At 39.5% G+C, this 136,703-nt stretch overlaps 21 protein-coding genes across 31 annotated transcripts in view; 7 read left to right on the forward strand and 14 right to left on the reverse strand.

Annotated features, from left to right (window-relative positions):
• Positions 1-1,160: 1,160 nt before the first annotated feature.
• Positions 1,161-3,117, reverse strand: LOC128253494 (uncharacterized). Of its 2 annotated transcripts, none has more exons than XM_052981920.1 (4): positions 2,983-3,117; positions 2,204-2,285; positions 2,015-2,138; positions 1,161-1,502 (listed from the first exon to the last, which is right to left on the reverse strand). In XM_052981920.1, the coding sequence occupies exons 2-4, from the start codon at positions 2,275-2,277 to the stop codon at positions 1,263-1,265; spliced, it is 438 nt and encodes a 145-aa protein (XP_052837880.1). In that variant the 5' UTR covers positions 2,278-2,285; positions 2,983-3,117; the 3' UTR covers positions 1,161-1,262. The 2 variants fall into 2 exon arrangements, with proteins under 2 accessions (XP_052837880.1, XP_052837881.1); XM_052981921.1 differs by lacking the exon at positions 2,983-3,117 and adding an exon at positions 2,404-2,408.
• LOC128253484 (probable serine hydrolase) lies at positions 3,066-5,492 on the reverse strand. Of its 2 annotated transcripts, XM_052981903.1 has the most exons (4): positions 5,296-5,492; positions 5,033-5,119; positions 3,653-4,500; positions 3,066-3,205 (listed from the first exon to the last, which is right to left on the reverse strand). In XM_052981903.1, exons 1-3 carry the CDS (start codon positions 5,354-5,356, stop codon positions 3,662-3,664), a joined length of 987 nt encoding a protein of 328 aa, XP_052837863.1. In that variant the 5' UTR covers positions 5,357-5,492; the 3' UTR covers positions 3,066-3,205; positions 3,653-3,661. The 2 variants fall into 2 exon arrangements, with proteins under 2 accessions (XP_052837863.1, XP_052837861.1); XM_052981901.1 differs by lacking the exon at positions 3,066-3,205 and having other exon boundaries at positions 3,479-4,500.
• A 311-nt stretch (positions 5,493-5,803) lies between these two features.
• Positions 5,804-7,179, forward strand: LOC128253483 (WW domain-binding protein 4). The gene is made up of 4 exons (XM_052981900.1): positions 5,804-5,928; positions 5,991-6,063; positions 6,118-6,845; positions 6,910-7,179. Coding segments are annotated over exons 1-4 (1,023 nt in total). The 5' UTR covers positions 5,804-5,926; the 3' UTR covers positions 7,130-7,179.
• A 922-nt stretch (positions 7,180-8,101) lies between these two features.
• Positions 8,102-28,717, forward strand: LOC128253476 (arf-GAP domain and FG repeat-containing protein 1). 3 transcript variants are annotated; one of them, XM_052981892.1, is made up of 6 exons: positions 8,102-8,690; positions 24,099-24,985; positions 25,688-26,143; positions 26,301-26,495; positions 26,557-26,879; positions 27,609-28,717. In XM_052981892.1, exons 1-6 carry the CDS (start codon positions 8,521-8,523, stop codon positions 27,645-27,647), a joined length of 2,070 nt encoding a protein of 689 aa, XP_052837852.1. In that variant the 5' UTR covers positions 8,102-8,520; the 3' UTR covers positions 27,648-28,717. The 3 variants fall into 3 exon arrangements, with proteins under 3 accessions (XP_052837852.1, XP_052837854.1, XP_052837853.1); XM_052981893.1 differs by lacking the exon at positions 8,102-8,690 and adding an exon at positions 17,580-17,736; XM_052981894.1 differs by lacking the exon at positions 25,688-26,143.
• Positions 28,718-28,826: 109 nt separating this feature from the next.
• Positions 28,827-88,210, forward strand: LOC128253473 (cGMP-dependent protein kinase, isozyme 1). Of its 3 annotated transcripts, none has more exons than XM_052981887.1 (5): positions 28,827-29,010; positions 85,155-85,585; positions 85,876-87,324; positions 87,390-87,575; positions 88,048-88,210. In XM_052981887.1, the coding sequence occupies exons 1-5, from the start codon at positions 28,945-28,947 to the stop codon at positions 88,208-88,210; spliced, it is 2,295 nt and encodes a 764-aa protein (XP_052837847.1). In that variant the 5' UTR covers positions 28,827-28,944. The 3 variants fall into 3 exon arrangements, with proteins under 3 accessions (XP_052837847.1, XP_052837848.1, XP_052837846.1); XM_052981888.1 differs by lacking the exon at positions 28,827-29,010 and adding an exon at positions 52,282-52,382; XM_052981886.1 differs by lacking the exon at positions 28,827-29,010 and adding an exon at positions 82,534-82,848.
• Positions 29,034-38,069, reverse strand: LOC128253478 (cytoplasmic protein NCK1). The gene is given in 7 exon segments (XM_052981896.1): positions 29,034-30,641; positions 30,882-31,121; positions 31,123-31,350; positions 31,643-31,988; positions 32,419-32,623; positions 33,306-34,005; positions 37,532-38,069. Coding segments are annotated over 6 exon segments (1,695 nt in total). The 5' UTR covers positions 33,772-34,005; positions 37,532-38,069; the 3' UTR covers positions 29,034-30,431.
• LOC128253480 (RCC1-like G exchanging factor-like protein) lies at positions 38,219-40,067 on the forward strand. Its single transcript, XM_052981898.1, has one exon. It carries the CDS (start codon positions 38,267-38,269, stop codon positions 39,629-39,631), a length of 1,365 nt encoding a protein of 454 aa, XP_052837858.1. The 5' UTR covers positions 38,219-38,266; the 3' UTR covers positions 39,632-40,067.
• On the reverse strand, positions 39,780-43,715 carry LOC128253485 (integral membrane protein 2B). The gene is made up of 3 exons (XM_052981904.1): positions 43,478-43,715; positions 41,024-41,735; positions 39,780-40,564 (listed from the first exon to the last, which is right to left on the reverse strand). The coding sequence occupies exons 1-3, from the start codon at positions 43,583-43,585 to the stop codon at positions 40,425-40,427; spliced, it is 960 nt and encodes a 319-aa protein (XP_052837864.1). The 5' UTR covers positions 43,586-43,715; the 3' UTR covers positions 39,780-40,424.
• Positions 44,157-45,446, reverse strand: LOC128253487 (cleavage and polyadenylation specificity factor subunit 4). The gene has a single exon (XM_052981914.1). It carries the CDS (start codon positions 45,322-45,324, stop codon positions 44,386-44,388), a length of 939 nt encoding a protein of 312 aa, XP_052837874.1. The 5' UTR covers positions 45,325-45,446; the 3' UTR covers positions 44,157-44,385.
• On the forward strand, positions 45,943-47,362 carry LOC128253490 (post-GPI attachment to proteins factor 2). The gene is made up of 2 exons (XM_052981917.1): positions 45,943-46,728; positions 46,847-47,362. Exons 1-2 carry the CDS (start codon positions 46,098-46,100, stop codon positions 46,981-46,983), a joined length of 768 nt encoding a protein of 255 aa, XP_052837877.1. The 5' UTR covers positions 45,943-46,097; the 3' UTR covers positions 46,984-47,362.
• On the forward strand, positions 47,586-48,475 carry LOC128253489 (post-GPI attachment to proteins factor 2). Its single transcript, XM_052981916.1, has 2 exons — positions 47,586-48,280; positions 48,339-48,475. The coding sequence occupies exons 1-2, from the start codon at positions 47,623-47,625 to the stop codon at positions 48,473-48,475; spliced, it is 795 nt and encodes a 264-aa protein (XP_052837876.1). The 5' UTR covers positions 47,586-47,622.
• Positions 48,544-49,504, reverse strand: LOC128253488 (peroxisome assembly protein 12). Its single transcript, XM_052981915.1, has one exon. The coding sequence runs from the start codon at positions 49,435-49,437 to the stop codon at positions 48,544-48,546; it is 894 nt and encodes a 297-aa protein (XP_052837875.1). The 5' UTR covers positions 49,438-49,504.
• On the forward strand, positions 49,823-52,365 carry LOC128253474 (uncharacterized). Of its 2 annotated transcripts, none has more exons than XM_052981891.1 (5): positions 49,823-50,258; positions 50,324-50,461; positions 50,515-51,499; positions 51,559-51,792; positions 51,858-52,365. In XM_052981891.1, exons 1-5 carry the CDS (start codon positions 49,914-49,916, stop codon positions 52,301-52,303), a joined length of 2,148 nt encoding a protein of 715 aa, XP_052837851.1. In that variant the 5' UTR covers positions 49,823-49,913; the 3' UTR covers positions 52,304-52,365. The 2 variants fall into 2 exon arrangements, with proteins under 2 accessions (XP_052837851.1, XP_052837849.1); XM_052981889.1 differs by having other exon boundaries at positions 49,824-50,258; positions 50,315-50,461.
• LOC128253479 (probable ATP-dependent RNA helicase DDX28) lies at positions 52,374-54,329 on the reverse strand. The gene is made up of 2 exons (XM_052981897.1): positions 53,339-54,329; positions 52,374-53,274 (listed from the first exon to the last, which is right to left on the reverse strand). The coding sequence occupies exons 1-2, from the start codon at positions 54,194-54,196 to the stop codon at positions 52,522-52,524; spliced, it is 1,611 nt and encodes a 536-aa protein (XP_052837857.1). The 5' UTR covers positions 54,197-54,329; the 3' UTR covers positions 52,374-52,521.
• On the reverse strand, positions 54,814-55,761 carry LOC128253492 (uncharacterized). The gene is made up of 4 exons (XM_052981919.1): positions 55,558-55,761; positions 55,284-55,496; positions 55,100-55,214; positions 54,814-55,019 (listed from the first exon to the last, which is right to left on the reverse strand). The coding sequence occupies exons 1-4, from the start codon at positions 55,677-55,679 to the stop codon at positions 54,864-54,866; spliced, it is 606 nt and encodes a 201-aa protein (XP_052837879.1). The 5' UTR covers positions 55,680-55,761; the 3' UTR covers positions 54,814-54,863.
• An 80-nt stretch (positions 88,211-88,290) lies between the features above and the next one.
• LOC128253477 (xylulose kinase) lies at positions 88,291-90,183 on the reverse strand. The gene has a single exon (XM_052981895.1). It carries the CDS (start codon positions 90,049-90,051, stop codon positions 88,333-88,335), a length of 1,719 nt encoding a protein of 572 aa, XP_052837855.1. The 5' UTR covers positions 90,052-90,183; the 3' UTR covers positions 88,291-88,332.
• A 3,044-nt stretch (positions 90,184-93,227) lies between these two features.
• Positions 93,228-94,884, reverse strand: LOC128253507 (gustatory and odorant receptor 21a). Its single transcript, XM_052981945.1, has 3 exons — positions 94,133-94,884; positions 93,820-93,877; positions 93,228-93,761 (listed from the first exon to the last, which is right to left on the reverse strand). The coding sequence occupies exons 1-3, from the start codon at positions 94,882-94,884 to the stop codon at positions 93,228-93,230; spliced, it is 1,344 nt and encodes a 447-aa protein (XP_052837905.1).
• Positions 94,885-114,579: 19,695 nt separating this feature from the next.
• LOC128253509 (circumsporozoite protein) lies at positions 114,580-115,082 on the reverse strand. Its single transcript, XM_052981947.1, has one exon. It carries the CDS (start codon positions 115,023-115,025, stop codon positions 114,675-114,677), a length of 351 nt encoding a protein of 116 aa, XP_052837907.1. The 5' UTR covers positions 115,026-115,082; the 3' UTR covers positions 114,580-114,674.
• A 2,454-nt stretch (positions 115,083-117,536) lies between these two features.
• On the reverse strand, positions 117,537-118,019 carry LOC128253510 (tenecin-3-like). Its single transcript, XM_052981948.1, has one exon. The coding sequence runs from the start codon at positions 117,940-117,942 to the stop codon at positions 117,634-117,636; it is 309 nt and encodes a 102-aa protein (XP_052837908.1). The 5' UTR covers positions 117,943-118,019; the 3' UTR covers positions 117,537-117,633.
• A 3,256-nt stretch (positions 118,020-121,275) lies between these two features.
• Positions 121,276-121,895, reverse strand: LOC128253508 (tenecin-3-like). The gene has a single exon (XM_052981946.1). It carries the CDS (start codon positions 121,832-121,834, stop codon positions 121,454-121,456), a length of 381 nt encoding a protein of 126 aa, XP_052837906.1. The 5' UTR covers positions 121,835-121,895; the 3' UTR covers positions 121,276-121,453.
• Positions 121,896-133,703: 11,808 nt separating this feature from the next.
• The window catches only part of LOC128253505 (gamma-aminobutyric acid type B receptor subunit 2), a 13,666-nt gene continuing 10,666 nt past the window's right edge, over positions 133,704-136,703 (reverse strand). For all 4 annotated transcript variants that reach the window (XM_052981942.1, XM_052981941.1, XM_052981940.1 and 1 more), the window contains exons 10-11: positions 135,771-136,089; positions 133,704-135,483 (exon numbers count right to left, since the gene is read on the reverse strand). In XM_052981942.1, the coding sequence (XP_052837902.1) occupies positions 134,231-135,483; positions 135,771-136,089 (1,572 nt within the window). In that variant the 3' untranslated portion in view covers positions 133,704-134,230. The remainder of the gene's footprint in view (positions 135,484-135,770; positions 136,090-136,703) is intronic.

Raw genomic sequence — 136,703 nt, forward strand, 5'->3', positions numbered from 1 at the left:
TGGAATTCTGGCCATTTTTGAGACCTTGATTGGACTACTGATCGTCAGCATGCATCGCTGACTTACTCAGTTGTTATAATCGATTGGTTATTGAAAAACTGGAACTTAGAATCATTTTTCTTAATGAAATTACAGCATCTGATGGCCAAGAAAGTTTTAGAACAACACTGATAAAGTTCCTAAAAGTATGAAGGTAGATTAAAAACCTTGACCTTATCAAAAAACTACAATTTTAAACCATTTTAATAAAAAAGAACAAAATAATAGCATATAATAGCCAAAAAATAGCTCGTAACTTTAAGAGGATTAAGAGCTCTTTTAAAGTGTTCAAAAAAGTATGCTGTGAAAAATATTATGTCCTGCTTATCTATCATATTAATTAACTATACATCTTACATGGAATTCTTAGGAACTTAAAAAGTTGAGAGATTTTAACTAACTTAAACTTTAAAAAATTAAAAAAATTTAAAAATAAAGCGTTAAGAAGTTTGCTGAGGATAATAGTATGTCCTGCTATGATAGGTATATAAACCTTTGATATATATTTGAAAACTCGAGAGTTTTGTGTTTTACAGTTAAGCTATTGAGATCCAACCTTTGGTATTACTGTTTTGACCTAAACTGTACCCAAGTAAGTGCCTCTGACAAATGACAACTTCTATTCTATTCGCTGGAGCGATCTGTTCCACAATTTCGTCCCACCTCCCTTATCGCCAGCGAGTTTATCGGAGGACAGCGAACATGCCTAGAAAAGTCATAATTTTCTTTGATGTTTGCACGAGGCGGAGAGTCATTTAATTGATTTGTTACTAAAGTTGATTGCCACGGCTTCTTTGGTTTGCCCTGGTCCGATTTGGGGATGTCCAAGTAGTTATTTGGCCAACTAATTAGGTAAATGTGTTTGCTCTGATGTTCCAACGACTTCAGGTGATATCTACTCGCCTTGACAGATATGTATAATTTTTTTTTCCAACAATAAGGGTGGAGAACATGCCGTCGATCGGGCACTTAGATGATTGGGATGGCATGGTTCCATTTCGTCACCCAATGTTTGCTCCATTTCGATCGTTGTTTGAAGTGGGAACAGAAAGTGAGCATACACCTACACCCCATTTTAACCATTTTTCCCCGGCATTCCCATTCTCAATTCAATTTCCAGCAAATGTGTACATTTGGTGGGTGTTTATTCAGCTTGACAATGTCTTGTTATTGTACACAGTACAGCGAATACCTATATACATCACGAGTTCCATGGAAACAACTTAAAGATCGACTGTTTTTTGGGGCAGCTGCTTCTTGGCCTCGATCACATTCTGCATGACCAGATCGTACAGGTTGTCCACCTCCTCAACTTTTTGGGTGTCCTGGTCGTGGGGTTTCTCCTTGACCTCCTCCAGACTTTCCAGTTCTTTTCTATAATTCTGCAGAGCCTGTTGAAGGAGCTTCTCCACGGGCGAATACGTAGAACGCGATCTTAAGCGGGCTTTTGCTATTTCTAATGCCTGAAAAATAGTTAGGATCTTTGGCATATACACAGAAAAAAAAACATGTGTAAAACAAAAATTTTAAATTCGATTTTTTTATTGTTAAGACGGCCCTAACCTATACAAAACAGTTTAGTAGTTTACCTTTAACGTTTTCAAGTACACTGAAATATATAACTGTCCTAAATACTTGTGTTGTATCTATTAAAATCAGTTTCTTTAAAAAAAAAATTAGTTTTTTTTTGTAGTAATAAAGTATTTGGATTTTTATTTTAGAGACACTAACATTTCATAAATAGCTCAACTCACCATTTAGCTTGTCAGTCTGCACTGGAAATCAAACCTTTGGGATACCAACAAATTTATTCGATTTAGAAATGAAAAAAAAAGTCTGTGCAAAAGTGAAACTTAAACTCTCAACCCTCCAAAATTAATGAATATTTCGCAAAATAGTGGCAACTTTTCCATGTTAATTTTACACATAATTTTTTTTGTCTGTATTTATAATATTTTAAAAAAGATAAGCCTACCTTCAAGGTGTTGCTATTTCTCAGTAGGGCCTCATCATAGGACAAAACTTTGGGAGCAGGGGTATGGATAGAAGTCTCGGCAAGCTTTTCGTTTTGACGTTCTAGTTTTAGTTCCTCAGCTTGTCTAAAAATAATAATAATTAATTATCTGAGATGTTTTTTTTTTCATTTTACAAAAGAATAACCCACACTTTCTCCAATTTTTGATCGATCTCCGCCTCAAGGGCCAGGTATTTGTCATTAATCTCCTTGATCAGGTCCATTGTGCGTCCTTGCAAAAGGATTTGTAAATAAAAACGTAAACAAATCAGTTGCCATGCAACGTATAATTTTTTGACTGCCAGTGCTACCAGGTGGATGAAAAACATTCGTGACGTAGTCGTAGTTACCTGAGTTCTATATTTTATTCATTTGGGTGTTGCCACAATGTTGAAAAAATATAACTTTAACACATAAGATCTAAAACTGTTTTTATTTACTTTTTAAATTACTTTACTAAGAATTTATAAATACTTTTTATTGGGAAAAAAATGTAGCAACAAAATGACGTTATAAAAAGCAAAGTTGTATTTTTTTTTTCGCAATAAAATGAAATTTATTTATAAACACATTCATTAACAAAATATTTTTCATAATATTTGTATGCTGTTTTAAACGAATTTTCTCTGGACTTTAAAACAAAAAAACCATCAGTTGTTGCAGTAAGCAATAATATTTTATTTGAATGGTCAATAAAATGAGAAAGTAATTACAAGTGAAATTGCGATAGTCTATCTATACATGATTTATTAAATGTGCAAATAATGTTTTGCTGATAAATAGTTCTGGGAAGTATAGAACATACGGCGCTTTTCTGTTAGTTACACACCCAATAATTCCTTTTTTAAAAGCCGGATAAGCTTAGCAAATTAATTTTAGTCATGCAACTTTTGGGTTTAATTTCATTTACATCGCTATACAATTCCTACCATTTAATACCGATTTCAATCTTTAGTTTGAACTTTTTTTTCACTATCTTCCAAAGACCTTCTTCCTATGTGCTTTACTTCTAATCTAGCTGACGCAAATATATCGTCTAGGTGAAACCTTTTCCGGCATCGCATGTTTTATCTTCCGGGTTAGTTTCCGCCCTGTAGGTTTTTTAAAATAAATCCATTTGCTATATTCCAAAGTCCAGCAAAGTCTATATCCCTACAAAAGATAAGAAATCAGAGAGAAATATCATACTATTCTATAAAAAATCGTCTTAATCTACGGCTATAAAAAAAGTTTGTAAAAGATTGTAAGCTTGCATGGTAGTGATGACTGGCTAACAGTTAAATAGCAAAATGAATTTTAATAATGACTTGCTCGAAACAGAATAGTGACCATAAAAAGATACATTTGTCGACATCGTGCCAGACAGCTTTCTCGCCGTTCAAAGTTCAAGTGGCAAAAATTGTTTAGCTATGACAAAAAGCCGGGTTTTTGTTTGGTCATAAATTTGTGTGTTTTTATTAGATACCACAGAAATCGGGCACATACCTTTGTTCACAGACACATCACATATATGGGATGATATATACAAACTATCTACATATAGCATTCTCTATCTAGCCTCCTACTTAAGTAATTTTCTAGTCAATCGGTTAATGGTACCTCAATCGGTTAATGGTCCTTTAAAAACTGATTGATATGGGGTGCCACACGTTCCGGGGTCACGAGATGCAGATGATGCGTGCCGGGAACCTCAACGTACACCACTTTGGAGGCATTTTCCCGCAGCGTTTTGATCACTTCCGTGTAGACCTGCGGCGATTCGAACTTCATGCCGGGTTTTCCCCGAATGTTGAGCACTCGGCAGCGGATTTGACGGGCATAGGCCAATGTCTGCTCCGCGGTGAACATGCCCAGCAGGCTCACCTTCAGTCGGAGATCCCTGGCGAACAGATAGCCATCTTTGCTGGGATTGTGACGCATTCCCCGTTTCATCAGCACCCGCACGGATGGCTCATCCACGGAGCCATCGTAGGCGTCCAGCACTAGCTTTATCATCTCATCGTACGAATAGCACGGCTGTTTGCTCTCCGGCAGTGTTTCGTAGTCCAGGAATTTGTCCAACGCCTTGCCGGTGCCCTCCGCCATCCTCTGAGTTCCCCGAACTGTGGGCCCAGCAATATCGATGTTGATCAGCTTCTTCACCTCCAAAGGAAAACTGGCCGCGTACATGAAGGTCAGAGCTCCGCCCAGCGAATGACCCAAAAGGGTGACATCCTTCCAGTTATACTTGCGCACTATCCGGCGAATCAGGCATATGCCATCCCAGAAGATGAAGTACTGCATGCCCTGCGGATAGGGCGAGGATTTCCCATGCCCAGGCAGATCGATGGCCAGAACGGAGGTGTCCGCCGGCATCAGTGGGCACAGGCGGTCGAAGCTGCCGCAGTTGTCCTGCCAGCCATGAAGCGCGATGATGGGCTGCCTCTCCTTCGAACCCCACCACTTTCCTAAAAGCGACGAAAATCGATTAGTTCACAGGAATAACAAATTTGCATAGTATTTGTGGTCCGCTTGTGTGGTGCATATCTATTGGATACTGAAGTCGAACTTTTATGACTACAAAAAACTGTTTGCTAATCATTAATAATAACATTTACCAAATAGAAATGAAAACGTTATTACATTAATTTGAAAAGGCAAAACGGAAATTAATAAAAAAAATGTCTGAAAGTTTTACTTGCATAAAAAAGAAATAGCATGGGAAATAAATACTAAGGCATTGTAAAACTGTGACACATTAAAAACCATTTGTTAAAATAAAAAAAAATCTGACAGTATCTAATTGTTAATTCTCTGTGCAGCTGTCATATTAAAAATCTGTTTCGCAAGGAAATATATAGTTCGTCTAATAAAAAATCGAGCTTGGGAAGATCAAACTACTGATTTTTTTCTGTGTAGCCGCGTCGCATTAGAAATCACGTCAGATTGGCATGAATGGGCCGATGGTTGTGATTAGGAAACGGCGCCTAGATGACTCACCCTCAACGGTTCCCCACGGAACGTCGATGGAGAACTCCTCCCAGCTGTTCTCGCCCAGAAGCTGCAGTTCTTCCTCCTCCAGGCCATCTACAAAAAAAAAGCAAAAGGTATTTGCAATTTCAATTAAATCAAAAACTGACAGCTGTGACGAAACAAAATGAATGGCGAAATCGCCAGACGAAACCAGGTGAGACTTCGGACTCAGGTGCGAAATGCGTGCAATTTGGTGACCTGACCATGACCTCCTCCTCCGGTTTACTCACTTGCAGTTTCTGGGGAAACCACTGTCTCCGCCGATTTTGTTGCAACGCGTGTCTGGCCCATGACTAAATATGTTTTAAGTTTCCGTAACGCTAGATGCGGATGAGGATCAGACGTCGAGCAACTGCTTTGAGCGAATCTCGGAGAGAGACTGGCCAAAATCACAAAAGATTCCCCTGATCCGTACACTAAAACCGATTACCGATAGGTATTAGCATGATGGAACTGTCATTTTGGCGGGAAAATAGTTTGAAAGATTGGTGGGTAGCTGTAGTGGGAATGGACTCGAAAAAATGGGATAACCAAACCGTCATTTCAACCAATTACGCCTTCTATAACTAACACTGACTAGCGATATAATACTAGTTTAAACTAGTTTATTTTTTTATTTTAATTAAGAGAAATGAACGGAATAATTAAAATTATTGAGTTCTTTAAAGATGTGTAAAATCTGGATTTTTCAAACTAGTGTGTTCTTGGTATTTAAAATAAGCTAGATGTGGTTAGCTAAAAGTGCACCTCAATTTGAACTAAGTGGCAACTCTGAAACTAGCCTATTGTTTTGATTCCCAATTGTAAATACAAAATTAATCGTTTTTCTGGTTTATTTGGTGTTCTAGCTAACAAATCAACATGTAAGTGCAAAAAATTATAACCCATTTCTTCAGCAAACAAATTTAATAACCAATGCTTACAGGACAGAGTTCTGGAAATCAAACGAGCGCAAGTTTTGCGATTTTTGCAAATGCTGGCTGAGCGACAACAAGGCGGTGAGTTTAATAAACTATTAATTTAAAGATATTAAATGAGACTTAAATCCGCAGAGCGTGGCCTTCCACGAAAGTGGCAAACGGCACAAGCTAAATGTGGCCAAAAGGATCACGGACATCAGCCGGAGCAGCGAGAAATCGGAAAGGGAGCGCCAGAAAATGGATGCGGAAATCCGGAAAATGGAGGAGGCGGCCATGAAGTCGTATGCCCAGGATGTTCATTCCCGCGGGGACATGACCGCCAGATCCATAAACACTGTGATGAGGGCAACCGCCTCTTCTTCCTCCTCGTCTTCTTATGGTGCCCACTCCTCTGGAAGATCGCGCCAAGTAGATCCAATGCGACTCGAAGGACTCTCCGATGAGGAGGAGGACAATCGGCGGGTGGCTCCTGGCAAAGTAACCAACGAAGCAGCCATTCCCGAAGCCTCCCTTTGGGTGGAGGGCAAGTCGGATGAGGGACACACCTACTACTGGAACGTTAAGACCAATGAATCTGTGTGGAAACCTCCCAAGGAGGGTTACCTATCCTACGAGGAGTACGAGCGGATTAACCAGCTGGCCATCGATCAGCAGGAGATCTCACAGGCTCAGGAATCACTTAAATTTCGGGCCAACGCCGATGAGGAAGTGGCGCGGGTGAATCGCGAAAAGATGAAGGCATTCCGTAAACCCGAAAATCCCAAGGAGAAAAAGCAAAAGGAGGAGAAGCGTAATGCGTTCAAAACGGAGGAGGAGGCGGCCACCAAAGAGATTGGCCAGTGGCAAACCGTGGTGGTCAAGTATGGATTTAGCATAAGGAAATCTACCTTTGTGTGTTTACTTTATTGATATCATTTTTTGTAGAGCACCTGAGGAGCCCATCGACTGGCAGTTGCCCCAAACGGATTACTACAGTCCGTCCGCCCCCGTGATTTCGGCTACCAGTGAACCCGAACCTCCAGCCAAGCGCTTCAAGGAGAAGACCATAGGCGGCTTGGATCCCGAGACAGCCGCCAGTGCACCTGCCACGTTCAAAAGAAAGTTCATCAGGAAGGGCAATAGCCGTCAACGCACGGAGGATTAGGCTCTTTATTTAGTTAATAATCAGTAGATAATAAACTATAAAGAAGCATGCTCAACTTCTTTTAATTTGATTAACTACTTTACTAAAGAAATTGTATATTTCTTTTGAGAACACTTAAATTAAATTTATAGATATCTTTAAAAACCAAGCATAATTTTATTGAAAGAAAAAAGGCGCTGATGCGGAATGGTGGGTGACTCGGCTGTTGCATACAAATGCCGCAGTGTGAATAGGCTTTTAGGCAATCACTTGATGGTTTTTGCAGTATTTTTTTAAAAAAAAAGTATGTGGTATATTTCAGCTGGCCGGGTACGGTCACTCTGCTGTTTTAGTTGCAGGCGAGTGGATTTGCGTCGGAATTTCGGAAAATCGCGCTACTTGCTCGCTGTTTTGAGTGCGTCTGTGCCTTGTCTGTGTTGTTTTGTTTGGTTTTTCGTTTTTCACTGTACGTTTTCCATTCGTTGTTAAATCCGCGTTGCAAACAAACAAGAAGAGAAGAACAGCAAAAGTGGCGAGTGCAATCACAGCGTCGAAATTTCAATTGAAATCCGTGTGGCAATTGCAGCGGCATTCTGTGTAAATAAATTGAATTAAAGCAAAATTTTGCAGGCTGCTCCCTGAGAAATAGTTTGCAAATCGAAAGAAGTAAACAAAACAGGAGCAATCGGAAATAGTTGTTTTCGATCAATCACAGCACACACACACACACCTGTGATTCTCATTATCGTGTGTAGTGGTGTGTGTGAGTGTGAGCGAAGGAGAGGAAAGGTCAAGCTGAAAATTGCGTAAAGTGGAAGGAGGACGAAAAAGAGAGAGAAAACGAAGAGTTACGTCAATTACGAATAAACGATATACAATATCTGATAACCCGAAAGCGCTTCTGATTCGTCATAACGATCGTGCAAAGGAGAATAAAGAAAAGATCAAGCGAAACTTGCAATAAACAATAATCATTTATACGATAATAAGAAAGCGGAGATTTACGTCAAATACAAACAAAATCGATATTCGATAGCCCCCTTAAACCGATTTCGATACCTGAAATATCAGGAAAATCAGGCAAGATTCAGTTCGTTTACGTTTACAACGGTACCGCGCCCCACGCCGCCTCCTCCTACCGCACCGCCGTCGCCCCCTTTGCGCCCTACGCGGCCGAGCGGACCACCCATCACCCACTCCCACCCCCTGACCTTCAGGAGCAGCTGCCCTCCGATACCGAGCAGCTAGCCGGAACGGATCAGGATCAAGAGGAAGAGGAGGAATCCGAGGAGGAGCGCGCAGGTAGCGGACCCTCGATCAAACCGCTCATCGGAACAGCAACAACAACAACACCGGAAGCGGTACAAAAGGCAGCGGCGTCGGCGTCAAAAGGAGCAAAAGAGACGGAAACAATGGCGGTGGTGCGCAAGAAACAGGACGATAAATACCTGCTCGCCCTGCGGGAGTTGGTGGCCAGCGGATCGGGTGGCAATCGCCAGTGCTTCGATTGCGGACAGAAGGGACCAACCTACGTGAACATGACCATCGGCTCCTTTGTCTGCACCCGCTGCTCCGGAGTCCTGTAAGTATCTATGACCTATGACCCTAGGACACAAAGCAATTCCAGGAATTTGCAATTTTCCGTATTTGTCGCCTTGTAGGGTGGTCTATATTTTAGGACTACTCTATGTCAATGAAAACTAAACATCACATTGGTTTTTGTTTGATTCTTTTCATTTCTGGCATTCACTTCTGAGATTCATTTTAGAGATTCATTTTGGAGATTCTTTTGAGTGAATAGTGCTTTGAATAGTGCTTTTATTTTAAGTATTTTATATTTGTATTCAGATTACAAATATTTCCTATTTCGAAAACTATTAATATATTAGTTTGCAACCAAATTTAATTGATCAACTAAAAGTGCTTAAATTTGTGTGTTTCTCCCACTTAGTCACGCTTCCCGGGATTGGTATACACTGATACTCTTATCAAAAATAATGGCCTTTGAAATGATTTTCGCCAAATGGTCTACCCCGGGGGAATTCACTTTACGTCTTAAGGTGTCAACCTTATCAAAATAATGCCTTAAATGAGTCCGAAAATAGGATCACAAATTTATAAATATGAACATCTCTTTCGATCGCTGGAGCTTTCTTGGTCTGGCCTCTTATCTTTACTTGAACCCAGCCAATTTGAACTCGGTTGACGTCCAATTTTCGATCAACTGGCGAGTGGAGTGACCGATAATTTCCGTTCGATGCAATGTCCGATCCCGTCTCCCCATAATTATTTTGTATTTTGTATTTTGTGTGAAAGCGAAAGCAATTCCCCCGAACAATTTCGCACAATTTGGTTTCCTTTCCTTTTCGAAATGCAAATCGAAGACGAGAAACTTTCAATTGCGCGACATCGAGGCAAACGAAATTGTTTTGTCTTTGCGGGCGGCGCTTTCTATTCGTGTTTTTTGTGTTTTTTGTGACAGTTTGGAGGGCCGCCCACCTGGCGGTTGAGTTGTGGGTGTCCTTGGCGCCCTCAAAAACTTTGTACCCCCCTCGAGTAATTTGCCAAATTGGCTTCTGTGATTTGTGCGCGCGCTATAACCAAATTGGGGTCATATATTACTACTGCATTTGATTTGATTTACGCATTTCCGGATCAAGCACATTACATGATTGCTCTTAAACTTCCGCCTGGCCCAGGTCCAAAACCCCAGTATCCCACGACAAGCTGTGCGCCCCAGATTGTGGACTTGGGAACTGAACTCCTCAATTGGACGGCATGCGGGCTCCTACTCATTGAGTTTATCTCTATCATCAAAACCTGGTTGCAAAGTGGCCAACTGCGTTGCAATTCTCTCTTCTGCAGTCGGCTGTCTGCATTTTGCCCCCAACTCCTTTGACTTCGATGACTCATTGCCCAGTCCTCAGTCCTCAATCCTTAAGTCTCGTTGCCAACTGCCAAGGGAAACAAATGTTGGCATGTAAATGAAAAGCCGCTTAAATGCCGGGCACACAAAACGGTTGCACTGGGAGAAACAAATAAAATGCTTTCAATAACAGAAAAATTGTTTCATATAAAACATAACGAATAAATACAAAATTATTATTAAAACCATCTTAAAAATAATTATAGTTATAGTTTCTAAATAAAAGGTCTTGAGAATTTCAAACTAACAAACAGGAAACCATACTAATTTGATGAAAAATAATTTTTTTGTTTATTTAGCCAACTGTAAACAAACATTAACTGGCTAAATATATAGTTATATGCAAGTTTTTCACGAACTACTTGACTAAATCAACCTATGATTTAGCTCAGTTTACCTAATAAATAATTTAAATCGTTAACCATAGTTTCAAAGTGATTTTCCCAGTGTAGCCGAAGGGGTGTGTAAAGGTACTGCACCATAATAGGGGACACAAAGGAGGAAGGGGGCGTGGCAGGGGAGACAGCAGGCGACAACGAACTTCCTGGCTGAAAATGCGACTAGCGACTTGCGCCTGCGACAGGGGAATGCAGAGGCGAGTGCAGGGAATACCAAATGAAACCGACTCCAAGAAGAAATTGCTGTTCATGTTGAGACCAGACCGACCGCCTTTGGATAGTGGAATCCGCCGCAGACCGGCCGGCCACCTCTCCAAGTCGCTTAATGGAGGAAGCGGTTCAGGAATGAGAGAGCGGGAACGGGAATGGGAATGGGAATGAGAATGGGACTTGGGAGTGGGTTTTCAGAATGGGAATGGCCGGAGGAGCGGGGAAAACCAGTCCGACAGCTTTTGCCAGGCCATGCTCGAATGTATTTTTGGGCTGAAGTTGTGCTGCCTGAAGTTTTGCCTCCAATTGCAGACAAATTGTTGCACCTCAATCAAGCAGAAGTTGCCGCCATCTGGTACTCCGTCGTTTCGGTCGTTTTGGACTTGGCTTTGGCAGCCGAGTTCAAAGCTTACTGGCTGGCTCATAAAAGTCAAGAAACTTGTTGATTAGATAAGGCGAAAGCAAACGAACATTGGGAGCAGAGCAGCAATGGTGAGCCACTTTCTCAGGCATCGTCATCATTCCCACCGCACACCAAGCACCAACTACACACAGCAATGGTCATTTAAATATGAGGTTGCCGGTTCAAAACCACATTCGCATTATTCAATTATTAAGTAACTGAGTGATGTGAGTGGGGGATTTGCCCTCAAAGTTGATTACTCTATTCGGTGCAACAGATGTTCATTATATATTTGTTCTGTAACGCTTTACTGACTTTTATTTACAACTATTATTTACAACTATTAAGTTGTTGTTTCCTTTGAAATTTATTAATTTTTTTTAACTAAGTAAGCTAAAGTCATACTTTTATATTTTGTAAAGACTTTTATCTCTTAAAAGTCATACAATTTTGTTTCCTGTTTGGTCTACAGCATTTTATTCTAAAGCTTCTAGATATGATATTCTTTATCTTTAGCTTGTTTAATTTTCAAAACGAGTCTGTTTACTTCCTTCACGGCCATAAAATTTATATGATGTGTGATTTCCTTAGGCATTTAAATACTTTCTTTGACTCAAGGCCTAAGTGATTCATATCCACAATAAACAAGTGTGAAAAACATATTACAATTAAAATTTTTTATATCAACCTAAATTTAATACCGCCTTATTATCAGAACATAAGTATCTTTTACCAATTATTAAAATTGTCTTAAGAAAATGCACTTTTTGGAGCAATAACTAAACTTACTTTATATTTGAGCTATTTCTGTGTACCTAGCTGTAAGTTTGCAGTCGTTCGTGTGCTTGTTCGTCTTCATGTGGCGTTGAGTATATCTCCATAGGTATAGTCATGCTATAGTACACAAAAACAAATAAAAAACATTGTTTGATAAACAATTAAATGATAAATTTAATTGTACATACTATCAAAATAATATGGTTAAAAGAATTTTTTTTAAGAGAACTTTGATTTTTAATTTAATTGTCCACTCCTTTAAATAATATATAACAATAATGAATTCATACCATATGATTTCCAATATAGTATGTTTTAGTAAAGCGATTGATTAAAAGAACGCCTATATAAATATTATAATACATAATGTAGCAGCAGTGGGATTCGAACCTGGTGCTTTTTGTGAGATGTGATGTATTAATTTGATGTAAGATATGATATATTTCGATTTTTTTTTTTTTTGTGTGGCTATGTAGTCAGTACATGCGTCAGCGGGCAAGTGAACTGTAGACTGGCTTTTCGCTCCCTCCCTTTCCTGGCTTTTCGCTCCCCAACCGCATTGGCATTGCAGTTGCAGTCGAACTGGGCCAACTGCCTTCGAGTGGAGCTCACAAAAAGCTCAGAGCATGTCTTTCTCTCTCTCTTTTTTTTTGACCCGTTCTGTGCGGCTCATATGTAAATTTCCGATTATGAAACAGCATAAACATGTCTGCATTTGACAGCCCAAAAAAAAAAGCGAAGAGGGGAAAGGGCGGGTGTGGGGCAAACTTTCACCATGCGGTGTCAGCTGTGCGGCCCCTTTATTTCTGCCTCTCTATCCGCCGAAAAAAGACAAGACAACAAACGAACAAACTAAAAGAAAAGCAACCAAAACGCAAAGCGTAAGAGCAATTAAATATAAATAACAACAGGCCAAATGTATACGGGTGTGCGACTGTGTGTACAGCACTCCCATTTGTGTATTGTGCATATGTGTTTAAAATATTCATAATTCAAATTGTTTTCCACATGGAGAAAACTTAATGTAATTTTGCAAAATGTTTGTACTTTCAGTAAACTATCCTCGATAGTTTCGTTTTATTTTCTTATTAATAGGTTTATTAAATAGGTTCTCATCAATTTTTTTTTTTAACTTCACAATATGGAAAGCCCAAAATAAAGAGAAGAAAAAGTCTTAATTTTGCGTTGCTTGTGATATAATTTTGGATCAACGTGGTCGGATAAGACTGTTATAAAACTTAAATTAATGACAGTACATAAAACTTGATATTTTTTAGATTTTTATTTTACTGTATTCGCTTTGTGTTGAGTTCCAGGAATCAAAGCGAAATAGAATTGAATTGAATCGCTCCTAACTCGTTTAGCATTTGAGGAAATGTTTGTGAATCGCCCATGAGTTTTGAGGGAAGAGGAAGAGAATCGGCGAGAGATAGAGATAGGAATACACGGAGAGAAAGAGATGGACGTAAAGTAGGTTGTGGGGGTGACCCGGCAATTATTGCGCAGTTTGATTCAAAGCAAACACAAACACTCTTAGAAGGTGTCGTTTCTGTAATTGCTGGTCGGTTCCTTTGTTTTGCTGTTGTTGTTTGCCACCACCCGCCATAATCCCTCCCAGCCCCCATAACGCCTTCAAGCCCCCCCTAACCCCCTCCTCAATCTCTCCTCTGTTTGTTTTGGTGCTTGCCTTGAAATAGAGATTTCAATTCTATTAATAATGCAGAGGCGCAAACGCCGAGCGACAAAGGCGATTTGGCTTTCGATTCTGAATTCTCAATTCTCACTTGTGAGTGCAATTTAAATGCGGAAATATGTGGGTGAGGAATGGAGAAGGGCGAGGGGGTGTGCTCCAGTTTGTCCCCACCAGGCGCCATTCCCTCCCCCAAAAAAACAACTCAAACAGCTGGAGAGAAGAGGCCAATTAACATTGCGGCTGCACTTTAAAAAATTTGTCTAAAATAGAAAAAATGTTTGAGTATGAAAAATAGAAAACAATGGTAGGAATTAAAGTCTGGTATGCCACCTTTTTTTACTGTCTACAAATGTTTGTAGTTTTTGAAAATAAAAAAAAATGTTTACTAATTATTTTAATATAAATTTTTCTAAAATGTATTTAGATTTAATAGTTTTGATTTTTAGAAAATTTTCAAACGTAAATGATGTCTAGTACACTTAATTAATTGGCTTTTATGGTATCAATATAAAAAAATTAGGGGTTTCTTTTGTATCAGTGTATCCACCAAAGAAAGAGAAGGAAAGAGAGTGGTATCAGAAAGAGAGGAGTAGATGAGAGGGACAAAGCGATGCAGAATGGGAACGAGCAATAGGCGCCTGCCCACACGGATATTTATGGATTCTGCTTTGCCCGCCACCCATTTTCTCTCTGGGAGGCACTTCGTCAGCCGGAGCCTGCTGCGACCCTTGGATTGCCCTTTTGGACATGTCCTGGTGTGCCATATGGTCGTACATGGAGGCGGATCAATGGGAAAAATAGCACAAAAAACAGAAACTGCATCGTAATGGCCAAATCATCTAATGATTTAAAAACTATTGGGACCGTAGACTTCCAATTAAGCAAAGAGAAAAATTTAAAACTACAAGTTGTACATATGTTAGCAATATTTGTGTTAATATAATTTTTTCTTTAGTTAAATTATTTAAATTTGTGAAAAAGTCAAAGTTCCAAAGCATGTTCATAAAATTATAGAATTTGTGGCCACCACTGCATAGAAAGAGAGGCCATAATCCGGCTGCCCACGCGGCTTTGTCCGAGAAAATTTCTTTTTCCGGCCGAATGAATGGCTCAATGGCAAATCCGGAGGTCCTTTCTGCATTTTTCATTCGCCATCCCATGGCCACCAAAAGAGCTCAAGGCTTTTCGGGCAATTTGCTGCTCGGGCGGCTCAGACGATGGCATTATTAAAATATTCATAGGACCCAAGTGGAGAGTCCTCATTCCAAATGGCACCCCCTTCACCCCTTCCTCTCCTCTATGGTGCCAAGTTTAATTTATTTTGTGAGACAAACGCGACAACTGTCAGCGAATGCCAAAAGTCGACCGCTCTGCGCCAAAAGTGACACAAACTGCACTAATAAAAATAATAAAGCCTGTTAATTTATGTTTGTGCCATATTTGGCTTGGCTATCCAATAATGAAATACTTGACACGCTGATGGCGGAAATTTTGTAGTGTGTCATTTAGTTATTACACATTTGCTAGTAGTTATATTCCCATAATCAATAACTCCTAGTGGTATTTTATCCTTGTTTATAAAGAAATATTTAAAATAATAGCACTCAAATCATAAATAAGTGACTAATGAATGCTTATGATTAGGATATATATATATATATTTATATACATATTTGTGTATGTATTTGACAAATTCTTTGTGGTTTTTCTCATAAATAGTATTAGGTTTTTTTTGTTTTTTGTATTTATTTCTATGTGTTAGAAATGTGTCTTTGTAAATTATGAATTTTAATAATTTAAAAATTGTTAAAGTACTAACCTTTTTTTGTTTGTGCATCCTCCATAGATGCCTAGAAGTGGCAGCTTGTGCAGCAGCCACGGACTAGTTTTGTGGCGCCCACATTGATTCTCTGGGGGATCGGGGGAAACTAGAGGAGGGAATGGTAGAGAACGGGAATCGGGTTCGGAATGCGTGGGATTCTCCTCTTTCCATTTGGCCTGGCCTAATTGAGTAACGCCACCGAGGGAGCGCGAAAAAAAGTGCAACGTCTGTCGGAAATGTTTGCAGTCGCTGTTCTGCAGCTTTTTCAGCTTAGCATAACTTTGTAATTAAAACGCCGCTCCACACACAGCTGGACAGCATTCTGCTTTCAGAGTGGGTCAGCGTTTTTTTTTCCAGTAGGTATGTCTCGCAAAAAAAGTTCTTCCCGCTTTTCATGTTTTTCCGTGCTCGGGAACTTGCAGCGCGTTATGAATGAGCGAGCTTTGCAGTTTGAGCTCTTTTTCAGTCGGGGAAATATTCTTGAGTTGAGTGAAAAGTAGATGACGGATCGCTGGTCTGTGGCTTTATCTCGGGGCTTAGCTCAGCTATAACATATATCTAGTCGTGTGCTTCCTCTAGCCGCAACGACCTTGAATTTCGATTTTCCCCATACAGAGAGAAAAAATCACGCTGTAACTAATTGTAATAATTTAAAAAAAGTGAAATATTAGGTTATTTGATATGATTTAATAGCCAAATAAATCATTATTGATATTATGATTTTTACAATGAATATGATCAGGGTTAGCTTAAACTTATACTTGTGAATAAAAAAAATTGTAAAAGGCATTCGCCGAATTCGAACCTGGTTCTTTTAACTGAAAAAAGGTCTAAATGCATATCTTTTATAAATTATGATATTAAACCGAAATGAGCACTGTACATTTCTTTTTAAATTGGGAATAACCAATTGAAATTGAGGTTTTTATTTTTCTGTGCATAGCTCTTGACCGTGGGATCGCTTTCGAGCTGGATGCAGTTGAATAGATAGATAGAACGTGTCTAGTCCGGACTTTTGCCTTCCGTTCGACTTTGACTTGGAGCCTTGGCTCACTTAGAGTGTTTGTCTAGTCGAGGTCAGTTTCGCAGCTGTCGGGGGAAGAAGGGTGGTCAAACCAAATCAAAGTTAGCGGCAATTTTCATTTATTTGCCAAACAGACACTCACACCTTTAAAATTATAGTGCCCACTCGCAAGTACAGTGCTTGCTAGAAATTTCCAAACGCGTATGATGTATGATGATTCAATAGAGATTGTGCCTTTAAAAAAAATAAAAAAAATTTTGCGTGCATAATAAGTCAAATTGCATTTAAAAGTATAATAATATTTATTATTTTAAATGAGTATGGCATAAAAGTGGAACGTGGTTAATATGTCATTATGGTTCCTGTAACAAATTAACATAAAATGAATCATATTCATTTAGAAACGCTTTCAATTGCAAGGTTCTAATTAGTCAGTAACCACTGTGTGTATAAACATGTGCGAGATTCAATGTCCAGGCTTTGTGTCTCGATCCCGTTGCCTTCGCTTTTTTCGCCTTGTGTGTGTCACTTTGGCTGCGGTTTGAAATTGAAACCAGGCGGCATTTTTATTTTTAACTCTGGACTGAGCCCCTGCACATTGCTGGCCAAGCGTAAGTTTACTTGGCGCAGAAAGTCAATCCGAGACAAAGATTGACTTTCAGTGGAAACCCAGGGACGTCACCCACAAAGCGACGTCTCTTTTTTATTTTTTCTCCGCTGATTCATCGATGAGACTTCTTTATCTTGAGGTCAATATCAATGCCAATCAAACTCAACTTTAGCTGCGCGTTCGTGCTTTATGGCACTTTTAAATGATTTTCCTTCCGAGTTGACACAAAATGTAAGACAAAGAGCGAACAAAGAGGCAATTCAGCATTTGTAATGCTATTAAATCATTAAGATTACCAATTCTTTTTGAACATTTAAAGGAAGTAATTATTAATTGACTAATAACTTTGTTAGGAAAACTATACTGATCATAAATTTAGATGTCCAAATTAACAATTCTTTTTTGGACATTTAATGTAAGAAATCTAATAGGGAAGTTTTGCATAAAATTAGAGGGAGGAATTTGATCGGGAAGTGGGGCGTTGTTAATATTCCCATTATCCATTTTGTGTAAACATCGATTCCTGGTATGTCGGCCCCTTGACTCCCACTTATCGCACTTGTCGCCCGCAATTTGCATGAATTCCGCTTCGTCTGAAACGCATTTTCGCCGGACTTCTCCGGCTGGTCTGGCGGCAGTCGCGTTCACCAGTCACTCACAACTCAACACTCAACACTCAACACCCAACAGTCAGCAGTCGCATTCCCAATTCCTCTGGCAGAGGTCTCCGATTAAAAGGGGCTCCATATAGGAAATTCATACGCAGTAAGTTGGCCTAGAACCAAATTACGATAAATCAAGATTCTGCGTTCTCTAAAAAAAAGTAAATAAATAGTATCTTCAAATACGTGAAATGGTTCAATTTAAACAAGATACAAGATACTTATATTGAAATGTGCAGTTTTAAAAACATATAATAAACATTTTAAATTTATAGAACTCCGAGTACAAGTGTGTTACCAACTTTAAATAACGTTTTAGTCCTGGTTTAACGAAAACAATGCTTATTTGTGTTCGCGAAGGCATTAAAGTTACTTAAAAAACTAAATTCCAACAAACTGATAAGAAACAAATGATAAATTGCCTTGTTTTCAATTTCTGAATCGAGCAAGGAGTAATTGATTTTAACACATATTGATTGTTATGGTGATATTGATTTCATTGGTATGATAATAGCCCTCCATTTTGGGCTATTTCCCAAGTGACATTCTCAGCTATTAAGCTCAGTCCAGCGTCGTAAAAAAATAAAAACTGGACCGCATTGTGAACCCAGAAAGTGTTTGGCTTAGAGAGTTGGCCTTTAAAAAATTAAATTAGTTTGGGGAGTGGTCATAACTAACTGTTATAACTGTTCCGGTGGCCCCAGCATCAGCGTTTTGATGTTTCTCTGAAATCTTGTTTTCCCCTCTTTCGGTTGCTAAGCATAATGGGCCATGTCTTGGGGCAAGGTCTTCATCATACCCTTAGCTTTACTCCCCGTCTCTGGGGTTCTTTGGAAATTGACTAATTGCTTTTTTCAGCCGCACAATGAGACTACTCCCTTTACAGTATACACAGAAAAAAAACAAGATTTACATTTGACATTCGCAGTTCAAAAAGATATTTAAATTCCATTCTCGTTTTTGCACTTTTACAAAGGTTATCAAATTTGTTATAGTTTACAAATGTTATCAATTCTATCTGGTTTTAAATTATAAAAAAAAAAATCATTAAAACATTGATCGTATCAAATGCATTTTTACTTAAACGGAAATTGGCACCGCTCTTAAAACCCCCGATTGTCTGGGACCTGTGACTCATGGGGAATGAAAAAGAAATGGTATTTATACCCAAGAAATTGCGTAGATGCTTTTGTTTTTGTTTCGGTTTCTGTTTCAGTCTCTGTTTTTTGATTCGCATTTATATTTGCATACCCTTCGCAGGGGGGAAGTGAATGATGATACTAAACTTGCTGTGCAGCCAAGTTAGTTGATGTGTTGTTTGCGTTCGGGAATATATTTAAAACATCATAAACAGCAATTGAACTGAGGAATCAATGAATATATTTAGATCTGCGCAATAGTGTTCAAAAGTGTATTGGGGACTAGTAAAAACTAAAAAATGATAAAGAGATCTTAACAGGGGAATTATTATATATATTAAGAAAAATGTATATACCCCTCATATTTGCCTAGGTGTACATTACATACACATTTCCTCAAACTAAACCCATCAAGCGAAAATAATTGTTATGGCTGTTGTCGGCGAATGTGTCAGACCAAATGTCAATATAAATAATCAGTGATTGTTTGTTAGTTTAATATTCACGTTATTGATAATCGTTGGAATGGCGTTCTTATCTAAAGCGAGGGTATTTGAACTTCCAAACTACCTATGTACTTTTCTATGGGTTTACCCAAGAAACCAAAAGTTCATATGTTAGGCGCTGTCCATATTTAAGTTGTTATTTATTGTCATAATTTGGTCTGCCGTACTTTTGCATTTGTTTGTTTTTTCGCCTTAATGCCTTTGGCTATTTTCGCTGATTTTGCTTTTTTGCACAATGCAAAACTAAAGCTAAACGTTATGTGGTAGGTCCGATTCCGATTCCGTTCCGATTTTGTTTTACTTTGTATATTTTGTGGATTGTCCGAGGCACTCGTCTCTGTACTTGCTTTACATTTGCTGTCTATTTTTTCTGCCGCAACGAGTTTTACTTTTGTTTTTGTTTGAGCGGAGAGCTCAGCTCAGCTGAGTTGATTTTTTTCACGCTGAGTGCGCAAAATGCGCAAAAAACGAGTTTTGCACTTTTGTAGCAAATGAAAAATGCCAGAGTGTGAGTGATTGTAAGCTAAGCTTTTTGTTTATCTGCAGTCTACAGTCGGCTGTCTCTGTTGTCTTCTTTCTGCATTTGTGTTTGTTTTAATTTTCGTTGTATCCACTTGTGCCAAGCACGAAGCGAAACCGAAACCGCCGAGATTCGAGATTCGAGATCTCAGATCTCGGGACCCATCATCTCATCCGGCGGCGGAGTCGCCATCTCCGAGATGTGGAAATACCAGGCGGGCGGAGGCGGTAAAGGGTGACATAAAGGGGGTCACACAACTGAAAGCATAAGTAACGCCGCGTATGAGCACGTGAAAAACCTGTGCTAACCTTCCACGAAATACCCCATCAAATCTCAAGCAATTCACAGATTATTAGCCTAAATGCATCCTTGAAAGCGACATATTTTAAGTTCCCATTACATTTAACGCTTGTAATTGCGAGGAAAAGAAATGAAATATGCATTTATTAGTTCTCTGAAAGCAAGAAATTAATTATTTTGACTTGAAGTTTTTTTCTTATTTTAAGGGAAGCTGTTCTAAATTCTATTCTTGTATTATATTCTATCTTATAATACAATCATAAATTATTTGTCATTTTTTTTAAATTTTAATAGGGCTATTTATTAAAATAGATAAAGCTTATTGTTCATATTCTTGAAAACAACGCCGTAAAGCATGTTTCTTCTAAAAAAAATTAATCATATTAATTTTTCACGAAGATATATATTTTTTCTAACATATTGATAAGCGTTATGGTTTAGAATATTGTTAAGGTTATCTATTAAATCAAACGAAACTTAATAGCTTCAGGTGTTCAAATTTGAAATTACGACTCCATGGAATTCCCTTTCCTTTTGCCCTAAAGCGATAAAACCTCCTATGCCATTCCCATTCCCATTCACCTTTGCCCTTTGCCCTGTCATGACCTCTGAGGTGTGACACAGTTTTCCGATCCAAGTTGTGAGTTTCAGCGCTGCTTTGTTGATTCCCAATTAGCATGGCACTTTGCCATTCTAGATCTTTTCAGCATGTAGATGATGTGGCTGGAGGAGAATTCCTCTGACGATGATGAGTGTATTTACTGATGGGTGTACTCGAATCCCATGTGAGTGTTCGTTTGCTGGGCTCGGTTCGTATAACAATTAGCATTGCAATGCTAATATTGAACACAACGCTAAAGGGGGCTCAGAGTTTGCACTGAGAAATTGACAACTGAGACCTAGATAAATGATTTCGTGCATCCTGTTTAAACAATTTGCCAAAGCGAATCAAGTCGTGAAATGCTCGGAGAAAACAATTGGTCAATATCAGAAAGATATTTATAATGATAAACAATTTTGGTTGTATTTAAGAAAGGAAAAAAGTGGTAACCGAAATTTAAAATAGGCATTTGCCTGGTTAATTTAATTAAAAACCTAATGAAGACATACAAATTAATTTCTTCTTTGTTTTTACACCTTTGGTCAAGATAATTGTGCATTAAAAATTTTCAATCTTATTTTTTTAGCAAATAAATTTTCCGCAGTGCTTTGGTGAATGGTTTTCTGAGTGATTTTTTGTTCCTAGAACCGCATATAAAAAGGGTGGGATAGCACTTCGCGCTTATTGGGTTTTTTTCGCATTAACAAAAGGTGCCTCAGCTGCATGGAAATTTGCAGTCATTACGGCTGTGATTGTCAATTACCTTCCTCCCACTTTTTACCCTCTTCACTAAGCGTTTCAAATGCACGCCATAAACGGTGGGCGTGGCCGAGTGAGTGCCTCCGCCTCCAAAATGCCGCCACTGTTTCCACGTTGTGTGTGTGTGTGTGTGTGTTTGTGGTGGAGGCAACTTTCACTTTCTCCGCCGTGTGGTGGCTGCATTTCAAAAATAGCCACTACTGCCACATGGTGCATTATTCTGCCTTGGGTTTTTTTGTTTTGTTTTTGCCATTTGCCACTTGCAGCTGCCACTGAAACTGCATCTCCTCCTCCTCCTCCACCACCAATCCTCTAACGAATTGCATGTGCGTGCTCTTGGGGATGTGGCCACTCGGAAAACTGGGCACCACTTGAGTGGTGTTTGCCACACACAAAAAAACATCACGTACTGCTACTGCCACTCGCCTTAATCCGGCAAATGCCAAGTTGATATTTTAATAGGATTAAAACAGTATAAATTAAAAAGGCATCGCCCAATTTTAAAACGATTTTTTCGTTCACTGGTTTAGTGTTTCACAACTACTTGATTTTCTTGTATTTTTAAAGAATTAAAATGGCTTTAAATAGGGGGGAAAATAGCTATGAATAGAAGAATAAATATTTATGCATGCGAACTATTTCAACACTAATATAATATCTATAAATGATATTAATTCAAGACTTATTTAAGATAGTGGGTAATGATAATTTTAAATGTGCCAATTACGGTTTGGTAAGACTATTTACAGAAAGGTAACTTGATATCAAACAATATTTTAAGCCTGTTTCTTTTTTTACCCAAGACAATTCATCTAGGTATCAGTTAATTATTTTCTTCCTGTGTAACGGTGGTCTTTCTGTTTAGAGGTGGCTCGAAAAGTCGTGTAAGGTCAGACAACCTCCTGTTGCTTTTTCGTGACGCAGTTGCAGTTGCAGCTTCACAGACCATTTAGCCGCCGGCGGAAGTCGTCCTCAGCTGCTCTCAACTCTGCTGCCATGTTGGTTACGGGTCACCCGTTCGTGGAGGAGTTACTATACTCCACTTCACTTCACTCCAGCCCAATCCCTTCCTCCTCTTGTATTCAATTCAATTCACTTCGATCCACTTCACTGGGGGTTCCACTTAAGTGAGAGTTGATTGTTTTCTGGTAAGACACTCAACGACTTCCGGTTTTTCTCCTCCACTATTTTCCTTTTGTCGTGGACATCTAGTTTCTGTTCTCCAATTGAGCCGCAATTGCATTAGAAGCGCGGTAATGGTCGCGTTTGGATGACAAAGGACTACATTCGGAATGCCATTAGGCAGCAATCAGCAGCTTCTAGAATTTTCGTTGCTTGTACCACATTAGTTTGCCGGTTATGATACCTCTTTAAGTATTGTGAGTGTATTTGTCGGCTTTAATCATTTAAAGTTTCGAATATTTTATAACAACATAACAATAACGAGGTATTTGTTGGTTTTCATCATATAAAGTTATATTACAAAATTTAAATTAAATTATATTATATTAATACTTCAATACTTCATTTTAGTCATTTAAAGTCAAAAATTAATTCTTTAACATAATAAGCACGCAAATTTCTTTAGACAAGATGATTTCAATCGCTTTAAAGAAATTCGTTAACGTAATAAGAACTCGAATTCTTTAGAACAACAACGGTTAGAGTTGATGAAGCCTGGGTAATCGTATTGTTAATATTTTCAAGAGTACGGGGTATCTTATAATCGTTACACCGGCTCCACTTGTTCTAACAATTTTTTTCCGTTCGGCAACCGGTTAACCAGATACCAACAACCTACAACTAACAACCAACTAGCAACTGAAGCCAGCGAAGCGTTCATGTGAAACGTCCAGCTTCTGCTTCCCCTTGCAATGCATATTTGGCTCTTGGCTCTCTTTTGCCACTTTTGCCACTTTTGGTGATTTGCTGTTTTGCTGTTTTGTTGCTTCTCTGCTGTTGCTGTGGCCAAGTTGTTGCTGTTGTGTACTCGTTTCGTTCGGGAAATTCGTGAAAAACCGAAATAAGCCGTCGGTGTGAGGCGAATTTGCTGGAAAACTCTCCAAAACCAACAGCAACAGCAACAACAACAGAGCGAGCGCCTCCTCTTCGGCTACTGTTTTAATGGGTTTCATTTTTCATGCCGTTCTGAGCACTCCAAAGTGCTCCAATTGCTTTCGGCCCCAAGGCCAGCGCAATTAATTTGCGCAATTAACTGAAATTGAACGCCCATTTGACGGGTCATTCTGGTGGGTACAAGTGGGTCAGGCAAACCACCACCAACCATCAACACCACCTCACAAGAAATGGGCGATAAAGTGGGGACAAATCTTGAGCAATTTCCAAAATAGAAACGAATTACTTTGAGGCATTAGGCGGTGGCTAGCCATCAATAAAATTATAAATTTAATTAGAAAACAAATGGTAGACACACAAAATTACACAATTTTTTTTTAATTATAGACTTGAAATTAAGCTTACAATTCTTAATGTGATTACTTTCCTTTTAACTTTATAGTACTTTAATATTTTGAGTCTTTCTTAATCATTAATCCCCCGAACTAAAGTTAGTTAATAAAATAAAATAATAAAGTTATTTTCCCTTTTAATAATAAAAATGTGATTTCCTTAATTTTGCAGACGCGGCTTAACGCCACCACATCGGGTGAAATCCATATCGATGGCCACATTCACACAGGACGAGATCGACTTCCTGCGCACCCATGGCAACGAGCTGTGTGCGAAAACCTGGCTGGGATTGTGGGATCCCAAGCGTGCTGTGCACCAGCAGGAACAGCGTGAGCTGATGATGGACAAGTACGAACGCAAGCGGTACTATCTGGAGCCGGCCAGTCCGCTTAAGTCGCTGGCCAATGCGGTAAACCTGAACAAGTCTGCTCCGATGACAACGACAAATCACATTCAGAATGGTGTCCACCATAGCAATAATGGCTATGCCAGCATTCATTTGACACCGCCTGCTGCCCAGCGAACATCGGCCAATGGCTTGCAAAAGTTGGCTAACTCATCGTCCTCTGGAAATTCCTCCTCTTCAATCAGTCGGCCACATCATCATCATCATCATCATCAGCAACAGCAGCAGCAGCAGCAGAATAGCCAAAATAACAATCACGATGCATTTGGTCTGGGTGGAGGGCTGAGCAGCCTTAACAGTGCAGGTTCCACATCCACGGGAGCTCTTTCGGACACCAGCAGTTGCGCCAGCAATGGCTTCGGTGCGGATTCCGATTTTGTGGCTGACTTTGGCTCGGCCAACATTTTCGATGCCACGTCTGCACGGTCGTCAGGATCGCCGGCCGTGTCCTCCGTCTCCTCGGTGGGATCCAGCAATGGCTATGCCAAGGTGCAGCCACTCCGGGCAGCTCATCTCCAGCAGCAACAGCAACAACAACTGCAGCAACAGCAGCAGCAGCAGCATCTTCTCAATGGCAATGGTCATCATCATCATCATCAGAACACTGAGAACTTTGCCGACTTTGATCACGCACCCATCTTCAATGCAGTGGGTAAGTTTCCATTTTGTTAGGCTTGGCTTTTCTTTCCATTCGATTCGTTTTCATCAAATGAGTTCTGTAATATTTTGTTTGAATCTCCCTTCAGTTGATTGAGCGCTAAAGATGTAATCATTATTTAATTAGTTTTAATTATGACTGATTTACAGGCATTAATAAATTTCAAAACGCTTTGAATAGTATACATATACGATGTGGCGAATTTAGTAGAAGAATATAAAATCATTTACATCTTGTCTACACTTCGGCACATTGTATATCTTTTTATAGTCATGATAATCATTTTGGAAGTAGATATATCAAATTTAAAAAAGAGTTTTGGCTCAGCTCAAAGTTTTGAGTAAAAGATCAGCTATATTAAGTTTATCCCTATTCTTACTTATTAAAGAGTTTTAAAAAATACCTTTCAAAGCGGCAAATTGATAATTTGGCATTAGAGAATTTGATAGTGCCTTGGCTAGTTTATAATCTTTCATCGGTACATGTTTGCGATTAGCTTAAAAACAAGATTCCTATACCCACATTTTCTCCTGCACCCGCTGCTTGAATTACCAGCAACTCAAATTTGGCTTTGGCTTTCCGTAAGATCCTGCAGCTTGCCTTGCGCCCCTCGCTCGCCTTCCACTTTGAGCACACTTTGATAGATACCACACCCAGAAGAGTCTCTAATCCTTTACTGTTTGGCTGAATATCCAGCTCCAACAACCACGATTCACGATTGGATCAGCGACTGGAGCAGGCGGGGCTTTCACGATCCCTTTGACGATTGCGATGAACCTCCTCCGGGCTCTGCTCAAGTCTCAGTTCAAGTTCCCGCCGTTTCCGCAGTATCATCACCACTGCCAACCGTCCAAGAAGAACCAGAGCTGGCGTGGAATTTCTGGCAGGAGGAGATGCGAATAGAGGTGCAGGTGCAGGAGCAGGAGCAGGAAATCGAACAGCAGCAGCAGCAGCACTTTTTCCATAGCACTCCGCCACTTTCGCCCACAAATCCCTTTCTGACTTACCTGCAGAATGAGAGTGCTCCAGAGAAGCCCTCCTCGAATTCGTATTTCTTGTTCAGCTCCATCTCAAACAGTTCCCAAGAAGATCAGACAGATGATCAAGAGATGAATATTTTAAATGCCAATTTCCATGATTTCTTTACGTGGAGTAAGTTTTTCAACAGTTAACTTGAGTTGCATTGAGTTGAGTTTTGTGTTTAAAGTTCTGTTGCATTTGGCTCGTTGTTTTTAGTTGTTTGTTTATTAGTTTTTAATTCAAAATGTAATCTTAACCAGTGTATTAATTGGTTTCCCCTATGTTGCAGGTGCACCCTTGCAGAATGGCCATGCGACGAGTCCTCCCAAAAGTGGAAGTGCAGCCATGGCTCCCAGCGAGGATCGATATGCTGCCCTCAAGGATCTTGATGAGCAGCTCAGGGAGCTGAAGGCCAGCGAAAGCGTCACAGAGGCACCCACGCCCACCAATGGCAATGGCCAGGATGCAAATGCCTTTGCTGGCGGTGAGTACTTCACAGAGTCCTCATTTTTGTAGCCCTCGCTAATTGGATACTTGTTTGTTAGCCCTCAACAACAATCCAAATCCAAATCCCTTCAAGAGCCAGCAGCAGCAGCAGCAGCAGCTTAGCAGCCATGTGGTGAATCCATTCCAGCAGCAACAGCAGCATCAGAATCTCTATGGCCAGTTGACGCTCATACCAAATGCCTATGGCAGCAGTCCCCAGCAGCAGATGGGGCAGCATCTTCTCCATCAGCAGCACCACCAACAGCAGAGCTTCTTCAACTTCAACAACAACAACGGGTTTGCCATCTCGCAAGGGTTGCCCAACGGCTGCGGCTTTGGCAGCATGCAACCAGCTCCGGTGATGGCCAACAATCCCTTTGCAGTGAGTATCGAAATGAGTTATTCAGTTGCGGTCAAAATAAAAGAAGTGACACTGTGAAAAGTGCTCAAAAACATACCTTAAATCAGGAGTGCTTAAAACTTAAACCATAAAAAACTACTATTATGTTTGACGCAGCTGATCTACCATTATATTGACTGTCTGGATTAATATGGTATATTTCTCTAATTAGCTGTTTAAAGTGCGACACGTGATTCCAGCCATTGCAATAATAATGTCATCATAAATCTGCGTAATTTTCTTTAACAAATATTAATCAAGCAAACAAGCAATAATTTTCTCGTATCCAACGCCACTGAAAAAAAATTAAACAGTAAAACAATTGAATTTACATTTTCTTATTGCATATTTAAACTCTTTACAAAATCATTAAATAGAATTCAATGCACTTTGAATTGCATGTTTTAATATAATTATTATTAATGTGGAAAAAGAGAATTTAATATGGGTCCTAGAAGTTTTTTATGCATTCTATTTTAATTAAAAAAAAATATAACAATAATATAACTCAAAACCACAATGGATGAAACTCAATGCAAATATATTTAAATGTGATTGCACCTGGTTTTTATCAGTGGACATAAGTTATCCGCTTCTCACGTTCCCTTTGCCACATTAAATCCAGACAGTCGGTGGTTTATTTCCAGCCAGGGCTGGCTTAGTCCGGATCAATGTTTGCTAAAGGTGCCCTTTCTTCTTTTATATTCACAGGCCAGCGGCGCCATGAACACCAACAATCCATTCTTATGAGACTCAACCGGGGATATTAAGCGGCACTGAGCCAGCGAACAAAGAAGAGCAGAAAAAGTGGAGAAGCTGCGGAAGTGAACCGAAATTAGTCCATTTTACGAACACTAGCGTTAATCTATATTATACATAATCCACGCCGGAGAGCACTCTCTGTGTACATAGCTCAAATATGTATACCCCGAAGGCTCCGCGCTGACGCTAATCCTGGAGGTCGTAGCACTCAGCGCTTTTTTGAGGCGTATAATATATTCTTTTACATGGTAACTCTACTCTAACGTTTACGGATACGGAAACGCAAATTTGTATTTGCCGTTTGCCCCTAGAACTTTCTACTTGTACTAAGCGCCTGCCCATAAAACACATCATCCACTAACTAACATAGATACTAATACTAATCCTGATACTAATCCTAATCCTAATCCTAATCCTAGTGGAGGATGCAGTTGACCCAGATTCTCTCTGTTATATGTTGTGTCTGTCCTCCTCTCGTATTTGTCTTTGTCCCCATTTAGCACTTTCTTTTGCGGATAGGAACTCTGTCAGTTATTGATTGTGTGGCCTTAATAAGATTATAAAACTATATATATATATATATATATATATACGGATACAGATACAGATGCAGATACAGATATATACAAATATGCTTTTGTACCTAATGAATTGCTTCTTGTTTTCTTTGCTAAATCGTCTGCGTTTTCCGTGTGCTAATTTTATATTTTAGTACGTGCGATATGGGGCGTGCAGATAGATATAGATTGCTCAACTCGCGAGTCAAACCTTTTTTGTTGCACCCACGATGGCACTCAGACATTTGTACATATTCTGTCTGATTGTAAGCCCCGTGTAATGCCTCCATTAACACCAGTTGTCCCAACCAACCGAACAAACCGAACCATCCCATCCATCGAACCGAATCCATGACTCAATTCAGTGCTCACATGTCCATGTCCAGATAAGAAGCAAGAATTTTTCCATTTTTAGCCTTAACGTGTCAAACATTATCGAAGCCTTAAAGTTATTTAAACTACGAAAATTTCAATAAAAAAAAAACAAATAAGAACGCTAAACCTGTTTACTTTGGATTCCTGTTGTAATTGTCCCCAGTGATCGTTGTAGAATTGGTCAAAACAACCTCGAAAATTCAAAATAATAATGGAATTTATTGGCATACTTTTAGGAATCATCGATAGAAAAGTTAGTGCAAGATTTTCCCATTAAATTGTGGATATTCAAGTTTAAATTAAAAACTTGCAACTCAAGAATCAAGAATGGTTGTCAAGATAATCCAAAAAGTATGCAACGTCAAAAGATTTTATTAACAAAAACAAGAACTTTTCAAGAGCTCCTGTTTTCCAAATGGGTAAGTAATCAGAATTCAGTCGGTTTATGTTTTATTTGAATGTATTTTTATTCATTTCCGTTTCGGTATAATTTCTAGTTTGTTCTCTTCGTCTTTAGTACTAGTTGGTTGTTTAGCAATCGTTTAAATTACTATAAATTATTTAAGTTTTATGTTACGTACTCGTATAATATAGATTTATAATTTAAAAATTCGCGTATGAAAGAAAAGTTGAAAGTCATTTAACTGGCAGCCACATTTTACTTCTCCCTATCGTTTCGTTTCATTTACGTTCCTTCGCTAATTTCTTTCCTAGAGCTAAATAAAAACAAAATAATAATCGTAATGGTAAACGTAGGAAAACAAATAATAGCAATTAAACAAAAGTTAAAGCTGGAATCGCTGCGTTCTACTATCTCTCTCTCGTAATCGTAATCGTAAATAAGAGTACACGTATATCTAGAGATGAAAAAGTGCCTAGGTTAGCATTGCATCAACTGTACATTATGGCTTATACGCGTATAAGTCGCCACCCACTTTTCCTCCTCCTCCACGCCAGCAAACGAATATGTTATAATTATAAATATGTTTATAATTATGCGGCGGCAGACTGACTCCGCCCGGAGATATCAATTGTATTTGTTTTTGTTTTTTTGCGTGGTTATATCGTAGTCGATAATTAAATGGATAAATAACAAAAATGACTGTAGGAGCGCGTATTCCTCACTCTGGCTGTGTTTGTGGGTTGAGTGTCCTGGATCCAGGATCAGGATGTGTCTCACCCATGTATGTACAGTACATACACGAAATACAGTATGTGCTTATGGTTAACGCATGGATAATAGACATCGTATCATATCATATCATATCTCATATCTCATATTACATGTTCGAGTGTTGTGATTCTGATTAAAAGCGGCCTCATTCTCTTCTCTGTGTACATTTTAGTCTGCTACAACTTTGCTTTAGAATATAGTATAATATGTGCACATGTATGGTATGTAAATATGTAAATGGTATTGCATGTTGACATCTAGAATTGCTCAAATCGAATCGAATGCAATGATGGGTTCTTTACTTTTAGCCAATGCGATAATTAAGCGGTAATTTAGTTAATTCAATTATATAAAAGTACAAAAAGGTCATTTGTGTTTGTCCGTGGCTATATATGTACGGGTCGCGTTTAAACCAACCGATCTATATACACACGCTGGTCAGATCTAATCCAAAACTGAGTACTGTACTGAGTGTCCATAACTGAATATCCGAACCGAACTACATTGAACTACACGTCGCGATGCGCTGCGCTGAGCTGCCTACAAGATAGCCTTGGTATATCATTTTGTGTTGCATATGTGTGTTGCTGATTGAATACGGGTAATATGGATGCTGGATGCTGGTTGCTGAGATTCCGCCGCACTGGATTCCGCCCGGAACTCTGTTTACGTGCCATTGGCCTTCGGCAGGGATCGCACCAGATACAGCTTCTCGCCCTGCTTGTTCGTGTAGATGGGCGCTCTTTGGTAGTGGTCGACCAGTTGGTCCAGCGAGTGGAACTTCCGCTGCCCGATGCAGTACATGTTCTGCTCCACGTGCACGCGGAAGTGCTTGTTGCGTCCGGGGGCCTTCAACGAAACCGAATAGTCGCCCATCTGCAAGAAAGGATATTTAAGTTAATTGCTTATTATTCAAAACTGACTTGAAGTATCACAACATATTATCTTTTCTCATAACTAAAACTGTTAAAATAAACATATAAGAAAAGATCTTTTTTAACATAAAGAATTCGCGTTTTTTGATTTACAAGTTGTGGATTAGTTTGAAATTTCAATAATTTAAAAGGGAAAGCTTCAGATATGTTGTGGCAGTTCAATATTGTGCATTTCACTCACGTTAGTCTCACTGTCTCTAATGAGGAAATCGCCATCGTGCCCGTGGCCATTGAGCACCGTGTCGCACTGGCTTCGGGTGATGGCTCCATAATACCACGACTTGCCCGCCAGATTTGGCCGTTCAATTGGCTGGCCAGAGGATTGCGCCGCCGGCTTATTGCCCTCATTGCGTCGCTCCATGGAATCGCTTCCGCCGCCTCCTCCTCCTCCACCGCCGCCTCCTGCTCCGCCATTGCTACCCTCCTCCATTCCCGTTTCCGGCGCTGGCACTCGTATTGCGATAGGGCGTGGCCAGGTAGTCGTTCAACTCTTGGAGATAATTGCGTGGAACTAAACCGACTTGGCCCTGGTTGTTGCGAGCTTTGTACCAGTCCGGATCGGAGGCGGGCCGATCCACGATCTCCAACCGATCGCCCTTCTCGAACGACAGCTCCTGGTCATTGTTCGACGTGAAGCTGTATAGGGCGACCTTTAATGGGAAGGGAAGTGTACAAAAAAACAATATTAGGTAAAATTTTCAGGTAGCTGTAAACGGTGCAGTGGTTAGGAAGGGTAGCAGATGCATCGCTTTCTTTGCTTTGCTTTCTTTTTTTCTATTATCTGTTCTATGGAAGCCAATCTTTACCAAGGATTTGCCATCCAGAAGATCCATCGTTTACAATAAGTTAAATTTTAATTGGTATCCTCTATTTTTTCTTGTAAAGGTGTATATATTGTCAGATTTTCCCTTTATGCTTTCCATTCTAAGAAGGTTCACTTACCACAATATCGAGCACGTTCTCGGCCATGGCGTAGGTGTGGATCTCGCCGTCGTTATCACAATCCTCCGTGGTATAGTTGCTGGGAAACCAGCCGACGGAGTTGCCGCTCTGACCACGCCACCAGCCGTCGTTGGACTTCTCCAGGATGAGGATGCGCGTGCCCTTGGTCAGCGATAGTTCGTCGGGCTGCTGGGCCTGGTAGTTGTACTTGACCACGGCCGAACCGATGGCCTCGGCGGGATCTGGGGGCAGTCGGCGCGACATGGTTGGACTCTCGATCTGGCGCGAGGGCGAACAATTGGGCAGCGTCTTTGATCCGGAGCCCTTTTTCACCTTTTTCTTGATGCTGCACAGAACGATCAGATCAAGATATTTGGTCAGACTTTGGCGAAAGCTTTGATTTGGAGAGATTTCTTGGGGAGATTCTGAGTTGGGTTATTAGACTAGCCCTATAGTTCGTTTTCGGGTGTTAGTAGTGGAGTTTCTAAGTTTTCAGGGGGGCAAAGGGGCGGGGCTCGACAGACAACGAAAGCAAAACGAATTTTTGTTGTTTCGAAATACAAAATACAAAAGCCGAAAGCAGTTTAATTACTAAAGTTAAAAAACTATAACTAAAGCAAAAGGGTGGAGGTGGGGGAATTCGAACGCGTATATAGATACAGATACATCTACAGCTACATATACAGAATAGATATAGATATAGAGGGCTTAATTCTGCTGAAATCAGAGCAAGAGAAGAACGCTTGGGTTTAGTCGGGCCAGGAACCAGGACGCACCTGTCGAAGAGCGAGGGCTTCTCCTTCTTCACATAGTTGCTGGGCACGTAGCCGGACTGGTTGCGGCTGTTCTGGACGCGCCACCAGTGCTTCGAGTCGTCCAGCAGCAGATAGCGCTCGTTCTTGCGCAGATCCAGCTCCTGGGCACCCTGCGCTGCATAATCGTACTTGGCTACCACGTAGCAGACGTCTTCCTGAGATTTGCCTGCGGATTGGATACAATAGGAACTGTTATTTTCATTTTAAAAAAAAGTATAGAATATACAAAGTGAGAAAACCAAGACTATAGGGATTATAACTTCATGAAATCCTTAGAATTTTATTGACTTGTGGCTTTCAAGGTGAATTTTCAGTTTGCAATTAAGATTTTCAACCAGATTAAACTATTATTTTTTGAAAATGTTTTGAGTGAACCATTTACAGTCAATGTAAGGTACTTTAGGATAATACGGATTTGATTGATTTACAGCTGCTTAGAATAGTTTTAAACCCTGCCACAAGTTCAAATGAAGAATTTTTAATTAAAATATAAATAATTGAATAAAGGTTTAAATTTCGGACTTTTAGATAGAGATTCCTAAACATTCTAAAAACAACCATGCCTGTATTTAGAGATTTTATAAGATGGAATGGAATTTAAAAGCAATTTTAGTTACTATAAAGTTCTAGGATTCCTAGTTTATGGTAATAATGCCTTTGTTCTTCTGTAATCATATCAGGAAATGTTGTAACTCCTTACAGTCATGCCTGTATTTATGGATTTTATTTGATAGAATGGACCATTTAAAATCAATTAGGTATGCCATGAAGTTTTGGAATCCCTCAATCCTGGTTTTACCCCATTGCTCCTCTGTGAATATTGTATAGAGTGTGAAGTAGCAGCTCACCGTGCTTCATGTTGCCCGCCATTGGTTGGGTTCCAGCGTTGCCGGCGGCACTGCCACTGGAGGAGTTGCCGCTACCGCTTCCGTTGGCGCTGCCGTTGCCGCCGCAGTCGAGCGCTGGCTGTCCGAAGGTCACACTTTTGTGCTGGGCGCTGCAGGAGGAGGCGGTGGACAGGGTGCGGTGGTGATGTAGCTGCTGTTGTTGTTGTTGTTGTTGCTGGGAGAGCGACGAGTGCCGCTGATGGTGGGCAGGTGATCCTGGCACGGGCACTGGCACCTGGGGACGGTACTGGTAGATCTGGTTGTTCTGATTCAGATTTTGATTCTGACTCAGATTCTGATTCTGATTAAGATTCAGATTCAGATTCTGGTGCTGCGGCAGCTGTGGCGGATGCTGCTGCGAATACTGCTGCGAACTGGCTGAGGAGTCGGGGATGTTGCGCACAAATCGCTGGGGGTGTTCCAACATTCCAGACTGGCTGCTCCTCCGCCGCGGGGGGATTCCTGCTCCTCCAGCTGGGACTGCTCCTGGTAGGGACTGCTCCTGGAGGCAAGAGGTTGTTGTTGTTGTTGGTGGTGGACTTGGAGTTTGATGAAGAAGTCTTTTTTTGATGGTGATCGTTTGGTGGTGGTTATGTGTTGCAGCTGCTCGCTGCTGGCACTCTAAGCTTGCTGCAAATCGCCTCTAGCCAATGCATAATTGCTGTGGGGGCGTGGTCATGATGGGGGCGCAAGGCAGCGTAGGCGTGGCAAACGTAAACATAACGCAATAAAGCAAAATGAATGAAAAGAAAGAAAGAAAAAAGAGAGCAAATGATATAAGAAAATTATGTTTAATTGTTTAGCACTCAAGAAGCTAAGAAGCGTGAAAATGATTAGTTTAAAAAATACAATGCAAGTACTCAAACACGAATTACTAAATACTAAATAGGAAAACCAACTCAAAAATTAGCCGAGAGATGAATGTTTGTTTTTGGGGTCAGCGAGCCGGCGATGATGAAGATGAATGAATAGAGTGGAGTGTGTTTATATGATGATAATAATAATGATGGTTGTAGAGAGGGGAAGGGAATCTGGCCATTCCAGTTGCGAAGCAATTAAAATCTGTGCAAGTGAAAGTTGCCTCCGATGCCTGACTCCACTCAATTGAATCCAATTGCCAGGCGAACGAATGAGTGGCCCATCGGCCATTGATTTGTTTACTCGGAGGTTGCAGAACCGAAATCTCGCCACCATTTCAGGCCAAGAAAGACACAAACAAGACACAGAAAACACAACTGAGACATTCGACCGCAATGAGTCACGAACGGGAATTGTTGGCGGTATTGGGAAATTGGTTTCTTGGCCGAGATTTGTCGAGTGACATAAGGCGGTTAGCAGGCGGCAAAGAAGGTTGGTTGTTCCGGCCAGAGATCTCTGAAGAGCAACACGACGACGGGTTCATTGGCCAAGGCAGCAAAAATCAAAGTCAATGTCATAGCCAAGGGCCATCTTGGGATAATTAAAAACCAATAAGTGTCGGCCACAAGCCAAGAAAACGCTCTTCTGGGGCTTTGAATCTAAGCCGTTTTTGGTTTCACTTTTCTATGGCAAGTGAAAGAAGGTTGGCTGTTGTTAGATCATAAACGACAAACTGATTGAGCTGAAAATGTTAATTTATTTTTAGATTTTTAGCTATGAGTATTTCTCATTATAATTCGTGGAACCCATATAAAACAACACTTATTAACCGAAAGCTTCTAACAAATTCTTGTTAAAACATTTAGCGAGCTTCCTGCCTAAAATGTAGTCATAATAATATTAATTTGATAACAAGTGTGTTTGTTTACTTTCCGGCCGATTAGTTAAAGGTTTTTTCTTCAAACTGAGATAAGGGAAAACGCCTTGTTTATTTGAAAACAAAAGACTACAAGTTCTAGATTAACAAACCAAAAAATATAAGGCATATAAGTGATCCGTTAATTGTTTATTTTACTATCGATTAGTCAAAGGTTGTTTAAATCTGGAAGAACCCTGTTTATGAGGAAGTAGAGGAACTGGTCACAAAGTGATTCACTGCCTGCTATTGTTTGTGTTTTCATTTTTTGTCGAGCGGAGAAAGCGGGGAGTGAAACCGTAACCGAACCCAGATAGCTACGGAGAAAGAACCCAAAAAAGATTATGTTTGTGCAAATGCTCGAGTGATAAGGGGGCGGTACGAGTACGAGTAAGAGGAGGAGGAGGAGGAGGCCCTGGTAAACATGAAACGCTTGGCTGGCTGGCTGCCAATGAACTGAACTGCACCACCGTTGGATTTGGATTTTCTTCTTTCTGGCTTGGCAATTGTTTTGTTATTTTTTGCGCTTGCATAAGCCCAAGACATTGACATTACACTGGTGATAGAGAAATCGGGTGGAATACGTAAAGTTGTTCATATCAAAGCTAACTCTTCCCTGGCTACTTTTTAAAATGTCCTATTAATATGATTTTGAAGTAAATATATAAGATTAAGTTGATACTATTAGTAGAAAGAATATGTAAGCCACTTTTATCTTTGCAACTATCAAATATACAAACATATGTTTTTTATATGATATGAACTTGAATTAAAGTGATAAGTTAATTCTGATTCTGATTTGGAATAAATATTGTTATATTTTTAACTTTAAACATTCCAATGCTGTTTACAGAAACTTGAAAATATTTTGTACAACAACACAAAGCAAGGTTATTGATGTGACTAATTTGACATGACAGTTAAAAAATTTCTGCGTTCACAATATATATTTTTTCCGTGTACTCGTTTATTGTTTTCTTGACAACATTTCGTCTATTTGAGAGAAAGAGGGAAGTGCTGAAAAATGAAAGAGTTGCACGTGCTCGACGGGACAAGCCTATGAGTTTATGAGGCGGAAAGTTTTCTTTCCCCTCCATTGTTTCCCGAAGATCGGTTCCAGGCGAGGGAGTAGTAGCCACCAGCTACTAGCCCCCGAAAACCATCATAAACAAATTGGTGGCCTCCGAAATGAGAGCATTGGGGTCTATAGGTCTATAACATTGAGTTACGACTTGGATGGGTGGGGGTAGGGAAGAAAAGGAGGAACTGAAAGTGGGCCATTTGTGTGGAGCAGTCTCTTATCTGGTGTCGTGGGAGGCAAAGGGCGCCCCTGTTTACATAAGATCACTCATTCTCTTGGGCCGCAACTCCATTCCCCAAGTTGATTAAGTAAATACTTTTGCTGGGGAATGGGATTCGAATGGGGTTTCGTTTTCGGTTTTCGGTTTTCGGCTTTGTTTTATTTTTTTTTGTATTTTTTGGGATTGTTGCCGAGGGAGTCTGTGACATTTGCCGGCCGTGCCCAGAGATGCTGCGCAAAATCTCTGCGAGGTGGTGGATTTTCGGCAGCGAGAGGGTCGGCTTCTTGTCCTTAAAAATGGGAGTGAGGTTAGAGGGCAGGACTCGTGGCCAGTGATGGGAAAGCTATGCGTCTTGTTGTACCTAAACAGTGTACAAGTACATAGGTATGGTACAAATTTAAAAACCATAGGCTAGGATTAAATGAAAACCAATTGCTCCAATTCATTCTATTTAAATCTTGTGTCAATCAACTCTAAAACTATCAGCACAGTTCTAAATTATCTAGTTTTAAATAGATAATTATATTTTCTTTACTTCGATTTGTAGGAAATACTTCCTGAAGGAAGAAAAGGTAAGAGTTCACGTTATATCTGAGTTAGGCAAAAAAGTACCAGGTATTTAATAAGGCACCATTTTGTAGGTACTCTCTAACAATAGCCCTTTTGATGGCACACAACTAAATTACCTCAGTTTAAATATACAATATAAATATCATCTTAAACCAAGGATAACTTTATATTTAAATAAAATTCTTCTCTGAGGAACAAACTGTTCGAGGGAAAAAAGTACCAGGTATTTATTTAGGTAACATTTAATGGTACTTTTAAGGTACTTCAGAACACTAGCACTTTTGGTGGCACAGTTACCGGTAAACACACGACCATGGTTACCCAAAAAAAGGTGATGGGAAGCCGAGGGTTAAGGGTTGCAGCACTGCCACCCACCAGGGGTGGTGGACCAAAAGGACTACGCACCACCAGGTGGTGAGAGAGAGAAAGCGCAGGACCAAAGAGAAAGAGCCAAGATAGAGAGAGAGATGAGTGAGAGATTTTCGAGAGAGGCCACAAACAGGAGCTAAAAAGGAGCAGCCGAATATTTTGTGTGTACCTACCGGAGACGAAGCGATTGGACAACTCCTATATTCCTCCTGATTCTCCGCCTGGCACTCCTTATCCGTATCCTTATCCGCTATCCGTGTGTCCTTATCCTCAATCCGCAATCCTTAACCCTTAGTCCCAGCCCTTGGAAAAGCCAGAAGCAAATGGGAAGACATGTGTGTTAAGACGACACTCAAAACTCCTGGAACTCCTGGAACACCACACTCTATTTCACTTCCACTTTCCACTGGGCTATTGCACTTTACGCACACACTTTAAAACACAACTTTAATTATAATATTATATATATATATCCGAGTGTGTGTGTGTGTGTTTGGGGCGGGGGTGCGCGTGTGTGTGTGTACATATGCTGCTGCGGCGAGTGGAAAAACACACAAATCCTGGGAATTTAACGATTTTCGAGTCCTCTAATAACCGCACGCGTTAATTACTTTTAATACCGAGTTGTTTGTAAACTTTTGGAGCGCTGATTTGCGGTTAATTAATTAATTTTTAATGATTTTGCCGGAGCCGTTTCTTTCACTCGCCCATCCGATTTCGATTAGAACAATCGATGCCAACATCGATGCCATCGATGTTTTCAAAACATCGGTTTCATCGATGTCTGGCGGGGCGACATCGATGTTTTTCCATCTCTCCTATCGATAGGTGAGCAATGGTATTTTGCAACACTATTTCTTGTTTGTTTTGATTGAATTACCTGATATTTTAATTTTAGCTGTTATACCATGCTGAAAGCCGGAAAATTTGGTCTTGGGATCAGCAGATCATATACAGCAAAAGCCAAAAGGGTAGTTCTGGCCCAGGACAAGTCAAAAATCAAGGAATACACCCCGAAAACCACGGACAGCCATGAGAACCGCGTTTACGTTTGGGGATTCCAGGAAACTGGAGCTCTAGGCCTCCAAACCAATGTGAAGAAAGCCAAGGAACGCTATACGGAGATGGTTCATCATCCTACTAGGTTGCAATTCTCCAACAATAATGATATTACGGATGTGGCGGCAGGTTACGGGTTCACAGCCTACGCCGTAAAAAGAGATGACGGGGAGACACTTTTTGGCAGCGGCCTAAACACAGATTCCCAACTGGGTTTCCAAGTCAAAGGTAATCCGAAGGATCCAGCCAATCTGGATGTGATTATCTATCCCACAGCCATAAAACTACCCAGAGTGCAAGGAGAATCGGATGAAGATATGCAGGTGAAGAGCATGTCAGCGGGAAGAGCTCATCTGGTGATCCTGACCAAAAACGGAACCATCTTCACATTGGGCAACAACTCCTATGGGCAGTGTGGTCGCTCTATCATCGAGGAGGAGCGTTACAGCAAGAGTGCCCTGATCCACAGGATTCCGCAGGCGGATATATGCGGCAAGGATGATGAAATAGTCCAGGTAGAATGCGGACAGGATCACAGCATGTTCCTCACCAAAACCGGACGGATTCACACCTGCGGTTGGGGTGCAGATGGTCAGACTGGCCAGGGAAATTACCACACAGCCGGGCAGATAACCCTCATAGGAGGCGACATAGAAAAGGAGAAAATTGTGAGACTAAGCTGCTCATCGGATTGCGTTTTGGCCCTGAACGAAGCAGGCGATGCCTTCGGATGGGGCAACTCGGAGTATGGACAGCTGGATGACTCTGAACATGCGCAGACCCAAATAAATACACCCAGAGCTCTCAAGCTAACCAAATCCATTGGCAAGATCAAGGATGTGGCTGCAGGAGGATCCTTTTGCATGGCCCTCAATGATCAGGGTTTGGTTTACACCTGGGGCTTTGGCATCCTCGGTTTTGGACCCTTTGTGGAGCAAACTTCCAAGCCACAGCATCTCTTACCCCCGCTCTTTGGGAGGAATGACTTTAGCAACGCGACTTCGGTGGTTTCCATTGGATGCGGAGTCTTTCACATGGGCGCAGTCAACTCGGATGGAGATCTCTTCATGTGGGGAAAGAATAGATTCGGTCATCTGGGCTTGGGACACAAAAAGGATCAGTTCTTCCCCTTCAAGGCGGCCATCAATGGAAAAGTTACCAAAGTTGCCTACGGAGTGGATCACACTATTGCCCTTTGCAAGGCCTACTTCTAGATTTAACCGTGAAATTGTTATTGTTGGTAGTATCTGTTTAAAATAATAATAATTTAAGTTTAAATATATGCTAGTCGAAAAAACATGTTTTTGTTAATATTCTAATGAAGTCGAAACATGTTAAGCCCGCCAATAAAAGGAAAACAGCTAAAGATCACAAATTCGCGTTTAATACATTTAAGTAGTTTTAAAGAACATTTAGATTAATTTGTTTCTCTGTCACTCGACGCATGCTGATAGTTTCCGTTCCTCTTTCGGTTTTTCCTGGTTTGGTTTTTGGTTTTGGTTTTTCCATGTAAATAGCTTCGATCTGAATCCGTTCTATACATTAATTGTTAGAATAGTTAAAGAGCATATATATAAAATATGTACTTGGAATGCCGCAGTGTGTCTGTGTGTGTGTGTGTTTGTGTGTTGTACCAATCTCTAATCTGTTCCAATCTCTTCTCCATTTTAATTCCGCACCCGAGGCTAATACATTGCTCGTATTTGTCACAATTTCGTCGATCGCTTTGATTGCGTTCTAGGTACATTTTCGTTACGCTTCTTTACTAGGGTCGTCGTCCATGATTCGCTTAACTTGGCCAATGATGATATATATCCACCCGGAGTGGGGTGCATGTGTCCTGCTAACCAGTGTTAAACCAGATCTAGACCACTTCTAGGCATGGCTTCAAACAGATCTCACCGCTTCTCTTCGCTATATGTATAAATCGATTCTAAGTAATAATTTTTTTAGGTTGTGTATTCAATATGGGGTGTTGTAGCTTAAAATATCCTCCTCCCTGGATGCTCAGGCTCGTTGGTTAGCCTCATTTGCCTCATAGGCCTCCACTTCGGCAATATTGGCCAAATCGTACTCGATGACTCCCTTGCCCATGAACTCGGCGTATTTGCCGGAATCAGGCAGAGGATCAGCCGACCTCTTCGAAACTGCAAAAGAAAAGGGTATAAGGTATAAGGTTGTAGACAATGAAGCATGCAATTGGTAATTGGTAAGGCAAAAACTAGTGTTGTCTAGTACAATGTTACCTAAATCTGGTTGTAAACGATGAAACATGCAAAAACTAGTGTTATCTAGTAAAAGTTTCCCTTAATCTGGTCTTACCCGATGAAGCATTATCAGTCAGAGTAACAGCTAGGGTAATCTACTGAAATGTTTCTAAAATCTGGTTGCAGACGATGAAACCATGCATTTAGTTTTTAGTAAGTAAAAGCTAGTGTTATCTAGTGAAATGTTCTCTGAATCTGGTTGTAGACGATGAAGCGTGCAGTCAGTTATCAGTCAGGGTAAAAGATAAAATAACCTATTGAAATGCTCTCTTAGTCTAGTTGTAAACGATGAAGCATGCTAATCATTGATAAGTAAGCTAAAGGCTAGAGTAAACTTACTGCCCGAGACGAACTTCTCCATCATGTAGACCTTCATGTCGTAGCACTCGTTGGCAATTCGCTCCGAGAAGAGCGAGAGATCGGTGATGCGGGGCGTTACCACGCGCATCTGGCGCCGAACGCGCTCCGTGTCGATGTTGTAGTAGCCAGTGCTCATCTTCTTCATGAGATCCGCAAAGCTGGTGGGCGGCAGAGTGGTATCCCGATCCAAGGGCATTATGAAGCACCTGCCAGTGGTGGTGTCGATAATGGCCGACTGATTCTCCTTGAAGTCGTGCATGAAACGACCTCGCCGTCCATCCTTGAAGTCGGGCACATCCACGCGGGCGTATCCCTCCTCATCGCTATCGCCGTCCAGTTCGATGTCCTCGCGGAAGTAGTTGTCATCGAGCGATCCACTGTTTGTCATCGGGGGTCCAAAGTCGGGCATCAGGGAGCGCCAGTTCAAGGCGAAGGGTCCATCGGAGCGTGGATACACACGCGCCATTTCCATCGAGTCCTCTGGATAGGGAATCTCGCACAGGGCGTGGTACCTCATGCTGCCGTGCGATGGGGCGTATACGCGATATAGAGTCCATCCGCCCAATACACCCAGGAGCATCACGACCACGGCGATCAGGAACAGCAGAAAGGACTTGAGACAATGGTGCTGGGGTCTATTGAAGACCATCGATTCCGCATCGGCTTCATTGTCGCTGTAAGCCACCTTGGGCTGTGAATGGGAAATTGGGGTTTCAGTAAGGTGAATTTATACGTTTTTAGGGGATACTGCCCATGGGCGAAAATACATCAGCTACATTTTATATAGATTTTTCATACAAAAGTTTAAAAAAAAAGTAAGATAACGAAATGCAATTCTTAGCAGACTTTTTTATACAAATTATGACCTTATATCGATTTTTTATAAATAAAAACAATTTAATAGAAAATTTTATATACAAATAAGAACAACTTGGTTAGATTTAGTTTGTTTGTTAAAAAAAAGTACTCCTCAAACTGTAAAAAATATATAGAATAAAACCAAAAACAAATTTTTTTTGGGTACATAATTGATAACAATTTGGTTTAATTCAAATTTAATTTAATACTACAATCTTTATAAAAGACAAAACAAAAATCTAACAAAATACGCTAAAAGCCTCCTTGTTTTTGTGTTATAGCTGTTTTCACCTTATCAAGATATACTTGTTGTTTCCCAATGGAACAGTCATAAAACAGCGATAAAGTCGTCGGCAAGACGAATACATAAATAAGCTGACTCAAAGGAAAATTCTGTAAGTCCAAAAGTTGCCTTTGCTGAACAATAACTCTGCACTGTGTGCAATGTACGAAATGGGACTTTCCAGAACTAAGATTAGGACAATCAAAACTGCATCCCTTTGCTTAATCCATAATCACTCGCTTACTGCGCCGTTAGCAAGCACTTCTCAGATATTTCATTTTGTTAGTCAAACAATAAATGTTCCCCTTGCAACCATTTAGTCAATTGAAATCGCTTGCATGCTAGTTAGAGTGGACCTTAGTACAACCGTAAACACAACAAATAAGCACAAAAATGTACTAAATAAAATAAATGTGAAAATAATCTAAAGGATTTTAATAAAAAAAATTTTTTTTTAATAAACAAATTTTTAACTGACAGTTTATGTCAACAACATATTTATTGACGCATTTAAAGGATAAATATTTTTTTCAAAACCTCATTTATTAAAATTTACTTTTGTACTTTTACTTTTTATTGTTTATATTATTGTGCAGTGGTAAAATATTAAAGTGAACAATGCCAGCTGATTGCTGTCGCTGCATTATCGTAGAAACTTGATATGGGGCCCGATTGCGAAATATGTTTAGCACTCAAAACGGCTGGGAGTGTTCATGTATGACTGCCAGCTGATAAGACACGACTTTCTTTGGATACTCTCCACGTTCGCATACTTATCGAGGTCACTGTGTGTGCGGGGCCAAAGAGCAAAACCTGCACACACAAAAAGAATGATCTGAAATTGCAACCTAAATTTGGTTTACCCCAGCTGTCATGGCCAATCTGCAATCTCCACCAGCAACAGGAAGAGACCAGGAACCACCGCTGACCTCGAGAAATGCGAGTAGTCCTTGGCGGGGAAAGCCCAGGAAAGTGAATGGGCACACGTCATTTAACGGAGGGAGGTGGGTGGTGGAAATTGGGGGCGACAAGGACTTGGAGTGCGGGAATTCCAGCGGGGAAAAATCGATGGCCTGCAGGTCGAGCTGCCTCTGCTGAGGCTGCAAATTCGGATTCCGATTCGGAGCACCACCCCCCCTGGCAGAACTTGTGGCTTTTTTTGGGGGGCAGAAGGACAAGGGGGTGGGTTGGACACAAGGACACCTCTCGCAAAACGATTGCGCAAAAATGAGGCTACATATATCTTTTATCTGGGATATGGGGATATGGGATGGAATGCAAACTAAACTCACTGCGATTAGGGAGCCATGATGCATCAGCGCCTCATCGTTGAGGTTCATCGGCAGTGGCACCTTCTCCTGGTCCGTGATCTCCCCCCGCAATTTGCCCAAAATTGTCATGGCTGCTCTGTGTTTAAACTAGTTTTTAATGCCTCGGAACGTTCGTCTCTGTTTGTTTTTACTGAAAATTTGGTGCGCAATTGTTGACGAGTTGAAATCTCGATCCAGACAGTGTGACCGTTGACCACTCAATAGTTCTGTGGGATTCGGAATACCTAAAATATGAGACTCAAGGCTGGTGGAAAACTTGGATAAGAATGCTGAGCGCCTAAGGGAAAATTTGAAATTTTAAAAACTAAGATTTAAAACGATTGTTACATATATTATAGATCTATTCTTTTGAAAGTGATACAATATAATACCGCCCCACAAGAGACTTATTGTATTTTCTGTATGTTGTAATTTTTTTGCTTCTAACATTTTTTTTTAGTTTTTTGAATATCTGAACATAAATAAGTTTCAATAAAATTAAGTATTTTTTCACACTTATTATTTTTTAAATTTAATGAATATATATAGTTGGTGTGTTTAAATTTTTTTAATTTATTACTGACGGTTCTAAACTAAAAGAGCCCTTAAGAATTCGTTCTAAAGTCTCACTTTTCTAAGCCGTTATTCCTCAAAAATAATATATATTTAGATTCTTAAGACAAATTTTATTTCGCTGATAACAAAATACAATCTACTGGCAGTTAATAGGACATTTTCGAAAAATGCAGGCCAACACTCTTGTCAGGGATGAAATGATCAATGGAGTAAGGATCTTTCGATCTCTGTGGCTTCTGGGGGCCGGAATGGAACCCTTTTCAACCTTTATTTGCTGCACTCGCTTACAATCTAATCATACAGAGCAGAGGATACTACTTATGACTATGCTGATTGGAGAGAAAGGCGAGATGTCCTTTGGGACACTTGTTGGCGTAGTGTCCCTTGTGGCCGCACTTGTAGCAGGTGATCTCCTCCAGCGGCGTGGGCACCTTGACGAAACCGCCACCACCACCACCGGGTCCACCATGTTGCCCATGTGGACCATGCTGACTGTGGTGGCTGTTGTTGGGGTTGGAGTTGTCATTGTCATTGCCCTCGGAATGGCCAGAATGACCACCGGAGTAGCCAGAATGCCCTCCGCCCGAGTGATCCATGGCATTGATGTTGTTGCGATGCTCCAGACTGCCCACATACTGCTTGCACGAGTTGGCCTTGTGGCCCAGCTCGCCGCAATAGTGGCACGTGGGCAGTTTCTTGTGCAGCTGATCCTTGCTCAGTTCCGCCAGCGGGGGCAGTTCGAAATGTGGATGCATATGCTTGCAGGCGGGTCCTTCGGGGCAAAACCCGGCCAAATAGTCCATGCACAGGACGCGCCGGAGATGCTGATGCCTGCAATGGGGGCCATGGCGGCAGAAGCCGCGCTTGTACCACGGACAGTCCTTCACCTTGCTCTGCGGATCGATGTGCAGGAAGGGACACTCCTTGTTGTGGCAGGCATTGAATCTGGAGTAGAAGTAGCACTCGGGCATCTTGGTCATGTCGTACTCGTGAAGGAACTCGCACTGGTCGCCCTTTTTGCACAGTCCGCGCAGCCAGTGCTTGCACACAATCGTCCTGTCGCCGCGAATATGTCGGAATGGACAGGCGCTTCCTTTGTCGCACTCCTGGCCACTCCGGGTGATGAAATTGCAGACGGCCGCAATGGATTTGTCCATGCCGTAGAAGGGCAGCGGAATGGCGCCCACCTGCTCGATCAAATCCCGCTCCGCCTTGAACTGCAGCCCGCTCACATTGGCCAGTAGGATGTCCATCTCGGCAGGATTTAGGTTGGGTCTCGGGTGCCTTAAAATCTGGTAAACAATGCAGTTTCTCTTTTTTTTTGCGCGTGTTGTTTTGTTTTACTGCTGCTAGTGATGTCACGCAGCCGGCGAAAAGTTATCGATATCGATTGAGGTTGCGGGTGGCAGTGGATAGGGCTGGACATCTGGCTATTTTATAGCCAAGTCTAGCCGGAGTATCTATCCGAGCTAGTTTTGCTAACATAACAAAAAATGCATTTTTAATAACAACAGTTTTGTATCTCTGATACTTTTTTTGTTACAAAATGTTAAATTAGAATAGATTTATTTAAATCAAACAATAGTTAACAAAGCAAAACCCCCAAGCTCTGGGCTTTTTTCTTTCAATCCAAATAGCTACTTTTGTTAATCGATGGTGACCAGCACTGTTGGCTGTTATATTTTGGCATTCAGATTAAGTATCCGCCCCGTTAGTGTTGATGATAAAACTGTTTATCTATAAGGGCCACTTATATAAGCACAACATTAAGAACAAGTTTAATTTAAAAAAATTGCTTTTGAGGAAACACGATAATTAACCACCCCCGCCATTCGGTCGATAGTCAGATGTTTATCGATCACTTGTTTACAACTGCTTTTCGCAATGTTTACGACGTAAGCAGAAGTTGCGCGGAAAAGACCGAGATTAGTTTATTTGGGAGCCGATGAACTGGAGAATGTGGAGCGTGAGCCGCTGAAGGAACGACTCCAGACCCAACCAATCCATCCCAATCTCCAAAGTTGAAATGCTGCCCACATACGAGCGTTTTAACGATCCCAAAAGCGTCTTCTTCCGGCTTCCCTTCTCAAGACTGGCACTGGTGGCTCTGAGTTTGCCCCTCGGAGGATTCTTCTTCTGTGTGATTTGGTCGCTGACCTTTGACTTTGTGAGGAGCACCTACACCCACTGCGATGTGACCAACTATCTGCCCTCCGTTTCGGCAGCCATTGGGAACTATGAGCCGCAGAAAACCGTTTGGCGATTGGCCATCTTCCTTCATTTACCACTTCGTTTGGCGGTGGCCAAAATCTACCTGGAGCACTACCGGGAACATATCCGTAGGAGCCGGAGATTGCTGGGCATCCTGGCCTGCTTCCTGAATGTCATCGAGGACTTGGCCCTTTTCTGCCTCTCATTTTGGACCTCCGCGGATCACTATGAAACGCATAGGAACGCCTTTGTGGTGTTTATAGCCTGTTCCGAGTGTTACATGCTGGTATCCTACCTGCTCAATAGGAACATCCGGAAAACCGTACTCCTGCCACACGAGGAGAAATCACTCAGATACAAGAGGAACCTGTTTCTGGTGAATGTGGTGGCCTTTGGATTGGCTGGCTACTGCTTCGTCAGGCACAATTCCCATTGCGAGGCGGGAGGTGAGTGGTTGATGGTTTTAAAAATCCTCAAATCAATTTATTCCTTACCCATTACTCTGGTTGCATCCACTCATTATACCGATACATTGCTCTGAAACTGAAATTTAAATTTCCACAGTCTATACCTTTTTTGCCTTGTTCGAGTACATCGTAGTGCTGACCAACATGGGCTTTCACATGACATCCTACTGGGACTTTTACGCCCTCAACGTGGTGTGCGATGCCAAGCACGGCCTTTACCTATCCCAATTATAGATCAATTGCAAGGTCAATAGCCACAACGCCGCCATATCATCCAGCCAGCCGCCGAGGTGTTTAGCTTAGGCTCAAAGTTTACTTAATTTTACCAAAGGAACCTGCTTCCGAAGGACTCCGACAGGAAACGATTCAGTATGACAGGATCTACACACGCTTTTATTTAAGGCTTTCACCCGTTTATTAATGGTTCTTTAATAAGCTTGTAAGCTTAAAAAGTTTGTAAGGAATCTAGTTAAATTCGAACCGTGTTCCATTTTTATGTAATGCAATATTTTTACACTTGCTCTTGGATAAGAAAAAGGCTTTAAGAATATTCTTTTTTATACAAAACGCAAAACGCAATTTAAAAATGGCTTTACGGATTTTAATACTTTGTAAGCATAAAATTGTATTTATTTGAATTTGGATAAATGATAAATTAGGATTATTTTAATTAAAATGTGTATATCATTTCCTAATATTAATATGCAATATTTTGAAATTTGTTAAATGGTTTTTAAGATATAATATGCACATGTGGCACAAACTTTATGAAGGTTATTTTGACAGCAAGCAACAAATGATGGAAAATCTGTCATAATACGAGTAGTATCAGTTGTGAGAATTAGGAAACGAATTATTTTCATTTGTGCCAAAATGAATCACTTTCATGAGGATAAACTAAGGATTCTACCTATTTCAATGAAGGATTTGGGGCCTCAGCGGCACTTTCGCTTACCGGTGGGTCCTTTTCTGGCCCTTGGACTTTTGCAAGTGCCCGTGTGCATGGCCTACAACCTGGTGATGGCCATTGCCACGGATTTTGCGGCCACGACATACACCTCGTGCCATGTCTTCAATTTTTTCCCCACCACATCGGCGGCTGCCAAGTCGCAGCACACTGTTTGGGTCTTTGCATGTTGGATGGAGTTTCCCTTCTGGATTGCAAATGCCTGGTTGCAGTTCCGCTTTTACCGGAGGACCTTGCCCAAAGCGGTCCGAAGTTTCGGCTGCCTGATAGCCATGTTGTTGGCGGTCAGTAGTTTTATTATGCTGCTCTGGGGAACCTTTGCCCAAGTGGATGGCGACTCACTGCTGCACATTGCCATCGCTTTGTCCCTGTTTATGTCGTGTGCCATCTATATGGCGGGATCCTTCGTGTGCTGCAAGTATTATATGCTCGATAAGGGTAGACAGCAGCTGCACGAGGAGCTGTCCATACGGCTGAAAAGCAAACTGGTTTTTCTCTACTTTGTAACCGTGGTGATAATGTGGCTATTTTACTTTATCCACCAGAAGTTTTGCCTTCCCTTGGGTGAGTTGAGCGGGTAGAAATAGTGTATTTATAGTTTAAATTCCTGTTTATCCTCCAGCCTACTCCATTTTTGGCTTTGGGGAGTTTGTCTCGAGCGAGTGCTTCTGTTTGTATCTCTGCCTGGCTTATTTCGACAATTACCACGTCTATATATGCTACGACCAGCGAATGGGTTTCTTCCTCAGTGAAATCTAAACACTTGTCATTTTCCTATTGAATGTATTAACAAAATCGTATAAAAGATAACAAAATACTTAGGGTTATTAGGTTTCGTAAATACGAACTAGGTCGTCCAGGCTAATGGGGTACTGGGTGACCGGGCAGCATCCATGCTCCTTCATGTGGCTAACGATGCACTTCCAGCAGAAAACGAACCCAGAGACGGAGCAGGCAGTGGGTGTCTGGATGGGCAGCAAGCAAACTGGGCATTCGCCTCGTTTGGGCAGGGTCTTCTGGACTTCCGGGGGTAGCTCCTTCCTGGGCATGGCCCCCGGATTTAGCAGAGTGCCTCCGACTTTGCGACGCTGATCGGTGGAGTACCACCATTGTACGAACTGCAGGAAAAAGGCCAGAACCTCTAGCATTTTGAGGACGAGATAGGTCCATTGATCTTCCTTGGGAGGTTCACTGGGATAGCGAAGGGTCAGACCCAACGATTTGAAGATGGGCGAATGACTCGAAGCGTATTTGATCAGGTAAAGGAATGTGTGCACCGCCTTGGCGGCATGAAAAGCATGGAAGGCACTGAGCAGTCGCTGCTCCCAGGGATTTGTGTCCTCATGGCGGGCTATTCTGCTCTTCAACTTTCGTTCCAGGTAAGGAATAAAGGTCAACAATGTGGCGGATGTGAATTGCTGCCGGCGGTTCAGCAATTCCCCAGTTTCCGTAACCGTCCGTTGCAATCCGTAGAAGCTCTCGCCAAAGGAGGAGGCTCTTTTCCGGAGATACAAGTACTGCAGCAGCCAGGTCAACAATGGTGATAGCTCCTCTTGAATCCGCAAACTTCCCCAAAGTTTAAAGTCCAGCCGCAAACCAAAGTAGTCGAAGATCTTGCTGAGAGCCGGGTAAATTAGGTTGTCCAGCGTTTCCGCCGCCGATATTTCAAATATCGAGGGCACATTCTGCAGATTCTGGCGCACATTAGCGGCTTCTGCCATTATTTTTATTTTAATTCATTAAAATAACTCTGGGTAAATAAAATAAAAACAGTTGTTTGGCCTGTGTTGTAAAGCGCGGCAAGGAATTTCTTATCAGTCTTTGGGGCTATCGGTTATTAAAAACATAAATAGGCGAAAAAACGTTAGAAAAAGCTAGAAATACTCTTTTGGCTTAAAAAAGACTTGTGAGGGGACACAAGGGAATTCTACTATACAAATACGTATACTGTTTTTTTTATTAAATAACTCTGTCTAAATTAAATAAAAGCAGTCGTTTTGTTGTAAGGAATTTCTTATCGATAAAACAGCGGGAGAAAAACTATAAACATTTATTTTGGCTTGAAAAAAGACGAGTGTGCAGGGCATCAGTGGAACGTCGTTTCACAACACTGGATGCTAATCTTGCGAAATTTGTTTTGTTTTTGGTGCCGCTCCTATGTTTGCTTACTAGCCGATCGAAATATATATATAAAACGATGAAAACCTCGGGCGCTGGCAATTCCGACGAGTTGAACAAGTCAACGCACAGCAAAGTCACCAAAAAGTCCACAAAATCCCGCTCCAAGTCAGCCAAATTGGAGTTGGCTGGTAAGAATTCCCTATCCGCATCCGCATCTGCCACTTCCGCATCCGCAGTGGGCAGTCTGCCAGCCACGCCCACCCACCTTAATATGGTCACAACGCCCACAACTCCAACTTCGAGTTTGGGTAACTACAATCTATTTGATGCCTCATTTGCGGTGGCCGGAGGTGGCGGTGGTGGCCATGGACTCCAAGGAGGAATTGCAGGAGCCGAGGCCTCCGGGAACTCTAGTCGAATGGTAAGAGGATACTCCAAGGGTCTTCCCTGGTTATAATACCCCTTTTTTTACTGAAGGGCCATCAGAAGAGCTATGCCGGCTTCGATCCGCGGAGCATTAAGATATTTTGGGAGCAGCACGACCAAACGGATGTGGAACTATCACAAGATGTGTGCGCCAAACTGGCCGAGGATGCCTCCTACAAAATCTGGGAACTGATCAATGTATGGCAAACATGTTACCCATAAACATTTTTATTCATTGATTTCCCCTTTAGAACGTGAAGATATATTCCCGCCATTCGGGTGGAGTGGTTACCTACGATCTGGTAAATGAGGTGCTCAAGGATGCCGATGTGCCACCCATGCTGGGTGCCATGGACACAGATTGGGATCGCATTGACTACGATGGCAGCTTTTACTTCCACTCCGACAAGATCTTTGAACTAAGCGCCGAATTTCAAAAGGAAATCAATTTATGCACACCCGATGATGCGGACTTTCAGAACATCTGCCCCGTGGAAGATAAGCACACGGATCAGTTGCGGCAGTGTGTTCAGAGTCTGATTACGGCTGCCCTTTTCGCCGACACCAAATCCCAGATGGCTGCCATCTGCCATGCCTATCAAACGCCCCTCATGGGCTCCATTTACCGGGTTATAGTGAGCAAGATCGTACAGCTGCTGGCTTTCAAGCAGCAGGATCAGTTGAGCCAGCGTTGCTGGCGATTGCTACGTGCCTGTAACTATAACTCCACGGCCAATCACAATGCCTGCCGGCCTGAGTATTTTAACCTGGCCGAGGTGCTCGTCAGCCAACTGATGGCTCCCTACGAAACCATCAGACCAGCACCACCAGAGGCTGCAGACTCTGGTGAACAGGCCACCATCAAAATGGAGTTTGAAGAGCAGCCAGAACAGTTGCCCACTCCCGCTGATAATCCCGTTGTCATGGAGGTGGGCAAGCAGGAACAAACACAGGAGCCACAGATGTTTTCCAGTGAAAATACACTGCAGGAGCACACCATCTACAGGCTGCAAACGGAGGAGGAGGAGGAGGAGCAGGGTATTCCCCAAACGGAGACACAGGAACACCTGTCCACCTACTTTGCCACTCCAGTGGGGAATATCCTGGTGGATGAACTGTGCGAAACAATGGGTCAGCTGGCCTCCCAGAGTGGTTATCTGCAGGCAGAGTGCCTCTTTCTCATCAAACGACGCTTGGCGAGGTTCTTTGAGGGACGTATTATCTGCAGTGAGAGAGGTAAGTGCTCATAAACCGCTTTTAATTTAAATTTTAATCTCTAAAACCTCCTTAACCAGACTTTAAGTACATCAGCAGAGCGATACGCGGTCTAATCGCTTTGGGGGAGTATGCCTTTCGAGAGTTTATACCCTACATCTACAAACTACGCGTCGAGGAAATTCCAGACAGTTTGTGGCAGGATCTGGCACCGGCTGCCATTTTCCTGGGCGGACAGGATGACACATATCTGTACGAGTGGCTGGAGCATGGATGCGGTGCCGCTCTGCAACCCTTTCTGGTGCACTATGCACGTAAGGTTTACCCAGTAAAACTTCGAAAAACTTTCTAAGTAACTGGTACAAGTACTATATTGCAGGAGCCTACGAAAAGATGGTGAGCAGGCGGTACGTACGAGTTAAGCCACCGGCATATAGAATAGAATCAGTGCCAGGAGTGCGTCGACTGGAATGGAGCACTCTTGCGGCAGCCATGTGCCATGGCGATGATCCCAGCAAGGCGCTCAAGCCAAAACCCACTCTTCGCGAGGCATTCCCCCACCTCCAGCCACCGAATCTGCAGCTCAATTGCGCCGGCCACATCCGCTTCAAGTTCGCCGGCTGTCGACCGATGCTGCTAAAGCCCAAGGTTTCCAATCTGCCGCATTCCGTGGACTCGCCCGCGTCCACAGCGAATGGTGGTGCTGGTGGTGGCGGTGGTGGTGCCAGCTCCGATATTCTCATAGCCAAGCGAAAGCTTTTTAAGCATCTGACGAACGTGAGAAGATGGTCGCCCATTAGCGGCTATCACTACTTGAGGATTTGAACCTGAGGGTTGTGAAGGAGAATTATTTGGGGATCTCAATAAAACTATACATTTACTTTCAACATTGATGTGCTCTGGGGTGAGTAAACTTTAGTTTTAATCAACTACAGCCCCTTCTCATTAAACATAACATAAAACCCATCGATACATACAAGGAGCACAGTGGTTTATCGTAATGAAAACAAAACTATTTACTCGCAATACTTAATGATACAAGACTAGAAGGCCTCTTCGTGTGCTTGATGACCATTTGCTGGCCCCAAAACCGGAACTGGAACTCCTGCCGCCTTCATCTCAGCCATAATTCGCTTGTTGATAATATTCCTTATGTTGGCATTCACATTTGGCAGTAGGCCACCGGTTCGCGCGGCATGTTCGATCCTCTGGACGACGTCGATTTCGCGGCGTGAGGATATGAAGTTTGTAACCAGTGCATTGTCCAAGTTGTTGCCCACTCGCCCGATTCGGCCGCACCGATGGATGTAATCGGAGACATGGAGCGGAAAGTCAAAGTTGAGCACATGACGAGCTCTGGTGGTGTCCAGACCGCGACTTCCCACATCTGTGGTGGAGAGGACGTCGCAGTGGCCGTTCTGGAACTGCTCGAAACGGCCCAGTCTGATCTTCATCAGCATATCTCCGTTGAGATTGAGGCAGTTCACTCCACTGTTGTTCAGGAAGATGGAAACATAATCACTTGTGGTGGATTTGTTGCTGAACACAATCAGTGGTCGTCGCTTTGAAAGATCTTGTTTAACAAGCGTTAGCAGATGGGCTGGACGATCTGCCTTGGACATGCGCAGGAACTTCTGGGTCACATGGGGCATCAGGTGGTGGAGATGCGGACTCACTACCTCCCGAATGGTGTCCACATCGATGACTTTGTGCAGGATCTCCCTGGTGTTTGTGGGCATGGTGGCCGAGGCCAGGACCAGCTGGGTGCCAGTCTCCTCCTTTTGCACCAAATGGAACTATTGTCAGGGATAAAGGAAAATTACAAACTCTTCTTAGGGAACCCACTTAAGCCAGACTCACGGGAAATCTCCTCAGGAAGTAGGTCAGCTTATCGGTGAATGTGTCATCTAGAAGGGTATCCGCTTCATCGAGAACCAGGTGGCGAACGTGCTCCATGCGATAGATGCCAGTGGTGACCAGTTTGCTGAGGGCACCCAAAGTGGCCACTAGAACATCCACCTCTTCGAACTGCGGACTCATCATCAGCTGCTTGGTGTTGCCTCCTAGCAGGGATTGCACCTTGAGATTGGTGCCCTGGCTGAGCTTCTCTGCGACACCAGCTATCTGCGTGGCCAGTTCCCTGCCCGGAGTGAGGATCAGTGTTCGGGGAGAGTTGAGTTTCCTATCGGCACCCGCTCTTTGGAGGAGCTTGTTCAGGATGGGCAGTAGATATGTAACAGTCTTTCCACATCCAGTTTCAGCAGCTATCAGGCAGTGTTCCTTCCCATGGACAATTGGCATTCCCTGCTTTTGGACGCCCGTCAGCAGCTTTATGCCCAGTTCATCTCGAAGATTTTCCAGCAGTTGGGGATGAATCTGCAGCCCAGAGGAGTCCAGAAACCCATCAACTGGCTGCATTTCATGATGAAGTTGCTCCCCTCGAACACTGGCATTCAGGATAAAGTAATCTCCCTTGGATTTGTTGTGCAACCAGCCCTTGGAGGCCAGAGTAAGGCTTCCAAATTTGGCATCCTCCTGCTCGTGTTGGGTTAAATTGAACTGGCTTCTTCTGCAGGAGATTAGGAGCTGTTCCTTTTGCTTTTTGGGCTGATCCTTTGTGGGTTTCGGTTTGGTCTTGACCGCCGCCGCTGTGGCAAAGGATGCAGTCCGTCGGATGGACGTAGATTGCACCCGCAGCACCACGGATAAGTTCAGCATTCTCTAGGTTTCCGGATTATTCAATGTTTTTATTCTATTTGCCGGCGAGGAAATCAGCTGTGGGGTTAAGTGCTGCAAAATGCATTTGGGAAAGTGCTGCCAATGGCCAGAAAGTTTAAAAAATGTTTTTAATAAATTTTCACAAAAAACCTTAATGCTTCTAATGTTGAAATCCAATTTAGGAGACACAATTCTACCCATTGATATTTTTCTACAGTTTTCGGATTCATTTTATTCCATTTGCCGGCGAGAAAATCAGCTGAGGGGTTAAGTGCTGGAAAATGCCTTTTCGAAAGTGCTGCCCATGTGGCGGGAAGTTAAAAAAATGTTTTTAGTTAAGGGCACATTTAAATATTATACTTTTGATAAAAGACCGTAATACATACTAAAGTTGAAGTCTATTTTAAAAGGCACTAATTTTAGCATTTATAAAAATTTATAATTTTAGGAAAAAGTGTCAAGATGTTTATTTTCAACAACTGTAATTCTTACTAGTTTTTAACCCAATTATAGTCAAGAATTTTCACTACCTAAAAACTGTTTAAAAATATTTGCAATATTGTACATATTGTATTTAATACGATTTCCACTCTAGTAATACATTTGTTATTGAATCAAACATTTCCTTTATTAAATAATCATAACATAAATAAATTTTAAGGTTAAATCAAATCTCATTTATGGACCGCTCTATGGCGATTAATTGTGGCATCATTTCCTGATACTGAGCCAGCTGCTCTTGTATTATGACGCCCAATTTCACTCGTTCACTCTGCACATCTCGTACAAGCTGTCGATTCGCATTGCTTTTGGACATAGCAATCTGTAATACAATTTTAAAAAATTCGTTCGTTTTTAATTCTTAGTGTTTCTCAGATTGCAAAAATCGGAGGGTAGTAATACCTCAAGTTCCTTTTCCTGGGACTTCAGTTGGCGCTCCATAAAGCGAATGCTCAGAGCCAAACTGTGCATGCGCAACGGGCGAGTGAGTTCTTCTGGGGACACACCGTTGAAGTTCCTGAGGGTTCAATAGTAAAACATAAAGTTGTTCCTGGTCTACTAGCCAATTACTAGCTTTAATACCAACCAATCCTTTCCCTCGTGGGCAGCAAACTGCTCCTTCAGCATCTCCAAAGTGGTCAGCTTGGTCTTCACATCGTTGCCGGCAAAGAAGCATTGATTCACATCAAGGACGATCTTGGTCATGAGCCGACGGGTGCTATTTATCATCTGTTCGGTGTCCAAGCAAGTATCCTCCTTTTCCTCCAAAATGGCTGCACAAACATCCAGATCTGAAGGACTAAACAAATTTGTACTTGGATGTCATTACTTCCTGGACTGAATGAACATCTTCGCCTTACCTCAAGTCCGCAAATATCTGTTGAATGACTTCGTCATAGGCCTCTTTCACCTGGGGAATGATAGCTTGGTGGCGTTCAAATGCAGTCTCTGTCTCCTCCTCCATTTTTTCGCCGGTTTTCATACTTCTTCGATAAGAACTTCAATTCAGTTAAACAAAAGTTGGAGGCTAAAAAACAAATGCGACCATATTCAGCTAGCTTGAGAATACCAAATCGATCACAACAAAACTCAAAAAGGGTATTCCAACCCTGTGCTGCAGTGGAAATCTACACTCAGAAAACCAAAACACTATGTATATTTGGACCTTAAAGATTACAAAAAATTATTCCTTAAATTCCTTTCAAGAACAAATATTTTTCACGGATGTTTTTTTGTTTGATCAAAAGATTTTTAAAAACGCTGTCCCAAAACTTATTCCCTAGAGCCCTTAACTGGAAGCTGGATTTCAAGTGTGGTTCTATTACATAATAATCCGCTTATAATGTTTCGTTTTGATGGTAAAGATTCCTATATTATGGTTTTAGATTGAATCTGGTTTGAGTCTAGCAAAAAGGTGACCCAGAACTGTACTCACAGGTCACTTGTGTAACTTGGATCTGTAAAAATTGTTGATTAAATTTTATTTAAATAATATTTAATTTGCGTTAAATTATTGGCTCCCTTTTAAACCTAATTTTTAATATAACCATAATGAGTATTACCCATTTTTAGTAGAAGAGCAACAAAAAATCACCGCCATATTCAAAGATGACTTTACCAACTGAATTACGAAACTTTTCATATGTCGTGTCGCCAAAGGAAACTGCCAGTCATCTAGTAACACTCAATGATTTTCAGCTGCGAAAAGTTGTACTGCATTTTCCTGCGACAATGAACGCAACTTCAGGTCGGCGACAAAACTTGCCACAATGGAATTTCCTTTTATCTCTGCTCTTTCGAAGAGTTTTTAATTTGTGTGCAACGTTTTGCGCAAGTTGTTGAGGCGGAGACGCAGTTTTTAATATGTTTTGAGTAATTTGTGCACATTTGCGAATTTTTATCGCAGTCACAAAAGTTTGTCCTTTGTGCGCCTTTATCGTATCGTATCGTGCTCCTTGTTGGCGCGGTTGTAATGATGACTTTATGACTTTATTTACGTGCAATAAAGGAAGCATTCCGCGCGAAATTCAGGTTTGAGCAGCAGCATCGCACCACTACTTTCGAATATAAATGCGATTCAGGTTAATTTATTCGTTTGCCAGGTCCTGCATTTTCATTATTTTCGGAGCCGAAAAGGAACTCAGTTGTGTGGAGTAGGCTGAATTCTAAATGCGTTGCCCTCCACAGAAAAAAACCTGTTTATCTTAATACAAAAAAGTCGCCCCAAAATTAAATTCGAACCAAAATAGAGGCCAGATTTTCGTATAACAAAAAGTCTACCTAAATACAAGAAATATTGATGTTAACTTATGAAAAACCTACCTAAGCTTCGAAAAAAACCGCCATGAAATTATTAAAAATTGTACAAAAGACGTACTTCAGATCCCTACAAAGTAAATTCTTATACATATTTCTTTCTGTGTAGATTGGGCCTTAAATATGCTAAATCCCAGCCAGAATCCTGAGCTGTCCTCTCCAGAATTCAGGGGCGTGCCATTCGGTGGCCGTGTTAACATACAAGTGCTACTGGCTGACGCATGTCTTGCTGAAACTCGGATCTGAATTTGCATTTCAATGATTAAAGTGTTAAAATGCCGGCCGACACATGCGGACTTTGCAGAACCCCCATCTCCACCTCCCCTTTTGCCTTCGTCCCCCCGTTCGCCGTCCCCCGGATAGTTCGTAATGGCTTTATAAAGCGAACACCTCAAGCAAAATGCGATTTTAATATTCTTATGCTCGTGCACATGGTGTGAAGAACTTGTAAGTGTTGACTTTTTGCGGTGCGACTGGGTATGCAAATCAGTCTTAAATTCTGAGACAAAGTTTTGCATACTTTTCAGAATTCTGAAATATTCTAATTTCATATAACTATATGCATATTTTGCACAAGAGTTTGTCGTTTGTCTTAAACAAAATAGTCTGATAGTAAAGATTCTTAAAGAGATGTTTTCCTTACAAAAAAATTGTATTATTTAGTACTTTAAAAAGTGATTTTTGTGAATTTCCTTATCATGGCAAATCACATTATTAATAATTCAATTTTAATTCAATCAGGATGAAAGAATAATGCGTGTGCGTGTCTCGGCACTTTGACGAAAGTCATGTACTTATCATGAAGTCGCGTGGTCTCATGTCCACTTCCGGTCTTTTTCTTTCCTGCTCCCAATTAGATAAATCAGTCGGCTCTAATTGCTGCACCATTTTGCCCGATAAGCGAGGCCATAAAAAAGGTGAAATAAAGGACACTCGTGCGTAGCTGTTTAATTGAAATCTGCGTGCTTTGTGAATCCATTCGACTGCACTATCGCGATGCTCTAACTCCAACCTAACTCCACGGCCACGCCATCTACACAGTAAGAAAGCACTGAGATTTGAACTCCGACTTATGTTAGAAATCTCTCTCACCTACAAAAAAGGAATTTTTCTGAAATGAAATAGAATTTTTTCTAAAAAGATGTTGATTTTCTTTACTCCCGAAATATCAAGTTTCTTGGGTGTATAATTTTTTCTACTACCATAAAATCAAGATAATCTTTTTAATTAAACAAAATAGTTTTCTGATTATTTATTTCTTAGTATTTATTTATTAATTAAAATAATTTTAGGTTGCTTCCCTTTTAAAAACATTTTCTAATATTACCTTTATTTTAGTGTATGTTTTTGTTTGACCATATTTCGTGGTTAATCATGATGTACCATTATTTAGAATTAAGAGGAAACGAAATATGTAATAAACTACTTGTTTTTTTGTGTGCAACAGTGGGCCCTGGCTGGCGGCGACACCCATCACTTGACGACACTTTCGGGCGTGACAGAAATGTCTGACTTTTCATGGATTTACCAGAATTAGTGAGGACTATGGAGGGGATTATTTGAGGGGGGGAATGAGGGGGAATGAGTGGTACGTCAGCTGCAGTGCGTGAAATGCATTTAAAATTTGCGTTGCATACTTGTCGCCTCAAATTACAGCGCATTTGTCGAGTGGAGCTTTGTGCTTTGTTCCTGTATTTGGGCGCGGCATTCACATAGGAAAGCCACAGTAGTGGTCGCATTTATCGAGATTATTTCAATGCTTTCTCTACCAATGGTATGGCATTTACATTTCTAGCATTTAAGATAAGAAAACTCGTTTCAAATTATTAAACCATTTCTGATAGTTGGTTTTTGTGGTTTACCATTTTATTTTAAAGTATGTGCCTTAGAAGGGTCCGACAGCTTTAACCCAATCAAACGGATATGTAATTAAAATCCATCTTTAAATAATTTAAATAAATTAAAATCATTAGTAGGGCTCGACAGCTTTAATAGTACACATTTTTCGAAAAAAAATTTAATTTAAACCACGTTTTGTTTATTTATTTAAATATTTTACAAGTAATTTGTTGATAAAGGGCTTATGTATTTATTGTCTGATACATAAAAGTTCCCAAGTTAGTAGTCATAATATTTTGACTGAAATGTGCATTAGGAAATGGTTAACATTGATTTGACAGTATTTATGTGACCACAACTGTGGGCACTCGTGCGTGCAGACGAGTTTGAAATGCTGCAAATGCGCTTTAAGCACGCATTAGAACAATGAATAAGACCAAAGCCATGGCTGTATATAAGCGTATATATCTGGATATGGCAGCCGCAGTCTACCGATTTTTGCGGATTAACACTGCACACGCAAATGAAATGTACCTAAGTACAATGGGAAAAAGTACTGGCAGACAATTGGTATTCACCTTGAGTTCCAGCTTCACATGTAATCCATCGTGCAAGATGCTTCATTTTCTGTGTGTTTGGGTGTAAATGTGGGAGGAGTATGATATAAGCCCCAAACCCTTTTGTTTGCCTAAGCGTTGTGCGGGGGTCTCTGGGGGAATGGAAAAACAAAAAACAAACACAGGACACGAAAGCTGGCTGATGGGGTTAGTTTACCGATGCGGCTTTTACGGGCTTAACATATTAATTAAACTTGAAGTGGAAACACGAAACCCGGCTGGGTCAACTTTAAATTAAGTTTTAATCTGTTGCTCATATTTAAACAGCCAGCAGGTTGTTGAGTGTGTGTGGCTGCACTAAAAAAAACACTTTAAATAACTTGAATAAAACAATTTTTTCCATTTTTAATTTATGAAAAATTTTGATAGCTTTTTTAAGGCTTGTCAATTAAAGGACTTAAACATTTTTTGTTAAATAATTTGCATGCAATTTAAACTGAGTAACTTTCTTATTGAAAAACATAAAAATTTTCGTTGAATAATTTTATTTTTTTTATATTTTTTGTTATACATTGTGTGCATATCATCTGCACATTGATGAACGGTGAAATTTCTATCAAATAAAATGTTTATTAGTTTTGGCCAAATTGTAGTATATCATCTTTTTTTGTGTGTTTATTTTATAGACAATTTTGATTACAAAATTGATTTTATTTCCTCAAATGTGTTTATTAGCATGATTACTTGTTTACCTATAAAGTGATTTAATAGGATTGCGATTTGGTTATAAGCATCTCGCTTTCTCTGTGTAGTCCCTTAAGGATATTTAAGCCGTGCGTGTGGTTTCATTGAGTATTGTTGTGAGCTCCGATGTTCTGGCTCTGCATCTCTAATTGAAATTGGTAATTTGCCACAGAACTTCCAGAGGCCGACGACATGCAGACTCAAGACTGACGAATGACAGGCGACAAGTGACTGGCAAGCAACGACATCGGCCTCTTAACTCATTCTCCCCCTGTACACATAGAGAAACTGATATGACGTGGTGATCATTTTAATGATTAAGTACAATTAAATGTCTATAAATTACATATTTTGAAGGCAGTGGTGGTACGTTTCTTTAACGGTTGAAAGCAGCTGCTTATAAACGAATGCAAAATATTTAAATGTTAACATATATCTGCATATTTTTAACAAATATGTACTTCACATCAAAATTTATAATTTTGGGAATAGAGGTAAACATGTTAAACACCCAGAACTTAACTTAACTTAAAAATATCTTAAATCCAAAAAATTTAGATGATTTTTCAAAACGAAAACTAATATACAAATAAGCTTAGTTAAAATTTTTCTAGCATAATTTAATGTCGCAAGTCCTGCACTAAAGATACTGTTCTTCCGGGTTTTAAATAAATTTTCTAGAAAATGTTAAGTCTTTTAACTTTTCGATTAGGGAGAGTTTGCATAGCTGTATTTCTCTGTGCGATTTCCTCCCCAGAAATATCTGTTTGACTTACGTAAATCACGTTGATATTGAGCTGTTTTTTTTCTGTGTAAATTCTTTCCCGCAAAAGCAAATTGTGGCTCCTCTTTCGCTGTTTGGTTAATGCAGTTAACTTGAATTCCGTTCGTGTCCAGGAGAAACGCATAACTCTTCGCTGAACAAATCCCAGTCACACGTGTTGTGTGCCACACCTGTGCGGATGGGGATACGGATACGGATTGGCGGATGCGGATGTGGCACTGTGCCGAACCCGGCAGATTGACAGCTTAATAAATTAAAATGCATTAAGTGGCTAGCGTAGATTTGCGGCAGCCATAAATCTTTCACCCCTAGCTCGCTGGCTTTGGGCTTAAATATTATATTGTAATTCAAATATTTATGGCCATCAGCGTAAATAAAACTGTCTACTAAACATGGACCAGGGGGTTGCAAGTGATGTATGTGGCTCAGGTGAGCACCGCCACCTGTCACCTTCCGTTTCCCTTGCCTTTGGCCGCCGGTTGGCATGTTCCATCCTCTAAGCTCGCAAGGCAACAAATTCTCACGCACCGAGCCATTGACACGGGCTGCTAAGCTGTTGGTGTCGGGGTCCTGGGAACTCCGACCTTCGCTCGGCAGCTGCCGAAAAAAAGGAGCCCAAGACGGTTGCTAACCCCCATACCAGACAGTCTGCGGGGATTTCCCTTCTCGCACAATCTGTGAAAGATTTCGTAGAAAATCAAAAACATGCAAAATAGCTTCATTTTCGAAAGCGATGCATATTTGTCAAGCTGAAAAAGTCGCAATTGTACATGCGACGGAAAACAGAGTGTGTGTGTGTGGTTAATAAAATAGATTTTGGCCGGAATTCAGGACTGAAAACGTAAATGTAGGTAGTATGAATACAAATAGGAATGCACCGTAAAAAAAACAACAAACATAATAAGACAGTGAATAAAAAACTATATCAAAAATGTAATTAATCAAAATTCTGGAAATTTTCAATCAACAATGTTACTGTAGAAACTTTTGAATCGTTAAATAGCTACACCCAAAGTAAATTAAAAGTTTAGTTTAAATAAGTGTGTCTTTAAAAAAAAACAACAGTTTTAAATTATTATTAATTCAATACTAAATAATATATTAAGAACCATTTAGTTTGGTATTTATACCAAAAATTCTATAACTGTAGTCTTTTACATTGTTACCAAAGCAAAAATTAACCAAAATACTCTTTTAAAGATGATAGAATCAGAATTTCCTTAAACGAACACTCGAAATGTATTACAGACAGTGTAAATTGACTGACTCAATTTGTATTGGAAACCAAAAGCTTACATTTTTTGCTTTGTGCAGGGCAGCTGAAATAAATTAACAGCCTCGCATTGATATCCCGCAAAAATATGGGCGGAAGAGTCGAAAGCGGAGGCAGTGGCCGGGAATCGACAAATCATAATAATCATGGGCATATCTTAACATTTCTGGAATTTCGTGGGTATATTTTGTGTTGCCTACTTTTGAGAGTCCGCTGAGGTCGGTACTTTTGGATTCCCTGACCGTCTGTATGTCTGTATAATATGTATCTGAGCGCTTCAATAAATTGTCTGTTATCATTTTCATGTTTTCGCATTGACAAAGGTTGGGTTTTTTTGGGGGTCGACTGGGTCGTCTGGGTCTTCGGGGCGTATGAGCAACGTCAAGTTTGAATCGCAAAGCGGCTTGCAAGATGGCAAAACTGCCTTGGATTTTCTTGAACCACCGTGGTCGTGGCATCTCGAACCGTGCTGAGCCTAATTTGCCGGAAATAAATGTGCAGCGATGTGTGCGGACTTAGGAAGCCAAGACTCTGGGAATCGGGAATCCCGAAAAGGGAGTGGGTTTAGGGACTAGCCACCACGGAGGTTCCCAGCTGGATGCCATGCATCACCTCTCCTGTTTTCTTGTCCTTGCGAAATGGAGTGCTGGTTATTATTATTGAAGCGCCAGGAAATTCGAAACTTGTCAGCAGTTGCCGGAAGGGGCAATGAATGTGCATGGATGAAAGGATGGGAGGATGGGAGGATGGGCGAATGGGCGGAGCTGACGAAGTCCTTGTGGCAAATCGAATTCCGTTCGATAGCATTCAACGTGAAAATTGAGTGAATTGAATGAAAATTTAAGGTTTAAAACTCCCCATGATGTCGGATTAACGGATGGACAGCATGATATTATTGCAAATGGAAGTTTCAATGAAAGTCAATAAACGCGTCAGCATCGATTGGTCATTAAAATCATTTATCACGTGGTCTTAAAATAAGAACGACTTTTTTAAAGCCATTTTATAACATAACCGAAAATAACAATTTGAAAAGCGTATTATAATTATAACATTTGCTTTACTTTTAAAACTTTAAATTAATAAATTTCCGCTAAGATTTGTTGAAATTAAGGTCGATGAAGAGTTTCACCAAATTAAATTGTTAAATATTGATACATTGCCAAAGCTTTAACAAAATTTAAATCATTTATTTTGTGGGTCGTAATATAAAGCCTTTTTAATGCTTTAGTAAAACTTCCTTAAAAACCTACCATGTATTTTTTCTAAAATTACATTATAGAATTTGTAATTTGTTTAATAAAGAATATATTTCCCCCAAGGGTCGTTAAAGCTAAGAACGAAAAAGTTGTTCGCTAAAATAAATTGTAAAATATTGATACGTTGGAAAAGCTTTAATAAAAGGGACTTCCGTCCATTTCCTGCAACCGAATCGTGCCTGCCTCAAACAGATTGTTAAAGTATTTTCATTTACGAAAAGAGCTTAAAGATTCAGGAAAGCAGTGAAGGATGAGGAGAAGGAGAAGGCGAGTCCTTCGATAAGTTTAATGGCTGCTGTTGTCACGAAAAACTCCGCGACACTGATAGTTCCTTTTGGAGAGTCTCTGTGGATTGAAAGCCATTAGCGGGCTTGGCCAGATTTACGCTTGAGGTGGCGAAAGTAGAATGAGAACGAAGAGAAAGTAAGCCCAGCATCAGCATCAGCATCAGCATAACTTTCACCGACTCGGCGGCGGTCGTCATCAATTGTTTCCATTCGTTAGCAGCCGAGTCTTGTCGGCAATCAATCAGTCTTGTCGACCCCCACACCCCGGCTCTTTGCATAATTAAAAAAGTATGCGTTATGTCATTTGCCTGACGTTTATTTTGGTCGGAAGTCTCCCCGTGGAGGAGACGCCTCAGCAATCCTCAGACAGGGAATTTCAATTACAAAGGTTTCCGCCCGCGGGCTGAGTAAGCAATACGCCGCAACACCTGACACCAGATTTACCTACCTGTAAGCTATCGCCATCACGAACTCCACCCCGATCCTGATCCCGATTCCGCGGATATCCAACCCACTATTGTTGTGGGGCGGCAGATTCAATTAAGTTGATGAAACGACAATTGTCGAGCAGCCAGCTTCAGTGTTGCCCATAGCAAAATGTATAAGGCGTGACTCAAACAAGTGTTGAATAATGCTAGACACAGCTACATTTTTAACATTAGTAAAGGCATTTAAAAAAGTAATACATTTTGAAGGTATGTTAATTACTATAAGAAATAAAGATTAAATTGTGTTGATGAAACGACAATTGTCGAGTAGTCAGCATCAACTATATAAGAATATTGGCACAAGAAAATCTTTTTTATAAGTGCTTAGAATGTGAAAAAATTGTGTAAATACTAGAAATACCAGCATTAGAATTTCTAGTTTGAGGTGAAGAATAACCAAGAATAGTTTTTTTTTTAAGTGCTTGGAAAGATAATGTACCTAACTACTATATTTAGGAATTCCAGTTTGATCAGGAAAATATCTAGGATACCATCACTGTTCGAGCGTTGAAAATCCAGCTGGCAAAAGCGGTTAACGACGACGTCTCCATCCGTTGTCCATCACCGGGCATTCGATTTAAATAGGTGGCTGTCAATTAAAGGACAACATGGAGTGAAATGGGGGGTGTTATAGTGATTTCTCCCCATCTCGACCAGAGTTAATTCAATTATGAGCATCGATGGACGTAACGAGCGTTGGATGGACACGTGTAGTCGGGTTATTATTATTGGCCCAGTATGCCGGATTTAATTCCATTCAATTGGTTGTCGAAGATTTCATCGCCAATTGAATATCCCCCTTTGACAACCTGATTTTCCGAGTGCCTCTTTGCAACTAATTGCACGGCAGAATCGGAATCGCAATCGGAATCGCAATCGGAATCACAGGGGCCATATAATCGAATCGAATGCGCATCGTGGCAAATTAAATAAGTGAATGATTTGCCACGACACTCCGGATTTGCTATTCTCTCGGGCAATTAGTCCGTCAGCAGATGGCAACAGTCGTGATTTCCATTGAGAGCAAACAAAGTTGTCGCGGCGCAAACCCAATTAATAGAACAGAAAACGAAACTCAGCCAGTTGTCGCTGTCAAAGATCCCACCATTATATGTAGCTATGATGTCGATGAGATGGTAGATGACAGCATTGTTGGGGATTGCATTTAAGTGAATCTCGGACAATATTATAAGCTTTCATAAAGGGATTAAATAGCACTGAAATTTCTAGTGAGTTAAAACCAGTAAGAAAGTGCTAATATTTATACATATTTAAACAAGGTGTTCAAATGTTGTTTTATAGCTGTTATCTTTTAAGATGTAAAGTTATCTGCTTTTGGTTTAAATTAATTACGCGGATGATATTTAATAACATTTTATTTGTCGGATTTAAATTGTTGAAATATTTTTAAAGTAAAAAAATATGTGGTATATGTTTTTATTTCTTTTTGTAATTTCAAATAACAATATATTCGTCCAAATTAAATTATATAAGTATTTTTAAAAGACAAAGGCAATAAAAACTTATTGGAGAATGTGTAATATGGTTTTAGTTATTTTTACCTTTTGTTTAAAGTTGATAAAAAAATAAAATGTATTACTCAAATATTATTTTTCGCACCTTCAGTTTCTCTCCGTGTTAACCAGCTTGTCCGGAGGCCCTGCATCCGGCGTAATTAGTGCACTCGGAGGTGCAGTCCGGCTCACTTGACCGTACGCCTTTGTTCGAGAATTCTCCTTTTTCTGGGGATTTTCTCGAGTGCGTTTCTCGCTGGGTTTTCAGTTTTCCGCCCTGTTTTCCCTTCTGTTTTCCCGGCTTTGGCGCCTTTGTTGATTCTTTTAAATTTCGCCTTTCAATTATTTTATGCAAATAAGCAAGCGGAGCGCAGATTATGCCAGCTTGACGGGATTCCTCTTAATCCCCTCGCTTTCTCCTCGAAGTTCTCCGTTTCCCTTTTTTATTCCCGTAGAGGCGAAAGAAATCCGCTCGCCAAATGAATTGTTTGGCATTGTCGTTTTCCCGTCTCAAGTCGGTCAGACCCATCGTAATCATCTTAAGTTGCTCAAATGGGTTTGTTCATTTCGAGTGTTTTCGAACAACTTCAAAAATAAAGCGATTTCGCCGTAATGTTTGTCCGTTTTCCTTTGCTTAATTGGAGCTCCTCGGGGGAGCCGTTTTTCCCCAATTTCTGGTTGCCTTTTCCCCATTGCCATTTTCTATTTATGGGTTTTCCCTAGCTTAGCTCGATTCATTAACTCGGTTTATCGCAATGTTTGATTTTTCGGGCGTGTAATTTTATTGGGCAACAAGTCGTCGTCTGGCTTAAATAATAAAACTTAACACTGCGGTTTTAAGTGCAGATTATCCCAGCTTTGGTACCCCATTATAAATTTAAATTATTTCCACTTAAAAGCTCATTATGATTTACCAAAACAATTACAAATATATTTTAATTAACTGATCAAGATAAATACAAGCCCCCCATTTAACTTTTAAATGTTAAAAGTCAAGTTAATGCAATGTTTGATTTTTCGAGTGAGTAATTTTATTGGACGATAAGTTGTCTGGCTGCTGTGTTAAGTGGACATTATCCCAACTTTGGAATCCCATTATGAAATTAAACAATTTTCATTTAAAAGCTCATAATGATTTTCCATGGATTTAAGCTCCCTGTTGTTAATTAATAAATTTAAGGTTTTTTATCCTTTGCCACACCAAATTATGAACTTTTCAAGGGTTTTTTGGTGGTTGGCTTTTAACTTAATTCTGTAGGGAACTATTAAATTTTAGAATAAACATATATATTGTTCATAATTATGAATAACAAACCCATTATAAATTTATTTAGTTTCCTTTCAAAAGCTTATTATGATTTCCCAATGGTTTTAGCTCCCTGCCGTTAATTAATCAATTAAAGTGTTTTATCCTTTGCCACTTTAAATTATTAACTCTCCAAGGAATTTTTCAAATATTTATGAATCTACATCTTCTTTCGATTGCGATTGCCTCGGTGAAATTTAATTTGAATTATTATTGCTGGTGAAATTGTGAGTGTCAAAGCCAGACAAGAAGATTCGAATCCGTAGAGGCCTTCAAAGGTGTGCCAGCAGGTGAAAGTTTCGTCCCTTGTGACCCTTTTCCTTTCACTCTTCTTGTGTGTGTGCCTGTGTGTATGTAAGAGAAAGGAAAATAATTGAGATGTCGGCAGAAATGTAAGTGGACTTTTATTGACTGTTTTTCTGGCTGGCTGGCAGACTGAATAGCCGAAGGCTGCTTCGTCCTTTCCCCAGCTTTCCCTGCTCTCTATATCCTATATCCTTTCTCCTGCATCCTCAAGCAGCATGCAATGTCCTTTTTGCTCAAATATCTGGGCTACATCTCATTGGGGGCCACAACAAATGGCGTGCATCGCCGTTGTCTTCGATTGGAAAGTAAAAAATGCGGTCCTGAAAAATCAATAAATTGACTTTGGCCCCTATTTAAGGTCTCCTCCTACCTTTTTGATTCCGATTGGGCTAGTACAGCTCTTTAAGATTGGCCTTCAGTTTGCGCCACGCTCACGTACCCATTTTATGCTAATAACAATACAGCACAGGCGATACTAAGCAAGGATGTTGTGGGCTTAGGGTTATTGAGATACCTATTATCAGAGTGGGGGGTTTAAATATCAAATTTTGTACAAAATTATTCACACGGGGTAGTGCCTTGAACCCCCTTATACCGCATTAAAATTAATTAAATAATAATTTACTACATTTAAACCTTTTGAATAAACAAGTTAAAATGTTTCTTAAATAATTAGATTAAATCTTTTGAACTTGCTTTGACTGATCACTTTATTTAAATTTATATGCAACGATTTTATGTTTACTAAAAATTTAATTAAGCATTTATATTAAGTCAACTTGTTCAACATTATGTTTCCTGACAATTTGCTTAAAATGTATAAAATGGTAGCAATACAAGATAAAGTTGTATACTTTTTTTTGTGATCAACTTTTTGGCAGTAAACAAATCCTTATGAAATATAAAAGATATGGCTATCTGCTTTATTAAAAGCAAGAAAAATAGTTTATATATATATATTAAGTATTAAATATATTTAAAGTGATTGCATTGGGTGATTGCTTATTTTTTAGCAGGAGGCATAATCAATATTCGAACCAATTTAAAGTGTTAGTGTACTTGTTGGATAAATAACTTGAGAAGTATAGGGTATCGGAAGTATCGGCTAAAAGGCTCCGGTTGCGGGGCAGCTGCATTGGGTAACTGAAGCCGGGAATTGCCTTTTTACCTGCCACGTCGGCCATATCGACGTTGTCGCAGACCATATCCCATTCAGGGATATTGTCCTCGTCCTCGTCCTCATCCTTGTGCCCTGTCACTAACCTCCTTCCACCTGATAACCTGAGGGCCCTTAAGCACCCTCGAGTGCCAGTTGGGTGTTTGCCGTTCGCCGTTCGGCGGAGATTGTGTTGCGGTTAAATTGCGTCAAACATATTTGACATTTTATTATATAGTATATAGGTAACAACGCAATATCGTCTGATATTGCTCCCCTTGTCACACATGGCCACACCCCCTTTTCTGGCCGCCCCTCATCTGATGACTTCAAGTGATTTTCATTAACTGCTGCTTATGAATATTAAATTAAAACGGCCTTATGATTGTGTTTTTTGGGCCCGTACCAGGAAACAGAAACCGAATTCGGAGCCTGCGAAAGTGAAACCACCTGGAGGACGAAGAAAGCCGCTTAGGAGATGGAAATGGAAATGCCAGACAATGCCTAAGACGCCGCATATTAAAAGAGCTTCCCAAATTGAATTTTCCGCCAGACCGGAATAAAGCTATTTGACGTTGCGACGGGAATTCAATTGCAGCTTTAAGAGTCGTTCGCTTCCCTTTTGTTTTGTTTTTGTCTCGGAAAGCGAGAAAATGCAGCTCATGAATTTCAAATGAAATTAAAAACGTGTTCTCTAAAAATAATAATGCCAGAGAGCAACAGCAAGGGAAACAAAACAGCATGGAGAAGTCGGGGGAAACAGTTGCATCCACTTGAAGGGAGGATGGCAAAATGTGGCGACTCCACAGGAGCAAGATTATTCCACAGCACGCCAGGGTTTACTGATGTAAGTTTGCCCACAATTAAGTCTGGGCAAATAGAGAGTGGATGCGGAGGCGGATGCGAAAGGGGCAGGGATTTAAACGATTCAGAAGACTCCAAAGATGGCAGCTGGCACTAAATGTAAACACATCAGTTCCATGAGTGCTCGACCAATTGCAACTCGCAGGAGACGCAGGCTGGAGACGCAGGCAAAAATGGGAGATGGAAACGTGATTTTGGGACCAGAAAGTTCTTAGGGGGTCAATAAATGGCTTTAAGTATTATTGCATCTAAATTAAGTAGAGTTACTAGATTGTTATTTTTTCAAGGTTTTAAAAACTCGATCTATAAAGATGTCAAAGTATTATTTTTAATAAATCGGTTAAACGTCTGTTACACGATTCTGGAAAGTAATTTTCAATCAAAGACGATATTAATCTTATTCTCAAAGATAAAAAAAATATTGTTAAAATAAAAAGAACTACTAAATCTATACCCTTTTGTTTAAGGTATTTTAAAGTGCTTATAGGGGTCAGTAAATAAGTTTAAACTAAGATTGAAACTACATACAGTTAGTTATTTAAAGTAATTATACCATCAAGGTTTTTAAAACTAGATTTATATTTTGTTTAATATTATAAACCAAAAACCTTTTTAAAAAATATCTCTTAGATTTGGTTAAAAAAAGGAGTAGATCGGAATAAAGTTTTTTACACGATTTTTAAATAAAAGCCATTTTAAGTATATTTATCAAGGAATAAAAAATAAAATAAAAGTTTGGCACCTTTATTTAGTAAAACTATCAATTTTTGTTATTAAATATTATTAAAATGAAAAGAGTTAAAATAGCTTTGAATTTGTATCAATTGGGTTAAGGTATTTTGAACAATCAAAGTTCAAATTCAAGTCGACAAATATAAATCACGTTGTCATCTCCGCACTAAACACACTCATTTGAGAACTCGAATTGAGAAATTTTCTGGTGTGCCACGCCCCTCCTCCACAGGCGCCCACTTGAGGCGCTTGACGGAACTTTTTGGTTACTTGAAAATTCAATTTTACGCAATATGCGCAAATCACGATTAAAATCTTGTGCGTTCTTTTTTCATTGCACACTTTGCGGCTATGAGCGTGCTTTAAAAATGGAGGGGGGAATTTTCCTCATTTCCCTACAGCTGCGGCCAGCAAAAAACTATGAAAATGTGTTTTCAAATTGCAAAACAATTTGTTGACCGTAATTGAACTTTGTCGTCCCCAAAACACGCTTCACCCCTCACCTCCTCCAGTCTCCTTGGTCACCATAATTGTCGTAAAGCAAACTTTTGGCCGCTCATTGCGAGGCTCGTAAAAGTTTTTCCTCGCTTCCTGCTGCTTTCCCCCGATTTTCCCACTTTTCCCTACTTGTCCCGCTTTCTTAGCGCACAGCCTGCGGCGAATGCTTGATTTCTGTCTCTGTGTGCTTGGTTTTATGTGCGAGCTGCGGTCTGACCAATTTATAAGGCCAACCGCAAATTAGCCTGCTCGAAACCCAAGCAGATGCAGATGCACAGAGACAAATAATAGACCATTAAAATTTAATTGATTTCAATTGCAATTTTAAAAGAATATTCTTTGATTATTTTCTGGGTTATATTTTTATTTAAACTACAATTTGGCGGGACAATCAATAGGCGCTGATGCAACCTTTTTTCTAAGTGTGGTAGCTTTTTACAGTATGACTTTTAAAATATTTTGTTTTGTTGTATTTTTTAAGTGTAGAACTTTACAAATATTCTGCGATTATTTTGTGCGTTATTTAATTTCCAATTAAAACTTTAAAGAGTTTCTGTTATGACCTTGAAGTCTCCTAAATTTAATGGATATAACAAATTATAGCTCTGCTTTATTTATAATATATAATCCAAGCAAAGCTTCATTCAGTTTCTTTAAATAACCATGAAAAACTGTTGTTATTGATTACTAAGGCTTCATGCTATATTTATTATTTTCATTGATACGAAATCAATAAATATACACCAGTTACAATTTTTTGGAGTGCTTTAAAAAGGCGTGTCGAATAAGTGCAAACAATGCCAAGTTGCTTTTGAATTTGCCCAGTCTTTGTGTTGCAATTGCATTACTAAATGGCACTTCCCTGTTTTCTCCTGGCATAATAGTCACCACACGCATGAATATTTCAGAGGCAACTTTCGAGGGCTTATGGACCGAGTAGATAAGGGGCCAAGAGCAGAATCGAAATTTAACTCAATGCCAATGCAAGAGTTTTGTCTCTCGAAAGTTTTTCGGCATAATAATTCATGCCTCGCTGCCTTGGCCACAAATGCCAAATGCAAAATTCCAAATGCAAAATGCCGATAATTGGCACTCTTCTCCCCTCAAGCGACAAGTTTTCCCCTGTTTTCCTGAGAGTGCTGCTCAGCCAGTCGGAAAATGCATTCACTCCCTTTTCCCCCGTACAATTTTGCACTCAATTGTGATGTTTAGTCGCTCGTTGTAACTGGCACAATGCTCCAATGCCACTGCTCCTTCGCCACGGAGCTGCTTTCTCCATTTGCCATTCCCATTGGCCACAGTGGTCTTATAACTATAACAATAGGGTTCTGGCTTAGTTAAACTTAGGAATAAAGAGTCATGTATAATGTATCGATCAAAATATAGTGTTCTAATACAATTTTAAACTTAATAACCAATTGAGAAGATTTTTAGATACAATAATAGTTAATGAAAACAGGACAGTTTTTTGTCTAAATTTAATGTTATTTATTTCCATGTATTTATCATTCTTCTTAAAATTAGAGTTTAATGTATACATTAATGTAGTTTGTAGACTCTAAGTTTGTACTTATTCTGCGGTACATTACCTTCTATCCAATTGAAACACATTTCTATGTAAGTGTCTCCTTCCCGGAATCGCCTCCAATGGAGATGTCAGCCACTTTGAGAAACCACTGTTCAGTGGTGTGAATAACAGTTCTGGCCTGAAGGCATCGCATTTTCCGCCCCCTATTTGTCAAGCGTAATTAGTTGCAAAGTATGCTATTTGTACAATATTCCACATTGGCTATATTAGTAGTTGCCACGTCAATGGGCTCGTCATTGCCACAAAGTCTGGTATTGAGACATTTCCTGCCTTTACTACTGATGTTTCCAACAAGCGGGGAAAAGGGTAGTATTGCTTATCATTGAAATAACTATAAGACTACACTCAAAATAAAATAAGAACTACAAAAACAAGAAACTAGACATATTTTTATATTCTATGTCTTCATACTTTCTAAAATAAATGGCGTTTTCATTCTTAAATCTAGGAAAAAAAGAAAAAAAAATATATGAAACCTTTTCTGGAATGTAGAAAATTATTTTAAAAACAATACATTTTTTCTAAAATTTAAATTTTCAAGTTCTTAAATTTAAATTTAATTTTATTTTGAGTACAAGGTATATTTCATAAACAAATAGAAATATCGCTTGTATTTTTGTCGAATTAGCTGAAGCATGATTTCCAGCTCGCCACTTGTCTCTGTGTCACTTGTCAGTAAAAAAAAACCCCGAGCCTTAACCCACTCGCAGCCAAACCACTTGCTTTAACCCATTGGTGGCTGCTCACATGAGCAGACCACTCAAAATGCTCGATGGCCGCACAATGCAACCGGCAAAACAGCCACTGAATTGGGGGTAGAAACTATTACAAAGGCATTGCTGACGTTTTTTGCCTGGAGCGAGACTCCAGGACTTCAGGATCCAGATGAGGATGAGGAGGAGGAGGAGGTGCTGCCCTCCAGTGTGAGCACTGTACTGCAGCTGTGTGGGTGTGTAAAAAATACCACAATTTCAATTTCAAAGTATCCTTTTAGTCAAAAGGAAATGACATTTACGCGCTTTGTTGTGGTTTGCCCATGCATAAAACATTTTTAGTTTCAATTTTTTATGTTTTACCTCACTCACACTCACTTGGCCACGTTTTCCGTTTTTGTTCCGTATTGACGCACTTGCCACTGCAGTGGGCGTGGCAATGCCTAAGGGGCGTTGTGTATACATGTTTGTGAGTAAAAACCCGGTTTTTCTTCGTATCCAAAGGAGCTGAAATGCGAAATGAGGGGCACCACAAAAAGCAAGGAGAAAACGATGACGATGACGACAACTGCAACAGCAGCTTAAAACTTAATACTCCCACTGCCAAGAATGAGAAATATTTATGAAAATTAAATTCATTTTTCTTTTGGCCTTGGGCGGCGGAAGGAGAAAGCAGTTGGCTGCTGCCGGTTGAGTCAATAATTATACACGGCATTCGGGGAGTTTGGCTCGATTTCTGATTTTCAGTTGAGATATTTCTTAAACTAATTGGGAAACAAAAATTTAAAAGCTTTTATGTTCTTTTAAAAATGTACTGCAAATTTATTAAATTAGTTTAAAGACTGCTTAACGTTCAATCTAAATGAACCATATCGAAGTCGAGTGAGCTCAAATATATTTTTCATTTTTTTAAACGAATTCCCAGGCTACAATAAGTTTGTTATAAGTCAAGATTTTAAAAAGAGAAAAGACTCTGACATAAAAATAGCTTTTCTTTCACTTTTCCTGGAATGCTTGTTTAAACCGTTTCTTTTGGTGAAGTTTAAAGCTGGGGCCTTCTAAGGTCTGCAGACTGGTGTAGCAAGGCCACATGCAATTGCCAACAATAAGGGCAAAAATCAATGTGCAGCTCGAAACTTTTCCCACTTTCCACCGCCCTTTTCCCCTTTCTCCTTTCCTTTTGGCGGGATGTCCTGGCAAAGCGCTGCAAATGCGCTTCCTGTTTCCTCCAGAAACTCTGAAACAGCGGGGGCCAAAAGGAGGTGCAGCTGACATTTGTTGAATATCAACAGGAAATGCAGTGAATAAACACGTCGAGTTGTCGATTCGTCGATTGCATGAGTTGCATTGTGAGCTGCGGGTTTGCCTTCGCTTCTGTTGTCATTGTTAACGGCTACACAGCGAGAAAAGTGAGTGAGAAGTATAAAGGCTTTAAGATCAAGTCCCTTTTATTGTTATGTATTTTATTTTTTGCGCTTTATTTAAATTTTGTATAAAATATATCGCTTTAAAATTAATTTTTATTTCTATACTTTGTTCTAAAGTCTAGCATTTTCATTTGAATTACATTTGTATTTTAGTGCAGCGGAAAAGTGTCGAAGGGCGGGAAGGGCGTGGCGCAGGAGACGTCCGTGCATTCATTGCGATGCGATTCAGCTCGATTCCCCTCGATGCTGTTCTATGTGCAGAGGCGTTATTCGATTTGAATGGTGGCGGCGGAAGTCTCCTCCGGGCGACGGCCAGCAAATAATTCCAAATGCATTTTCGATGACTGGGCAGGAACACAAAAACAACAATGGGAGGCACACTGCAACAACACAAATTTGCATTGCAGACCGTTGCGTAATTGCATTCGTCAAAAAACGGGCAAATGGTATTTATTCGTTTGTCCCATTTGTCCGTTTGTTAATTTGTCCGTAGTTTCATTTGTCCGTTTGTCCGTTTGTTCATTCATGAGTCAGGCAATGAAATTAATTTACAGGCTAAAATGTTTTTCGAGCCCCAAATTTAAGGTGAGCGGCAAACGTGTGCAATCAAAGTCGACCCTTTTGGTTACATTTCAGCAACAGCAACACCACCAACACCACCGCCATAAGCCATCCATATTTTGTCCGTCGAGCCATCAGTCAGTCAGTCAGCCAGCCAGTCAATCATTCGAATCGTTTTCGTTTGCGTTTCGTTTTCGATTCCAATCAATTTGTTTGGCAGTTTTGGCTGCCAGTTTTTCTCCCCTTTTTTTGGCCTGCAAACGCTTTTTGTTTGCTCCTATCGATTTGTGTTGCGAAACCGAAACAAAAAGTGTTCAACGTTGCTTGTTGCATTTTTAAATAAAACTTGCTCAACGGGTGGCCAAAAGGGGGAGGTTAAAAGGGAGGTGGTGAATTTTTTACACTTCCGGTCCGAATAGATCCATCATCATTCGCATTGAAATGCTAGCAAACGTGCTTAATTTACGGTGATTTCGTAATGTACTGGGAATGGGGATTATATATATAACAACCATTTTTAAAATTTTAAATTGGCTGTTAATTACAATCGCTTATCGTTTGCTGCCTTACATTTTTTAGTTGAAATGTTGAGTATTTTACTATTTTTATTTAAGGAATATCTAATTTAAGCTTGCAATAGAAACTAGTTTCGTTTGAATCACTAAAAGTTGCCACTGACAAAAGCGTATTTTCAAGTCGTTATCATACCAAGAAATCCATTTCCCCAATTACTGCTGAAATATTTCATTGTATTTTTCTTTTAAAGTTAGCTTGTGGTGTTTGTTTGACTGCATTGCAATTCAATTGAGCGAACTTATTTATGAATTTTGAGTACTGGGCAAAAAACGAATCTCAATCCGCATCTCTTACGCCTGTCAAAACATTCAGAGAGTTTCTTATTTTAGCAACATTTTCGATAGCACAAATTGGACATGGCAAATAATTCTGCTAGCACTTTCACTCAATTTCCATTTACTTATTGGCACACAAATTTTTGTGGGAAACAGTGATAGACTCACTTTTAATAAAAAGAAATTGTAGAAACTTAAGCCTTTTATCTCGAACGATTGATTTAATTTTTCTCTTTGTAAAATATAAAACAATGTTGTTTTGTGTATTTAAAGCCTATGATACAAGCAGAAGCTTGTTCATAATTAAAAGATAATATATTTATACAATAGCCTTTTTTTTGCTTTGATTTAAAAGGCTTTTATTTGGTTTGAAACTAAAAGTTTTCGAGTAGGTATGTTAGATAAGGTCATTAGTAAATTTTTATGAGGGTTCTTTTTGACTATCAATCGTTTAATTGACTTTATAATTCGCTCAACGGAATGCACCCTTTTGCACAATTACAGGAATGAACTGCACGCTAATTGACACTTTGCAGTCCGACTCAAAAGTCTTAATCCACAAGTCTGCAGGGATAAAAAATATAAAGAGGAAGTGCATGATATGGACAGGCGGTGGAGAAAGTTTTTGCTTTCTCCTTGCACTTTTTTTATCCTTTTTTTTGATTGCATACCCACAGGCGCCAAGTTTTGCAGCAAACATCGTTTTGTGGGCGGCAAAAGGGGGCGTGGCATGGCAGGATGTCTGACTGCGTTCATTGAGAACAAAATGCGAAACTTTTTAATTGACTTTTTCAATTACAGTTTAATATTGTTGTAAGAAATGTTGGCACTGCCAATTGAAGTTTGCCCGAGCGCATACTCAAAAAGGCAAAAAAAACGAGAATAAAGGCCAAAAAGGCCAAAAAGTTAAGGGCGAGGGGGGTGGCTAATCTATCATTGTCCACTGGCGAATGTGTGTGCGAGCAATTTGCAAAACTTCACAAACACGCAGCAGGCAGCCAAGAGCCATCAGCATTCTCAACTTGACCAGTTTCTCGCACTGCCAGAAGCACTGAATGAAAATGGGACTAGGTTTTCATCATTTAAGAATTATTTGTAAGCTGTGGACAAGAAGATCTTATGGTTCACCGGTTAGTATGGCATTAGTAAGAAGTATTGTACTTCTGATTTTATCGTTATTACAAAATATTGATGTTTAGCTATAAAGCTAACAAAATGAAGTTTTTTTTTACTTAAAAAAGTTGATTAAAACCAATTTTTGAAAGTTAGAATAAATCCCTTAAAAACTTAACTTAAAAAGTTTTGTGAAACTAATTTTTGAAATTATGAATAAATTACTTTAAATAACTTTAAGCTGGTAGCACTACACTCTATTGTAAATGCACTTCTGATGCAAAATCTACCAATTTTGAGTTGCTGATCGTTAAAGTTTCTTTAGGTGTTCCCGTTCTTGCTAGCGAAACCCATTTGGAAAATCTAAATTTATCTGCAACAAATTTCGTTGCTCTTTCCTTTCGGACGTGAAGAAAAAGGCCAAGAAAGCACGCCAACTATGTATAAAGATGGGAAAAGCTAAGGTGGATGGGAAATACGGGTGGCAAGTTAAAAAAGAGGCGTGCTTGAGCAGCAGGATTGCATCCCAAAAAACATTTCCTTGAAGCACTTTTTATTATCCGACTGAGTCCGAAAAACTGGTCAAAGTGCAAAAGTTTTTGCCGTCCTTCGTTCTCAAGTAATGGAACTTTTCATTAATTTTCCAAGTCTTTGCCTTTTGCGATGTGTGACAGGTAATTCCCATACTGCCAGGCAGAATAATTCGATATGTGCAACCGACACAGAAACTCGAAATTAGCGCTGCCCATGGAATTATTCAGCTGACCTGCTGGCCACCACATGATGCATTGTCTGCTGATGGTTTATTATTCGGGAGGTTTCCTTTTTTTTCCCCACCAAACATGTTACATTTATCTTGCCGGGGATAAAATAGACAAAAAACGAACAGAAAGCAGTGAAAAGAGTCAGAAGAGTCGGCAGGATAGTTCTTCGTTAATTTGGTTGAAATTAATTTTAACGAAGCAGATATATTTTAGATGAAGTTACATTCTTCTAAAGAGTGTAATTGTGGTACATAAAACGTCTAATTTAGAAGATCTGTTTTCTCTGTGCTGGTTTTTCTAAAAATTTAATAATCAATTAATAGGCGAAAAGAGTTTTTAATCACCGGATTAGAGTGCACCACAATGTGCTATATTAATATATATCAAATCTTGGGCAATTATTAATGCTTTAAAAAGTTTCAAATGAGAAGATTGTAACTCTGTTTAAATAATATTCCTCTTGTGTAGGGTAATTGAGATGTAAGACCTAACTTACCTAGTCGAAAACACTTTTTACTCCTCGGATTAGAGAGTATCACAAAGGCAATAACTGAGATACGAATGCGAATACGAGGGCAGAACAAAAAAGGCCAGAATGAATGGGCTGGATGGCAGGTGGAGCCTGCGGGTCAAAGCCGATGATAATGGATGCTGGCGAGGATTGAGGGGTTGGGCAGAGGATTTGGGGGGAGTTACAAGGCTCCACCTGGTACCAGTGGTATGGAGCACCTGGAATTAATCCCCGTTGTACACTTTGGCCTTTCTCCCCATGCAGTCGATTTTAATTGAATAAATACACGAACGAAATGTTATGTTGTGTTGATAAGGCGATAAGAAATGCTATCGATCCCAGGGGAATGGCTTTCCGGGGATGTGTCTTCCTGCACAACAACAACAAATCACGAGATTCGAGTTTCAAATGGAAATGGAACGTGGTTGTCTTTGAATCCCTTGCCCTTCGGACAAATGGAATAAAATAAAGTACAAAACAGGGTTTTGTTTATCTCCCTGGCTTCTATTGTCACCTATCGTCTATTCGATGTCCTAGGGTTTTTGTTTTTCCTGCTCCTTTGTCGACACGTTGATAGTATTTGCAGGAAAAGCCGGCTTAAGCCCCCATTTACATACGATCTGTATGCATGTGAGGGGTTTTTTTACGGAGGAATGTTTATGGGGAACCCGCTCATAACCGCAGATTGCCACTTGATTTGCCCTCTGCCTTTTATATGCCCGTCAATCGCATTTGTTTCGGCTTTGTCTTGCTTTTCTTTTCCATTGTTTTTCCTTTCAGTTCCGGATTTTCCTTGTGACAGACAGCGGCAGGAATGCAAATCGAAAGCCAGGCTCTCAACTCTCTGGCCCTCGGCAGCCGTAATCACCGCTGTGAAATGTGTGACACGCGATATCTATTATGCAAATATTGGCAGGCCGCAAATTCACAATCCACAATCCAAAATCCCCCTTCTCTGATTTACGCGCCCCCTGATTTGGTAATCCCTGCTTTACAACGTCCTGCGAAACAAAACGAGACTGCACTTTGCATTAGATACAACTCATAATTCGCTGGGTTAAACAAAGCAAAAGCTTAAATTGTCTCACCTCATGTTACCATTTATTAGCTTATTTGATGTCAGCATTTTACAATTAACATCAGATGATATCATAATTAAATTCTTCATTTCTTTGCAATATAATTACTGTTTAAAATTAGGTCCACAAACTGAGTAGCTGGTATAACAATATTTTTGACAAATATTATTACATTATTATTAGCCGAGTTGTGTCTTGTTGGTCAACCATTCAGTTTTCTACAAAAAGCACAACAGCAAAGTATTTTAAATATGTTTAAGTTCGTTGCGCTCCTTAAACTTAAAGGATTTACTTTTCCTTGTTGCATCTACTTCTCTACACGAAAACTTCCGTTTCAGTTTTTCTGTTCCCCGAAAAATCCGTGAAAATAGTTAATTTATTCGTGTAGTTAAGGATTCCGTTTGCCTGCTTCTAATCTTTATTTTAAAACAGTTGTCTTCGTACTCAGTTTCTGTTTTTAATGCGCGACAAACTTTTATGATAAGCCCGCCTCGTCATCAGGGGCATTGCAGCCATCAGAAATTAGCGTCCATTAATTAGCTGTCTCTGCTGGATTGACGTTAAGCTGCTGCCCCCCAGTTGTCGGAGTCCTTTGGCTTTTGAGCCCCGTCTCCAGGATTCTGTGGTTGCAGCCACGGGGTCGATCGGGGTGCCCTAGTAAGTTGGGTGCAGTGTTGACAGGTATTAAGCTTCCACGTAATCTGCGTTCTGTATACAAACAGGCTAAGAACTAAAAATAAATGCTGGAAAACAAACTATATTTTAATTAAAGAATACATACTAAAAAACTTTTTTTTTATAAGTAATAGCATTAGTAATATATAATTTAAATAGATTTAAAAGCGGCTTAGTTATATTAAATACAAGAGCAAAGACATGATAGAATTCATAGAACTGTGTTTATTTATATATAAGGACTAAGTGGACGTGCTAGATTTTTAACTATAGGCTTTTTACACTTTTTCCAAGACATTTCATTTTTAAAAATACTAGATTTAGCGTGGCCATACTGCTTTATGCTAAATTATAGCTATAGGATTTTTCACAATTTCCACAAGATATTTAATTTTTAAATATGCCAGATCTAGCCTGAAATTGGCTAAATTGGCAACAATGTTTTAGGTGTTTGGGTGGTGCTTTTGCTCCTGCAAATAATTACCGCAGCATGTCAGAGTTTTGAGAAGCTCCACAGCTCGTCTAAAGTCCTGCCTTTCCCGTTCCCGTTCACCCCACACAGGTAATTTATCTTGGCTCCGGTGGCGGCAATGCTTTAATAGATCATTTGATGCATCATTGCGCATACGCCGTGTGAGCCCCTGCTACCGTTTCCTTTTTTCTCTTTTAACTCGGCGGCTAATCCTTCTGTTCGGTGTCGCTTCTTTTTCTTATTTTTTGATTTGGAAGTCCTGCCCGCTGGGTGTCACGTCGCCCGCAAATCGCTTTCTCTGCCGGATTTTCCTCCGGTTTTTTTTTCGCGTGTTGCACATCACAGATATATCACTGTCTGTGGCGGAATGCGAGTCTCCATTAAATGTGGGCCACCGCCAACGGAAGCCACCGAAACCGAGGGTGAAGCCACTAAAGCCAGCGATGCCACCAGCGAAATTCGTCGCTCGTTTGCGTTTTATTTTTCGCTTGCATTTGGCAGACTCCGAAAAAACACCCTCTGATTTTCCTCTTTAAAGTTTCCCTTCACAGTTTTACCAATACAATTCTATTATGGCTGTAAAGCAATTTTATTTCATACTGTTTCTGCTCGTCGCCTGCTAACAAGACAAAACTACAGCACAACTCATCTGACTTAAACTCCAGATTTCAGCAATTCATTTAAGTTGCTCCCCCACCTAAAACTTTGGCAATGAAAAATAGGATATAATCTAGTGCACATAAATTTAAATTTCAAGTTTTGTACTTAAAGTAAGAAATCAGGAGTAAGATTACACTATTAAATTGTACCATTTCTTTTTTAAATAACTTTACTGGTGGTAAATATATATTATTCCTTTTTATTACGCTGAAAGTTCACTACTCTTAGAATTACTTTTCTTATTTCATTTGATTAGAGTTATATTTATTGCATTAGACACAACTCATATTTTTTCTAAAGATTTATAATTCCAGTAAATTCACAAAATAAATGTTAATTTAATCTTATAAATAAAACCTTCTAACTAATAATTACTGTATCTTGTATTTTTATAAATGTATTGAAAATGTAATGTAATGTAAACGTATAAAAAAAAGAAGATAAAATGTATGTATTGATTAAAAATAACTTACAAATTGCAAAACTTTTGTGCTAGAAAATTATTGGGCAAATAAATAAAACAATTAACTACCCCAACACCATTTCTTTTAAACTAAAGAAACAGTTTAAATTTCATACCCTTTCATTGGGTTGAGAAAATGTAGTTTCTGTAGTTATTCTAAAATGTCCAAATGTTTGTCAGTTCTCTGGATGTTGGCTACCTTATGGCCGCCATATCAGTGCCCCTTACTTTTCTCCTTTTCGCTTCATCAGTTGCCTTTCGTTTTCATATCTGCTGGCTGCCATTTCGCATTTTCGTTTTTGTTTTTGCGCTTTCTGCACGCTCTAGCATCTAGCACGCTTTCGCATTTGTCCTTGCCCTGTCGTTTCCTGGCCCCTTTCATACCACTTTCTAACCACCTTCTTACCCCTCTTGACCCATCGTCTGGCCATCCTTTCGGTCCCGTAAATGTCGCGTTGGCTGTCATCATCAAATTACGCCCGGCCTTTGTGGCTGCGTTTTGTTTTCAGGGCAACCGTAAAGCCAAATTAAATTGCCGTTAGGTTTTACCATCACTTACACCTTTTACTAGTTTCTTTTTTTGTTATTTTTTAAGTTTAACTAATTGATAAGACGATTTTTAAACTTTAAATCATTGCAAATAAAAAGGTACCGAGATATAAGCTTTAAAATCTGTTTTGTTTATATATGTTGTATAAAATCCCTTATAAGCTTTTTTATAACAAACTAGAGAACTAATATTTTTATAAATATAATAGTCTGTTTAAATAAATTAAAAAAGGTTTATAAGTGCTTACTTAGATTATATATATATCGTATACAAAAGTTTATTAGATTTCGTATAACAAAAGCCATGGTCTATTGTTTGGCTGTGTGCATGTGCTGGTAACCCCTTAAATTGTCATTTGGTGCTCTTTTGTTCTGCTTTACTCTGCTGATAAGCCGAGATCGCTCTTTTTCGGGGCTCTTTTATGCCATAGCCGCCTTCGCTCGGCCGCCTTTCTCTCTCTGATAAATCACGTATACGCCGCGTCGATCGCCACCTGATGGCAGTCGCTAATGAGTCGCGCGCGCAACCAAACCGCCGGCGAACCGCAGCGGAGGAGCATCATCGCCGCTTGAATGGAAAAACGCTGACTAAAGCTAGTTCCCAAATCGTAGATCTCAGGAAAGGAGATTGAGTGACCTTTGACCCCACGGACAGCTGATCAAAATGGCTTCGGCAATGACCGATCGAGAGCGCGAGGCGATCGTCGCCAATTTGACCAAGGATGTGCAGTCGCTGAGGGAAATGGTGCGCAGTCGGGAAAGCGAGCTGGTCAAGCTGCACCGGGAAATCCACAAGCTGAAGGTGAGAAGAGTCCGAGGCTCCCCGAAAGGTAAAACCAGATAGAGCGGGAAAAGCCATCCATCGCTGTCTATCGCATCGCTTTGTTTGCTCCGTTTTTGTTTGCTCTGTTTTTGTTTGCTGCCCCTGGCAGATAAGTAGAGGAGCCACCACCAGACCGCACTACTATTTCGGACTAAATTCGCTTTGAATTCGCTTTGTGTATCGCTGAGATACAAAAGTATCTGCAAATACACAACGTCGAGCCCCCCCCCTTCCCCCTTTTCACCGCCCCCGTCACATTGTTATCTGCTCAACAGCAGCAGACTCAGCCCAGATATCAGATACACCCCATATATACACCATGCCCATGCCTACCCCACTGAACCGCAGGGGAAAGGGGGAAGGGAGAGGGGGACTAACCCATGCCCTTGCCGTCGTATCTGCTAGATATTCGTAGCTATCTAATGCCCTCTTCCCGCCTTATAAATTTGTACTTGAACCCCCGCTCCCCCTCTCTGCTGCTTTCCATCCACACATAGTTTAAATATGTGTAAGGCAGATTTATTGAGCCAAGTGATTAGCACTTCTTGGCGAGATCTCGACGTGCACAATTTTATAGCCCAAAGAATCGAGTGTAGAGCGTTGAAAATTCGAGACTAGCGACTGTGAGATACTCGGTAGCTAGTTCTCCAAAAAATCTGGAAGCCTAATATCATTTAATTTCCATTATCTCACTAATTGGGCTATAAAGTCGGAGAGCTTTGATGGCAAATTTTGGGGGAACTTCAATTGTTTTAGTGGTTATGCAAAAGTCTTTTGTGTCTATCTGGATTGTTTTGATTTTGACAGTCAGTATCATTTAGCTTCACGGTTTCCTAATTTTTAGAAATCACTAATTTAGAGGACCCTGATTTTAGTTACTTAATATTTTACTAAGATTTTAGGAGAGGAATTTTTGAAGATCAAGACAATAGCAGTAACAATTTTACCGATGAATAAATACATATTTATGGAGTGGCCTTTTCTAAGCCATAAAAACTCAGTTCTTAATTACAATTTAAAACAAATTTTTATTTTACAACAAAATACAGAATTCTTAAAAGGACTTAAATTTAAATAAGTGGAATTTTACTTAGGTTTTAGCAGAAAAACTTTCAAGTATACCCCATATTATCCCCTTGCCATAATAAAAATTTTCCCAGCTTAGTGGAATCCGTCGGGAATTGTTTCTTCGGCACTTAATTTAAACGCCTCGCGAGTGTGCGTCGCTAATTGCCGGATCACCTCCGGCTGCCTCTCTTTTGGTTTCCCCTCAGATCTCAGATTCCCCATATCACTTTGTGGGTAAACAGAGATACAAAGATACAAAGATACATAGATAATATAGTTCCGACCGAGGCAGCACGCGCATCTCGAAAAACACAGTACCCGAAAACGAAATAAAAGAACGGTGAGCGAGAAAAAGGAAATACGAGCTACGAAGAGTGTTTTTGAAATGCTAATTTCTATGCAAATAATTTGGAAAACAAGCAAAAGGTGGTTGGTTGGGGGTGGGGGGTGGTAAGGGGTGGTAACACCTCGCCCTGACATTCGGCTTATCTTGTTTACCCTCTGAGCTGGAAATGGAACCGAATCTGAAACTGAAACTGGAACTGGAGCTATGACTAGGCCTATGGTACTTTCAAGGGTGGCGCCTCGGATTCGTATTCGGATTTGCCTTTTGGTTACGGCTTTATCTATGCCGTTTCGTTTTTGGGTCACCGCTTAGGGGGAAATTTAGCATTCTATTTACGGGCTGAGATAAGGGAGTCAAGAAACGCACCCAATTGGCATACACGCGGAAAAAATGTATGTAAAAGCGAAATTAGCAAAGCAAAGGTTTGTTTTTGAAAAAGAAATCATTACTACATTGCCTTGCCATGTAAAAATTCTTAAAGTGTGAGATAAATAAATTAGGGTGTATCTTATATTTAAGCTTATTAAAAGTATATCAATTAATTAAGGTAGATCATCGATCCTTACTTCTTGATGTTGTTCAGGGTTATTTATACGATCCATTTAAATTTATTTAAATTAAGGCAAGGTTTACTCACGTAAAATAACATATACAATTTTAAGCAAGACTTTCAGTGAATTTCATCTCGGCGTTTGTCATCGGGAAAGCACGTGAATGCCATCCGCAGTGGGTCATCCAATTGAGTTGGGTTTCGGGTGTCGAGGGAATCACGAACCCCCAATCGATTGATTGCCTGCCAATTGCCGGGGAATTGATTAACTGACGCATCGCAATGGTTGCTCCTATCTCTGACTTCCCCTTTTTTTTCCAGAGTGTGCTGCAGCAGACCACCAACCACCTGAATGTCACCCGGAGCGAGAAGACCAAGTCCAAGCTCTACCCTTTGCCGGAGCAATGTGGCGAGCAGGAAGGCAGGGATCGGGATCGGGAACGTGAGCGGGATCCCCATGTGTGCAGCTCCTGCGGAATGGTGCTGCCCTCCAGTCCGGAGTTCGCCCTGGAGGCCTTGTCCCTGGGCCCACTGCCCCACTCGGCGGGATTCGCTTCCACATCGTCGGCTGCCACATCTTCCACATCATCCACATCATCTGCCTCCGCGGGGGAACGAGATCGGGAACGGGAACCGCCACCCAAGGCAATGCCTGCGGCCATCAAGAAACAAGGTGTCTCCGCCGAGAGCTGCGTGAAGTCCATGGAGCACTCCTACAGCATACCCATTCCCAAATACGACAAGGATTTCAGGTGAGATTTGCTTATTTGGTCGCCAAAACAAGATTACTGGCTACAGCTATATATGTCTTAAGACTAAAAATTACAAACAAAATATATTTTTATTTAAGCCAAGAAAATGTTAAAAAATAAGTAAATATTTTTGCATAGATCTAAAAACTGACTAAGCTAATAACTATCATTTCAAAAAATTACCTTAGGGTTAATTAAAAAAAGTTAATGTTAAAAATCCCATTTTTGGTTTTTGCAAGTGCGAGTATCATATTAAGAAACTAATTTAACAAATCTTTACTTTCTTACAGTGACAAGCAGCAGATCAAAGACGCCATCATGGATAACGACTTTCTGAAGAACATAGACGCCTCGCAGGTGCGCGAACTGGTGGACTCGATGTACTCGAAGAGCATTGCGGCCGGGGAGTTCGTGATCCGCGAGGGCGAGGTGGGAGCCCATCTGTACGTCTCGGCGGCCGGCGAGTTTGCGGTGATGCAGCAGGGCAAGGTGCTGGACAAGATGGGCCCGGGCAAGGCGTTCGGGGAGCTGGCCATCCTGTACAACTGCACCAGGACGGCCTCCATTCGGGTGCTGAGTGAGGCGGCGCGCGTTTGGGTGCTCGACCGCAGGGTCTTCCAGCAGATCATGATGTGCACGGGTCTGCAGCGCATCGAGAACAGCGTGAACTTCCTGCGGTCGGTGCCGCTGCTGAAGAACCTCAGCGACGAGCTGCTGGCCAAGATCGCCGACGTCCTGGAGCTGGAGTTCTATGCCGCCGGCACCTACATCATTCGCCAGGGCACCGCCGGCGACAGCTTCTTCCTGATCTCGCAGGGCAATGTGCGTGTGACCCAGAAGCTGACGCCCTCGTCGGTGGAGGAAACGGAGCTGCGCACTCTGGCCCGCGGGGATTACTTCGGCGAGCAGGCGCTGATCAACGAGGACAAGCGAACGGCCAACATAATAGCCCTGTCGCCGGGCGTGGAGTGTCTGACCCTGGACAGGGACTCCTTTAAGCGGCTGATCGGGGATCTGTGTGAGCTGAAGGAGAAGGACTACGGCGACGAGAGCAGAATGCTGGCCATGAAGGCGGCCAGGGAGAATGATAGCGGGGACGAGCCGAAGGAGCAGCTGCAGCAGGAGTTTCCCGACCTCAAACTCACGGACCTCGAGGTGGTCAGCACCTTGGGCATTGGTGGCTTTGGTCGCGTGGAGCTGGTCAAGGCCTATCATCAGGACCGTGTGGATACGTTTGCCCTGAAATGTCTGAAAAAAAGACACATTGTGGACACCAAGCAGGAGGAGCACATCTACAGCGAGCGCCACATAATGCTCAGTTCGAGGTCGCCCTTTGTGTGCCGCTTGTATCGCACCTTCCGGGACGAGAAGTACGTCTACATGCTGCTGGAGGCCTGCATGGGCGGCGAGATCTGGACCATGCTCAGGGATCGCGGCTCCTTCGAGGACAATGCGGCCCAGTTCATCATTGGCTGTGTGCTGCAGGCCTTCGAGTACCTGCATGCCCGCGGCATCATCTATCGCGATCTGAAGCCCGAGAACCTGATGCTCGATGAGCGCGGCTACGTGAAGATCGTGGACTTTGGCTTTGCCAAGCAGATTGGCACGAGTGCCAAGACCTGGACCTTTTGCGGCACCCCCGAGTATGTGGCACCCGAAATCATACTCAACAAGGGTCACGACCGAGCCGTCGACTACTGGGCCCTGGGCATCCTCATCCACGAGCTGCTCAATGGCACGTAAGTGAAATAAGCCATCCATTTATTATTATAACTATTTACTTATTGGTTTTTGTGTTTAACAGACCGCCGTTCAGTGCCCCGGATCCCATGCAGACGTACAACCTCATTCTGAAGGGCATCGACATGATCGCCTTCCCCAAGCACATTTCCCGCTGGGCAGTTCAGCTCATCAAGCGCCTGTGCCGCGACGTTCCCCCGGAGCGACTTGGCTACCAGACGGGGGGCATCCAGGACATCAAGAAGCACAAGTGAGTAACTTCTTGAAAAGCAGGGGTGCCTACGAAAGCAATTAGAAAAAACATCAAAAACATGTAACAAATGAAGGTGTACACTGGCTTGTAATCAATTTCCATATTATTCGCTTTGATTTTCATCCATTGCGGTTTTTACTTACTTTAAAAATTAACATTTTAATATATCGGAATTAAATTTATTATCTGAAAATGTAATTTAAATTGAAGCCATATTTTAATTATTTAAATATTTAAAATAATATTATTCAAATAGTAACTATTTTAAATCTAATATTTTCTACGTAAATCATGCAATCTAATATGCATTGTATTAAAAAATTATGATTTAATATTTAATTTGAACATTGATTGGAATATTTTAAATTAAATAGTCAATTGTAATTTTGCATTGTGTGCATAGGCGTGATTACCCCTGCCTATAAACCTATAAAAGCGTAGCTATTTTAATAATCCATGTCTTCCTCAGGTGGTTCCTGGGATTCGACTGGGATGGCTTGTCCAGCCAGCTGCTGATCCCGCCCTTTGTGCGCCCTATTGCCCACCCGACGGACGTGCGCTACTTCGACCGCTTCCCCTGCGACCTAAACGAGCCGCCGGACGAGCTCTCAGGCTGGGATGCGGACTTCTAGGCACATGCCACATACCCCCCGCCCCCATCTTTGACTTAGTACTTCAACAAACAGTCTTTAGTTTAGGTTACTTTATTGAGTTGCGTAGAAACGTAGAAACGTAGAAAGGAACAAAGGCAAATTTATGGATCCTGGTCGATGATGTACTCCGTTGTTTGGGCTGCCAGCAGCTGGCAAATTTGCGAGCATCGCGCAATCAGGGGCCTGTAGATCTGTTCGCAGCCTGGCGATGGTTCTGCGGCCAGTTTCAAGCCGGAGGGCACCGCGCTGAAGAACTCACCAAAGCTGAGCCTGGGCGCCCTGCCCCTGGGCATCTTGCAGGAGCGGCAATCGCAGGCGGCCTCCCGATGCTCGTAGAAGGCGTAACGGGCGCGAAAGGCGCAGCCCAAGAGGCTCACCTCGATGCCGGTTCTCTGGTAAACGGGAGCATTGAAGACATCCGCCACGATTTGCAGCACGCGCTGACTCCGCGAGTCCTCGCCCACCACAATGATCTTGGTGTCGGCCGCCTTCTGGAAGCCCATTTCGCGGGCAATGGCGCAGTGGTGCATTATTTGCCCTTCGATTAACGCGCGCACCTCTATCTCCGGCGTCTCAAATCGAGGGCTGCCGCGCACGCACTCCTGCGACATGTTGTCCACGTGAGGAGCCCAGCGCAGAACACCCCGGGCAATGGGTATGATCTCGCGGTCCCGAAAGTGCATGGCCACATGGCCATTGTTGCCGGGGGGCGTGGCATCGAGCATCTCGTAGAATCGCTGCCAAGTGCCCTGCACCACCTCCTCGCAGACGGCCTTGCGGGCCAAGGCGCCATTGCGGAAGCACAGCAGGCCCATGTACTCATCCGTCCGGGTGGGATGGCACATCACATGGCCCTCTTCAAGCTGGGGGGCCTTCTTGAGCGGCATCACCACCACGTCGCTGGTGTCCAGCGACAGCATGAGGAAGTCCTTCTCCACCAGCAGACCGGCCAGTTCGGAGGCCTTGCTGCCAGCGGAAGCCACAACCATGCAGTCCGGCCGAAAGTGCCACCTCTTCACATAGTAGTCCGCAATGCGTCCTTGCAGCCGGGACGAGGGAATGGGCCGCATCAGACGCCTGGCCAGGTCGGGAGCACAGGCATTTAGGCATCGCGGACACCACATCTTTCGCCGGATGTCCATCAGGTTCATGCCCGAGCCATCGGTGTAGTCTATGGAGGCGATGCCGCCAATCAGCAGCGAAGCCAAAAAGCTGCTGATCAATGAGATCCTGGGGCATCTTTCATACTGCTCCGGACACTGGGTGTACACTTTCCGGATTTGGGGGCCCGTAAAGCGGGCGTACGCCCTGGAGCCCGTGATACTGGAAAGTTCGGCCGGACCGCCGACAACCTGTTCCATTTCTCGCACCTGCTGATCCGTGGAGCTGTCTCGCCAGGTGGGCGTCCTGGTCAGCTCGAAGGCGCTCTCCGTGATCTGTTCGTGGAGTCGCAGGTGCGCATTCAAATTGCACACACGGCGCAGGCCGAGCTCCGACCAAAAGACGCAACCGTGCTGCTGGGCCGCTCCGCCAATCGAGGCCACCGAGTGCAGATCCGCTCCCTGTTTCGCCAGGCAGTCCATCAGCATGTCCAGCGCCTTCACCCACATCACCGGGTTGGCCAGGAACTCGCCGGGGCCACCATCGGGCAGTATTCCATTGGTCGTACCGAACTCGGGCAGGTCAACGTCATAGCGAACCTGTGCGACATAGGTGACACTCAGCTTAGAGTCAAGGATCACGGCACGCAGCAGCTGGGTGCCCAAATGGAGGCCGAGGTAGCTGTTGCCACTGTAATCCTGCCTGCGTCGGTGGCACATCACACATCGGTGGTTGCTGAGGATACAACAGGTAGGTAGAATTTTCTAGGAGAACAAACAATTTTAAATAAATTTTAGTAGCTAAAAAAGTTGTTGTACTGTGTAGACATAACATTAAAAGCCGGATTAAATGCAAATAGCGACAACAAATATAAATAATCCTCATTTGAATTCTAAGCTTGGCTTTACAAGTTAGAAATAAAAATGAAGAACAACCCAATTCAAACCGTTTTATACCCTTGCAGACGGTATTATAATTTTAGTCAGAAGTTTGCAACGAAGTGAAGGATACATCTCCGACCCTATAAAGTATATATATTCATGATCATCATCACTAGAAGTGTCGATCTATTCATGTCCGTCCGTCTGTCCGACCTGCATTTCAATTTTGATTACATATTTTGAGCTGTTAATTTACGATATAACTCCTTAATTTATTTCCGAAAAATAGCAGAAAAGTGACAAAAAACCTGCAGTTTTAATTCTATAATTTTTTTTTTAAGCATCCGATTTCGATGTGGTATAGCTTAAATGTCTCGAGGCTTAATTCTCTAAAAAACTGCGTTTAAAACTTGGTTTGTAATTTCTGGTCGATTTTCTGCAATTTTTATGATGTTACCCCTTTCTAAATTTCCAAAAAAATCGTGTTTGCAGAAAAATGACCAAAACCCTGCACCTCTAATTCCATAACTTTTCATTCCAGCATCCAATTTTCAAGCGGTATATCTATAAAGTCTTGTAATTTAAGCCTCTAAAAATCTGCGGTTAAAGTTTGTTTTAATATTGTGAGTTGATTTTTTTAACGATATAAATCCATTAATTTCCGATAAAATAGCTTTGCAGAAAAGTGACAAAAAACCTGGAGTTTTAATTCTATAACTTTTATTTTAGGCATCCGATTTCGATGTGGTATAGCTTAAATGTCTCGAGGCTTAGTTCTCTAAAAAACTGCGTTTTAAACTTGGTTTGTAATTTCTGGTCGATTTTCTGCAATTTTTATGATGTTACCCCTTTCTAAATTTCCAAAAAAATCGTGTTTGCAGAAAAATGACCAAAACCCTGCACCTCTAATTCCATAACTTTTCATTCCAGCATCCAATTTATCTATAAAGTCTCGTAACTTACGCCTCTAAAAATCTGCGTTTAAAGTTTGTTTTAATATTGTGAGTTGTTTTTTTTAACGATATAAATCCATTAATTTCCGATAAAATAGCTTTGCAGAAAAGTGACATAAAACCTGCAGTTTTAATTCTATAACTTTTCTTTTAAGCATCCGATTTAAAGGTGGTATAACTTAAATGTCTCGAGGCTTAGTTCTCTAAAAAACTGCGTTTAAAACTTGGTTTGTAATTTCTGGTCGATTTTCTGCAATTTTTATGATGTTACCCCTTTCTAAATTTCCAAAAAAATCGTGTTTGCAGAAAAATGACCAAAACCCTGCACCTCTAATTCCATAACTTTTCATTCCAGCATCCGATTTTCAAGCGGTATATCTATAAAGTCTTGTAATTTAAGCCTCTAAAAATCTGCGTTTAAAGTTTGTTTTAATATTGTGAGTTGATTTTTTTAACGATATAAATCCATTAATTTCCGATAAAATAGCTTTGCAGAAAAGTGACAAAAAACCGGCAGTTTTAATTCTATAACTTTTCTTTTAAGCATCCGATTTCAAAGTGGTATAACTTAAATGTCTCGAGGCTTAGTTCTCTAAAAAACTGCGTTTAAAACTTGGTTTGTAATTTCTGGTCGATTTTCTGCAATTTTTATGATGTTACCCCTTTCTAAATTTAAAAAAAAAATCGTGTTTGCAGAAAAATGACCAAAACCCTGCACCTCTAATTCCATAACTTTTCATTCCAGCATCCGATTTTCAAGCGGTGTATCTATAAAGTCTTGTAACTTAAGCCTCTAAAAATCTGCGTTTAAATGTTGTGTTGTTTTTAGCTTAGGTCGTAAGTTTTGTAAATCAGTTATACGAGTTAGCTATTAATATTTCATCTTACTTACAGGGACACAATTCTGGCGATGATGACTTCGGCACTGCGACTTGTTGGAATTCTGCAAGTTTGTGTGCGGGGAAATGTTTCTCAAGGAATGCGGCTGTCAAGTGGAGAAGAAAAGATTGGTAGGTGACATATTTTAATAATAATAAATCATATTTTATAAAAAAACTTAAATTTTTTTCGCAGATATCAAATACGAAAAGTTTGATACGCATCTTCTGGTGTACGAAAACAGCGACGCGGCAGGATATAAAAAGGCGTTACATCTTTTCGGCATTATGGCATACTTCAATAAGTTGGACATCGATTGAGGCCATAATTTTACATAAATTATTTTTATTTCACAGGTGTGTTTAATAAATAAACAAACGCTTATAAGAGCATTTATTGTCGTATTTTTATTGGGGGGAATTTTCGGTAATAATAAATTATTGCGATTAAAATTTGCTGAAATTTAAACAAAAATGGGATTTAATTCCATTTTTGAAGAAAGCAAGAAATTTTCTTTGGACCTTTTATGGCAGAAAAAGTGTTGCATACTTTTGGGCAGCATGTAATTGCATGCCGAATTTTTGCTGTTTTGTAGCATGCTTTTAGGGTGCATTGGGCTGGATGTGGTTGGCAACGCGAGTGCTTTGCGGGTATCAGCCGATGGTTGGCAACGCGAGTGGTTGTCGGGATCTAGATTAAAATTATCGCATGCGATATTTTTCAACATAAAATTGGCACAAAAAATTAAAATTATCGCATGCGATATTTTTCAAAATAAAACTGAAAAAATATGTAAATTATCGCATGCGATATTTTTCAACAAAAATTGTAACACAAAAATGAAAATTATCGCATGCAATATTTAAAAAAAGGGAAAAAAAGAAAATTACCGCACGCAATATTTTTCAAAATAAAATTGAAAAAAAAAATAAAATTATCGCATGCGATATTTAACAAAATAAAATTGATAAAAACTTTTTTTTTTCTCCGCCACAAAAAAAAACGACATAATTCCCCCGCTACAAAAAAACGTCATAATTCCGCCGTCCGCGAAATTATTTCCCCGATAAGCTAAACGAAAAGATTTTTTTTTTTCCAAAACTGGAAAATAAATCCCATTTTTATTTAAATTTCAGCAAATCTTAATCGAAATAACTTATAATATATCGAAAACTGACTAGCTTAAGACTGCTGTTGGCCAATGCGCCTCTGCTCGGTGATCTTAAACTGCAACAGCACCACTAGGTAGGTGGCCATGAACGAGATGTTGGTGGTGATCAGCTCCCGGTTGATGTTAGCATACCCGTCCAGATTCATTATGGGCGGATTCTTGTTGATCGCCACAAGCAACATTTCCACCTCCTTTTGGGTGGCTGCGTCCACGGCGGTCAGGTTGATGTTGAGCAGCTTCGTCTGGAAATCTAGGCCAACCTTCCTGGAAGCGTAGTGCGCCTCGTTGCAGATGATATACAGCAGGCCCATGCAGTAGAAAACGATGACGAACAGGCCCACCTCCTTGTAGGTGGCTCCGTGGTCGATTATTTCGCTGATGCTCCCGTAAGTAGCGATGATCGTGGTGAAGAAGATGACCAGGCAGTACATGCCGTACATGTTTGAGTACGCCCGCCCCAGCTGCTGCATCATGTGGCTGAGGTCAACCCACAAATGGCGGTATTCGGTCAGCTTTTGGGCAGGCTTTTCGCCCCGGATGGTCGTCTGCAGTTAAAAATTTTAAATTAATATTTTTGCTATTGAAACATTTTTTTTATTTCACCTGCAAAGCATCCGAGAGGGCGCGACTGGCAGTACCGAAGGCGTTGCAGTTTATGTACCTGCAAGAGATCGAAAAAAGTAGTTAATATAGTTTGCGATGTGTAAGAGATAACATAAAAATAAGAGGTTCATATAATATCTAATTTTCAGCGATAATCAAGGTAATATTTCAAACTTATAACTAATATTAAAATTGTGATTAGCGCAAAAATCGCAATAATTGGTCAAAGAATTTTATTAAACAAAAAATGCTAGAAAGATTGCATGCGATAAATAGTCATAATTACGACTATAAAAAATACATGTGTACTCACCACAGGCTGCAGAAGCAGTTGAGCATGGCGATGATGGGGTAGTAGGCAAACGTATACCACAGCCGGAAGTCCGGCTGCAGGAAATACTGCGACAGGTTGATGGCGATGCTCAGCAGCCAGGAGAAGACGCACAGCGACCAAGTGAGCGGATAGAGATTCGGAAAGACGATCGGCGAGCCAGTGGTCTTGAAGAACTTGTACTGATAGTTGGTCCACATGTTCTTGAAGATGGCCACCTGCGGTCCATGTCGCCAACTGGCCACCGGGAGCAGAAAGTTGGTGAAGAGCAGGCTGATGAATATCACATTGTAGATGGCCTCGTCGAATCGTTTGTCCGGGCTGGTGACGAACTTCTTCACCCGCTCGCGCAGCACCAGCACCACAATGGTCGTTTGGCAGCTGTAGATGAAGATGGCCCACATGACCTGCTTGGAGCCCCAGGAGTATCCCGTCCGGGGGAGATTCTTTTCCGGCGGATTTCGGTGAATGGGCATCACGCCCATTATCTGAAACAGCACCAGCAGGCTCTTTGTGGTCTGGTAAAACGAGTCGTGTTTGTCCAGTTCGAGGGGATCGTCCACAGTCTCCTGCTTGCGAACGTACACCTCTTCCATGGCATCGCCGCGTGCCATTAGTTTTAGCTTTTCGCGGTAGCGTACTTCGTCCTCCAGAAACTGCCGCTGGTTGGGATTCAGCATGGGCACCACCTTTGAAGGCGGCGTCAGGCCGCGACTCACTGCCCAGAACGACATCGTTGGGTTTTCGAAAAAGTCCTGCCGTTTCTCATTGCAGAACCTTTTATACCCTTCTCCAACGGAGAATGGAGGACAGGCCTTGCTATTGACTTTCGATTGAAAGACAAACAATGAAAGGGACACGCCCGGAGGCGGCGCCCGTTTGCTTGCCCTCCATTAAATATGCTGAAGTCCGGGACATGGGCACGAGCCTAGTCGTTGGTTAGGATCCTACAGATGAAGAAAAGAACGGATTTTTAATCAGATTGGTTTGTAATAACGTATAGTTCTGTCTATTAAAAGTACTTTAGTTTGTAGTATTATAAGTTAAAAAGCCTGTAGGTTAAAATAAATAAGGTGAGCCTAAACACAAATTATTGCAGAAGCAAAATTAATGTTTTATAGTTTTTACTTTTAAAACCACATTCTGTTTTTTTTTGTACTTTTCATAACCATTTCGGTAATAGATTTAGACCATATTTTCTCTAGGTGTACGTTTGTTGTGGTCATTTTGCTGACACCGACCAACGGGTGACCCAGCAGAGAATGAGGAGCAGGGGGAGGAGTTCAACTGAGGGCGACCGAACGGAGAAGGTACATAAAATGCGCTTAATTTGCCGGAAATGAAAGTTTAACGATGTGTAAATGCTTACGAATGCCGATAGAGGCTCGCACTAATGACCAATAAAAATGTGCCACCAACGGGTCTCCATCGCCGTCTTTGTGCCAGTCCTTGTCCTCTGGGTCAACCCCAACCCCCAACCCCTCTCGGTTGTCGTGTGTGTGGGCATGACTTTTGATCTATTTCTGCCTGAGATACAAACAGGCCCGGCATCAATGGCTCTTATGGCGATTAAAGTCAGTCGAGAGTGGAGAGGAAATCCATGGCATTGACAGCGGAATAGCCCCCAATCCTCTCGTGCATCTCCTCACTCCTGTGGGATATAACAAGTTGGGGCAACAAATCTTCCGCCGGAGAATGTTGGGAATTCGAGTCTCATTTCCAGAGCGGTTTGGGGGAACTGCAGCCAACTGTTGCGAGTTCGCCCATGCTTTTTTGGCCGGAGTTGGCACCGAAATTCATTTCCACAGCACATAGTTTGGCAAACTCAGCTCGTTTAATGCGAAAACTTTCAAGACAAACGACTAGCGAGACTGCATAAATAAAGTGTTTAGCTGCTTTTTTATGCCCACAAAGTCAGCTCGCCGTGTGACATAATTGCAGACGAGAAAAAAACGCTGACACAGCTTTATCCTTTGATGCGGCTTAAAGAACTGCAGCGGATCCATGGATTGACCGGCCTTTATAGCTCACTCGTTCTTTTTGCCAGACGTGCCGACTCCAATTGTCACAAGAATGTTGTATCAAAATTTTGAGTTTATTTTTCTACGAAATAGCTCCTTAATTAATTTCCGATAAAATAGCTTTCCAGAAAAGTGACAAAAACCTGCAGTTTTAATTCTATAACTTTTCTTTTAAGCATCCGATTTCGAAGTTGTTCATCTTAAATGTCTCGAGGCTTAGTTCTCTAAAAAACTGCGTTTAAAACTTGGTTTGTAATTTCTGGTCGATTTTTTGCAATTTTTATGATGTTACCCCTTTCTAAAATTCCAAAAAAATCGTGTTTGCAGAAAAATGACCAAAACCCTGCACCTCTTATTCCATAACTTTTCATTCCGGCATTCGATTTTCAAGCGGTATATCTATAAAGTCTTGTAACTTAAGCCTCTAAAAATCTGTGTTTAAAGTTTGTTTAAATATTGTGTGTTGTTTCTTTTAACGATATAAAACCATTTATTTCCGATAAAATAGCTTTCCAGAAAAGTGACAAAAACCTGCAGTTTTAATTCTATAACTTTTCTTTTAAGCATCCGATTTCGAAGTTGTTCATCTTAAAGGTCTCGAGGCTTAGTTCTCTAAAAAACTGCGTTTAAAACTTGGTTTGTAATTTCTGGTCCATTTTCTGCAATTTTTATGATGTTACCCCTTTCTAAATTTCCAAAAAAATCGTGTTTGCAGAAAAATGACCAAAACCCTGCACCTCTAATTCCATAACTTTTCATTCCGGCATCCGATTTTCAAGCGGTATATTTATAAAGTCTTGTGGCTTAAGCCTCTAAAAATCTGCGTTTAAAGCTTTAAAAGCTTTCCAGAAAAGTGACAAAAACCTGCAGTTTTAATTCTATAACTTTTCTTTTAAGCATCCGATTTCAAAGTGGTATAACTTAAATGTCTCGAGGGTTAGTTCTCTTAAAAACAGCGTTTTAAACTTGGTTTGTAATTTCTGGTCGATTTTCTGCAATTTTTATGATGTTACCCCTTTCTAAATTTCCAAAAAAATCGTGTTTGCAGAAAAATGTCCAAAACCCTGCACCTCTAATTCCATAACTTTTCATTCCGGCATCCGATTTTTAAGCAGTATATCTCTAAAGTCTTGTGGCTTAAGCCTCTAAAAATCTGCGTTTAAAGTTTGTTTTATTATTGTGAGTTGTTTTTTTTAACGATATAAATCCATTAATTTCCGATAAAATAGCTTTGCAGAAAAGTGACAAAAAACCTGCAGTTTTAATTCTATAACTTTTCTTTTAAGCATCCGATTTCAAAGTGGTATAACTTAAATGTCTCGAGGGTTAGTTCTCTTAAAAACAGCGTTTTAAACTTGGTTTGTAATTTCTGGTCGATTTTCTGAAATTTTTATGATGTTACCCCTTTCTAAATTTCCAAAAAAATCGTGTTTGCAGAAAAATGACCAAAACCCTGCACCTCTAATTCCATAACTTTTCATTCCGGCATCCGATTTTTAAGCAGTATATCTCTAAAGTCTTGTGGCTTAAGCCTCTAAAAATCTGCGTTTATAGTTTGCTTTGTTATTGTGAGTTGTTTTTTTTAACGATATAAATCCATTAATTTCCGATAAAATAGCTTTGCAGAAAAGTGACAAAAAACCTGCAGTTTTAATTCTATAACTTTTCTTTTAAGCATCCGATTTCGAAGTGGTATAACTTAAAAGTCTCGAGGCTTAGTTCTCTAAAAAACTGCGTTTAAAACTTGGTTTGTAATTTCTGGTCCATTTTCTGCAATTTTTATGATGTTACCCCTTTCTAAATTTCCAAAAAAATCGTGTTTGCAGAAAAATGACCAAAACCCTGCACCTCTAATTCCATAACTTTTCATTCCGGCATCCGATTTTCAAGCGGTATATTTATAAAGTCTTGTAACTTAAGCCTGTAAAAATCTGCGTTTAAAGTTTGTTTTATTATTGTGAGTTGTTTTTTTTAACGATATAAATCCATTAATTTCCGATAAAATAGCTTTGCAGAAAAGTGACAAAAAACCTGCAGTTTTAATTCTATAACTTTTCTTTTAAGCATCCGATTTCGAAGTGGTATAACTTAAATGTCTCGAGGCTTAGTTCTCTAAAAAACTGCGTTTAAAACTTGGTTTGTAATTTCTGGTCCATTTTCTGCAATTTTTATGATGTTACCCCTTTCTAAATTTCCAAAAAAATCGTGTTTGCAGAAATATGACCAAAACCCTGCACCTCTAATTCCATAACTTTTCATTCCGGCACCCGATTTTCAAGCGGTATATTTATAAAGTCTTGTAACTTAAGCCTGTAAAAATATGCGTTTAAAGTTTGTTTTATTATTGTGAGTTGTTTTTTTTAACGATATAAATCCATTAATTTCCGATAAAATAGCTTTGCAGAAAAGTGACAAAAAACCTGCAGTTTTAATTCTATAACTTTTCTTTTAAGCATCCGATTTCGAAGTGGTATAACTTAAATGTCTCGAGGGTTAGTTCTCCATAAAACTGCGTTTAAAACTTGGTTTGTAATTTCTGGTCGATTTTCTGCAATTTTTATGATGTTACCCCTTTCTAAATTTCCAAAAAAAATCGTGTTTGCAGAAAAATGACCAAAACCCTGCACCTCTAATTCCATAACTTTTCATTCCGGCACCCGAATTTCAAGCGGTATATTTATAAAGTCTTGTAACTTAAGCCTGTAAAAATATGCGTTTAAAGTTTGTTTTATTATTGTGAGTTGTTTTTTTTAACGATATAAATCCATTAATTTCCGATAAAATAGCTTTGCAGAAAAGTGACAAAAAACCTGCAGTTTTAATTCTATAACTTTTCTTTTAAGCATCCGATTTCAAAGTGGTATAAATTAAATGTCTCGAGGGTTAGTTCTCCAAAAAACTGCGTTTAAAACTTGGTTTGTAATTTCTGGTCGATTTTCTGCAAGTTTTATGATGTTACCCCTTTCTAAATTTCCAAAAAAATCGTGTTTGCAGAAAAATGACCAAAACCCTGCACCTCTAATTCCATAACTTTTTATTGCGGCATCCGATTTTTAAGCAGTATATCTTTAAAGTCTTGTGGCTTAAGCCTCTAAAAATCTGCGTTTAAAGTTTGTTTTATTATTGTGAGTTGTTTTTTTTAACGATATAAATCCATTAATTTCCGATAAAATAGCTTTGCAGAAAAGTGACAAAAAACCTGCAGTTTTAATTCTATAACTTTTCTTTTAAGCATCCGATTTCGAAGTGGTATAACTTAAATGTCTCGAGGCTTAGTTCTCCAAAAAACTGCGTTTAAAACTTGGTTTGTAATTTCTGGTCCATTTTCTGCAATTTTTATGATGTTACCCCTTTCTAAATTTCCAAAAAAATCGTGTTTGCAGAAAAATGACCAAAACCCTGCACCTCTAATTCCATAACTTTTCATTCCGGCATCCGATTTTCAAGCGGTATATTTATAAGTCTTGTAACTTAAGCCTGTAAAAATCTGCGTTTAAAGTTTGCTTTATTATTGGGAGTTGTTTTTTTTAACGATATAAATCCATTAATTTCCGATAAAATAGCTTTGCAGAAAAGTGACAAAAAACCTGCAGTTTTAATTCTATAACTTTTCTTTTAAGCATCCGATTTCGAAGTGGTATAACTTAAATGTCTCGAGGCTTAGTTCTCCAAAAAACTGCGTTTAAAACTTGGTTTGTAATTTCTGGTCCATTTTCTGCAATTTTTATGATGTTACCCCTTTCTAAATTTCCAAAAAAATCGTGTTTGCAGAAAAATGACCAAAACCCTGCACCTCTAATTCCATAACTTTTCATTCCGGCATCCGATTTTTAAGCAGTATATCTTTAAAGTCTTGTGGCTTTAGCCTGTAAAAATCTGCGTTTAAAGTTTGTTTTATTATTGTGAGTTGTTTTTTTTAACGATATAAATCCATTAATTTCCAAAAAAATAGCTTTGCAGAAAAATGACAAAAAACCTGCAGTTTTAATTCTATAACTTTTCTTTTAAGCACCCGATTTCGAAGTGGTATAACTTAAATGTCTCGAGGCTTAGTTCTCCAAAAAACTGCGTTTAAAACTTGGTTTGTAATTTCTGGTCGATTTTCTGCAATTTTTATGATGTTACCCCTTTCTAAATTTCCAAAAAAATCGTGTTTGCAGAAAAATGACCAAAACCCTGCACCTCTAATTCCATAACTTTTCATTCCGGCATCCGATTTTCAAGCGGTATATTTATAAAGTCTTGTAACTTAAGCCTGTAAAAATCTGCGTTTAAAGTTTGCTTTATTATTGTGAGTTGTTTTTTTTAACGATATAAATCCATTAATTTCCGATAAAATAGCTTTGCAGAAAAGTGACAAAAAACCTGCAGTTTTAATTCTATAACTTTTCTTTTAAGCATCCGATTTCGAAGTGGTATAACTTAAATGTCTCGAGGCTTAGTTCTCTAAAAAACTGCGTTTAAAACTTGGTTTGTAATTTCTGGTCCATTTTCTGCAATTTTTATGATGTTACCCCTTTCTAAATTTCCAAAAAAATCGTGTTTGCAGAAAAATGACCAAAACCCTGCACCTCTAATTCCATAACTTTTCATTCCGGCACCCGATTTTCAAGCGGTATATTTATAAAGTCTTGTAACTTAAGCCTGTAAAAATATGCGTTTAAAGTTTGTTTTATTATTGTGAGTTGTTTTTTTTAACGATATAAATCCATTAATTTCCGATAAAATAGCTTTGCAGAAAAGTGACAAAAAACCTGCAGTTTTAATTCTATAACTTTTCTTTTAAGCATCCGATTTCGAAGTGGTATAACTTAAATGTCTCGAGGGTTAGTTCTCCATAAAACTGCGTTTAAAACTTGGTTTGTAATTTCTGGTCGATTTTCTGCAATTTTTATGATGTTACCCCTTTCTAAATTTCCAAAAAAATCGTGTTTGCAGAAAAATGACCAAAACCCTGCACCTCTAATTCCATAACTTTTCATTCCGGCACCCGATTTTCAAGCGGTATATTTATAAAGTCTTGTAACTTAAGCCTGTAAAAATATGCGTTTAAAGTTTGTTTTATTATTGTGAGTTGTTTTTTTTAACGATATAAATCCATTAATTTCCGATAAAATAGCTTTGCAGAAAAGTGACAAAAAACCTGCAGTTTTAATTCTATAACTTTTCTTTTAAGCATCCGATTTCAAAGTGGTATAAATTAAATGTCTCGAGGGTTAGTTCTCTTAAAAACAGCGTTTAAAACTTGGTTTGTAATTTCTGGTCGATTTTCTGCAATTTTTATGATGTTACCCCTTTCTAAATTTCCAAAAAAATCGTGTTTGCAGAAAAATGACCAAAACCCTGCACCTCTAATTCCATAACTTTTTATTGCGGCATCCGATTTTTAAGCAGTATATCTTTAAAGTCTTGTGGCTTAAGCCTCTAAAAATCTGCGTTTAAAGTTTGTTTTATTATTGTGAGTTGTTTTTTTTAACGATATAAATCCATTAATTTCCGATAAAATAGCTTTGCAGAAAAGTGACAAAAAACCTGCAGTTTTAATTCTATAACTTTTCTTTTAAGCATCCGATTTCGAAGTGGTATAACTTAAATGTCTCGAGGCTTAGTTCTCCAAAAAACTGCGTTTAAAACTTGGTTTGTAATTTCTGGTCCATTTTCTGCAATTTTTATGATGTTACCCCTTTCTAAATTTCCAAAAAAATCGTGTTTGCAGAAAAATGACCAAAACCCTGCACCTCTAATTCCATAACTTTTCATTCCGGCATCCGATTTTCAAGCGGTATATTTATAAAGTCTTGTAACTTAAGCCTGTAAAAATCTGCGTTTAAAGTTTGCTTTATTATTGTGAGTTGTTTTTTTTAACGATATCAATCCATTAATTTCCGATAAAATAGCTTTGCAGAAAAGTGACAAAAAACCTGCAGTTTTAATTCTATAACTTTTCTTTTAAGCATCCGATTTCGAAGTGGTATAACTTAAATGTCTCGAGGGTTAGTTCTCCAAAAAACTGCGTTTAAAACTTGGTTTGTAATTTCTGGTCGATTTTCTGCAATTTTTATGATGTTACCCCTTTCTAAATTTCCAAAAAAAATCGTGTTTGCAGAAAAATGACCAAAACCCTGCACCTCTAATTCCATAACTTTTCATTCCGGCATCCGATTTTCAAGCGGTATATTTATAAAGTCTTGTAACTTAAGCCTGTAAAAATCTGCGTTTAAAGTTTGCTTTATTATTGGGAGTTGTTTTTTTTAACGATATAAATCCATTAATTTCCGATAAAATAGCTTTGCAGAAAAGTGACAAAAAACCTGCAGTTTTAATTCTATAACTTTTCTTTTAAGCATCCGATTTCGAAGTGGTATAACTTAAATGTCTCGAGGCTTAGTTCTCCAAAAAACTGCGTTTAAAACTTGGTTTGTAATTTCTGGTCCATTTTCTGCAATTTTTATGATGTTACCCCTTTCTAAATTTCCAAAAAAATCGTGTTTGCAGAAAAATGACCAAAACCCTGCACCTCTAATTCCATAACTTTTCATTCCGGCATCCGATTTTTAAGCAGTATATCTTTAAAGTCTTGTGGCTTTAGCCTCTAAAAATCTGCGTTTAAAGTTTGCTTTATTATTGGGAGTTGTTTTTTTTAACGATATAAATCCATTAATTTCCGATAAAATAGCTTTGCAGAAAAGTGACAAAAAACCTGCAGTTTTAATTCTATAACTTTTCTTTTAAGCATCCGATTTCGAAGTGGTATAACTTAAATGTCTCGAGGCTTAGTTCTCCAAAAAACTGCGTTTAAAACTTGGTTTGTAATTTCTGGTCCATTTTCTGCAATTTTTATGATGTTACCCCTTTCTAAATTTCCAAAAAAATCGTGTTTGCAGAAAAATGACCAAAACCCTGCACCTCTAATTCCATAAATTTTCATTCCGGCACCCGATTTTCAAGCGGTATATTTATTAAGTCTTGTGGCTTAAGCCTCTAAAAATCTGCGTTTAAAGTTTGTTTTATTATTGTGAGTTGTTTTTTTTAACGATATAAATCCATTAATTTCCGATAAAATAGCTTTGCAGAAAAGTGACAAAAAACCTGCAGTTTTATTTCTATAACTTTTCTTTTAAGCATCCGATTTCAAAGTGGTATAACTTAAATGTCTCGAGGGTTAGTTCTCTTAAAAACAGCGTTTAAAACTTGGTTTGTAATTCCTGGTCCATTTTCTGCAATTTTTATGATGTTACCCCTTTCTAAATTTCCAAAAAAATCGTGTTTGCAGAAAAATGACCAAAACCCTGCACCTCTAATTCCATAACTTTTCATTCCGGCATCCGATTTTTAAGCAGTATATCTTTAAAGTCTTGTGGCTTTAGCCTCTAAAAATCTGCGTTTAAAGTTTGCTTTATTATTGGGAGTTGTTTTTTTTAACGATATAAATCCATTAATTTCCGATAAAATAGCTTTGCAGAAAAGTGACAAAAAACCTGCAGTTTTAATTCTATAACTTTTCTTTTAAGCATCCGATTTCGAAGTGGTATAACTTAAATGTCTCGAGGGTTAGTTCTCCAAAAAACTGCGTTTAAAACTTGGTTTGTAATTTCTGGTCGATTTTCTGCAATTTTTATGATGTTACCCCTTTCTAAATTTCCAAAAAAAATCGTGTTTGCAGAAAAATGACCAAAACCCTGCACCTCTAATTCCATAACTTTTCATTCCGGCATCCGATTTTCAAGCGGTATATTTATAAAGTCTTGTAACTTAAGCCTGTAAAAATCTGCGTTTAAAGTTTGCTTTATTATTGGGAGTTGTTTTTTTTAACGATATAAATCCATTAATTTCCGATAAAATAGCTTTGCAGAAAAGTGACAAAAAACCTGCAGTTTTAATTCTATAACTTTTCTTTTAAGCATCCGATTTCGAAGTGGTATAACTTAAATGTCTCGAGGCTTAGTTCTCCAAAAAACTGCGTTTAAAACTTGGTTTGTAATTTCTGGTCCATTTTCTGCAATTTTTATGATGTTACCCCTTTCTAAATTTCCAAAAAAATCGTGTTTGCAGAAAAATGACCAAAACCCTGCACCTCTAATTCCATAACTTTTCATTCCGGCATCCGATTTTAAGCAGTATATCTTTAAAGTCTTGTGGCTTTAGCCTCTAAAAATCTGCGTTTAAAGTTTGCTTTATTATTGGGAGTTGTTTTTTTTAACGATATAAATCCATTAATTTCCGATAAAATAGCTTTGCAGAAAAGTGACAAAAAACCTGCAGTTTTAATTCTATAACTTTTCTTTTAAGCATCCGATTTCGAAGTGGTATAACTTAAATGTCTCGAGGCTTAGTTCTCCAAAAAACTGCGTTTAAAACTTGGTTTGTAATTTCTGGTCCATTTTCTGCAATTTTTATGATGTTACCCCTTTCTAAATTTCCAAAAAAATCGTGTTTGCAGAAAAATGACCAAAACCCTGCACCTCTAATTCCATAACTTTTCATTCCGGCATCCGATTTTCAAGCGGTATATTTATAAAGTCTTGTAACTTAAGCCTGTAAAAATCTGCGTTTAAAGTTTGTTTTATTATTGTGAGTTGTTTTTTTTAACGATATAAATCCATTAATTTCCAAAAAATAGCTTTGCAGAAAAATGACAAAAAACCTGCAGTTTTAATTCTATAACTTTTCTTTTAAGCATCCGATTTCGAAGTGGTATAACTTAAATGTCTCGAGGGTTAGTTCTCTTAAAAACAGCGTTTAAAACTTGGTTTGTAATTCCTGGTCGATTTTCTGCAATTTTTATGATGTTACCCCTTTCTAAATTTCCAAAAAAATCGTGTTTGCAGAAAAATGACCAAAACCCTGCACCTCTAATTCCATAACTTTTCATTCCGGCATCCGATTTTCAAGCGGTATATTTATAAAGTCTTGTAACTTAAGCCTGTAAAAATCTGCGTTTAAAGTTTGTTTTATTATTGTGAGTTGTTTTTTTTAACGATATAAATCCATTAATTTCCAAAAAAATAGCTTTGCAGAAAAATGACAAAAAACCTGCAGTTTTAATTCTATAACTTTTCTTTTAAGCATCCGATTTCGAAGTGGTATAACTTAAATGTCTCGAGGGTTAGTTCTCCAAAAAACTGCGTTTAAAACTTGGTTTGTAATTTCTGGTCGATTTTCTGCAATTTTTATGATGTTACCCCTTTCTAAATTTCCAAAAAAAATCGTGTTTGCAGAAAAATGACCAAAACCCTGCACCTCTAATTCCATAACTTTTCATTCCGGCATCCGATTTTCAAGCGGTATATTTATAAAGTCTTGTAACTTAAGCCTGTAAAAATCTGCGTTTAAAGTTTGTTTTATTATTGTGAGTTGTTTTTTTAACGATATAAATCCATTAATTTCCAAAAAAATAGCTTTGCAGAAAATGACAAAAAACCTGCAGTTTTAATTCTATAACTTTTCTTTTAAGCATCCGATTTCGAAGTGGTATAACTTAAATGTCTCGAGGGTTAGTTCTCTTAAAAACAGCGTTTAAAACTTGGTTTGTAATTCCTGGTCGATTTTCTGCAATTTTTATGATGTTACCCCTTTCTAAATTTCCAAAAAAATCGTGTTTGCAGAAAAATGACCAAAACCCTGCACCTCTAATTCCATAACTTTTCATTCCGGCATCCGATTTTCAAGCGGTATATTTATAAAGTCTTGTAACTTAAGCCTGTAAAAATCTGCGTTTAAAGTTTGTTTTATTATTGTGAGTTGTTTTTTTTAACGATATAAATCCATTAATTTCCAAAAAATAGCTTTGCAGAAAAATGACAAAAAACCTGCAGTTTTAATTCTATAACTTTTCTTTTAAGCATCCGATTTCGAAGTGGTATAACTTAAATGTCTCGAGGGTTAGTTCTCCAAAAAACTGCGTTTAAAACTTGGTTTGTAATTTCTGGTCGATTTTCTGCAATTTTTATGATGTTACCCCTTTCTAAATTTCCAAAAAAAATCGTGTTTGCAGAAAAATGACCAAAACCCTGCACCTCTAATTCCATAACTTTTCATTCCGGCATCCGATTTTCAAGCGGTATATTAATAAAGTCTTGTAACTTAAGCCTGTAAAAATCTGCGTTTAAAGTTTGCTTTATTATTGGGAGTTGTTTTTTTTAACGATATAAATCCATTAATTTCCGATAAAATAGCTTTGCAGAAAAGTGACAAAAAACCTGCAGTTTTAATTCTATAACTTTTCTTTTAAGCATCCGATTTCGAAGTGGTATAACTTAAATGTCTCGAGGCTTAGTTCTCCAAAAAACTGCGTTTAAAACTTGGTTTGTAATTTCTGGTCCATTTTCTGCAATTTTTATGATGTTACCCCTTTCTAAATTTCCAAAAAAATCGTGTTTGCAGAAAAATGACCAAAACCCTGCACCTCTAATTCCATAACTTTTCATTCCGGCATCCGATTTTTAAGCAGTATATCTTTAAAGTCTTGTGGCTTTAGCCTCTAAAAATCTGCGTTTAAAGTTTGCTTTATTATTGGGAGTTGTTTTTTTTAATGATATAAATCCATTAATTTCCGATAAAATAGCTTTGCAGAAAAGTGACAAAAAACCTGCAGTTTTAATTCTATAACTTTTCTTTTAAGCATCCGATTTCGAAGTGGTATAACTTAAATGTCTCGAGGCTTAGTTCTCCAAAAAACTGCGTTTAAAACTTGGTTTGTAATTTCTGGTCCATTTTCTGCAATTTTTATGATGTTACCCCTTTCTAAATTTCCAAAAAAATCGTGTTTGCAGAAAAATGACCAAAACCCTGCACCTCTAATTCCATAAATTTTCATTCCGGCACCGATTTTCAAGCGGTATATTTATTAAGTCTTGTGGCTTAAGCCTCTAAAAATCTGCGTTTAAAGTTTGTTTTATTATTGTGAGTTGTTTTTTTTAACGATATAAATCCATTAATTTCCGATAAAATAGCTTTGCAGAAAAGTGACAAAAAACCTGCAGTTTTATTCTTAACTTTTCTTTGCTATCCGATTTTAAAGTGGTATAGTTAAATGTATCGAGGGTTAGTTCTCTAAAATGCGTTTAAAACTTGGTTTGTAATTCTGGTCGATTTTCTGCAATTTTTATGTTTACCCTTTCTAAATTTCCAAAAAAAATCGTGTTTGCAGAAAATGACCAAACCCTGCACCTCTAATTCCATAACTTTCATTCCGGCATCCGATTTTCAAGCGGTATATTTATAAAGTCTTGTAACTTAAGCCTGTAAAAATCTGCGTTTAAGTTTGCTTTATTATTGGGAGTTGTTTTTAACGATATAAATCCATTAATTTCCGATAAAATAGCTTTGCAGAAAAGTGACAAAAAACCGCAGTTTTAATTCTATAACTTTCTTTTTAAGCATCCGATTTCGAAGTGGTATAACTTAAATGTCTCGAGGCTAGTTCTCCCAAAAAACTGCGTTTAAAACTTGGTTGTAATTTCTGGCCATTTTCTGCAATTTTTATGATGTTACCCCTTTCTAAATTTCCAAAAAAATCGTGTTTGCAGAAAAATGACCAAAACCCTGCACCTCTAATTCCATAACTTTTCATTCCGGCATCCGATTTTAAGCAGTATATCTTTAAAGTCTTGTGGCTTTAGCCTCTAAAAATCTGCGTTTAAAGTTTGCTTTATTATTGTGAGTTGTTTTTTTTAACGATATAAATCCATTATTTCCGATAAAATAGCTTTGCAGAAAAGTGACAAAAAACCTGCAGTTTTAATTCTATAACTTTTCTTTTAAGCATACGATTTCGAAGTGGTATAACTTAAGTGTCTCGAGGCTTAGTTCTCCTAAAAAACTGCGTTTAAATACTTGGTTTGTAATTCCTGGTCGATTTTCTGCAATTTTTATGATGTTACCCCTTTCTAAATTTCCAAAAAAAATCGTGTTTGCAGAAAAATGACCAAAATCCTGCACCTCTAATTCCATAACTTTCATTCCGGCATCCGATTTTCAAGCGGTATATTTATAAAGTCTTGTAACTTAAGCCTGTAAAAATCTGCGTTTAAAGTTTGTTTTATTATTGTGAGTTGTTTTTTTAACGATATAAATCCATTAATTTCCGATAAAATAGCTTTGCAGAAAAATGACAAAAAACCTGCAGTTTTAATTCTATAACTTTTCTTTTAAGCATCCGATTTCAAAGTGGTATAACTTAAATGTCTTGAGGGTTAGTTCTCCAAAAACTGCGTTTAAAACTTGGTTTGTAATTTCTGGTCGATTTTCTGCAATTTTTATGATGTTACCCCTTTCTAAATTTCCAAAAAAATCGTGTTTGCAGAAAAATGACCAAAACCCTGCACCTCTAATTCCATAACTTTTCATTCCGGCATCCGATTTTTAAGCAGTATATCTTTAAAGTCTTGTGGCTTTAGCCTCTAAAAATCTGCGTTTAAAGTTTGCTTTATTATTGTGAGTTGTTTTTTTTAACGATATAAATCCATTATTTCCGATAAAATAGCTTTGCAGAAAAGTGACAAAAAACCTGCAGTTTTAATTCTATAACTTTTCTTTTAAGCATACGATTTCGAAGTGGTATAACTTAAGTGTCTCGAGGCTTATTTCTCCAAAAAACTGCGTTTAAAACTTGGTTTGTAATTTCTGGTCGATTTTCTGCAATTTTTATGATGTTACCCCCTTTCTAAATTTCCAAAAAAAATCGTGTTTGCAGAAAAATGACCAAAATCCCTGCACCTCTAATTCCATAACTTTTCATTCCGGCATCCGATTTTCAAGCGGTATATTTATAAAGTCTTGTAACTTAAGCCTGTAAAAATCTGCGTTTAAAGTTTGTTTTATTATTGTGAGTTGTTTTTTTTAACGATATAAATCCATTAATTTCCGATAAAATAGCTTTGCAGAAAAATGACAAAAAACCTGCAGTTTTAATTCTATAACTTTTCTTTTAAGCATCCGATTTCGAAGTGGTATAACTTAAATGTCTCGAGGGTTAGTTCTCCAAAAAACTGCGTTTAAAACTTGGTTTGTAATTTCTGGTCGATTTTCTGCAATTTTTATGATGTTACCCCTTTCTAAATTTCCAAAAAAATCGTGTTTGCAGAAAAATGACCAAAACCCTGCACCTCTAATTCCATAACTTTTCATTCCGGCATCCGATTTTTAAGCAGTATATCTTTAAAGTCTTGTGGCTTTAGCCTCTAAAAATCTGCGTTTAAAGTTTGCTTTATTATTGTGAGTTGTTTTTTTTAACGATATAAATCCATTATTTCCGATAAAATAGCTTTGCAGAAAAGTGACAAAAAACCTGCAGTTTTAATTCTATAACTTTTCTTTTAAGCATACGATTTCGAAGTGGTATAACTTAAGTGTCTCGAGGCTTATTTCTCCAAAAAACTGCGTTTAAAACTTGGTTTGTAATTTCTGGTCCATTTTCTGCAATTTTTATGATGTTACCCCTTTCTTAATTTCCAAAAAAATCGTGTTTGCAGAAAAATGACCAAAACCCTGCACCTCTAATTCCATAACTTTTCATTCCGGCACCCGATTTTCAAGCGGTATATTTATAAAGTCTTGTAACTTAAGCCTGTAAAAATATGCGTTTAAAGTTTGTTTTATTATTGTGAGTTGTTTTTTTTAACGATATAAATCCATTAATTTCCGATAAAATAGCTTTGCAGAAAAATGACAAAAAACCTGCAGTTTTAATTCTATAACTTTTCTTTTAAGCATCCGATTTCAAAGTGGTATAACTTAAATGTCTTGAGGGTTAGTTCTCCAAAAAACTGCGTTTAAAACTTGGTTTGTAATTTCTGGTCGATTTTCTGCAATTTTTATGATGTTACCCCTTTCTAAATTTCCAAAAAAATCGTGTTTGCAGAAAAATGACCAAAACCCTGCACCTCTAATTCCATAACTTTTCATTCCGGCATCCGATTTTTAAGCAGTATATCTTTAAAGTCTTGTGGCTTTAGCCTCTAAAAATCTGCGTTTAAAGTTTGCTTTATTATTGTGAGTTGTTTTTTTAACGATATAAATCCATTATTTCCGATAAAATAGCTTTGCAGAAAAGTGACAAAAAACCTGCAGTTTTAATTCTATAACTTTTCTTTTAAGCATACGATTTCGAAGTGGTATAACTTAAGTGTCTCGAGGCTTATTTCTCCAAAAAACTGCGTTTAAAACTTGGTTTGTAATTTCTGGTCCATTTTCTGCAATTTTTATGATGTTACCCCTTTCTAAATTTCCAAAAAAAATCGTGTTTGCAGAAAAATGACCAAAACCCTGCACCTCTAATTCCATAACTTTTCATTCCGGCACCCGATTTTCAAGCGGTATATTTATAAAGTCTTGTAACTTAAGCCTGTAAAAATATGCGTTTAAAGTTTGTTTTATTATTGTGAGTTGTTTTTTCTAACGATATAAATCCATTAATTTCCGATAAAATAGCTTTGCAGAAAAGTGACAAAAAACCTGCAGTTTTAATTCTATAACTTTTCTTTTAAGCATCGAGGGTTAGTTCTCCATAAAACTGCGTTTAAAACTTGGTTTGTAATTTCTGGTCGATTTTCTGCAATTTTTATGATGTTACCCCTTTCTAAATTTCCAAAAAAATCGTGTTTGCAGAAAAATGACCAAAACCCTGCACCTCTAATTCCATAACTTTTCATTCCGGCATCCGATTTTTAAGCAGTATATCTTTAAAGTCTTGTGGCTTTAGCCTCTAAAAATCTGCGTTTAAAGTTTGCTTTATTATTGTGAGTTGTTTTTTTTAACGATATAAATCCATTAATTTCCGATAAAATAGCTTTGCAGAAAAGTGACAAAAAACCTGCAGTTTTAATTCTATAACTTTTCTTTTAAGCATACGATTTCGAAGTGGTATAACTTAAGTGTCTCGAGGCTTATTTCTCCAAAAAACTGCGTTTAAAACTTGGTTTGTAATTTCTGGTCCATTTTCTGCAATTTTTTTTTAACGATATAAATCCATTAATTTCCGATAAAATAGCTTTGCAGAAAAGTGACAAAAAACATGCAGTTTTAATTCTATAACTTTTCTTTTAAGCATACGATTTCGAAGTGGTATAACTTAAGTGTCTCGAGGCTTATTTCTCCAAAAAACTGCGTTTAAAACTTGGTTTGTAATTTCTGGTCCATTTTCTGCAATTTCTTTCTCCTTTCTCCCCTTTCTTAATTTCCAAAAAAAATCGTGTTTGCAGAAAAATGACCAAAACCCTGCACCTCTAATTCCATAACTTTTCATTCCGGCACCCGATTTTCAAGCGGTATATTTATAAAGTCTTGTAACTTAAGCCTGTAAAAATATGCGTTTAAAGTTTGTTTTATTATTGTGAGTTGTTTTTTTTAACGATATAAATCCATTAATTTCCGATAAAATAGCTTTGCAGAAAAATGACAAAAAACCTGCAGTTTTAATTCTATAACTTTTCTTTTAAGCATCCGATTTCAAAGTGGTATAACTTAAATGTCTTGAGGGTTAGTTCTCCAAAAAACTGCGTTTAAAACTTGGTTTGTAATTTCTGGTCGATTTTCTGCAATTTTTATGATGTTACCCCTTTCTAAATTTCCAAAAAAATCGTGTTTGCAGAAAAATGACCAAAACCCTGCACCTCTAATTCCATAACTTTTCATTCCGGCATCCGATTTTTAAGCAGTATATCTTTAAAGTCTTGTGGCTTTAGCCTCTAAAAATCTGCGTTTAAAGTTTGCTTTATTATTGTGAGTTGTTTTTTTTAACGATATAAATCCATTATTTCCGATAAAATAGCTTTGCAGAAAAGTGACAAAAAACCTGCAGTTTTAATTCTATAACTTTTCTTTTAAGCATACGATTTCGAAGTGGTATAACTTAAGTGTCTCGAGGCTTATTTCTCCAAAAAACTGCGTTTAAAACTTGGTTTGTAATTTCTGGTCCATTTTCTGCAATTTTTATGATGTTACCCCTTTCTAAATTTCCAAAAAAAATCGTGTTTGCAGAAAAATGACCAAAACCCTGCACCTCTAATTCCATAACTTTTCGTTCCGGCACCCGATTTTCAAGCGGTATATTTATAAAGTCTTGTAACTTAAGCCTGTAAAAATATGCGTTTAAAGTTTGTTTTATTATTGTGAGTTGTTTTTTCTAACGATATAAATCCATTAATTTCCGATAAAATAGCTTTGCAGAAAAGTGACAAAAAACCTGCAGTTTTAATTCTATAACTTTTCTTTTAAGCATCGAGGGTTAGTTCTCCATAAAACTGCGTTTAAAACTTGGTTTGTAATTTCTGGTCGATTTTCTGCAATTTTTATGATGTTACCCCTTTCTAAATTTCCAAAAAAATCGTGTTTGCAGAAAAATGACCAAAACCCTGCACCTCTAATTCCATAACTTTTCATTCCGGCATCCGATTTTTAAGCAGTATATCTTTAAAGTCTTGTGGCTTTAGCCTCTAAAAATCTGCGTTTAAAGTTTGCTTTATTATTGTGAGTTGTTTTTTTTAACGATATAAATCCATTAATTTCCGATAAAATAGCTTTGCAGAAAAGTGACAAAAAACCTGCAGTTTTAATTCTATAACTTTTCTTTTAAGCATACGATTTCGAAGTGGTATAACTTAAGTGTCTCGAGGCTTATTTCTCCATAAAACTGCGTTTAAAACTTGGTTTGTAATTTCTGGTCGATTTTCTGCAATTTTTATGATGTTACCCCTTTCTAAATATCCAAAAAAATCGTGTTTGCAGAAAAATGACCAAAACCCTGCACCTCTAATTCCATAACTTTTTATTGCGGCATCCGATTTTTAAGCAGTATATCTTTAAAGTCTTGTGGCTTAAGCCTCTAAAAATCTGCGTTTAAAGTTTGCTTTATTATTGTGAGTTGTTTTTTTTAACGATATAAATCCATCAATTTCCGATAAAATAGCTTTGCAGAAAAGTGACAAAAAACCTGCAGTTTTAATTCTATAACTTTTCTTTTAAGCATGCGATTTCGAAGTGGTATAACTTAAGTGTCTCGAGGCTTATTTCTCCAAAAAACTGCGTTTAAAACTTGGTTTGTAATTTCTGGTCCATTTTCTGCAATTTTTATGATGTTACCCCTTTCTAAATTTCCAAAAAAAAATCGTGTTTGCAGAAAAATGACCAAAACCCTGCACCTCTAATTCCATAACTTTTCATTCCGGCACCCGATTTTCAAGCGGTATATTTATAAAGTCTTGTTACTTAAGCCTTTAAAAATCTGCGTTTAAAGTTTGCTTTTTTATTGTGAGTTGTTTTTTTTAACGATATAAATCCATTAATTTCCGATAAAATAGCTTTGCAGAAAAGTGACAAAAAACCTGCAGTTTTAATTCTATAACTTTTCTTTTAAGCATCCGATTTCAAAGTGGTATAAATTAAATGTCTCGAGGGTTAGTTCTCTTAAAAACAGCGTTTAAAACTTGGTTTGTAATTTCTGGTCGATTTTCTGCAATTTTTATGATGTTACCCCTTTCTAAATTTCCAAAAAAATCGTGTTTGCAGAAAAATGACCAAAACCCTGCACCTCTAATTCCATAACTTTTTATTGCGGCATCCGATTTTTAAGCAGTATATCTTTAAAGTCTTGTGGCTTAAGCCTCTAAAAATCTGCGTTTAAAGTTTGCTTTATTATTGTGAGTTGTTTTTTTTAACGATATAAATCCATTAATTTCCGATAAAATAGCTTTGCAGAAAAGTGACAAAAAACCTGCAGCTTTAATTCTATAACTTTTCTTTTAAGCATCCGATTTCGAAGTGGTATAACTTAAATGTCTCGAGGATAATTTCTCCAAAAAACTGCGTTTAAAACTTGGTTTGTAATTTCTGGTCCATTTTCTGCAATTTTTATGATGTTACCCCTTTCTAAATTTCCAAAAAAATTGTGTTTGCAGAAAAATGACCAAAACCCTGCACCTCTAATTCCATAACTTTTCATTCCGGCATCCGATTTTCAAGCAGTATATTTATAAAGTCTTGTTACTTAAGCCTTTAAAAATCTGCGTTTAAAGTTTGCTTTTTTATTGTGAGTTGTTTTTTTTAACGATATAAATCCATTAATTTCCGATAAAATAGCTTTGCAGAAAAGTGACAAAAAAACTGCAGTTTTAATTCTATAACTTTTCTTTTAAGCATCCGATTTCGAAGTGGTATAACTTAAATGTCTCGAGGGTTAGTTCTCTTAAAGACAGCGTTTAAAACTTGGTTTGTAATTTCTGGTCGATTTTCTGCAATTTTTATGATGTAACCCCTTTCTAAATTTCCAAAAAAAAGAGTGACACGAGTGACAAAAAACCTTCAGCTCTAAGTCCATAACTGTTCTTTGCTCTAAAAATCTGGAAATAAATCTTGGTTTAAAATTTGAGTTGTTATTTTGTTGATATTACCCTTATTTTAATTTCCGTAAAATTTAATTCTTACAAGAAATGCTTTTATTAATATCAAGGGAAGCGCAGAGGAGAACAAGCCAAAAATGGATTTGAAATTGAATGCGAGCTCCCTTATTAAGCGGAACCCACAGTGGTGCTGGCTTCGGTGGTTGAGGTCGATGTGCTGTCTTCTGTTGTCGTTGTGGTGCTGTTGCATGGGAGGGTGGCATTGGGAGGCAGTCCCCAAGGTCCATCGGGTCCACCAGGTCCATCTGGTCCACCTGGTCCACCAGGTCCTCCAGGTCCACCAGGTCCTCCAGGTCCACCCTGAGGTCCTTCTTGTGGACCACCCTGTGGGCCGCCCTGTGGTCCACCCTGAGGTCCACCCCGAGGTCCACCCTGAGGACCTCCGCGGCCACGACGTCCACCTTGAGCAGCAGCCACGGCCAGCAGTGCGAACAAGACAATGATTATGAAGGAACGCATGGTGTTCGGTGTTTATATCTTTCAGTATTACTTAACTGTGATACCTATTCTCGATGCTAACACGCCTTTTATACTGTCCCCCATTCAACTGAATGAATAAACAGCTGCTTTTCAGTGACGTCGCCTAGCGATCAAATAAACGTCAGGTGTAATTTGGTAAAACCGAAGCCAGACAAAGAGTCTTTTAGCTGCTCCAAAATGCTAGCCATTTATCCATCTGTTTTTCCCCTGGCGTCATAGAGCAGCTGCTCTTGATTCGCTTTCAAAACTGCTGTCTCCGTTCTGTTGTGTTTGTCCACTTCCATTTCACTATTTATCAGCACAGAATGTGTCTGGCACGGGTGGTTTTTATTGCTAATGGAGTTGTCGCCTTCTGTGATTCGATTCTATTGGGTTTTGCGGGTAGTTCATCAGTTTGACCAGCAGCGGATGCAATTTATGAGTTTGCATGGGTTCTCCAAAATGCAGGACCAATAAACAAATGTTCATTTAATTTGCCTGGGTCAGTGAAAATGCCAAGGTCTAATGCGTTCTTTATGCACTTCAAAAAGCCAATAAAATTTAAGGAAAATTTTTATATTAATTTTTAGTTTTAAATTTAAGTTAACTGATAGACAGATAAGTATTTATCTATTGGCGAATAAATAAATAAATGTAGTTCTACTAAACTGTATTTCAATTAAACAAAGTAACATTCTTACAAACAAATACTTAAAAATTATATAAGAAAATTTAAATATATATTGTTTTTATTAAGATTTAATTCTAAGATATAACCTGAACTCAGTTCAATTCTAAATATAATTTAGCACTTGAATTTTAGCCGCTAAAAAGTATGAACTGTATTTTTTTTCGAGCTGTGTAGTCGACGATTGCACTCTGGCTAATGCAATTAAGCATTAATCATACACACTGTGTGTCCGGCCGAGACCAGCAGAATACATATGTCGATATCCGATGTCCGTTGCTGGGTTACAGTTGCACTAGTTACAGCAGAGCATCCACAAAATAGTAAATTGGACATTAATTGACTAATTAGTGCTAAAAGCAATAGCAAAATTTTTGCTCTGGCCACATTGAACACTGAACAATATCTTCTCCCCTATGTCATTATATTCATATGTAATATTAAAGGGAAAGTGATTGAAAATGTAGCAAACTAATTTCGTTTTGTTGTGGCCGGACCCCTTTCGCCTTTTCCCACTTAGTCGGGCAAATTAAAATTGCAGATTTTATTTGCATTGAATTATTATCGCTTTAATGAGCGCGCTGCAATTGCAATTAAAAATCTGAACAACTGTGGAATGCCCTCACCCTCACCCTCACCCACGCCCTCGATTTTTGCCCATTTTTCGCCTCTGGCCATAATCCACGGCCCAATGCTTTTGCTCGCTCTCTATAATTTGCCGAGCTTAGCTGTGTGGGTTCCGTCCAACCAAGATCTTCAAAATTTTAATTAAAAACGCTTTGCATATTTTCCCACACAATTGATTTTGTTCATCGCCCCCAACAGCCAACAACTGCAGTTAAAGAGGGTGCTGGAAAAAAGGGGCAAACAAAACTGTTCCAGTTATCCGGTCACGCTTTTGTCTTCGGGAATTGATGGCTAAATCAGATGGCTATCAGTTTCATGGGTAGAAATACATCTGCTCGGGGACTCTTCAATCTAAATATCTCTAAGCTCCGACCCGTTGTTTGGTGCCTAGTAATTGTAAAGTACACAAGCGCCTAGTGCATCAATTAGCAAAGCAAACGCAGCCACTCAGCCGGCAAAGACAAAACGCAAACCATTGCAAAGGACCTCGCCGAATCCTGACTACTGCTGCAAGTGCATTTTATTAGTTGGCGCTGTGCTCAAGCCCCAAACCGAGTTTTTATCTCTGGGCAAACAGTCGCAAGTGCCGCACAAAAGACACAAAGAGGCGAGCTATTGTCCTTGGATGTATCACCCACACCACAACCCTCCATTTTCACTTCCCCCAAAGTCTATATTGCCATGCAAATGCGATGGCATTAAAGGATTTCCCAACTGCCGCGTTCTCGCTTCCATTTGTTAGTATCGCCCGTCGCCATAGCCATCGCCGGCTTTTATTGACTTTGCGCATTTAACTTTTAATTTTCACCATGTTAAAGAGTCGAGCTCTGTAGATGGAAAAAAAAGCAAGGCGGAGGCCGAGCGCTGAATGGCAAAACTTTTTACGTTAAATGCTGAAACAACCCCGAGCGCTTTAAGCGGTTCGTCGCATGTAACACCTTTTACTTGCCTTAATGTATTTCTTTTCTTTGGTGTTGGTGGGTATATTGCTTAGCCAAATGTTTTGGAGGATCTATAAAGTGTATATTTTTTAACACCATTTACTCAACTTTATATAAATCTATTCTTTACTGCTTAGGAAAATGTTTGGGCACTTTGGTAGCTTTCTTGGAGGATCTCTAAAGTTAACATTTTTCTGTCATATTTCACAAATTTCTTATTTTACTTTTTCAAAAGATACTTGGCATTTTTTATAAAAAAGATTGTTTTATTTATACCAGTGGACACAAAAAATGTGTAATAATATCAAGGAAGCAAACTAAAACAGTTTTTAAATAGGGATATAGCTACATCCTAGGTTGAGGAAACCTCAGTGCTGGCCTCGGTGGTGCTGGCGTCAGTGGTGCTGGCCTCAGTGGCTGTGGATGTGGTGCTGTTGGAGAGGAGTGTTCCGTTTGAAGGCAAGTGCCATGGTCCACCCTGCTCTCTATTTTGAGGACCACCCAGTTGTCCTTCCTGGGAACCACTTTGCTGGGATCCTTGCTGACCGCCCTGCTCACCGTTCTGAGGTCCATCCTGGCCAGCTTGTGGTCCACCTTGAGGTCCTTGAGCGGCAGCCACAGCAAGCAGAGCCAAAAAGGCAATCAGAATGAAGGAACGCATTTTTTGTTCTGTTTTGTAGTTCTGCCTTCGTGGAAACTCAGGTTGTAATACCTTTTTCCCGAAGCCCGAGCTCTTTTATATCTTTAAAATTTTCCATTGAGGCCAAAGAAATTTTTTTTAAAACAGCTGTTGCTCAGTTAACCTCACACAAATCAAACAAACGTCTGCTGTGGTAATTTGGTAAAACCAAAAACCAGACAGAAAGAAATGTTTACTGTTTATCATGGACTAATTTACCTTCTGTGCGTCATTTGGCAGCTACTTATGATTTGATTTCAGTTTCTTGTGTAAAATATTTGTTGAACTTACTATGTTCGAGTTAGCAACTATTTTTACTTTATTAGACTGGGTAGTTTTAGGTAAAAGCAAAAAAAAATTTGAAGGAAAAATTGTGCAACATAGATAAACGTAAATTTTTCATGTCCCCTTACCTTACCTTACCTTTTTAGTACGCTTTGAAATTGTCAACTACAAAACATAAATATTGAAAGTATAATCATAATTATTTTTCGTCAGCAGTCTAAAATGTATTCAAAGTACCAGAGAATTTAGCTGTCGTAATGCTTGCCATTAGCCCTCTAACCTTGTTTTCCGCCCTGAAATAATTCTCACACGAAGCATTTTAGAATATGCTTGGCCCGCGGCGGCATTGCCATAGAAGTGGAGTGCCGTGTAAATGTGGCAGAGATGCCTCTGCCTTTGGCAACCCAAAAGCCAACCCCAACCCATCTCATTTCCAGCCGGAACTGAGCCATGGATGACATGAAGCGGCTTGTGCGCATTTCGGGCTCAACTTTATAAAGCCCACACGGCGTATACTTAACCGGTGCTGGCTGCATATACTTTGCACCGCTTAATCGGCAAAAATAAGAAAAAAAAAACACAAAATGAAAGCGGCTAAAAAATAGATGGCAAAAGAGAGCCCAAGCCCAACCAAGCTGCATGCAATATTTATGATTATTTTTTCAATTTCACTTCGATCGCTTCGGCCTTGGGAAATTTCATTTGCTGCATTTCAGCGCGGCTGCTGCTCATCCTGATTTTTCCGCTTTTGTTGGTGATGGTGGTAGTGGTGATGCCTCTACTACTGCAGGAAGCCAGGATGTGTTTTCCTTTCAATTTGTGCAACTAAAGTGTATGAAGGCAAGCTGGAAGCTGAAGCGACGTAAGGTAGAGAGATGACTTGACTCAAGTTGAGTTAAGTTGGATAGAACTTCCTGCTGCGTTCGCAAATGCACACAAAAAACAATCTAGTGAGATTTAAAAGTTCGCCATATCAAGTTTTATTTTTATAAAAAGTTTCATGTGAATGGGAGGGAAAAAAAATTTAATTACAATAGTGCATATGGCATGGAAGTGATTAAAGATGTGAGTAACCATTGCAGTGGTTTCAATAACAATTTTTTTTATTTTTATTTAATTACTATATCAAATATAAATGGTTATTATTTTTTTTCTCTCTGCTTGGAAACAACTAATTTTGTGATTTACAGTTAAGATTTTTATTATATTTACATGTGCATTAAAACTTACTAAATAGTTTTCTAATTTAGGTAACTAAATTATGTTATTACTGGTTTGAATAACAATATAATATTTTCTCTCTCTGTTTTGGAAAGGGGCAACTAATTCCACCTAAGGATAATATGATTTACCTGCCTTCCGCTCCGAACCCACCTCTTTGGCCCCTTGCAGATTACATTTGCTACTTTGGTATTTCTGCGTGTGCTCCTGTACGTTTGCAGTTTCCTTCATTTTTCAAAAGCGCGATTTTAGTCGACTGCCGGTTCATGTGTGTGTGTGTGTGAGTCCCCCGATCCTCCCTTTGCCCCTTTTTCCCCCTTTCCCCCTTATAAATGGTTCATGTGTTTCACTAACCAATTTGCGCTCTGCGCTCGACGTGATTTACTGTTCCCCAGCGAGCTGTTTTGCCTGCTCCACTTGCCTCAGTTCCTCGGATTCCTCAAATGCCCCACTTGCATGTGGCAGCTGGCTTAACCCACCTGTGGCCCCAACAGATCACTGAATCAAATCAATAAATCAATGCTAGCCTGGCCAGCATTGGTTTGAGGATCAATTGAATTACGTATTTTTGGGAAATTTTATCTCGGTCCATAAAGCGAAATATAGGTGTATTGAAGGTTTGTGCAACTCTTTTTTTTCCAAAAAGCTGAACAAAGTCTTTCCAATTAAAAAAAAGTGTATTTATATCCTCTACTTTAATTCTATTGACTTCAATTGCTTTGACTTAGTATAATAATATAATATATAATTATAATCTTGTTTAATTATTCACAATTAAGATTTTTAATTGACAAGTTCACTTTTTAAAAATGATTTTGAAACGTGTAGTTATTTACTCTAAATAAGTTTTAGTGATTACTTTGTTTGAATTGCTTTGACTTAATACTGATTTATATTATATATTTTATTTGAATTGCTTTGACTTAATACTGATATATATTATATATATATATATTAATTATAATCTAGTTTTATAATTAACATGTTATATGATTCTCTATGGGAGATCTGAGTTTCTCCAGGGCCTTGTTAAATCGTATAAATTCACAATAGAAATTGTATGCTAAGAACATATTTTCTGAAACCTTCTGACTGTACAGGGTTAAGCGCTTATGAAGTTTACTGGAGTTAAACATTGCCGCAGCGTCCAGTTAATGGATGGCTGACTTAAAGCAACTTTGCACTGCACTGCATTGCACTGTTCGCTTTCCGCAGAGTGGGGAATGCAAATCAATTGATCGCCGGTCCACAGCTGACGACCTTCGTCCACCAACTCACCGACCCACCCACTCCCCTATGCGGCCAAACACTTCAGTGCACTGAGAAGTGGCCGCTTCGCTGAGCAGCGACTGGATGAGAACGACTTTGTACAGCATTTCATGAGCCACCGCATATGCGTTTTTCCCTCCTTCCCAGTCTTCCATTTTTGCCATTTGCAGCTGATGCTTGTCGCAGACTTCGGAGCAGGGAACTGGGAACTGGGAACTGTTTCAGTAGCAATTTGTGGAGACTCTCGGGGGAGAAGGTGGAAGTGAGAAGCATTCCGGGGATTTGCGTTTAAGTGATTTCGAGCAGCAGCACAAAAGTGTTGCATACTTTTTAGCGTAAATTGCTGCTTGAGAATTATACAAAGCATTTTAAGCGGGACGAGCAGAAGCGTAATTATGCGACTAGCTAACAGGATTTTCAGTGAAAAAGTTTGCTTTGGTGAAGTCATTACTTGGGAAATTGTTTCTCATACAGCTTATTAAAAAATAAACATTTTATTTAAATTCATAGATCATTATTCAGTTGTCACAAAAAAAAGGTTTTTAACTATATTCGAAAGTTTGAAAAAGAACATAATTGGTATGGTTAAATAGCAAAAAAAACTTGACACAAAATTAAAAACAATTTTAATAATATTTAGAATTTTTAATTGTATTAATAATAAGATAAGGAACATAAGTAAACTAAAATAGTTTTTAAATAAGGATATAGCTACATCCTAAGATGAGGAAACCTCAGTGGTGCTGGCCTCAGTGGTGCTGGCCTCTGTGGTGCTGGCCTCTGTGGTGCTGGCCTCTGTGGCGCTGGCCTCAGTGGTTGTGGATGTGGTGCTGCTGGAGAGGACTGTTCCATTCGCAGGCAAGTGCCATGGTCCACCCTGCTGGCCATTTTGAGGAACGCCATGTTGTCCATTCTGAGGACCTCCTTGCTGGGATCCTTGCTGACCGCCCTGCTCACCGTGCTGTGGTCCATCCTGGCCAGATTGAGGTCCACCTTGGGATCCACCTTGTGGTCCATCTTGAGGTCCACTTCGAGGTCCACCTTGAGCGGCAACCACAACAATCAGAGCGAAAAGGGCAATCAAAATGTAGGAACGCATTTTCTCTGTAGTTGCTTTGCTTTGCTTGGTATAAACTCAAGAAATGATACCTTTTTCCATTTGCCCAAGGCCTTTTATATTCTTAACAGTTTCCATTTTTCCCACAGAAATCCCCTCAAAGACAGCTGCTAACCAGTTACGTCACAGACAACAACTGTTTGGAGTAATTGAAAAAAAAAAAAAAATACTATATCAAAAAGTGTTTAATGCTCGCGGTCTTGGTCTGAAAAGTGTCGTGCATTGACTCATTCATTTACCTTCTTTGCGATTTTAAGCAGCTGGATTCTGTTCGCTCTTTAAATGTTTACTTTTGGTTCTGTTTGTTTTACTATTTGTGTTTTTTTAGCTTAACAACTTCTGTGTTTGCTTAATGACTATTTGCGTATGAGAAAGTTTTTCATTTTTCTGTTCATTAATAAATATAACAGATGGATTTTGATAGCGATAAATAATATTTTTGGACAAATACAATCAATAGAAGGTTATACTTTTTAAAAAAATGCTAGTTGCAAATTATAATATTCATATATGAGGTCGCTAATTGGAAGTTCAATTTATTAAGACAAATGGAAGTCAAGTTTGCTGGCCACTCAATTATATTTTAGTTACAGTTTAAGTAAGAGCGATGGGGGCGATGGAGCGGAGTGGAAAAGCGTTGATCCCTGCGGCGAAAATGCAATAAATTAGCGGGCTACGAACTCCAGCAGCGCTGGCATCATAAATCATCTTCGGGACTAGGATTTTGAGTCCTAATTATCGCCCGAGCCAGTGAACCAAAGCCTTTGCTTTTCTCCATCGCAGCACCTCCCTGTTTGTCCCCTTCTACAACCATGACAAGTCCAGCCATGACCAAAGCTAATCACGAACCGAGTGGCCTGTGTGAAACTGAAGCCAAGCGCAAAAAAATGTTGCCACGCATCAAAATGTTGTGGGCCGCAAAGGAAACTGAGACGATTATCCCGTGTCGTCGTCTTTTTGCTCAGAAGGGGAGTGAAACTGGGATTACGATGGCGTCTGGGAGATTGGGAATTGATGGAATGATGCCACGATGGCACCAGCAGCCGCTCAATTATTTCTGCCTATTTATCCCCGCTTCGATTTGGTGTGTTTGCCAGGTTAAAGCGATGAAATTGCAACTGAAAATCCGTTTAAAGATATCCGGGTAGCGGGTGCTGTTGTAAAAATATGATTTTAATTGAATTTCCCATTTTCGAGGAGGGCGCCTATTCAGGGGTTTTCATTGAGGGTCGTGACGTTGGCAAATTCAATTTGCCGCTAAAACAGCTAAATGCGATTAAACTCAGGCAGACAGACTGTGCAGCTCCCATCACTCTGGTATATTGTATATTAAAGCCGAAGCCTCTTACCAGGGCCTGAATGTCGGTCCACAAGGCCCCAAAATACAATTTTCCTGGGCCACTAAGACATGACCGCGCTTGCGGCATGTGTAACATATGTCAGATGGCCGGACTTGGCCTAAATCAATACAATTGTTTGGACCCAGTTACCGCAGCCCTGCACTTGGTCCTTATTGTCCGGCAATGTCAACAAGCAGTTGCCAAATGAAGAAAACAATAACTTTTTGTAGCTTTCGAAGATGCTATGCCCTAAAAATACCCTGGAAGACATCTTACTGTCTTAAGTTTGTATAGAAGGCTTAAATATATGTGTTTTATGGTGATATTTGTGAGTGTTTTAGGCATATTAATCCGTCTGTATCTATATCATAAATGGGTAAAAAATATTTTATTTTTCTTGTGCTATAATTGGTGTTTTATATTAGAAAAAGAATTTTGCCGCAAAATAGACTTCTTCATGGGTCATTTCAATAAGTCAGATAACTATTTTGTGAGCATTGAATATCAGAATAAAATTGATTATATTTCAATAAGAAGTCAGACCCCTATTTTGTGCACATTGAATACATTAAACAAAAGTGATTTTAACAGACTGGCTTTTAATATCGCACACTGTGGTAAGAATATAATTTAATCAAAACATTTTCAGCTTATCTAAGATTTACGATTTTTTTGTTAAATAGAAATTTTAATTTTTGTAAAGATTCTTAATTAATCAATTACAATAGCAAACAATAGATTTTGTTTTACTTTAAAAAAATTTGTAGAAATTTTTATGAAACCATAAAAAGGTAAATGCCTTTAATCACATTAGCAATGAAAAATATTTGGTAAGCCAAAGCAGAAACAGCCTGACTTTGTGGCGCAAAGGGTTCATCATTTAGTTGGCTTACCCCTTTTTTTAAGGATTCTCGGTGGGCCGTTGGATTTGCATCTGGTTTGAGAAACGACCGACAACAAGTTGTTGTCCCCGCTCCTTAAATCCTTTTTGTGTCTGCGTCTTGGGTTTTTGCCAATTGGCGCCGGAGGACAATAGGAAGGCCAGGGTGAAAGTCGGGGAGAGGACACAACCAAAGAGCCAACAAGACAAAGAGTTAATAAAAAGTTGTCGCCGAGCAAGTTTTTCCTTGTATTTCCCTGGTCAAACCCCTCCCACAGAATTCATTCTACTCTTTTCGTTGTTTTATGAAGCTGGGGACTCAGATTCAGCGGCTGCAGCGTCAGCATTTCTATCGCTTCAACTGTTTGTTGGTTTTCCACTTTCCGCTTCCAATTTCCACTTTGGGGGTGCTACTTGGCCTGTCTTGCGGCACTGCGTTTCGATTCTGCATTTATTTGCATACAATTTGCCAGTTTATGGCCGTCAGGAGCTGGCTCTGGTTGGCCCTCAGTCTCGGCAAATATATGTTATTTGTATTTATTGATTTCCAAGTGAAAACATTATTGAGGTTGGCCGTTCGGCTCGGCTCGGCTCGGCTCCGTCATGAAAATTGTTGCGTACCCAAAGCAAATTTGCCCTCGTTGTAGCCATCTCTCGTTGAAAATGTCGAACAACAAAAGGACTTCATTATTATTGGCTTCTTTTCGTGTCTGCGTGTGGTTGCCAGGATGGCAGTATGCCTGGCAAACTGATTAAATTGAATTTCATATGCAAAAGGTGAAACTCAATCAAGAAAACATAAAGGCGGCACACGCACACAAAACAAAATCTGGGCATAAAAATAATTTGTAATAAAGGGCAATGCTAAAATGAAACATTTTCAATGAAAAGCCTGGGCATAAAAATAATTTGTAATAAAGGGCAATGCTAAAATGAAACATTTTCAATGAAAAGCCTATTAATTGATTGTTGAAAATTATTCCATTAAATACATTTATCATTAAATTTTTGACAAAAAGGGTTCATTTCAAAGGGAATGTTTACAAACAGGCTTTTTTGAGGTGATGTACATTCAATGGATTTTTCAGACTTAACGATGATTTATAGAACTAATATGTAGACAAAGATTTATAAAACAAGAATCTAGAAAAAGATATTAGTTATATTTGGAGTTTTGAATTTTTCTATATTTATTCATCCAGTGACCGCACTTTTTCTCGCTGTGCAAGTATTAGTCCCCGGATCTATCTGGATGTGTGCGTATGTGCGAGTGTTCGGATTAACCAAAGCCGAGGCAAGGCTTTGCGGCTTTGTTGTGTGGCAGTGATATGCTCCACTCCTCAACCTTTCACCTTTCACCTGCCCACCATCCACCATCCACCATTCGCCTTTGCAATCTTTGAGGTTGAAATTAATAGCAAAATGGAAATTAAAAGCCACTCGGCCAGAGGAAAAAGGAAAATGTTGAAAATCGGGGGGGAAAAAGGAATGTCTCACACTCGCTTGAATAAAGCTGCAACTTTGAGGGCCATTCTAGGTCTTCCTTTCCCCATTTTTCTTCACTCTAAATGCGGGATACTTAAAAGGAAAAGCTCTGTTCGCCGCCCTGATGTTGTTGCTTTTGTGTTCATAGCTCGCATAGGTGATAATTTCATTTGCCCAAATCAAAACACGAGACTCGCAAGCAGCAAACCTGAGCCCCATACATATATCGAGCTAATAAAATTTTAATGAAATTACGACGACCTCCTCGCTTTGCCTTCTCCTGCACTTCGACCCTGCTCGTAATAATCACGTCCGAAAAATGTTATGCCGCCTACGTGGCAAAACATTGAACCGCCGAGAAGCGGAACCGCCGGAAAAGGGGAATTCAAGTGGAGCATAAAAGGAGCTATTAGCTGGCATATTTTTGCCCATTTTCCCAACTCCAACCCGTTCCCACAAAAATCTCTTTCCTGTTTTCCCCATTTCATAGCCCATTCGTGGCGTTAAAGACACGCACATTTCGCCAGCAATTTTCTGAGTGCACTGCTACAAAATTAAGGGAAATTTAAAAAAATATTTATCCCTCTGTAAGATTTAATCTCTTTTTAACAGAAATATTTATGCAGTACAAAAACCAACTTTAGTTTATTATATTTACTTCGATTTTGAATGAAAAACTTATAATATATTTAACCCGACTTCTAAATGTCAAGATAAGATTCATTTTAATCTCTCAAGATTTTATGTATCTAAGAACAATTTACTTAAAAAACAAAACTTTCAGTACTTACTCTTATGTGCAGCTGGTTTGAAGTGCTGAGTTAATTAAGTTTTCACTCTTAAGTTTAATTTCAGTTTTCGTCAAGACATATTTCTTAGCATCATTGTTTGATTAGACAAGTTTTTGTTTGATTAAGCAATTGAAATCTGAAATTATAAAGAAAATGATAATTTAGTACTGGGAAATAGTGAGAAAAGTAAACTGCACTTAAAGTTAAGTCCTTGATTAAATTGTTTGCCATATTTCAGTGTATGTATGTGTGGGCGAGTGGGCATGGCAGCGGCACTGTGTGAGTGAGTTTGCATTAATGATGCATTGCATCTGCCATCCCGCGTGCCAGCTTAAAACGCTTCGCATCGCTTAATTAGAGGTGAATTTGGCAGGGGGCCAAAGGGAAGTTCGTGGCACGTGCACTTTAGCTGACTTCTTGTCGCGTAATTGCAAAGAAACACAAGTTTTGATTAAAGTTTTGGCCCAGCAACACTGCTAAGTTTACAGCTAGAGATGAGCATGAGTTTTTGACTCTGTCATGAATAACTTAATGATGGAAATCCAAAATTTAAGGATTGCTATTGTCTTTTATTCGTTATTGCTATTGCTAGTCTGCCTTCTTATTTAGTTGTCCTTAATATTTATGTTATTTATTCATTTAAGATCTACCAAAGTATTTTAGGCCCAAACTTAAAGCATAAAATGTGGTTGTGCTACCTTACGGAGATATTAAAAAAGTTAATAAACTAGATTTACTACCCGCTTTAAAAGGTTTTTGATAAATATTATTAAGCTTAAACCATTATTCAAGACCCTGCGATATTGGATGAAAATGCGTTAAGCTTTTAGCTTTTGTGGTCTGCGCTCATCTCTGCCTGGCGCGTTACGCATACGCCGCGTGAGCCCGGAAAACTTTCGCTGCTGTGACGTCTAATTAAAACTTATTTTTGCAGTTTGCAAAGACAAAGGGATGACGACTTCTCCCTCAGCACCATTTTACCGCTTCGGTTGTTGTTGATTATGTTGACGCCAATGGAAATATTTATCAAGTCATCGCGTTGCAGGTGCAATATATGGTATATGGCATGTTGCTGCTGCTGCTGCGGCAAGCAATGCAGATTACGCAAACGCCATGTGTTGCATGTGTGTGGTTCGGTGAGACTGCGTGTCAGGTTGTGTTTTCCCAAAAAATTAAATGAGCCGCAGCGTAGCCAAACTTTAACGCTGATTTTGGCACGTTTTGCCTAGCTTTTCACCTGTGTGTGTGAGGCTCGGTCGCCACAAATTAAAAAATTTGGCGTTTGTGCAGATTAGAGCTGTTAGGATGGGTTAATCGATCTGAATTTGGTGTTTCCCCTCCAGGGCTCGCTTTAATGTACGAGTTGGCTGTCCCATTGAATACCATCCAGCCCATCCTGTCCATCCTGCCATATCCTTCCCTTGCAGAAGCTACAGGCCAAACATTGCGGTGGCCAGGATGTTGACTAGGGCGACATCTAATGACCACACGGCTCGTTTGCTTCATTTGCAGTGGAATGGATGCACCACCGCAAATCAAACACAGCAAACTGGGTTGCGAAAGGGTTGGAGGAGAAAGGCAGATGATAGAGAGAGGGGTGGGCTCCAGCCCCAATGAGAGCTGAGAAATTTCCCAGAAAATGTTTTGACAGCTCAGCTCTCGGCCCGGTTATTTGTTCTCCGTTTTGGACAGCTACCAATTTTCGAACGAATTACGTTTTCAATAGCAATTCAAACCCAATTCCGTTCTACTTTTAAGAATTCTGTCAATTACAAGGTAATGAAATCATTACCTAGGTGGAACTGATTGGAGTAACAATTTAAAGTTATGTTTCGAATTTCTGGTAAAATAGTTCGACTTTGTTAAATTCCAAAAAATAGAGCTTAACATAGTGGATTACATGTTGTGTAAAGCTAGTGAACAAACTGCTCCAAGAGTGATAAATACTAAATCAAGTTGGCTGCCACATGGACGTGCTATCCAATCATAATGTGGATAAGCAGATTGGACAGCAAATATTGCCAGGCTATTTGCCAGATTTGAAGGGATTGCGATTGCAAATGCTTAAGCGAGTCCTTGAGTTTTCTGTTATTTTGTGGTTCATTACGTTCTGGAGCGCAAAATCAACGCTGTCACGATTCTTGTAATCGGCATCGGGGCATCGTTCCCAAGAAGTTTGCATTTGCCACGGCACATGCTCGATAAACTCGAGCGGAGACACGTTCGACTGTTGCGCTCCTCCTCTTGGGGACCCTTTCCGTGAGATTTTGCCGCTTCTTGTTGGCTGCTCCATCAACAGTTTGTGGCAGCTTGTTGAAATTAATCATTTGGCTGCCAAGACGCAGACTTCGCATCGCATTTTACTCTCTATCAGGGGGTACATTAGCTTGGAACTTGGGTTTCTTAAGGGTTTGAACCACTATCACTAAGACTTGAAAAAATATAAATTCGCCATTGTTCTCTGATTAAATATATGTCAAAATTATGTTTTCTATCCAAAATCTGTATTAAAGTTATATTTTCTTTGGCCATCACTTAATAAGTATCCATTTTTCAGCAATGTAAATTGTCAAAAAAAACTGAAGGGTATTAAAATTTATGGCTTCTGAACCTGGTCTTCCATTTTCCCCTCCAGATTCGACTTCCGCCTCTATTTGGTGCCATCTATAGCAATCAGTTGGCAGCCTCGACTTTCTCTTTCTCATCTGCGTCATGTTGCTACTTCCGTTTCCGCTTCTAGTTGGCTTTACGTGTGCGTGTGTGTGTGTGTGTGTGTGCGAGCGTGTGCAGTATGTCAACAACATTATGTTATTTCTTCGGCAGACGTGAGCGTGTGTGAGCGCTGGCTTTCCATTCGCGTAATTTCCCATGGTAACTGAACATGTGAGTGCATCCTCGTCTTCATCCTCGGCGACATCCACATCCACATCCACTCCTTCTGGCAGCTGTTTCCTGTCTTTTGCAATTGTCGCGACAATAACTGCGAAAGAGATTTTTCCCTGCCTTTGTTTACAGCTCGCTTATAATAAATTGCAATCATGATTTGAACGGTAATGTCAACGGCAACGGCAACAGCTCAAACACTCGCAATTTCGCTAACTCGACTCAGATTGTATCTGACGGAATTTGCATGAAACACGCTCCTCTCTTCATTTCCCCTCGCGCCAGTCGCCACTCGAAAATATTCAATCAGCCGTTCACTCGGCTAGAAATCCGTTTTCCGCTACTCGTTTACCATTTCCCATTTTCCCACTTACCCGTTGTCATTCGGCTGTGATTCCTTCTCCGCGATTCCCCCGAGATAACCAATTAGAACGCTTATGGCCTGGCACCTTTCAAGCCAAATTCACTGCAAATAAAAAACAATTGAATAAAAATAAGTAAATAAAAAGTTGTATGCAATTGAAATAAAAACTTATTTAAAAAAAAGTAAATTTATTAAATTTAAATCTCCAATAAATCAGCAAAGAAATGTGAAGAATTAATTACAAGTTTAATAATGTTCTTTTAAGAAATGTAGTAAAATATATAAAATAACACACATAAAAGACAAAAAAAAAAAAAAAAAAAAAAATAAGTAAATAAAAAGTTGCGAGCACTTGAAATGAAAAGTTAAGTGGATTAAAACTAATTAAAAGTTGAATAAGTAAATGTAGATATTTGATAAGTAGTCAAGTATAATATGAACAATGTTCTTTATAAGATTCTATAGTAATACCCATAAAAAAAGCCCTTATTTTTATCTCAGTGTGCGCATCTCAATTAAAAGTGCGAATTGTCATCAGTGCGGAAAATGTTTAACGTGGATGTTTTTATGGCTGATTAAACACAAGGGTTGGGGTGGATAAGGCCCAGAAGAGAGTTCCAACCTGTGTACGAACATATTTTGTCATTTCCATCGCTGTCGGCAGCCACGTACCAAAAAAAAGAAAAGTTGAAAGAAAACCCAGTGAGGAGGGAGAAAACTTTTGGCCAACATTTCGGCATCGCCTGGCTTTGGCGCTTTGGCTTTTCCCTCCGATTTTCCTCGTTTTTCCATCATGATGGTGCTGCTGCTGCTGCTGTTGGCTTGTTATGTGTTGCTGTTTCAGTTCACTCGCTTCTTTGAATTACAGGCAGTGCATGGCAGGCAAATTTATTGGCAAATTGGGAGCACAGTGGTTTCTTTTCATTTCCCTTTTCCTGGCAGAGGGGCACGTGTGTGTGTTGTGGTGTGTGTGTGCCCTCGCACTTGAGTGTATTTTTTACAGCTTGCTTTTTGTTTATGTTGTTTTTATTGATTGAAAATAACTTAGTGCCGTTTTATGTGCCACCTTCTGGATGAGAGGGTTGTGGGGGGAATAAACTCGAGCGCTTTATGCCAAAGGTAAATAAAGTGCAAGACATTGTGGGGGGAATGCGATGAGTGTGTGTTCCGTTCCCCGCCTCGTGGGAATCATTGCCGACCCTTGAGCATTGTTGCCAGCCATATAAACGAGCTCCACTCCAACGATAATCCTGAATAATTAGCGGGAATTGGCGCGTGGCTCCGCAGAGACACCATCGCATTGAGAGAGATCTGCTCACTTAATGCATTTTGGCATATGCGTAAATTGCCCACGGAGCGGGTGCTAATTAAGTGGGCTTTGTGCCCGGGGACTCAACTTTAATGAACCGACCGCAGAAGCACCCAAAGGAAACCCCAAACGGAACAATGTGTGGATACCTTTTTTTGGGCGAAAAAGCTCAACCTGTTGACCAAGCTGCTCATTTGTCAATGCCGGCAGAAAACATGAGTAAAAGTGAGGGCAGCAAGGGATTGGAGGTACTCACAGGTTACACTGCAAAGTTTTGCTATATAAATTAACTAATAATTGGGTATACATACAACTTTCTCAATTTAAAATTTAAATTAATAAAAATACATAAGTTATTTTTTTCATTGGAATATGTATAAAATAATGTATCATATCTTGAAATACAAGTTATTTAAATTAAATTAAATAATAACATGTTCACAATAATATATAAAATTGGGTTTATGTCCAAAAGAAAAAATTTATAATCAAGTCTTTAAATACAAGTTTAACGTGTTTTCTTTTGCTTTCCCAGGATTGCTGATTAAACCTTTTAGTATTGGCAAACTTCCCGAAAAATTCATCCTTATATCGCCACTGACTGTCTACCCATTTTTATTCATTTCGTTTGGTCGTTCTGTCTTTTTTTTTTTGGGGTGGGACTGTCTCCGCCTCCGACTTGACCATATTAATTAGCTTGATTAAAATTAATATTTGCGCAACTTTTGCGACGCCACAAAATGTTGTCGACGGCTAAATGAAGCGAAAGCAAATGCGGCGGTGGGATGCAAAAGGGGCAGCAGCTGTGGCAAATATGTGCAATAAATAAACATTTCGCCGCTGTGACAGCCCTTCGGGCAAAAGGTACTTCAGCTGTAATAAAGCAAATATAAAGACAGGCAGCTCCGTTTTATTGAGCGGAAGCGGAGCACGACCAGCGACCCCAGTCCTGCGACCTGCGACATGCGACCTTCGACCCCCAAACTCCGACCCCGCCGACCAACGTGGGGCCAAGTGGCAACAAAGTGTGCGCGGGGATAAATCCTGATGCGTCAGTTTGGAACCATGAAAGTGAGGAGTGGAAGCCACTGAATGGAGCCATGAAAAATGTTGGCGTATTCATTCGTTTCGGCAACGAGTGTCACCATCACATCTATCCCCAGCTTCTTTATTTTTATGCACTGAAAACATATGGTATGACTTTCCAACTCAATATTTAAAAATGTAATATGGGAATGTTATGACTATTTTTAACATGCCTTAAATATATTTGATCAGTTTTATGAAACCATTTTTATAGATCAATTATGTATATTCTTTAATAAATATATCCATAGAAATTAAAACAAAAAAAAACTATTTAAACTCTATTTTTAGCACAATTTTAAAAATTAGAATAACAGTTAAATAATACTGTCGATATTTACAAGTAAACCCTTGTGAATGTCCAGGGAATTTTTTTTGGTGCCCTCATCCCTTCTTGAGAAACACGTCCACGTTGTCGCCACTGTTTATTTGGCCGATTCAGTTTCATGTGCTTTTTGTTTTACGAGCATAAAGATAAATTCACACGCCACCAAACTCACGAGGTTTTGGGGAGCAAAAGTGCAGAAGCACAAATGACAAAGAAGCCGGAGTTCAGGTAAGGTCGACCGCCCGCCGTTTTTGGTCATCCGATTTATTTATTTATTTATGGTAACAAATTGCAGCGTCAACTTAATCACCGAGTTCTATTAGTTTCGGTGGCCATTGTACCATTGTATTCGGCAGGATCCGCTTGGCCAACTCATTTCACGGCCTTATACAAAGTCATTTCTCTTGGCCCGCCCGACATTTGTATCTTTATTCGAAATCCGCTGCAGCGGTTTCGGTTCCCCCGAGGCGGCACTCAATAAAACAAGTTTAATAAATTAATCATTATTCTGGCATGGCATTTCTGCGTAGACTGTTTTCTGTTTATTCAAGTTATCCGAGTGGTTGGTGAAAGGTGGAGAGAGTATGGTTTTTCTGGAGGGGATCGAATTGGATTACAATACTAAAACTTACGGCTTAGACTTGAGCAGTTCTCAAGTGTTTTGGCTTTCGCCCTAGCAACTCTGGACTCCTACATGATTCATGGTTCGTCTGCGATGATTAATCATACTGACTGACTCTGCTAACCCCAACTACACTACTCTGATTCTCGGCTGATGCTAAGTCTAAACTTTAAGTACGAGATACTTAGTATTGCTCACTGGATACACTGTAGATACACCGCAGATATTGCCGTCCTGCGGCGGCACAACAACTAGAAAACAAACACTAATGCAGCTACTTAATCTAGGATAATAAGGGACAAAGGTTAAGGATCGGGCAAATCACAACTTGCGGGGTTAACTGGAACTGGTCGACAAGCTCATCTATATTTATCTTTAAGAATTAAAAAAAAGGTCAACGAAACTTAAAAAATAAATAAAATATCAGAGAAAAAAAGCAATATTTAGCAATCCGAAATTGGTACTGATCCCTAAAATTAATTTAAAAACAAACAAATCTTAATCTATAAATACCATAAAAAAATAAACTTAAAAGTTGGCAACTGTAGTTGTAGTATTTCACTAGGAGTTTAACATTTCACTGAAATGTTAAGAAAATAATATAATAAAAAGCTAATAATCTTAAAAATCAATATAAACAAGAACCTGATTTTTATTTAAAAAAACCATATTCCCGTCAAATATATAAAAACTTGAGTTAGTAATACATTTAAATTTCTCTGAAAAGTTAAGAAAATATGAATAAAACAAATTTTAAAAACAAAAAATAGTTTAAAACACTATAAAAAACCATATTCCCGTCGAATTTCTAAAAGCTTGGCAACATGAGATATTAAATATACTAGGAGTTTCGTTCAACAAGCAAATACTGATGATAGTTTTTAGAAAACTTTACTGATTTGAAAAAACAACGACTCAATATATAGACGAATTCTAAATTTCCAAAACTGTCTTACTTTAATTTGTAAATTTTATTTCTAATTCTAGGCAGAGCACAATGTGCCTGCATTTTTCTCTGTGTGGCTTACACTCCGCTAAGTTCGGGAAGATGACTAGCTATGGGTGATAAACCAAGGAAGAGGGGCTGTGTTCCTATCGTGACTTATCTAGTGTTTTACCCTAATGCGTTTGATTGCTTTAAGCTGATGATTGGTCAGTTGCACACGCGCTATTCTGGGTGGCAGAATCTGTCGTGGGCGTGTCGTTAAATAATTGCTTGGTGTTTCTCCTTTCTAATTGACAAGGACTTGGACTTGGAGTTTGACTTGGATGAAGGACAGGGCATCTAATCTAAGACGTCTGCTGCTGCTGCTGCTGCTCCTCCTCCTGTGAATCACCCAGAGAAAGCCTCGATTTGGCTGCCGTCTCCATGGATTTCCAGGTGCCGCCACTGGTGGCCTGTTGCAGGGAAATACGTGGTATGGACTTGCAGCTGCCCAAAATGGAATTGCTGTCCCCGGGACGATCCTCGGACTCGGCTAGGGCACTGAGGCTACAAGTGGGCGGCAGAATGCGGTGGGGAAAGCGAGGGGAGCCCCTCACCCGCTCTCTTAAACTGGGCGCTGGTTGCACCACCGATGGTCTCCGGTTGCTGGGCAGTTGAAAGTTCACCTTGGTCTCCAGCAGCTTCACATACTTGCCACCCAATTCCTCTGCCCCCGAAATAGTGGGTATGGGCAAGAAATTCGGATCCTTGGTGAGGTGATCCAGGTGGGTGCCACTCTTGGTCAGGGAACCCCTGTGAATTGGTTTCAAGTGGTGGTGATGATTGCCATTTGGATGGGAGGACGACGACGACGACTCCACGGGCATGGAAGAATCCTGATTGGGACTATTGTAGATGGCATTGCAGGAGGCCGTTTGCGAGGAGGGAATCAGACGGGTGAACAGACCCATGTGCGATTTGAAGGCCGCCTTCAGACCCTTTTGATCGGCCAAACTGGCAGTGGAGCCCTTGTTACTCGAAGTGGTGCGCGAGAATATCCCTCGCAATCGGTTGATCAATCCTGTTTTGGCCTCCGTGGCCTGTTGGTGGGCTAAGCGGAGATTGATCAAGTCCTGTGCCGGCAGACAGGCTTCCTCCAGTTGGGGTTGCGAGGCAAAGGTCACCGAACGCCTCATCGGTATCTGCATGTACTCTGCCGAGGGCCAACTGGCCCGGGGAATCACCGGTGGCAGCACGGAGAGCAGGAGATTCGGTAGTATTCCCGAGATACTCGGTGTCCGGGTTTTACTCGCAGCTGGCGCAGGAACTTGTGAAATCCCAGTGGTGACTGTCAGTTCCGGCTTTAGGTGACCGCCAGTACCTCCCGCAAGCAGTGACGTGGAGGACGAAGTCGTTGTTGAAGTGGTGGTCAGTCCCGATTCCAGCAGACGCTCCAGCTTGCGGATCTCGGCATCCAGAGCCTGGATCTCCTTTTTGTAGACCCTGTTTTGCACTTCCACGCGATACTGCAGTTCCCGGCGATCGTCCACCACGAATCGACGGGTGTTGCACTCCATCTTCAGACCCATGCTGTGGATCACTGGGTCAATAATGTCGTCTGTGGGTAAAAAATCGGGTTACGAGGAAATAATTCATTGGATGATATGTAAAAGTGGGTTAACAGATACAAATTAATAAGCACAACATCTGTTTTAGTTACATGAGTCTATTCTAGTAATGTTTGATTGACTTGTGTTTAAGTCTGGATGAGAAGAAAAATTGTGTGCCCAAAAAGTTGTGTATAAACATTAAGATAAAATTAAGAAACATTATAAATATTTTAAAAAAATTATGAATAACTAGGTACTAGACAATTTGAGTATTGTTCGACTGACTAACACTTACTTCTCGCCCAGATGTCGTGCAGTTTGGGAATGAAGAGCAGGCAAAGCGTTGCCGTGGTGCTGGTTAAAATCAGAGCCGTGATGGTTATGAAGGCCAGGGTGACTCGCTCTGAAATTAAGTTGGCCAGCACCACGACGATGGCGCTGGTGATGACCACACTGTAGACCGACACGCCAATGTACTGGGAATCGTTCAGCGCAGGGATCTTCACGTGTCGCGTCTCCCAGGCCATGTACACACCAACGACGAGGAGGAGACCCTTGTAGGCGTACAGGACACTTAACCACGTTTGTGTGTGCTGCGAACGACATACCTCCACCTGAAAACGGTTAAAAAATAGAGACAACCTAATTGAGATTCCTTTTTATTTGTGGGTGTTCCCAATTCCCAATAGCATAGCTATTTTTATTTATTGTCTGCCAAAGAAAACGTTCAATTTTTCAAAAGCATTTTATCCAACCAATGAATAAAGAAAAGCCTAAAAATCAATATTTATTTTGTTATATTTTTAACACGTTTGTGTTTTCTGCTCGATTGAGTACGTTATTTGTTTATTTTACTTTTTTTGAATAACAACTATTCATAGAATCCCCCCTGTCTGCGTTAAATAAAGCAATCAAATCAAAATGAGATTTAATTGAATAAATAATAGCTTTGCAAATAATACTTAACTTGTTTGCATTTTTATTATGTTATAAGCAAATAAAATAAAACTGCAAATGAAAGCCTTTAAATTTTGAATTTTTATCGGCTGCATTTTTGGTTATTTGTGTTTATGGACTAGAAATATACACTGCATTTGAATTAAAAGCCGAATAAAAGGTAAACATTATTTGTTTGAAACTAATATTTAATTTAAGCAATTTTCTACATGAATGAGGATGTATTGTATTCACAAATTAATAAAAACACTTTTAAAATAAAGAACGAAAG

This window comes from Drosophila gunungcola (assembly GCF_025200985.1).
Source record: "Drosophila gunungcola strain Sukarami chromosome 2L unlocalized genomic scaffold, Dgunungcola_SK_2 000037F, whole genome shotgun sequence".
Lineage (NCBI taxonomy): Eukaryota > Metazoa > Arthropoda > Insecta > Diptera > Drosophilidae > Drosophila > Drosophila gunungcola.

Excerpts from the sequence above, each read along its gene's own strand:
- LOC128253494 (XM_052981920.1), bottom strand. The coding sequence starts at position 2,277 with ATGGACCTGATCAAGGAGATTAATGACAAATACCTGGCCCTTGAGGCG. Across the intron at positions 2,139-2,203 it reads GATCAAAAATTGGAGAAAGT|ACAAGCTGAGGAACTAAAAC; the intron begins GTGGGTTATTCT and ends TATTATTTTTAG. Across the intron at positions 1,503-2,014 it reads GAAATAGCAACACCTTGAAG|GCATTAGAAATAGCAAAAGC; the intron begins GTAGGCTTATCT and ends ACTATTTTTCAG.
- LOC128253484 (XM_052981903.1), bottom strand. The coding sequence starts at position 5,356 with ATGGGCCAGACACGCGTTGCAACAAAATCGGCGGAGACAGTGGTTTCC. Across the intron at positions 5,120-5,295 it reads GGTTTCCCCAGAAACTGCAA|ATGGCCTGGAGGAGGAAGAA; the intron begins GTGAGTAAACCG and ends TTTTTTTTGTAG. Across the intron at positions 4,501-5,032 it reads TCCGTGGGGAACCGTTGAGG|GAAAGTGGTGGGGTTCGAAG; the intron begins GTGAGTCATCTA and ends CGTCGCTTTTAG.
- LOC128253483 (XM_052981900.1), top strand. Across the intron at positions 6,064-6,117 it reads GGCTGAGCGACAACAAGGCG|AGCGTGGCCTTCCACGAAAG; the intron begins GTGAGTTTAATA and ends TTAAATCCGCAG. Across the intron at positions 6,846-6,909 it reads TGGCAAACCGTGGTGGTCAA|AGCACCTGAGGAGCCCATCG; the intron begins GTATGGATTTAG and ends CATTTTTTGTAG.
- LOC128253476 (XM_052981892.1), top strand. The coding sequence starts at position 8,521 with ATGGCGGTGGTGCGCAAGAAACAGGACGATAAATACCTGCTCGCCCTG. Across the intron at positions 24,986-25,687 it reads ACCCATCTTCAATGCAGTGG|CTCCAACAACCACGATTCAC; the intron begins GTAAGTTTCCAT and ends CTGAATATCCAG. Across the intron at positions 26,144-26,300 it reads CCATGATTTCTTTACGTGGA|GTGCACCCTTGCAGAATGGC; the intron begins GTAAGTTTTTCA and ends CCTATGTTGCAG.
- LOC128253480 (XM_052981898.1), top strand. The coding sequence starts at position 38,267 with ATGCTGAAAGCCGGAAAATTTGGTCTTGGGATCAGCAGATCATATACA.
- LOC128253485 (XM_052981904.1), bottom strand. The coding sequence starts at position 43,585 with ATGACAATTTTGGGCAAATTGCGGGGGGAGATCACGGACCAGGAGAAG. Across the intron at positions 41,736-43,477 it reads ATCATGGCTCCCTAATCGCA|CCCAAGGTGGCTTACAGCGA; the intron begins GTGAGTTTAGTT and ends TCCCATTCACAG. Across the intron at positions 40,565-41,023 it reads GGAGAAGTTCGTCTCGGGCA|TTTCGAAGAGGTCGGCTGAT; the intron begins GTAAGTTTACTC and ends TTTCTTTTGCAG.
- LOC128253487 (XM_052981914.1), bottom strand. The coding sequence starts at position 45,324 with ATGGACATCCTACTGGCCAATGTGAGCGGGCTGCAGTTCAAGGCGGAG.
- LOC128253490 (XM_052981917.1), top strand. The coding sequence starts at position 46,098 with ATGCTGCCCACATACGAGCGTTTTAACGATCCCAAAAGCGTCTTCTTC. Across the intron at positions 46,729-46,846 it reads TTCCCATTGCGAGGCGGGAG|TCTATACCTTTTTTGCCTTG; the intron begins GTGAGTGGTTGA and ends AAATTTCCACAG.
- LOC128253489 (XM_052981916.1), top strand. The coding sequence starts at position 47,623 with ATGAATCACTTTCATGAGGATAAACTAAGGATTCTACCTATTTCAATG. Across the intron at positions 48,281-48,338 it reads GAAGTTTTGCCTTCCCTTGG|CCTACTCCATTTTTGGCTTT; the intron begins GTGAGTTGAGCG and ends TTTATCCTCCAG.
- LOC128253488 (XM_052981915.1), bottom strand. The coding sequence starts at position 49,437 with ATGGCAGAAGCCGCTAATGTGCGCCAGAATCTGCAGAATGTGCCCTCG.
- LOC128253474 (XM_052981889.1), top strand. The coding sequence starts at position 49,914 with ATGAAAACCTCGGGCGCTGGCAATTCCGACGAGTTGAACAAGTCAACG. Across the intron at positions 50,259-50,314 it reads CCGGGAACTCTAGTCGAATG|GGCCATCAGAAGAGCTATGC; the intron begins GTAAGAGGATAC and ends TTTTTACTGAAG. Across the intron at positions 50,462-50,514 it reads AAATCTGGGAACTGATCAAT|AACGTGAAGATATATTCCCG; the intron begins GTATGGCAAACA and ends TTTCCCCTTTAG.
- LOC128253479 (XM_052981897.1), bottom strand. The coding sequence starts at position 54,196 with ATGCTGAACTTATCCGTGGTGCTGCGGGTGCAATCTACGTCCATCCGA. Across the intron at positions 53,275-53,338 it reads ACTTCCTGAGGAGATTTCCC|TTCCATTTGGTGCAAAAGGA; the intron begins GTGAGTCTGGCT and ends CCCTGACAATAG.
- LOC128253492 (XM_052981919.1), bottom strand. The coding sequence starts at position 55,679 with ATGAAAACCGGCGAAAAAATGGAGGAGGAGACAGAGACTGCATTTGAA. Across the intron at positions 55,497-55,557 it reads CAGATATTTGCGGACTTGAG|TCCTTCAGATCTGGATGTTT; the intron begins GTAAGGCGAAGA and ends AAATTTGTTTAG. Across the intron at positions 55,020-55,099 it reads CCCAGGAAAAGGAACTTGAG|ATTGCTATGTCCAAAAGCAA; the intron begins GTATTACTACCC and ends ATTGTATTACAG.
- LOC128253473 (XM_052981886.1), top strand. The coding sequence starts at position 82,711 with ATGGCTTCGGCAATGACCGATCGAGAGCGCGAGGCGATCGTCGCCAAT. Across the intron at positions 82,849-85,154 it reads GGGAAATCCACAAGCTGAAG|AGTGTGCTGCAGCAGACCAC; the intron begins GTGAGAAGAGTC and ends TTTTTTTTCCAG. Across the intron at positions 85,586-85,875 it reads AAATACGACAAGGATTTCAG|TGACAAGCAGCAGATCAAAG; the intron begins GTGAGATTTGCT and ends ACTTTCTTACAG.
- LOC128253477 (XM_052981895.1), bottom strand. The coding sequence starts at position 90,051 with ATGTGCCACCGACGCAGGCAGGATTACAGTGGCAACAGCTACCTCGGC.
- LOC128253507 (XM_052981945.1), bottom strand. The coding sequence starts at position 94,884 with ATGTCGTTCTGGGCAGTGAGTCGCGGCCTGACGCCGCCTTCAAAGGTG. Across the intron at positions 93,878-94,132 it reads AACTGCTTCTGCAGCCTGTG|GTACATAAACTGCAACGCCT; the intron begins GTGAGTACACAT and ends GATCTCTTGCAG. Across the intron at positions 93,762-93,819 it reads CCCTCTCGGATGCTTTGCAG|ACGACCATCCGGGGCGAAAA; the intron begins GTGAAATAAAAA and ends TTTTAACTGCAG.
- LOC128253509 (XM_052981947.1), bottom strand. The coding sequence starts at position 115,025 with ATGCGTTCCTTCATAATCATTGTCTTGTTCGCACTGCTGGCCGTGGCT.
- LOC128253510 (XM_052981948.1), bottom strand. The coding sequence starts at position 117,942 with ATGCGTTCCTTCATTCTGATTGCCTTTTTGGCTCTGCTTGCTGTGGCT.
- LOC128253508 (XM_052981946.1), bottom strand. The coding sequence starts at position 121,834 with ATGCGTTCCTACATTTTGATTGCCCTTTTCGCTCTGATTGTTGTGGTT.